Source organism: Mesoplodon bidens (genome assembly GCF_964165515.1).
Source record: "Mesoplodon bidens genome assembly, chromosome: 8".
NCBI lineage: Eukaryota > Metazoa > Chordata > Mammalia > Artiodactyla > Ziphiidae > Mesoplodon > Mesoplodon bidens.
In genome coordinates this window covers 99,497,373-99,641,551 of record NC_138165.1, presented here as the reverse complement: position 1 = coordinate 99,641,551, position 144,179 = coordinate 99,497,373, and the positions used below count along the sequence as shown (strand labels likewise).

Sequence of the window (144,179 nt, the reverse complement as noted above, 5' to 3'; positions counted from 1 at the left end):
GGACTGTGTCTGACTGTGTCCATCAGCACTGACAGTCTTCTGGCCCATGGGCAGGTCGTGAGCCACAGATATATTTTGTTGGGGCTGCAGTGAATTTAAAAAAAAACTTTTTTTTGAGATCGTTTCCTTTTGAAACCTTGGAGGTTTTGTCTAAAGGTCTTGATATCCAACTACTTGATAAATCAGAAGATCTGGCAATACTGACAAGAAGGGGGTGGATGTGAGGAGTGGCTGCCTGTATGAGCCATTCATGCACTCTCCATTTCTCTCCCTGATTTCACTCACGAGCCTTACCTGCCTCACCCTTGAAAGTGCTTAAATTGCTGACAAGCTGCTCTGACCATCTTGACAACTAGTCCAAAGCAGAGAATAACAGCCATCATTTATCGAGTGCGTACCATGAGCCTTTCTGGGCTCTTTTCCTATATGACCCCACTGAATCCTCCACCAACTCCAAGAGGTGTACCTTGTCACTCTCCACAGATTACAGAAGGGGAAACTGAGGCAAGAAAAGTTCAGTGATTTGCCGGAGGTCACACAGCTGTAAGTGGCAGAAATCCAAGAAAAGCCAAAGACGGTTGACTCTGGAATCATAATACCTGACTTCCGATCTACCCTGCCTTTAAGACTGGCCAAATATGCTATCTCTTTAGAACATTTCCAATTGCGTAATCTTGCTTCTGTTTGATTACCTGGTTCAGTTCTGGCCTCACAAGTTTTTCTCACCTTATGGACGTGCACATTGTACCTACAGGTCCACACTATACTATAAATAATGAATTTCAGTGTAATATATTGCATAAGCCACATGTTATATGTCTATTAGCAGGGGTATATATATACACACACACACACACACATATATACACATATATATCAAATATTTATTCATCTGTTCAAACTCTGAGGGTCCTAAAGGAGCAGAAAAACTAAGCTACAGACCCTGGCAGCCATTGGGTGGAAATGAGCCATGGCTTGTTGCACGAGGCGGTGGCTGTGAAGGACCTGGGGCTGGATGGATGTAGCTGTCCCAGGGAGACAAGCTCCTAAACCTCACAGGCTCCTTGGCCAAGACTGTGCTCGGGCCCAAACCACACACTAAGTCAAGCTTCTCAGATTCCTCTCAGAACCCTCTTTCTTTGCTCCATTTCCTGGCCCTCATTTCAGGCCAGTTCCTCCCAGACCATCTTCCATAGCCTCTGCTTCATCCAAGCTCGGATATTTCCCCCCCGAACAGCAGCTCCCTTGGGCTCACTGCCTCCTTCCTGCTTCTTCCGCAATATCTTTTTTTCTGACGGCTCCTTTATTAACAAGGCCTGAAGGCTGGAACGATTTTGGGGGGTTCTTTTTTAATCAAAGCAACTACTTCCATGTTATTTATTTTATTTTGTTTCTGAATACTCCCACTTTAGCGGTAGTTTTTGTTGGTGCTTTCAGAGGAGGTTTTGGTTATTGTTTGTTTAAGGAAGCCTAGGCTGAAGACACTGTGGTGTCCCCCAGGCCCTGCCTCTGCACTCTGGAATTTTCCTTCAGCCCTGGCCAGCCACGCCCTCGGCTTCCTGTGGGCCCTGGCCTGGCCGGAGACATGCAGCTGCAGCAGAGCTGTCTGGCCTGACCGCCTCCCGCTCTGCAAGCCTCTCTGGGAACCTTGAATACCCAAATTCCCATGCTCCCCCCTAGCCACGCTCAGTTCCCCAGCCTCCTTGGAGAGTGTTGCCTATCTTTATTTTCCAGCACTTCATAATTTAAAGAGGTCGTGTTTCAGGGGAGGTGCAATTGATATCCTCCAAAATCAAAACCTTCTGGGGGAAGTCTATAAAATGAGCACTCCTATAATACGGTACTTCCCCCTAAAATTTATTTTTTCCTTTAAGGACAAGGTACTGTCAACAGCACTAAAAACCCTTAACGATGGGGAAATCCTCTGGATTTCAATATGCTGGAATGAAGTATCACAAAAGCAAGGCCCTCTGCTTTCTACTGATATATCCCAAGTGCTTCACATTTAATAGACACTCAGGAAGAAGTTTCCCGAAGGGAGGAAAGAACTCATTATTTAAGAGCCATTAATATAGACTAGGAAATATATGAGAGACCCACTGATATAGCTCATTAAGTATAAACACTAAAATGGTATAATCTATACCAAAGTCCTTGTCAAAAAAATAGAATTTTCTTGGGCTTCCCTGGTGGCGCAGTGGTTAGGAATCTGCCTGCCAATGCAGGGGACACGAGTTCGAGCGCTGGTCTGGGAGGATCCCACATGCCGTGGAGCAGCTGGGCCCGTGAGCCACAACTACTGAGCCTGAGCGTCTGGAGCCTGTGCTCCACAACAAGAGAGGCCGCGATAGTGAGAGGCCCGCGCACCGCGATGAAGAGTGGTCCCTGCTCGCTGCAACTAGAGAGAGCCCTCACACAGAAACGAAGACCCAACACAGCCAAGAATAATAAATAAATTAATTAATTAAAAAAATAGAATTTTCTCTTCAACCTGTCGTCACACTGTGAATTTTGGTTAAGATCTATCCCACTCCTTATCGGACTGAATTCCAACCAAGATGCCCCAACAAAGAAAAAACCCACAAGAATACAATTTTTAAGGGTGCTAATTATGAATCTGAACATTAAATTCTTATTATACACATACTCTTATAGTGCAAAAGTTACCTGAGTTTTCAAGATGACGGCTTTTGTCAATGTTTAGGTCAGGTATATACATAATAAAATATGTTATTTGCTTAATGTCACTAATTTCAAGTCACTCCTGGAAAGTTTTCTGACAATAAAGTTCTCTGCTTTCTTCTAGTAAAGCTGATGTTTACACAAAAATGTTGTGTTTAATATCTTTATGTTTATAGAACCTGGTACATAACAGCTACTCGATAAATGTTTGTTAAGGGAATGACTTCAGTAATACTTTGCCATAGGGTTAAAAGTACCATCTTCTGAAGGCTAAATTTGACCAAATGGTCAGTAACATTGCCATACAAACACCATGGAGCTACAATCTGTCCCTGAAGCACCCCATATTTCCAAAAAGAACTAAAATGATCGGCCTAGTTTATCTTATTTTGCAGAAAATGGGTTATAAGTCTTTGCCTACTTCAACATCTTAGAGAGGAAAGAGGTTGTGGGTGAGATGGAGTAGACTAGAAAGTTCCCTAGGTTTTCTGAAAGCACTGGATGGGAGTGGTATTAAATAGGATTGACAAGCTCACTTGGTCTTAAGAGGGACAATGATACCCGGGGGTACCTAGGAATCTACATTTTTAAACATGCTCCCTGAGGTGGATTTTTTTTTTTTTAATTTGCACAGTTGGCCAAAATTCTCCACCCTTCCCTGTATCCATGCCACTTGCCATCTTGCAAAGTGGTACTGAAGCTCCTCCCATGAAGACGTGAAGTCTATTTCCCCACCTTGAATTTGGGCTACTCGTTTGACTTGCTTTGACCAAAACAATAGACTTGCTTTGACTTGCTTCTTCCTTGTGGCAGAAGGAACAATGGGCCAGTTCTGAGCCTAAGCCTCCAGAGGTCTTGCTTGTTTCCACTCATTCTCTTGTTTGCTGCTACCATGTGTGCAAGCCCAGTCTGGTCAGCTGGGTTATTAGAGACACGTGGCCCCTGTCACCCCAGTTGACGACCACCAACCGTCAGACATAGGAGTGAGAACATGCAGTCTACCTGAGAGCTGACTGCACACGCACAAGTGGGCCTCCCCAAGATAAGCCCAGCTGAGCTGACTGGCGGAACCACCCATCAGCCCACAGATTTGCAGGAAGTAAGGGATGACTGGTTTAAGCAACTGAGTTTGAGGGTAGCTAACCTATGCACATCTCTGCTTCTTAGAATCAAGCAAGCTTGGAAATGTTAGTCTGCAAGATCTGCAGCTTTCTTGGAATAAAGAGATAAGTCTGAATGCCAACCTCTGTAAATCCCTTGGTATTTGCCCATTAATTGAACACAAATGAAAATATAATTAGGAAGAGCCTACATTAACTTTAAATAGTATAAAACAATCCACTGAAAGTTGTCAAAAAAAGAGCCAAGAATTATGACCTTCTGGGGAGGCTTAGGGTTAGGTTATGGAAATAACCACTAGTATTCAGGTGTATGATCTATGATCATCACAAACTCTCTAAAAATATATATATTTCAGTTTCTCCATCCCCTGAGCAGAAATGAAGGGCAGAATTGATATCAAAGCAAGTAATTGTTCTTAATTGTGTTAATCCTGGAGTAACAGGCTATGGAGCAATCATGATTTTTCAAGTGCAGAATTTGAGCGTCTGGAAATAGGTACTGAATCCTTTGTTTTCTAGCAATGGACACATTCTGCACTCCTGATCCCTGACCTAATAACAACACTGTGTATTAGGATAATGATGAATGCTTATTGTGATGTATGCAGCTCGATGGGTTTGATAACTGGATGGGAAATCCTGTGCATGTCGACAGGAGAGTTGCCTTAGTTTGTTATTAATCATCAAAAAGTGAACTGCACTGAGTCACAGCAGCAAATGAGAAAGAATAAAGGCTTAGTTATATTGGTCATTTTTAATTTAGCCTTAGGTCAGCTAGAACGTGTAGGGCAAGGCATTATGGGTAAGTTATATCTAGTGAGGATACCAGGAGTCGAGTTGCTTGAGCCAGCCCACATTTCCTTCTTCTTTGGAGGTTGATGAATGAGCTTCAACATGATCCTAACGACCTGACAACAACAAGGAAATAGAAGTACTTTTTCAATTAGCACATGGATTAAAGCTTTCACGCGTGCTTTTATTCTCCTTTTATCTGCTAATAGGTTTGCTTATTGGAGAAAAAGGCAGCCTGGCGTAGTCTTGCCTATTACAATATTTCACTAAGACCAGTGACATTTTGAAATAATAAAAAGAAAATAGCACCATAAAGGTGATCCAAAAAGTAATCCTATTTAAAACATATTTGCTTAACCATTACAAAATCATATTATGTTTTGTTTAGCATAAAATACGTTTAGAAGAGAAAGAGTCTATATTCTTTGAGAAACCTCCTTTATAAGCCAGGTTATGAGCTGAAATAACTATATTTCAAGTGGAAGAAGACTGAGGAAATAAAAGAAACCCTGACTGTGTGTAACTTTTGGCTTTGTAAAGTCCTTTTTCATGCATATGATAATCTCCTTTGATCCCATCTAAAAAGTAGATAGGGCATGTTTTATTACACTCATTGTACAGATGAATAAATTGATATTAACTTGCTAAGTACACATGCTACAACAAATAACCAAGCATATTTAAAACAAGTAGGTTAAAATATACACATTACTATATATAAAATAGATAACCAACAAGGACCTATTATATAGCACAGGAAACTATACTCAATATCTTGTAGGAACCTATAATGGAAAAGAATCTAAAAAAGAATACATAGGGACTTCCCTGATGGTCCAGTGGTTAAGACTCCACGCTTCCACTGCAGGGGGCATGGGTTCGATCCCTGGTGGGGGAGCTAAGATCCTTCATGCTGCATGGCGCAGCCTAAAATATAAAAAATAAATTAAAATTAATATATATGTATGTGTATATATATATGTACAATTGAATCACTTTGCTGTACACCTGAAACTAACACAACATTGTAAATCAACTATATTTCAATAAAAATTTTAAAAATAAAATAAAATTTAAAAATAAATAAAACAAGTAGGTAACTACCAGTTCAAAGTGGTGTATTAGGTGCATCTGTCTCCTTTCTCATCTGTGCCTACACTAAATGTATTGCAATGGAATAATAACAACAAAACCAACAGGTATAACAGTATAATAACAGGTATTTGTGTGTTCTTCTCACAACAAAGAAGAGAAAGGGGAGACCATCAGTAGATTTAAGATTTGAATACATTTCTAGAAAAATGGAAAGCAGATGCAGGAGTTGTGGGTGATCCAAGTGGAGGAACTTGTAGTCAATAACAGGTAGAGATGGGTGAGCATCTGAAAAGGTAAATGATTTCAAGAAGCACAGGAAAGCTTGAATTTTGGGATTCAAGGTACAATAGAGGGTCAGGGTGGGTCATGATAGGGGAACAATTGAAGTCTATAGACTAATAGGTCAAGCCAACCTTCACCCCAGGAGCAGCTGCCCAGTAGACAGGCATTTACCTACCCTTCCAGTAAGGAGTTCTTTTCTTAAAGATTGAATGGAAGAGTCAAAAGAACTAAGAACTTTATGTGGAAGATGGTACCCTAGAGAAATGTTCTGTACATTCTAACATTAGGGTTTCCAAGGCAAAAGAGCTGGATCACCACTCTTTTACCCTAACTTAGACAGCAAACAAGCTTCACCCTTCCTCAAAGAGCTGGTTAGAAACCCCTCTGGGCTATTTGACTTTTTAACTATATACAGTTATTTCTTTAACATTTTTGAAAGTTGGTTTCATAAATTTAGAAGTTAAAAACTAAGGTGACTTTCTTGCTAAATTCTCTATCATCTTAGAGTTCGTTTCCCATTTATGTTTACAATTTCATATTAATTATAAACCATAACATTTTATATTTTCCTCCTTCAAAAAATACCCTAAAGTAACTTTTTAAGAATGTGAGTTAGTTTTCAGATTGATCTTCACAGCATTAAATATTAGAGAAAAAGAAAAAGTTTAAAAAGAAGACAATATGCAAATGATTAAATAAATCACTTGCATAAAATGAAATGCTCTGCAGCTAGTCAAAGTTTTAGAATAAAATTTTTTTCATAAAAATGTTTATCATATATTATTGAATGAAAATAAGTTACAAAATATAGTATAAGGCATTATTATAGTTTTTATTTAAAAGTTATTCTTAAATATAGGTACATACATTGAGAAAAGTCTAAAAAGGTATTTAACAAAATGGTAACAGTATTTGGCCCTGGGTGGTGAGATTATGCATAGTTTTTTCTTTTTTTTAATATGTTTTCTAAATTTTCTATATAAACATGTTATATTTAAGTAACTTAAAAGTTTTTTCTTGTTTTTCCATTTAACATCATAGTATAAATTAGTAAGTGCTTTTAGTAAAAATGTTTTGCCTAATGTACTCAGACTCTTTTTTTTTAAAAAAAGTAGTATGTGTACATACTATTATATTACTATATCAAAATTTATTTAAACATTTCTCTATTGTTTGATATTTTTGGAATTATAAAAAATGTTAGAAGAAAAATTCTTATTTGAAAATCTTTAATTTCTGAGTTTCCTGAGAATGTTTTCCTAGAAGTAGAATTACTAGATCTAGGAATATGAATTTTACTAGGGCACATGGTATATGTCACCATATTTTACACTTGCAAATCTTTCTGAAGCTCTGTTTTTTTTTTCATAATTTCACTTCTTAGATTTAACTCTTTAACATTTTTGTCATAGCTGTAAGGTAAGATTATAAATTTAATTTTACCCCCAGATATTTAGTTAATTTTCCCAAGTGTTGCTAAAAACCATTTCCTTATGTTAGGTGCCATATCTTTATATGTACATGCTCAGTTGGTTACAGAACTACTTATCCTTTTTTTTTTTTTTTTTTTTTTTTGCGGTTCACGGGCCTCTCACTGTTGTGGCTTCTCCCATTGTAGAGCACAGGCTCCGGATGCGCAGGCTCAGTGGCCATGGCTCACGGGCCCAGCCACTCTGCGGCATGTGGGATCTTCCCGGCCCGGGGCACGAACACGTGTCCCCTGCATCAGCAGGCAGACTCTCAACCACTGTGCCACCAGGGGAGCCCCAGAACTACTTTTTCTTTTCTTGTGATATTTTCATCAACTTTTGTTGTTAAGGATGACACAGTTTTGATGATCAAACTTTTAAAGTGAATTTTAATATCTCATATAATAAGTCCTTTCTTAATACCCTTTCAAAATTTTCTTCTTACTGTCTTCATTTTCTATGGCTGCATAACAAATGAACACAAGCTTAATGTTTTAAAGCAACATAAATGTACTATCTTACAGTTTTTGTGTGTCAGCATTTCACAAAGCTGAGTGGGTTTCAAAGTGTCAGTTGGGATGTGATTCTCATCTGAGGCTTGGAATCCTCTTCCAAGTTCACTGGCTGTTACAGAATTGAACTCCTTGTGGTTGTATGACTCTATTTCCAGTTGTAAATTGAGCACTAATCATCTATGATGTGCTCTGGCAATGAAGATCTGCAAAATATCACCACCTGATACTCCTAATCAACGACTTATTAGAAGCAAGGATCTGAGTGACTGCGGAGAGTCAGTCACCCAGACATTTTTGCCCTTTCAAACATTTGAACATTTTCAAATACTTTAGAACATTTTGGGCAAACTAATGAATATAATGAGATTGGCTGGTTGCTCCTAATTTTCAGGGACAAAGTGAGGAAAGAAAAGCATAAGCTCAGTGATTTGAATTCCCAGCTCTAGTGCCACGTAAATGACCTGAAAGCTCCTGTATGTGCCCTGAAGGAGACCCCAACCTGCAGCTGCAAGGATAAGATTTAAAATGGTGAGGTTTTAGTGTTATTTAAAACCCACTCAACCACACTGGGAGGGTCCAGAAGACATACTTTCACCACTACTGTAAGAAGTATTCATGAGGGGAGCATCCTTTTTTTTTTAAATTGAGGTATAATTGATTTACAAAGTTGTGTTTGCGTTTCAGGTATACAACAAATTTATTTAGCTATATATATTTATTTTATATATATTATATATATATTATATTTTTTAATATATATTTTATATATATAACACTGTGCTATACAGTAGGTCCTTGTTGTTTCTCTATTTTATATATAGTAGTGTGTATCTGTTACTCCCAAATTCCTAATTTATCTCTCCCCCCGACCTTTCTCCTTTGGTAACCATAAGTTTGTTTTCTATGTCTGTGAATCTGTTTCTGTTTTGTAAATAGTTCATTTGTATCATTTTTTTAGATTCCACATATAAGTGATATCGTATGGTATTTGTCTTTCTCTTCCTGACTTACTTCACTTAGTATGATAATCTCTAGGTCCATCCATATTGCTGCAAATGGAATTATTTCATTCTTTTTTATGGTTGAGTAGTATTCCATTGTGTATGTGTGTATGTGTGTGTGTATACACACACACACACACACACACACACACACATATATATATATATATATATATATACCATGTCTTCTTTATCCATTCATCTGTCCATGGACGTCTAGGTTGCTTCCATGTCTTGGCTATTGTAAAAAATGCTGCAATGAACATTGGGATGTATGTGTCTTTTTGAATTATGGTTTTCCCCAGATATATGCCCAGGAGTGGGATTGCAGGATCATATGGTAGATGTATTTTTAGTTTTTTGAGGAACCTCCATACTGTTCTCCATAGTGGCTGTACCAATTTACATTCCCTCCAACAGTGTAGGAGGGTTCCCAGGGGACCATCCTTGAAGAGCTCTGTGATCACACTTCTCAGTTACAATGGGAACTGTGATCACTTAGCTGGGAAATCTAATGCAGTGGGAGTAATTGTATGGCAGGGGTCAAGTGTCAGCACTCGACTGACAAGGGCAAGGTGGAAGTGGTTGCTGTATTGACCACAGAGTGAAAGCAGAATTCAGAATAGTCTGACTCATACAGATCTATGGTGTTGGCTAGTTATTCATGGCATTTCTAGAAATAAAATAGATAGGAACGCTTCTAAACTCTTATTTGATCTGTATAAGAAGAAAAGTTCTAGGTTAGGAGAACAAAAGTCTAACCTGAATCATAAAAATATAGAGTTACAGCCCCTCAGTCAATTCCCAGACTTGAGCCAGTTTACAGACCCAGAGCCCCTTGAATGAAGGAGAGGCTGCATCCTCCTGGGGAAAGACCTTGGTACACTGCCAAAAATTTATACTGTTAACTTTTCTCCAGCCTGCTTGAAAGGGACCAATGGGTTTTTACCAGGGTAATGGTACATTGGGGAAATAGAAATAATCATATCTTTTGGGGGACTGATGGACACTGGCTCTGAACTAACACTGATCCCAGGAGACACAAAATGTCACTGTGGTCCACAAGTAAGAGTAAGGGCTTAAGGAGGTCACATGATCAATGGAGGTTTAAGTTCAGGTATGTGTCACAGTGGGATCAGGGCATTCCTGAACCCATTCTGTGGTTATTCCCCAGTTCCAGAATGGATATTTACAGTAGACATAATCAGCAGCTGGCAGAATCTCCACATTGGTTCCCTGACCTGTGGAGTGGGGGCCATTATGGTGAGAAAGGCCAAGTAGAAGCCAATAGAACTGCCTCTACTTAGGAAAATAATAAACCAATAACAATACCACATCCCTAGAGGGATTACAGAGATCTGTGCCACCATCAAGGACGTGAAAGATGCAGAGGAGGTGATTCCCACCACATCCTCATTCAACTCACCTATTTGGTTTGTGCAGAAGACAGATGGATCTTAAAGAATGACAGTGGATTACTGTAAGCTTAACCAGGTGGTGACTCCAATTGCAACTGCTATACAAGACATAATTTCATCGCTTAGCAAATTAACACATCTCCTGGTAGTATCTGGTATGCAGCTATTGATCTGGCAAATGCTTTTCCTCCCATCCCTCTCCATAAGTTTGCTTTCAGCTGTCAAGGCCAGCAATACACAGTCATTGCCCTACCTCAGGTGTATATCAACTCTCCAGCCCTATATTATAATTTACTCTGATCACCTTTTTCTTCCACAAGACATCACAGCGGTCCATTACATTGATGACATTATGCTGATTGGATCTAGTGAACAAGAATTAGCAACTACTCTAGACACATTGGTAAGACATTTGCATGTCAAAGGGTGGGAAATAAATCCAAAGAAAATTTGGAAGGCTTCTATCTCAGTGAAATTTCTAGGGGTCCCGTGGTGAGGAGTATGTCAAGATATCCCTTCTAAGGTAAAGAATTATTTGTTTCCTCTGGCCCCTCTTACATCCAAAAAAGAAGCACAACACTTAGTGGGCCCCTTTAGATTTTGGAGGCAGCATATTTCCATGATACTCAGGCTCATTTACTGAGTGACCTAAAAGCTGCTGGTTTGGGAAAGGGCCCAGAACCAGGGAAGACTCTGCAACAGGTTTAGGCTTTTATGCAAACTATGTTGCCACTTGAGCTACAGGATCCAGCAGATCCAATGGTGCTTGAAGTATCAGTGGCAGAAAGGATACTTAGGCAGGCCTCTATAGGTGAATCACAGCTCAAGCCCTCAAAATTTTGGAGCAAAGTCCTACCATCCTCTGCAAGTAACTACTCCCCTTTTGAGAAGCATCTTGTGCCCTGATATTCGTCCTTAGCAGAGACCGAACACTTAACCATGGGTCACCAAGTTACCATGTGACCTGCCCTCCCCATCATGAACTGGGTTTCATGTGACCCACTAAGCCATAAAGTTGGGTGTACACAGCAACACTCCATCATCAGATGGAAGTGGCATAGATGTGATGGGGCCTGAGCATGCCCTAAAGGCATAAGTAAGTTACATGAAGAAGTGGCCAAAATTCCCATGGTCCCCACTCATGCTATGCTGTCTTCTCTCTCCCAGCCTGCACCTCATGGTGAGTCCTCACTATCAGTTGGCAGAGGAAGAGAAGATTCGGGCCTGTTTTACAGATGGTTCTGCATAGTATGCAGGCACCACCCCAAAGTGGACATCTGCAGCATTACAGCCCCTCTCTGGGACATCCAGGAAGGAAGGTAGTAAAGGGGAACCCTCCCAGTGGGCAGAACTTTGAGCAGTGCACCTGGTTATTCACTTTGCTTGGAAGGAGAAATGGCCAGATGTGAGACTGTATTCCAATTCATGGGCTGTAGGCATTGGTTTGGCTGGATGGTCAGGGACACAGAAGGAACATGGTGGGAAAACTGATGACAAGGAAATTTGGGGAAGATGTTTGTGGATAGTATTCTCTGAATGATCAAAAAATGTGAAAATGTTCGTGTCCCATGTGAATGCTCACCAAAGGGTACCTCAGCAGAGGAGGATTTTAATAATGCAGTGTAAAGGATGACCCATCCTGTGAATACCAGTCAGCCTCATTCCCCAGCTACCCCTGTCATGACCTAATGGGTTCATGAGAAAAGTGGCCACGTTAACAAGGAAAGAGGATATGTATGGGCTTAGAAACATGGGCTTCCACTCACCACAGCTGATCTGGCTTTGGCCACTGCTGACTGCCCAATCTGCCAGCAGCAGAGACCAGCTCTTTACCCAATATGGTACCATTCAATGAGATGTTCAGCCAGCTACCTGGTGACGGGTTGTTTATATTGGACTACTTCCATCATAGAGGGGACATTTTTTTGTGTTCTTAATGGAATAGACTCTTACTCTGGATATAGATTCCCTACATGCAATACTTCTGCCAAACTACCATCTGTGAGCTTATAGAATGCCTTTTCTACTGTCATGGTACCCCACACAACATTGCTTCTGATCAAAGAACACACTTCACAGCAACTGCAGTGCATCAGTGGGCCCAGTCTCATCGAATTCATTGGTTTAACCATGTTCCTCACCATCCTGAAGCAGCCGACTTGATGGAAATGTTGTAAGGTTTTTGAAGAGGCAGTTACAGCACTAGCTAGGTGGCAATCCCTAGCCACCTAGTTATCCAGGAGGCTGTGTATGCTCTGAACCAACCCTCAATATATGGTGCTGTTTCTCCCATAACCAGGGTTCAAGAGTCCAGGAATTAAGAGGTGGAAATGGGAGTGGTACAACTCGCTATTACCCTTAGTGACACACTAGCAAAATGTTTGTTCCCTGTCCCTGTGACGTTATGCTCTGCTGGCCTAGAGGCCTTAGTTCCAAAGAGAGGAGTGCTTCCACCAGTAGACCAAACAATTATTTCATTGAACTGGAAGTTAAGACTGTCACCTGGTCACTTTGGGCTCCTCGTACTTCTGAATCATCAAGCAAAGAAGGGAGTTACTGTTGGTTGGGGAGACTGATCCTGAGTGCCAAGGGGAAATTGGACAGAAACTCCACAATGGAGGTAAGGAAGAGTATGTCTGGAATACAGGAGCTCTCTGAGGACATCTCTTAGGATTACCATGCCCAGCGATTAAAGTCAATGGGAAACTACAACAATCTACTCTAGGTAGGACTACCATTGGCTCAGATCCTTCAGGAATGAAGAGCTGGGTCACCCCTTCAGGTAAAGAACCATGACCAGCTGAGGTGTTTGCTGGTGGCAAAAGGAATACAGAATGGATAGTGGAAGAAGGCAGTAGAAATACCACCTATGATCACATGACCAGTTACAGAAATGAGTATATAATTGTCATGAGTATTTTCTCCTTACTTTGTTATGAATATGTTTGTGTGTATATACTAATATTTCTTTGTTTTCTTCCCTCTGTTATTGTCTTATCATGTAACATAAGATGTATTGACTCTATATCATAATATGTAAGTATACTTATCATTGTAATTATTAATAGACAAACTTATCATTGTAATTTTCCAAATAAACTTCAGAAGAGTTTGATTAAGCTCTAAAGCAAAATCCCGTGGAAATGTTTCTTTACTTGCAGATGGTGTAAACATCTTATTAGTGTATACCATTCACACAGAAAAGTATACAAATCACAGGCATACACTAAAATTTTCACAAAATTAGTACTTCCCCAACCAGTTCCCAAATCAAGAGCCCCTAATACTCCTTCCAGTCTTTATCCTCCCAAGGATAACCACCACCTTGACTTCTAAAAGCATAGATTGGTTTTGCCTGATGTCAAACTTTATACATATGGAGCCATACAGTATGTACTATTTTATGTCTGGCTTATTTTACGTAGCATTATGTTTTCAAAATTCATCCGTGTTGTAATTTGCAGTTGCTGATTCTCATTGCTGTATAGTATTCCACTGTGTGAATCCACAATTTATTTATACATTCTGCTGGATCATTTCCAGATTTTAGTTATAGTTAGTTGTGCGGCTATAATCATTCTTGAAGACATGCTTTGGAGAACATATAGCCATGAGGATTTTAATTAGAATTTTTATAAACTCCATACATAACTTCAGCAAGAATTGGATACTTATTTTCCTTGATCCAGGAACTTGATAGATCTATCCATTTATTAAAATTCAAGTCTCTTTCAGTAGTGCTTCTTCTACACTCACCTAGTTTGTTGTCCATTGGCCCTGGTCAAAGAGATGGAAAGAAGAGAGGGGCAAGGAAATTCTGACCTCTCTTTTACCTGCTAATGCTCACTGTCTTGCCAAAACATTGTCTGGGCCATTTTTCTCATATTCTGTTCTGGGAATAGATATTATGCCTTTTGTTTCCTTTACTTTTCACAAGTGTTCATTGGGGCCAGTCATTCACTTTCACAACACACTCTTCACTTTCAGTGTTGGTTATCTCTTGCTCATTCAGTTTTTTGTACATGACCTTTTAAAATGTACACTCATTGGAGAGCTCCCTGCGGGACTGTTTGGGTTGTTTTAAAGACTTCCTTTCCTGCCTCCTGCACTTTTAGAAATGCCCTTCCCTCCTGAGTCATACTCCTGTTTAGAAACTTTTCTTCACATTTAAAAAATATCTGCTACAGTAAAATCTTGGACACATGTCTTACTATGTCTATAATCCTTCCAAATAATGAAGTAGTCATCAAGAAAGGCCAGAAATTGACCCAATATCCTGCTTTAGGCAAACAAAGCTTCTAGCTGATGGTGTAGTAATAAAACCTACTGTCACTATCATATCTTACTTTGAGCTGAGCTGGTTTCATAAATCTTTGTTAGGAAAATATCTGCTAGACCAAATAGTCTGTAAGTGATGGGGTCTCAACATGAACTGTGGGCATGTGTTATGGGACACTCAGGCCCTTACAACAGTGATGGGGAGGTGTGGGCATCACCTCCCTTGTCACTTGGTCAGGAATGCAACTCTGTTCTTTCCTCCAACCTCTGTGCTCCTTGACCTGGAGCAACAAGAACCCCCGCGATCCTCTTCTGGGCCCTTTAAGAGCCATGGGAAATACGACTTCTCCCAGGTACACCAGACCACAGCCCAAACTCACCCCTTGGGCCCAATCTGCTCCATTAAGCATCCTACCTTCATATAATTCCAAGTGAGAAGTAGTTACTACTCTCCATGTTTTCTGATGACCCCAGGCTCCCCAGAACACTTATTAAATGTGTACAATAACTCCATCACCACACTCCTCTCCACTCAGACAGCTGTACTAGGGGGCACCACTCTGCAGCTCTGTCAGTCATCTCTCCAGCGAGCCAGCCTCCTCTCAGATAAAACCCCCAACTCTAGAAATAAGTCTCTTGGAGATTCCAGGGTCACTTGTTCAGGCAGGATGGTGGTGGGGGTGGACAAAGTAACCTCCCATCATTAACACAAGACCAGTGGTCCCTGACTCTCTATCTGTCTCTCCCCCTTCCCTTCCTTTTCCAGAACCTCCTCCCACCATCTCCTGAGGGTAACAGGGCCATATCTGCAGCTATTTAGTTAGACCCAGGGGAGGGACCGGCCCTGATTTTTTATGGCAATTTTTAGAACTCAGGGGTATACAACAAATGATTTGTCCTCAGCTTTGAACCTTAGTCAGCTATTTAAAAATAATATAAAAGATTTCACTCAATGACAAGTTACAAAGGAAATATATAACAATGATTTGGGATGGTGATAAGTGCTATGAAGAAAATGAAATAAGGCAACATGATAAACAGTGACAGGGAATCACTTTATATATGAAGGTCAAGGACAGCCTCTTTGAGAAGGTGGTACCCAAGTATCCACCAGAGTAATGGAAATCACTGAGCCCTTTGGAGATATGAGAAAAGATGATTTCAGGCAAAGGAAACAGCATGTGCCAAGACTCTGTGGTGGGAGTAAGCTTGACTATTTTGAGAAACAAAGAGAAAGCCAATGTGCTTTACAATATGAATTTTGCCTGGATTGGGCAAGACTACACCTCCATCCTTAATCTCCTACCCAATGACACAATTTTCTTTTCAACAAGAGCACATGGCAGTGCTTCTCCCAAATAATAAAGACAGGGGGTAGGCGATGTTCAGTGAAGCTGTTCTTAGAAAGAATGACCAAGAAGCAAGTTTGACATAAACACATCATTAACACTTGGACCCTTAGATATCACTAATGCAAAAATTATTCTTGTCGGGCTTCCCTGGTGGCGCAGTGGTTGAGAGTCCTCCTGCCAATGTAGGGGACACGGGTTCGTGCCCCGGTCCAGGAAGATCACACAGGCCGCGGAGCGGCTGGGCCCGTGGGCCATGGCCGCTGGGCCTGTGCGTCCGGAGCCCATGCTCCGCAGCGGGAGAGGCCACAACAGTGAGAGGCCCGCGTACTGAAAAAAAAAAAAATGTCAGGGAAGGCTGTCACTACCATCCCACATAAAACAACAACCTCCATCATCCCACCACTATGACTGAATTGTGTCCCATCCATATTCATATGTTGAACCCCTAACCCCAAATATGACTGTATTTGGAAAAGGATATAATGTGAATTTTTTTTGCTTTTTTTTTGCAGTACGCGAGCCTCTCACTGTTGTGGCCTCTCCCGTTGCGGAGCACAGGCTCCGGTCGTGCAGGCTCACTGGCCATGGCTGATGGGCCCAACCGCTCTGCGGCATGTGGGATCTTCCCGGACCGGGACACAAACCCGTGTCCCCTGAATCGGCAGACGGATTCTCAACCACTGCGCCACCAGGGAAACCCCCAAGGATATAATGTTAAATGAGGTAATAAGGATGAGACTGAATCTGATTTGTGTCCTTATAAGCACTCTCTCTTTCTCTGCATGTGAGGACACATTGAGAAGGTGGCTATCTGCCAGCCAGGAGGAGAGCCCTCACTGCGAACTGAATCAGCCAGTGCCCTGAGCTTGGACTTCCAATTTCTGTTGTTTAAGCCACTCATCCTATGGTATTTCAAATGGCAGCACAAACTGAAGAAGCTACCAACCAACAACCTGTGACCAAGAACCCTGCACTAGTTTTTCTTCATATTCCATTGTATATATGTGTCACATTTTCTTTATCCATTCATCTGTCGATGGACACTTAGGTTGTTTCCATATCCTGGCTATTGTAAATAATGCTGCAATGAACATTGTGGTACATGACTCTTTTTGAATTATGGTTTTCTCAGGGTATATGCCCAGTAGTGGGATTGCTGGGTCATATGGTAGTTCTATTTTTAGTTTTTTAAGGAACCTCCATACTGTTCTCCATAGTGGCTGTATCAATTTACATTCCCACCAACAGTGCAATAGGGTTCCCTTTTATCCACACCCTCTCCAGCATTTATTGCTTGTAGATTTCTTGATGATGACCATTCTGACTGGTGTGAGGTGATACCTCATTGTAGTTTTGATTTGCATTTCTCTAATGATTAGTGATATTGAGCATCCTTTCACGTGTTTGTTGGCAATCTGTATATCTTCTTTGGAGAAATGTCTATTTAGGTTTTCTGCCCATTTTTGGATTGGGTTTTTTGTTTCTTTCATATTGAGCTGCATGAGCTGCTTGTAAATTTTGGAGATTAATCCTTTGTCAGTTGCTTCATTTGAAAATATTTTCTCCCATCCTGAGGGTTGTCTTTCTGTCTTGTTTATGATTTCCTTTGCTGTGCAAAAGCTTTTAAGTTTCATTAGGTCCCATTTGTTTATTTTTGTTTTTATTTCCATTTCTCTAGGAGGTGGGTCAAAAAGGATCTTGCTGTGATTTATGTCATAGAGTGTTCTTCCCATGTTTTTCTCTAAGAGTTTTATAGTGTCTGGCCTTACATTTAGGTCTTTAATCCATTTTGAGTTTATTTTTGTGTATGGTGTTAAGGAGTGTTCTAATTTCATTCTTTTGCATGTAGCTGTCCAGTTTTCCCAGCATCACCTATTGAAAACGCTGTCTTAAGGAGTGTTCTAATTTCATTCTTTTGCATGTAGCTGTCCAGTTTTCCCAGCACCACCTATTGAAGATGCTGTCTTTTCTCCATTGTATATTCTTGCCTCCTTTATCAAAGATAAGATCCTTTATCAAAGATAAGGTGACCAGATGTGTGTGGGTTTATCTCTGGGCTTTCTATACTGTTCCATTGTTCTATATTTCTGTTTTTGTGCTTGGAAATTCTTACAAACTAGATAAGCCCATCTCCTCCTCTTCTATGTTATTACTCCTTTTCAACCTTTCAGTCACTTTTTTCAGTCATTTTTGAGTTGTGGTGTTTTGATTCAGCCAACAAATTCTAAAGGTTTAATCTAATCATAGCAAATTCCCTGTGAGTACTTGTACTTGTACTTGTACTATCAAATCCCTCCTTGTGTCCCTCTTTGAGTTTCCCTGATACAATAAGACTGCTGCTCAAAGCATCGCCAGGCTCTTCTAGTGTCTTCTGAATCATTAAGAGAATCAATAATGACCAGCCAAGTTTAGATGCTAAATACATTTCCCCCTCTGCCAATTTCATGGAAATGGCAAGTCTGCATGTTGTTGGTAAGATAAAGCTCATGGATTGTAACCATGGATCATAAATCATGATGTTGATAAGCTCATTTGCTCTGTTCCCTAGTCCTCCTAGATAGATGAATGCCACTATTTTCTAGGATCATTCTAGTTGCTATTACTTAAATCTTGCCTCTCAGTTTAAGGTCAAGACAGGGGCTGCACACTGATATCTCATGTAACTAATGCAGCTCCCCATCTCCCCAGTAAGTTTTGTTTGGAAGACATAGTATAAAAAAGTACAAAAACCTGTTTTTTTTTTTTTTTTTGCTTTTAAGTGACCAAATGCTCCACAGTTCAACATGGTTCCTACCACTCTCCTTTTCCTTTTTATCCACTTATGCCACTGCCTGAGGCATCTGAATTGTTGAGCCCTGGAGAGATGTAGCAATTTCACTGGAAGATGTTCAATAGTGTTGGCTAATAGATCCACTGAGGGTTCTTAACGACTCCTAGTCTGCTAGGCACACCCATGCAGAGCTGGCTTGGTCATCCTGACTCATGGATTCATATTTCAAGTTTACTCAGTTAATTGACAGATTGTTTGACTACAAGAACCAGACGCTAAATTGCATTGAGTTATGGCACATTGGCATTTCCTAAGTTGTGCCATAAAAACACCAGAAAAAAAATGTTTGAAATTTTCCCTCAGTAGAATATTTATTTTTTAATTTAACATTTTAAACAAAATCTAAGCAGGCCAAATAAATCCCAGGACAAAGTGAAAAATGTACCCAGGATCTTGTGGCAGAGCAAACACTAAACCAGTATATCAGTCTTTCCCACGTGGGAAACTTGATCTCAAGTTGGTGGGTGTTCTACAGAGCAAGGGTTCCTTGGTCAAATATACTGGGCAAACTGTCTCATAAATACAGGCAACTGATTTTTTTTTTACTGTAAGACCTGTGTTCCAAGAAAAGTTACAGTTCATGTTATTTCCTAAATTTATTTGTCTAGCAAAATCTATGCACAGAACATCTGTTCACCAGTATTGCAAGGCACATCATTTTTAAAAGGCCAGTGCAGGCTAGTGGGCAGAATTTGTTACAAATACTTAATACTTCAGCATCATCCCTGTGACTGAGCCACCCCCCAAAATTATAAGACCTTTATGAGACCTTGAGCAAGTCTCAAAATGCCTGTGAGTCACTCTTTCTTCATCTGGAAAGTGAATAGTTTAACTTCTCTTCCAGCTCGAATAGTTTCTGATTTGCCCCAGAACTTTATGATGTTGTATTTGGTCATTTTCACTAAATGACTAAAGGGGATGAAAAAAAGGAAAGCTATTCTATAAAACAGAGTTCCAGGACTTCCCAGACCCACCTGACTTTGTAGAAATACAGTTAGGATTCCGAGGTTAAACAAGTTTTATTTTCCCAGAGACCCACTGCACTGTTCCTTAAGTGACATTTCAAACCTTTGAGTGTTAAGAACACCAGAAATGTCTGTTGATGGCTGCTTCAACAGTCCAAGATTTTTAAAGGAATTATCACTAGAACGCTTACTCATTTGAGTAAGGAAAATGAGAGAGGCTAAAAGACTTTATTATTCAGTTTCTTAAATGTGATAGAAGTAGGTCTGAAGTTAGGACCCCTCAAGTGTTTCCAGTTTACCCATGTGTTGGGTTTTCTTTCTTCAGTACAGTGAACAGGGATGGAAAAGGAGGTCATAGGCTCATCTCCTCTCCCTCTGAGTCTTCACTTCCTGGGGTTTAAATCTAATGACTCATCTTCAGGATTGGTTTAAGTGGCCTGGCAACAACCACACTATTTTCAACATTGATTTGTCTTTTGATGGTTCAGGAAGAACTAGAAGCAGTTTGTGCAAATCACAAATACAGGCCACCAACCTCTCCAATTTATGACTCTTCTTTCTAAATCCAAGAAATAGAAACAACTATTTCTGCTTGTTTCTCAACCTAAGGGAAAAAAAAATTGGTTTCTGGTTATGGATGAGAACAGAGCTTTTGCCTAATATCCAATTAGGTAATAAGGTTGTAATAAAGTACATTCAAAGGGAAATTAATTCCCATTATGCAACTCATTCTTAGCACAGTTTGTTCTTATCACAGATGCAAACACATGCTTTGATTTTTCTACTGGATGATAATCTGTACTTGAAGAGTTGAAAGTCTTCTGTTACAAATTTGAATGAGTCCAGGAAAGCTACCTAACTGTCCTACATGAGAAATTGCCGATGTTTGGTGGTGATGGAACACACACATGAATGTACACCTAATTCTTCTATCAGGGTTTGGTGAAAATGAAAAACAAAATTTTGGAAGTCCTATTAATCCCTATCTTTTGGCTGCAGGAGATGGAAATCCAACTCAAACTAGCACTTCAACCAAAAAGACAATGTGTTGGCTGAGAAGTCTGAGATGTGTATCTTGCTTCAAGTATAGTGAGGTCTGGGACTCAGTTTGTCACACCTGAACTCTCTCCCTCTTCATCTCTCCACTCATCTCTGCTGGGTTTTAATCTCAGGTTCTTTCTCCATCAGACAGCAAGACATCTGTTCATAGCCCCAAGCACAGTTTGTCATTCTATCTCCTGATTCTGGAAGAAGAAAGAGACTCTCTTCCAGTTTTCCCAGTATCAAACCTCATGGAAATGCTCTGGTGGGACTTGCTTGAGTCATGTGCTCATAGCTGAACCAATCACCATGACCGGAGTAAAAAGCTACTCAGATTGGCCAATCTTAGGTCATGTTCCCACACTAAAGTCAAGGCAAACAGAGCTGATGTCCTACCACCATGGTGGGAGGGACAGTTTTCCAAAAGAAGAGAGGCTGGCAGGCACCCAAGGATGGCTAGTACAGAAGACACTCACTTCCTGAAAACCAAAGCACTGGAGAGCTGAAGGGAGCTTCAGAGCTCAGCTAGCCTCCTCTTCCTACACAAGACACTGCTAAGGACTCCTAGCAGTTGTGATATCATATCCTATAGCTATGTGATAACCTATAGGTTTTACATTTGTAAGACCTCTTCCCCAACTATCCCCCCTCTCTGAGATGCTTCTGAGACCCAGACACTCAAAAATGTAATAAGAATGAAAAGAAGTTTAGTGAGACAAAGTGCCTAGAATTGAAAGAAAACATTCTTTAGATATACTTATTGAAAAATTATGTTTCATTTAGACTTCAGGAATTTCCTTTATCTCCCCACCCTCTAGTTTTTGATTGCTTAAAATATGGTTAAAGAAAATATTTTAAAAACACTATCCTCCTGTCCTGCTCAAATGTCCCCCAGCCCAGGAAATAGTCAACTGGTATGAGAAATATAAATCACTTGAGAGTGAACACTCAATGACTGAAAACATGTGCTGAAGATTTTAGATAGTGTCAATGATTCATCGTTTAGCATTCTTCTTAAAGTTCCAACTTGCACTCTGAGTCATGGTTTTCACACTCCCTATTTCCCTGCCTGGAACATCCATCTCCCTTCTCCCTTTCCTTTTCACCTCCACAAAGAAGCTCTCCTGCCTGATCTATAATAATAGATCACTCATCAGTTATTATCTATCACAGAGCTTCATTTGCTTCCCTCATAGAGCTAATCACACCTGATTACAGTTTTATTTATTTGCCTGTTTCCTGTTGGTCCTAGATTGTAAGACCCATGAAGGCAGGGGCGTGCTTTATTTGCTAACACCCATCCAGCAACTAGCACAATGCCTGGCACATTGTAGAAGAATAACTGAATAAAGTAAACCAGAAGAAAGAAGTAACTTAGGACTTCTTGGTTGTTGTCCAGGCTGAGAAAAGTAGGGGGAGGCTAACCTAGAAGGCACCAATCATTTCTTTCTGGCAGAAATTGAGAAGGTGATGAGATGGAGAATAAGGAGGGGACTGGAGGCTCTGCCTTATCCATTGTGTATGATTCCTCCCATCTCCCATTTCCCATTTCAGTATATATTCTCCACTCTCTGCACCAGCAAAACTTGCTCTTAGGAAGGAGTAAATAAACTCCTTCACTGTATTGGGTGACTAAGAACAGCTTAACGTGAGAACTTTTTAATACAAATTAAGCCTAAAACTCTTATCTATAGATTTCAGCCATGGAGGCTGGGGAAGGTAGGCAATACATGAGGTGTCCTTGATTCCAACTCTGAATTGCTCCTAAGATGAGTCTCCCTTGTCCTTTGAGAAGTGGGAAAGTTGAGGGCCGGGTTACTGTTGAAGTGAAAGCCTCCCTGAGCAGGTTTCTGATCACAGCTTTCCCATCTCCAAGCTCCTCTACATCCTCCTCCAGCAGTTAACAGTGCCACTGGCTTTGGAGCCAGACCACAAGCTTGGAAAACGGCATCATTCCCAGGAGGTCAACAAAATGTATACGCCAATCGACATAACTGAAAGCAGCATTAGTCACTCCTGGCAATATTTTATTTTGGAAAAGCTCTTTCTGCTCATTGCAACTGTTACTGGAGCTTTATAGGTTATAGCAACATTGAGATAAATTTATGATAAACTTTAAAAATATAAATTTGGGGTTGTTTGGCCTGAGGTGATCCAGCACGGGAGGTTACAGGCTCTTTCTTGGGGCTAATGGTGGACTCTGGGGGGGGGCTCATGCCAAGGAGTACTTCCCAGAACTTCTGCTGCCAGTGTCCTCGTCCCTGTGGTGAGCCACAGAAAGCCGCACCTCTGCAGGAGACCCTCCAACACTAGAGCCGTGTGGCTGACAGGGTCTTGGTGCTCTGGCCGGGTGTTAGGCCTGAGCCTCTAAGGTGGGAGAGATGAGGTCAAGACATTGGACCACCAGAGACCTCCCGGCCCCACATAATATCAATTGACGAGAGCTCTTCTGGAGATCTCTGTCTCAAAGCTAAGACCCAGCTCCATGCAACGACCAGCAAGCTCCAGAGCTGGATACCCCATGCCAAACAACTAGCAAGACAGGAACACAACCCCACCCATTAGCAGAGAGGCTGCCTAAGATCATAATAAGTTCACAAACACCCCAAAACACACCACAGGACACAGTCCTGTCCACCAAAAAGACAAGATCCAGCCTCATCCACCAGAACACAGGCACCAGTGCCCTCCAGCAGGAAGCCTACACAACCCACTGAACCAACCTTACCCACTGGGGACAGACACCAAAAATAATGGGAACTACCAACCTGCAGCCTAAGAAAAGGAGACCCCAAACACAGTAAGTTAAGCAAAATTAGATGACAGAGAAATACGCAGCAGATGAAGGAGCAAGGTAGAAAACCACCAGACCAAACAAATGAAGAGGAAATAGGCAATCTACCTGAAAAAGAATTCAGAGTAATGATAGTAAAGATGATCCAAAATCTTGGAAAGGAATGGAGAAAATACAAGAAACACTTAATAAGGACCTAGAAGAACTAAAGAGCAAACAAACAAGGATGAACAACACAATAAATGAAATTAAAAATTCTCCAGAAGGAATCAACAGCAGAATAACTGAGGCAGAAGAATGGATAAGTGACCTGGAAGATAAAATAGTGGAAATAACTACCACAGACCAGAATAAAGAAAAAATAATGAAAAGAATTGAGGACAGTCTCAGAGACCTCAGGGACAACATTAAACATATCAACATTTGAATTATAGGGGTCCCAGAAGAAGAAGAGAAAAAGAGGGACTGAGAAATACTTGGAAGAGCTTATAGTTGAAAACTTCCCTAATATGGGAAAGGAAATAGTCAGTCAAGTCCAGGAAGCACAGAGAGTCCCATACAGGATAAATCCAAGGAGAAACACGCCAAAACACATATTAATCAAACTATCAAAAATTAAATACAAAGAAAAATATTGACAGCAGCAAGAGAAAAGCAACAAATAGCAAACAAGGGAATCCCCATAAGGTTAAGAGCTGATCTTTCAGCAGAAACTCTGCAAGCCAGAAGGGAGTGGCAGGACATATTTGAAGTGACGAAAGGGAAAAACCTACAACCAAGATTACTCTACCCAGCAAGGATCTCATTCAGATATGACAGAGAAATTAAAACCTTTACAGACAAGCAAAAGCTAAGAGAATTCAGCATCACCAAACCAGCTTTACAACAAATGCTAAAGGAACTTCTCTAGGCAGGAAACACAGGAGAAGGAAAAGACTTACAATAACAAATGCAAAACAATTAAGAAAATGGTAATAGGTACATACATATTGATAATTACCTTAAATGTAAATGGATTATTAAATGCTCCAACCAAAAGACATAGACTGGCTGAATGGATACAAAAACAAGACTCATATATATGCTGTCTACAAGAGACCCACTTCAGACCTAGGGACACATACAGACTGAAAGTGAGGGAATGGAAAAAGATATTCCATGCAAATCGAAATCAAAAAGAGGCTGGAGTAGCAGTACTCATATCAGACAAAATAGACTTTAAAGTAAAGACTATTACAAGAGACAAAGAAGGACGCTATATAATGATCCAGGGATCAATCTAAGAAGAAGATATAACAATTGTAAAAATTTATGCACCCTACATAGGAGCACCTAAACAATACGCTACTAAATCACCAAGAGATCACTGAAGAAGTCAAAGAGGAAAGCAAAAAATACCTAGAAACAAATGACAATGAAAACACGATGACCCCAAACCTCTGGGATGCAGCAAAAGCAGTTCTAAGAGGGAAGTTTATAGCAATACAATCCTACCTCAGAAACAAGAAACATCTCAAATAAACAACCCAAACTTACATCTAAAGCAATAAGAGAAAGAAGAACAAAAAAAACCAAAGTTAGCAGAGGAAAGAAATCATAAAGATCAGATCAGAAATAAATGAAAAAGAAATGAAGGAAATGAGAGCAAAGATCAATAAAACTAAAAGCTGGTTCATTTAGAAGATAAACAAAATTGATAAACCATTAGCCAGACTCATCAAGAAAAGAAGGGAGAAGACTCAAATCAATAGAATTAGAAATGAAAAAGGAGAAGTAACAATTGCACTGCAGAAATACAAAGGATCATAGGAGATTACTACAAGCAACTATATTTCAAGAAAATGGACGACCTGGACAAATACTTAGAAAAGCACAACCTTCTGAGACTGAACCAGGAAGAAATAGAAAATATAAACAGTCAAATCACAAGCACTGAAATGGAAATTGTGATTAAAAATCTTCCAACAAACAAAAGCCCAGGACCAGATGGCTTCACAGGTGAATTCTATCAAACATTTAGAGAAGAGCTAACACCTATCCTTCTCAAACTCTTCCAAAATATAACAGAGAGAGCAAGACTCCCAAGCTCATCCTACGAGGCCACATAACCCTGATACCAAAACGAGACAAAGATGTCACAAAGAAAGAAAACTACAGGTCAATATCACTGATGAATATAGATGCCAAAATCCTCAACAAAATACTAGCAAACAGAATCCAACAGCACATTAAAATGATCATACACCATGATCAAGTGGGGTTTATCCCAGGAATGCAAGCATTCTTCAATATACACAAATCAATCAATGTGATAAACCATATTAACAAACTGAAGGAGAAAAAACATATGATCATCTTAATATATGCAGAAAAAGCTTTCAACAAAATTAAACACCCATTTATGATAAAAGCCCTCCAGAAGCAGGCATAGAGGGAACTTATCTCAACATAATAAAGGCCATATATGACAAATCCACAGTCAACATCGTCCTCAATGGTGAAAAACTGAAAGCATTTCCACTAAGATCAGGAACAAGACAAGGTTGCCCACTCCCACCACTATTATTCAACATAGTTTTGGAATTTCTAGCCACAGCAATCAGGGAAGAAAAAGAAATAAAAGGAATCCAAATTGGAAAAGAAGAAGTAAAGCTGTCACTGTTTGCAGGTGACATGATACTCTACATAGAGAATCCTAAAGATGTCACCAGAAAACTACTAGAGCTCATCAATGAATTTGGTAAATTATCAGGGTACAAAGTTAATGCACAGAAATCTCTTGCCTTCATATACACTAATGATGAAATATCTGAAAGAGAAATTAAGGAAACACTCCCATTTACCATTGCAACAGAAAGAATAAAATACCTAGGAATAAACCTACCTAAGGAGACAAAAGACCTGTATGCAGAAAACTATAAGACACTGATGAAAGAAATTAAAGATGATACAAACAGATGGAGAGATATACCATGTTCTTGGATTGCAAGAATCAACATTGTGAAAATGACTATGCTACCCAAAGCAATCTACAGATTCAGTTCAATCCCTATCAACCTATCACTGGCTTTTTTCACAGAACTAGAACAAAAAAAATCTTAAAATTTGTATGGAGACACAAAAGTCCCCGAATAGCCAAAGCAATCTTGGGAAAGAAAAACGTAGCTGGAGGAATCAGGCTCCCTGACTTCAGACCATACTACAAAGCTACAGTCATCAAGACAGTATGGTACTGGCACAAAAACAGAAGTATAGATCAATGGAACAGGATAGAAAGCCCAGAGATAAAGCCACACACATATGGTCACCTTATGTTTGATAAAGGAGGCAAGAATACACAATGAAGAAAAGAGAGTCTCTTCAATAAGTGGTGCTGGGAAAACTGGACAGCTACATGTAAAAGAATGAAATTAGAACCCTCCCTAACACCATACACAAAAATAAATTTAAAATAGATTAAAGACCTAAATGTAAGGCCAGACACTATAAAACTCTTAAAGGAAAACATAGGCAGAATACTCTATGACATAAACCACAGCAAGATCCTTTTTGACCCACCTCCTAGAGAAATGGAAGTAAAAGCAAAAATAAACAAATGGACCTAATGAAATTTAAAGGCTTTTGCACAGCAAAGGAGACCATAAACAAGACAAAAAGACAACCCTCAGAATGGGAGTAAATATTTGCAAACCAAGCAACTGACAAAGGATTAATCTCCAAAATTTACAAGCAGCTCATGCACCTCAGTATCAAAAAAGCAACAACTCAATCCAAAAATGGGCAGAAAATCTAAATAGACATTTCTCCAAAGAAAATAGACAGATTGCCAACAAACACATGAAAGGATGCTCAACATCAGTAATCATTAAAGAAATACAAATCAAAACTACCATGAGGTATCACCTCAGATGAGTCAAAATGGCCATCATCAAGAAATCTATGAGCAATAAATGCTGGAGAGGGTGTGGATAAAAGGGAACCCTCTTGCACTGTTTGTGGGAATGTAGATTGATACAGCCACTATGGAGAACAGTATGGAGGTTCCTTAAAAAGCTAAAAATAGAACTATTATATGACCCAGCAATCTCACTACTGAGCATATACACTAAGAAAACTGTAATTCAAAAAGAGTCATGTACCACAATGTTCATTGCAGCATTACTTACAATAGCCAGGACATGGAAGCAACCTAAGTGTCCATCGACAGACAAGTGGATAAAGAAGATGTGGCACATATATATTGGAATATTACTCAGCCATTAAAAGAAACAAAACTGAGTTATTTGTATTAAGGTGGATGGACCTAGAATCTGTCATACAGAGTGACGTATGTCAGAAAGAGAAAAACAAATACCGTATGCTAACGCATACGTATGGAATCTAAAAATAAAAATGGTTCTGAAGAACCTAAGGGCAGGACAGGAATCAGGGCGCAGACATAGAGAATGGACTTGAGGATGTGGGGAGGAGGAAGTGTAAGCTGGGACGAGGTGAGAGAGTGACATTGACATATATTCACTACCAAATGTAAAATAGCTAGCTAGTGGGAAGCAGCTGCATAGCACAGGGAGATCAGCTTGGTGATTTGTGACCATGTAGAGGGGTGGGAGGGAGACGCAAGAGGGAGGGGATATGGGGATATAAGTATATGTATAGCTAATTCACTTTGTTATACAGCAGAAACTAACATAACAATGTAAAGCAATTATACTCCAATAAACATGTTAAAAAAAATCCGTGTGGTGTCCTTAGAGTCTGGGGGAAAAAAGGCAAATATGCAAAATGTTCTCTACGAGATCCTCAATTTATAAAGAAATAACATAATATTATCTATGTTTCTTTACTTAATGGACTTCCTGTATTTCCTATCTATATACATATTTCCTACAACATGTATATGAAGGGCAGAGCATCTTTAAAGCTCACACTTTTAGAAGGTTCTGGGGCTGAGAGAAAGTAGATTCTTTTTGACTAAAATTCAAGAAGAAGCAAGGAAAATAGTCTAGCACCTGCAGAAATTTTCATAAAAGTCTATGGGTTAAGGGAGTGAGCAAAGTGTGAAAACACAAGACAAAGGGGAAAGAGGAGGAGGAGGACAAAACCCTCTTAATCTTGATGAGTTCTAAGAGGAAGGCTGGAAGGAGATATTTTTGCCTGGAGCAGATTAACCAGAGTTTAAAGTGTATTTACTTACATGATGGAACATTTTTTTTCCTTTGATCTTATGGAGACCTGAATCTGAAGTCTGAATAAATCCATCCTTAACCACTGGCTCAAAGAATTGTTTAGCCAATATCAATGGAATTCAGGTTTCTAAAAAAGTCTGCTCCTTCCAGGACACACCCTATTGGTTTATAGGTTTTTTTTAATCCCTCTTCAAACGCAGAAATATATTGAATCTCTCTCTGGGTATGAGTCCGAACTGAAGGCCCTATCAGAGTGTACTATTAATAAAGACACTAAGTCATCCATGTTCACGTGGATGAAGGCTTTACACAGTAGCCTGGCCACTAGTGTAGGGAATCTCATTTCCAGACAGCCATTCTCAGCTAATGTGGTCTTTTGAGTCCTTGAAGCTGAGCTCACTTCCACCCTGTTACCTACCTCTCCAACTCAGCAGTTCAGTGCTCTGAGTACATTCATGCCAGTAAGTCAGCTAAATGCTTGATTCCAACTTACTGAGGAAAATGTAAATAATGCTACTAACCATTATAGATGTTGGGGCTTACTTTTCATTTTTCCCTTCTGGAAGCCAACACTAGAACTGTTTTTGTGTGTGTGTGTGTGTTTTTTTTTTTTTCGGTACGCGGGCCTCTCACTGTTGTGGCCTCTCCCATTGCGGAGCACAGGCTCCGGACGCGCAGGCTCAGCAGCCATGGCTCACGGGCCCAGACACTCCGCAGCACGTGGGATCTTCCTGGACCAGGGCACGAACCCGTGTCCCCTGCATCAGCAGGCGGACTCTCAACCACTGAGCCACCAGGGAAGCCCACCACTAGAGTTTTAATGGTGATGAAATGAATAGCTGGGTCCTAGCAAACATCTCGATGCCGGAAAAGACTTGTTGATACCACAGACACCAAGAGAACCAGACATGATTTCCTTCTACTTGTGGTACTGATGAAAATGACATTGATCTGTACAAAGGAACCTGAACCTGATGCTCAACTGGCAACTCATGTCTGGGTCATGTGTTTCCGTGAACCCTGATGACCACTTCTCTGTGGTCAAAGTATAAATATAGTTGTAATTTTATGCCTTTGTTCTCACTAGCAAGTCTGTCAAGGGGATTTCTTAACTTTCCAAATCCTTTGTTTTTAACATGAAAGAACAAGTTGTTGATACCTTAGTAAATACTGCCATTGCTTCAAGCATTTGAAATATTTTGAAGAGACCACAAAAGCTTTGAGTTTCCCGTATATTATTTGTAACCTTTTTGAATGGACCCTACTGTTTAATTTAATTTGTATTGGAAATTTCTACACTGACGGACCATATTCTCTCTGTAAAGTGGTTTTAGAAATCGTGAGTACTGGAATTTAATTACATGGACATTTTTTCCAATAAGGGCTTGTTCAGTTTTGGATGTAGATATGTCTTGGGTCAAAACAAGCTGCTCTATGAAAAATAAGGTATATAAATCAGTTAGAAAGAGAAACTCCTGAGCTGAAGCTACAGTGTAAACTAACACACTCATAAAACTCCAAAATGTACCCAATCAGTTTCAGTTCTAGTCACATCACTGTGGAGTCAGAATGAACCTCTTCTAACCTTTCATTTTACAGACAAGGCCCAGAGAGATTGAAAGTTGTATCCAAAGTCAGGGAGCTGATTAATTGCAGAGCCAAGACCGACTCTATACCTTGGCACTAAAATGAAGCACTGCCTTTGCCTTAGGATCCTTTTCAAGCCAAACCTGTTCATTATGATTTATTCAATCGATGTAAGTTTATTGGCTGATCACGAGGTACAAGGCACTGGGATTTGACTGTGAAATAATGCAGAGTTGGTCACTGCCCTCATAGAGCTTACATTCAAGTGGTCGAAATAGATGAACAGATAAATAAGATGATTACAAAATTAGGACATAAGCTCTAAACAAAAACACTTAAGGGGCTGAAAGAGAATAACAGGGAGGTATCAACTTACCTACCAAATAATAGCTCCCACCTTTGGACAGAAGAGACATTTAAGCTCAGACATCTAAAGGAAGAAAAGGAGATAGCCAAGAGAAGAGTTTGGCGGGACATGAGAAGAAGATTCCAGACATACAGAGGTGCTTTCAATGTTGCTGAGCATGAGGCTAGTCTAGACTGTTCTCTGATAAAGGACATATTTATGATGTCCAAGGATGAGCCATGCCTGACCCCCATACATACCTGGTTCAACGCTTCATTCAACTCAACACAATGCTCCGTGTATTCATAAGAAGGGGTCTCCTCTTATTATCTAGAATGAGACTCACACACTTATCCATCCTCTCCCCCATCCCAACCATCTGACACAAACAACTGAAGGAAAGAGGCTGAGGTTGCTCAGATTCCTATTCCTAGCCCTGCTCAAAAAAGCTAGACTTCCTCCTGATTAGACTGAGAGCAGACCTTCCTGGCAGGGGCAAAAATAATCAAATATAGGACTTAGGAAGTTATTCACATAGTTCAGGAGCAGATAAGAATCCCACGTGCTCTCAGCAGTTACTGTATGCTCAGGCCACTCGAGATGGCTGTTTTCTCGCTCTTTGTACATCCCTGCTCCACCAGTCCCTGCTTCACCTGCTCCCTACTCACATGAACATGTTTGCCCCTTGTCCCTTAGACCAGAATAGCTCTACCTGCTAGTTCGTTAAAGGGAAACATCTGGCATCGTGATGGTCATTAACCTGAGGGGCTGTGAGGGACGTTCCCCTGATGCTGATTTCACTGGTAGCTGATGAGCCAATCTGATGTCAATTCCCCCTATAAATGGTAGCCTCCTTCTTCCCCAGGTAGCGAAGACGTCTGCTGCGTCCTGCCCGCTGTCTGCTGCACACAGTGTGGGGTGTTGCTCCCGGACTTGCCTCAGCTGTATAAGATCCCCATCTGTTAAATCATTTGTGTCTCTGTCGCTGTCTCAAGGCTCTTTCTTCAGTCTCGAGGCTGGCCAACTGCAAGGCTTTCAGGCCTGCAGGGTGCAGTCCAACAGTTATATTTATCACATAATGAGCTTGGTTTTCCATATTTTACACACTAAACAGATGTGTAACAAAAGTGATGCCTAGAAAGTACAGTTGCATTGGACTTGCTCATTTGATAACATGGAAGTTTCTGATTGCATCTGAATCCATTGACCTTCTTCAAATTTGTCCCGTTAAAATATCTCAGTCACTTATGTTCATTTTAAAAAAAATCTATTCTCCCATTTGGGCATAAGTAGGATTACTTCCTCAAAGTTTCAGTCAAACCCCACTAGACTCCCTAGTGTCCGACCTCACACACTATGATATAAAAGTTTTGTAGATAACAAGAATGTGAACCCACCCTGTCTGTCTGACTCAGTCAATAACTTGACCTCCCAGATAATCTTGGATTTGACTGCTGCAGCTTGCCCAAAGCCCAGTTGCTCTCCAGCCAGTTGATTCAGCTGGAATGGAAGTAATGAAGCTGGGGCTACAGATTTGGCTCTCCTGAGGACTAATTAGTTTCACACAGAGAAAAAATTCTTCCAAACTTCCCTCATAATCCCAGCCACCTATTTTGGAAGTGCACTCACTGGGGAAGGAAGGACATTCTAACTCACTCTCTCCAAATCTACAGATTCCCTCTTCTTCTCAACAAAGTTTCTTGCAAGAGATATTTAGACTCATTAGCTCAGCCTCCTTTTTTCAGTTACTCCTGAAATGTCTGGATTCCTTCCTCCTCCCAACAATCCATTGAAATAATTCCTGCTAAAACCACCAACAATCTGCTAACTGCTCTGAGTAAGGACCATTCAGAGCCAATCTATTTCTCCAGGGAGGAAAAACAGTGGCAAACATAGTCTCACTCCTGGAAGACAAATGAGCCCTAGTAGATGCTCTGCTGCCAGACCCTTCCCCAGCTGCTGGCACAGTTGGGGGCTGAAGGCTTTCAGCTGGATTGCTCTTTGGGAATCTGCATCAGCTGAAAGCAGCTGTCTGTCCCAAAGTCTTTACCTTTCTGGGGACAGCCAGCATGCAATGACTGGTTGGTGGGGAGTTGAGTATAAAGTTTCAGCCCTCTTGCCTTAAATTAAGACAACCCTAAGGGGCCATCCTTTTCCCAAGCTCCCTGTGGGATTGACTGAAGCCTTTGTTGCAAATGCCGTGACGTGACACCATCTCTTGATGAGAACTACATTGGATCCTCCACCATAGAAGAGACAGAGATTGATTCTGACAGACATATAAACATATTTTATGGGGTCTGGGTTTGCCCTTTCTTCCCACAGGACCTCAGCCAGCAACGCTGTCTGAGCATCTGATCCAATGACATGGGTCCTACATAACATCATACTGGACCAAAGAACTCACTTTATTTTATTTTATTTTATTTTTTATAAATTTATTTATTCATTTATTTATTCATTTATTTAATTTTTGGCTGCACTGGGTCTTCACTGCTGCATGCGAGTTTTTTCTAGTTGTGGTGAGCCGGGGCTATTCTTCATTGTGGTGCTCAGGCTTCTCATTGCAGTGGCTTCTCTTGTTGCGGAGCACAGGCTCTAAGCATGCAGGCTTCAGTAGTTGTGGCGCAAGGGCTTCATTAGTTGTGTCTCGCGGGCTCTAGAACGCAGGCTCAGTAGTCGTGGCGCATGGGCTTATTTGCTCCGCCGCATGTGGGATCTTCCCGGACCAGGGCTCGAACCTCTGTCCCCTGCATTGGCAGGCAGATTCTTAACCACTGTGCCACCAGGGAAGCCCAGAACCCACTTTAGAGCAAAGAGATGTTGCAGTGGTTACGTGACCATGGGCTCTACTGGTCCCACTCAGAAGCTGCTGGCCTGATAGAGCAATAGGATGGATTTCGAAGGTGCAATTAAGGCACTGTCTTAAAGATGATACCCTGAAGGGGTGCTGCCTTCCCTCCCCACCCCACCTCCTAGGATTCAGCATATACTCCAAATCAGTCACCATTACATGGTGTTGGCCCACAGAAGGTAGAACACAAGTATCCATAACCAATGGGGGTAAGTAGGAGCGGTCCCATCCACCATCGTGCCCGGTGACTTACTCTTGGTCTTCAAAACTCTAGTTCCTATGGATTTAAAGGTCCTAGTTTCCAGCGTAGAAACATTTGCACCAAGGGACAAAGCAAGGGTCCCATTAAAATTTAAGCTACTGGGCTGCACCCAGTCACTTCAGTCTTCTGGTGCCAAGAAACAAGAAAGTAATACAGCAAGTTGTCCACCCTGGCAGGAGTGATTGATTCTGTTACTCAGAGGAGGTGAGGCTCCTGTTACACAGTGGGGAGAGGGAAGATTATGTTTGGTACCCAGGTGAACCACTTGAGCCTCTCTTGGTACTCCCCTGCCCAGTTTTGATACTGAATGGATAAACGTAGCAGCCACAGCCTGAGAAGGGCAGATTGACCAATGTTCAGGCTTCTCAGTGTTGAGGTTCTGGGTCATCCCATCGAGTAAACCACCTGAACCAGCAGAAGTGACAGCTGAGGGAGAGAGAAATCTCGAATGGGTAGATCATTTACAGCTTTGAGATGAGCTACAGTGATGGGTCCCATAGTTCATCCCACTATCCATTTTCTTATAATCCTGGGAGATTTGGTCCCAGAATATCTTATATGAAACAAACTGGATCCAAGCAGTGTCAAGGGTAAACAGCAGTGCACGTTTTAGCACACCATGCAGATCCTCCCTCTCGAGATTCTGGTAACCTTTCTTCCAGTTGCTGCCAGTGTTGACAGCAGAAGACTTTCAGATGAGTTGTCCTCCAGAAGTTGCCCTCTATTAGGTAAAGCCACCTCACACAAGACCATGCCTTCTTCTCACTGGCAGTTCATGTCCAGTGACTGTACAGTTCTGGGAGGGTATAGAGAACCACCCCCTTTGCCTCAAGGCAAGATGACCCTGGAGGACCACTTCAGTTTCTAAGCTCCCCATGAAACAGGATGAGGTCTTTGTGACTGTATTACAATCCAGCTTCTCCCTCTGACCAACACTGCTTTTGTCAATCCCCCATAAGAACTGATATTGGTGACACTCCCCAATGAACTTTCTACAGACCAGTCTCCAACTCAGAGTCTGTCTCCTGGGAAACCTAAGACAGAAGCTTGAATATAGGAAGAAGGTATCACATTGGGTTTAAGGAGAGTATGGATTTCGAAGTTCCATAGAGTTAGTTCCAATCCCAGCTTTCCATGTACTACGACCTGTGAACTTGTAAGCAAAGGCTTACATTCTCTAAGCTTCTGTTTCTGCATCTGTAAAGTGATAATAATAATATGGCCCTCAAATGGCTATGGTTGATGTGTAAATTAGATATGATAAAGTTCTTAGCCCAGTGTTTCACATAATAAGCACTCAAATGAAAGCAAATATACTTAAGTGTGTCTTCTGCTGGGTTCCTCCTGAAGCAGACCCTGAGCCTAGTATTTGAATGCAGGTAGTTTACTGGGGAGGTGATCCTCAGGAAACACTCACAGGGGGAAAAGGATGTGAGATGGAGAAAGGAAGGAAGTCGGTCCTGGGTATGTTAATGAGAAAGTTAATGATGTGGGCAATTAGGACTCAGTCTCGCCAGGGACCTCTGAAAGATTGTGTAGAACTTGCTCTCCTCAAGATGGGTAAGGAAATTGTGGTATTTGCCCCCAAATCCTATCCATCGTCTGTTGAATGCTTTTCCCCAGAGGATTAATTCCTTGATCATTTTAGTTCTGCCTCACCTGCTCTGGGGCAAACACAATCCAGCAATGAGAGAAAACTCTTAGGCAGAGACTGAGAGCTGCCTTCAGGTAGGAGCCATTTGTTGTGTGGGAATGGCAGCGCTGTGGGGATGCGGCCAGGGCAATGATAACATTTGCTGCCAGCTGTGTTTGCACATATTATACACTAACAGCAGTCTCCTTGCACATTTTCACTTTATTCATACACTTCCATTTTCTCTTGATCCTCTCACTGTTTTGTGTTTTGGAGAGTATAGTGGATTGTATGGTGCCCCCCCCCAAAAATGTGTCCACATCATAACCTCTGGGACCTGTGAATGTGAATTTATTTGGAGAAAGGGTCTTTGCTGATGTAAGTAAGCTAAGGATCTTGAGATATGGATCATCTGGGTGGGCCCTAAATTCAATGATAAATGTCCTTATAAGAGAGGCAGAGAGTTTTGAGGAGGAGGAAGAGGCAGTGTGACCACGGGGTCAGAGATTGGAGTGATGCTGCCATAGCCAAGGGACACCTGGAGCCACCAGAAGATGGAAGAGGCAGGGAAGGGTTTTCCCCCTAAAGACTGGAGGGGCCACAGCCCTGCTGACACCTTAGTTTTGGACCTCTGGCTTCCAGAAGTCTGCAAAGAATCAATCTCTGATGTTTTAAGCCTTCCAGTTTATAGTAATTTGTCATAGCAGGCCTAGGAAATGAAAACAGGGAGTGTTCCATAAATTTGTTTCTGCATGTGTTTGACATTCTTCAGAGAATGTCAGCAAACATGGCCTTAACTTAACTTTTCACTAAAGAAGAAAGAGGCTTGAACGCAGACCAGTCCTCCAGCCCAAACCAGCCCCTCACTTGGAGGACCTATGCTGACTGCATTCCCCAGATTGGCAGATGTGCTCCAGGCCTTGGGAACCAGGAGGTTCTCACCTCTGGTCCCCTCTGGTCCCCTGGCTCCAGACTATAAGCATAACACTTCTCTGAGGTTCTCTGGCTGTTTCAGAGAAGCCACAGGGCATGAGATCTCTTCTGTACTCACTTAGGCAGTCTGAAAAAAATGAAAGCTAAATTAAATTAAAGCTAATTGAGGAAGCTGATTACTCTATTAGAAGCACTTCAAAATGCATTCTGCAAGTTGATGCGCAAGTTGGATATTTATTCCAAACATTTATAAGTTTTTTTGGTGTACCAGGAATTTTTCTGGGTGCTAAGAGAGATAGGAATCCTTAGGGAAAAGCAATGATTGTTTTATAAATTGCACATTTATTGAAGTCCATATTCCCACTCCAGACAAAGTCTGTGCATGTGGTGTGTCAACATGACAAAGATCCGTTTTTGACTCTGCTCAGAATTCTGGCCCTCTGACCTGTTAGTTGGGGATTGATGCTCCTCCTGTGATCCATTTTGTTCTGAATGTGCTGTCTTGGCATGATGTAGCGGGGGAGAACTGTCCCTAGGGGACACTGGATGCAGAGGCTACAATGCCCCCCAAAGCTCCTTTCACATTCTAGAGAACAACATCTACAGGTTTGAAACAGGAAAATATCATCTGGGACGTCCCCTGTGGCACAGTGGTTAAAAAACCGCCTGTCAATGCAGGGGACACGGGTTCGAGCCCTGGGCCGGGAAGATCCCACATGCTGCAGACCAACTAAGCCCGTGGGCCACAACTACTGAACCTGTGCACCTAGAGCCTGTGCTGTGCAACAAGAGAAGCCCCTGCAATGAGAAGCCCATGCACCACAACGCAGAGTGGCCCCTGCTCACTGCAACTAGAGAAAGCCTGCGGGCAGCAACGAAGACCCAACACAGCCAAAAATAAATAAAATTTTAAAAAATAATAATTAAAAAAAAGAAAAGAAAATATAATCCTTCCCACCCATCCTTCCTGGACCATTTAGTCTACCTCCTCCAAAATGCTTCCCAGACTTTTCTGGCCCAAGTAATCCATCCACCTATGATACTCTGGGCTGATCCACCCATGCCAACCCAAATGTCTATATTGTTACCACCTTGTTAAGTGTTATCTCCTTGGGAAGCAGGGACAGGATCCTAACATTGTCCTAGCCCAGGAAATCTAATAGATATTCAATAATTTGTTTGAATGATTATTGAATGAAATTCATTAAACAATTGGAAAAAATGAATGAATCTTGACACTTCTGCTCAAAGCCTCCTGCTGACTTCCTATCACGCTCAAAGGCCAAGGCCAAAGTCATTACAGTAGCCCAAAGGCCCCCTGTGACCCAGCCATCTGCCACCTGTAGGACCTCATCTCCTATCAGTCTTCCCCTTGCTCATATCTCTGGTCTTCTGTTTCCTTGAACACACCAAGCATACTCTTTCTTCAAGCCCTAACATGGCTTCCCAGATTTAGCAAATAAAATAGAGCATGCTTAGCTCAAATTTAATTTTAGAATTCTTTTTTAGTATATAAGTATGTCCCATGCTATATTGGGGATATACTTAGACTAAAAATATTTTTTTTATCTGAAGTTCCACTTGAACTGGGCATCCTGTATTTTATCTGGCTACCCTACGTGGTGATTCCTCTTCACAGACCATGCTTTCCCAGGGCATCTACATGGCTCAGTCCCTCACTTCCCTCAGATATCACCCCATTAGAGAGGCCCACTCTTGGCACTCTGTCTAAAAGGGCACATCACCATCAACTCCATCCCTCTCAATCCCCATTCCCAGCCTAATTCTTCTTCTTAGTACTTATGACAACCTGACAGAGGGTATTTTTATAGGCTATTGTCCATCTTCCCCACCTTGCACATCCACCCCATATGAGTGGGAACTTGTTTCATTTACTGACATTTTTCTCATTCCAGGGACAGAGTCTGGCACAGGATAGGCCCTTAGTAACTACTTGTTAAATAAATAAATTTTAATAGCTTATAATTTGCTTTAAATTGTTGATTTCTATAGAGATGATTTGCAGGTAAGAATTTAAGTTTTAAATTTTAATATTGTTCTCCTTCAAGGATAATACTCCCTCTCACCTCCCCTTCACCCATCATGACAGACTCCCTCAATATGAAAATATCTCAGGCAAGAAGGGGATTTACCTTGATTCTTGGGCTTCATCACTTGAATCTTTTCCCTTCTTTGTTCCATGCTGAATGCCAACTTAGAAACATGGAAGTTCTTTTTTTTTAATACAGTTGATATACAATATTATGTTAGTTTCAGGTGTACTATGTAGTGATTCAACATTTGCATATGTTATGGAATGATCACCACAGTAAGTCTAGTAGCCATCTGTCCCCATACAAAGTTATTACAACATTTTTGACAGTATTCCTTATGCTGTGTATTACATCCCTGTGGCTTATTTATTTTATAACTGGAGGTTTGTACCCCTTAATCCCCTTTAATATTTTGCTCATCCCATACCCCTCCTCTCTGGCAACCACCCGTTTGTTCTCTGTATCTATGAGTCTCTTTTAATTTTGTTTTGTTTTGTTTTGGTTTTTAGATACTGCATAAGAGTGAGATCATACCATATTTGTCTTTCTCTGTCTGACAGTCAAGTCCCACTGATACATGAATTAGAGGACTCGTTTGACCTTGAGTTTTCCTGAGGTGTCCTGTGGACCAATTTATCTGTAATTGACAATCTGGGGAAGACAAAAATGAACACTAGTAATTAAGGGGATGACCCACATTATTTCATCCCATGTTCCAGTTTTCTATTTGTCCCTTGTGTGGGGATAGGGAGATAATTGTCTTTGTTTTATTATAGAGTTCAGGTAGAATGAAAATTGTAGCTGTTATACCAGCTGCTGGCTAAGGCCTACTGTTCTCGTTCCTATTTGTCTAGCACTTGAAGGATGAGGCATCATTTGGAAACATCTAATAGGCAGGTACCCTGGGCTCTGCAAAGTTGACAACAAGGAACGAGAATCTCAGTTCATCTTTCTTGCACCCAACAGGGCAGCTTTTGCCTTCTGAATCTTTACCCAAAGCAGATATTCGAGCCAAGACCACACTGGTGGTCAGTTGACTAAATGGGCCTCAGAAGAACCCGAAACTCCAAAGCTCTCCAACACTCCAATAGTGAAGAGTCCTTGTGACTTCCCTCTGCCCCACCACTACATTAGGCAGGGTTCCATCATCATGTACCTGACTCCCTGCCAACTGACACTTGATTCCAGGCTCTGCCTCAGGAATCTGGAGGTCCCTGCCAGGCACTAATCTTCACGATTCCTTTCACTTGTTCAGTAATTGTAGTGATAATTTAGCCTTGGCCCCATCAAGGGTCTTCTGCCTGGCTTTCAAAACCTTCCATCATCTACTTTTTCCCCACCAGATCAGCCTCCATCCACCCATCTCTCTAATTTCTACCTTCCTTTCTGGTCTACATCCTCCTCCAGGCATACTTTTAGATGCTCCCTTTGCCATGTCTATACCCTGAAGCTCGCCTCACCTTCAAGATCCTCTTCAGCCTTTATTGATCTTTCCTTAAAGGCCCCAAAATTCCAAATTTATCATTTCATTACATACTTACTGCATTTTAAACTTTTCTGTTGTGTTTTTTTTCCCAAGTAAATTGTAAGTGCCTTGAGATCTTGAACATTTGTATGGAAGATAAAAACTATACCTGAAGATTTATTTGTAAATGGTCCCAGTGGCATAACACTTAACACTAACTCCTAAGTTCATAGTTATGCCTTTGGCTCTCTCTTATAAGCAACTAGAAGAAGAGGGGTCTTTGTTGGTTCAGTGACTTCCTGATACTGGACTTTAGACAAGTTTATTTGACCAAAGTTGGGAAATCTGTAGTATCTTGACACTGTCTCAATAAGAACTGGTTTGTAGCCTCTTTCTGAGGAGTCAAAAATAAACATGTATGTGCTTAACACTGATTATACATTATCTTTAATCCTTACTACAAACTTATGCAAAAGGATTGTTATCCTCATGTTAAGAGTTTAGAAAAGCTTAGTCAGGTAAGAAATGTGCCCAAGTTCACGTAGTTAGTCAGGATTTGAATTACAGGCTGGGCTAACTTTCAAAGCATCTCCAATTCATTTTGTAGATATTAAAGATCATAAGCACCAACACCATTATTACAGACATGGGTGAACAAAAGGGTGTGGGCTCAGAGGAGCTGACTGTCAAATGTTCAAACAAACTGGCAGCATCATACACCTAGGAATTAGTCAATATATTATTTCTTTACATTCCCATGGATATTTGAAAAAACTCAAATCACAAAGTTTTCAGAGAACACCACATTCACTCAAAATTTTGGCTTGCTGAACCTAAGAGTGCTCAGGAGATATTCAACATCTAAATATGATTGATTGTCTTCTCTGGGGGGGAGGGGGGAGGGAGTAACATTTTACTTTTCCTCTAGTTTGATAGAGCCTTTTTTTTTTTTTAAGATCTTCCTTTAGAAGTCTAAATGCTTAAACAAAATAAGTCCTGGGACCCCGCAGAGCTTCATCTTACACAGTTGCATTTAAAAAATGCATGGCTCAATAGGCAAAAAAATCACTTAATGGAAATTTCATTCTTTACTTGCATCTCTTATAGAATATCAAAAGAGATCAAATTCCTAAATCATAGGAACACATATCCGAATCCTATTTCCTCTTACACCTATTTCTCTTCTACTCTGAAGCTGTTTTGAAGCTACTCATTTACCAAATCCTGAAATTCTTTCTAACATTCAACCCACGTGAACTCTCTTTCTCTTCCACCCGCCTCTCTGGTCCACTATTCTTCTCCACCCATTCTTCTCATTTGACACCCCCCCCCCCACACACACAAAACCAGACTAGCAGAGTTGCAACATTCCTAAGTGTGGAAAATTAAAAATAGCCACAACTTTTTAAAAAAATATTTTATTTATTTATTTGGCTGCGCTGGGTCTTAGTTGTGGCATGAGGGATCTTTTATGCCGCATGTGGGATTTTTACTTGCAGCATGCAAACTCTTAGTTGTGGCAAGTGGGATCTAGTTCCCTGACCAGGGATTGAACCCGGGCCCCCTGCATTGGGAGCATGAAGTATTAACCACTGGACCACCAGGGAAGTCCTGGCCACAACGTTTTATGCCTCTCTATATCTGTACCTGTTGCAATGTGATTTTGTAGATCCTCTTGTTGAGGTAGAAGTGACTGTGTGCCAATTCTGAGCTTAGACTTCAAAAATTACCTTGTCCGTTCCCTCTCTCCCTCTCTCTCTCTCTCAGCCCTGACATGACTATGTGAACAAGCACAGGCTAGCCTTCTGGAAGATGACTGGAGGAGAACCTTGTTGTTCCATCTGAGAACATCCTAGACAAACATACAGCCAAACAACCACCAAACATGTGACAGTATAGCCAATATCAGCAAAGCCAGCCAGCAGCCAGCCCACCAACCCATCACCTACGCACGAGCAAGCCCAGCCAAGACCAGAAGAGCCACCCAACTAACACTCAAATTCATGAACTAATTAATGTTTGCTGCTTTAAGCCACTGCCTTTTCGAGTGGTTTGTTACACAGCAATAGCTAACTGATGCATTAGTGAAAGAGGGAAATCAAAGATGGAAGCAGAAGGGAAATAGAAAATACTCATAAATAAATTTTGTTTCCTTCTGGCAGAAGCTGATATTTATCAGTGAGAGTTTCTAACAGTCAGCGATACTGGCTTCAGTGTTATCATTTTCTTCTTCTTTTGGTCCAATCTACCAAAATAACTCTGGTCAAAAAAAAAGTATCCATGGACTTTCTATTACAAATGTAAAAATATTCTCTAGCCTCCACTTGATCATAACAATTTAATCTGCAATTTTCCTTATAATCCAAAGCAAAGGTCTTTTTCTATCAGACCCATGGCTTCTGGTCAGAGTCCACTGCTTGAGGGTTTTGCTAAGAGCAGTGCCTACATATCAAAGAAGCATTTATCATAATCTGTGAAAGATTTATGTGTGAGCAACAGCAATGCATAAGTCATTGTTTCCTGACAGAGCTGTAATAAAATCTACATATTGGCTGCATCCACTTAGGAAATATTCCCCTTCTAAGGATATTTGTTTGCTTTCAGACATTTTGGACATAAATTGTTTTGAAGTTAGGGTACATACCTCTGAGATATTGCCAAAGAACTGCTTCCATCACATCCACATTCTATCCCCATGAGATATTCTATAGCTGGTTTTTCTTTAAAAAAGCAGAGCTATAACATAGTAATGATGATAAGGCATTTCCTCAAGATTTAACAAATACACATTCCAAGATAAATTGGATTAGAAAATAGTATGTAATGTCACCATCTGGTGACTTCCCCAAAATGTTACAACTATCTCCATGCCAATAATCAACATTTTATTAGTGCCTTAAAGCAAGAAAAGATGATTTTTTAACAGGACATATGGGAATTGTTTTGTAATATTTGATAATCTATTAAAGAACAGTGTAGCGGAGTGTCTTTGGGAGTTCTTTGCTTAGAACACAGAAATCAGCTGTAACTAAATTAAGCAAAAAGGAACTTATTGAGAAGAATATGGGATGACTCTCACAATCAAAAGTAAAGCTAAAACAAACAAACAGAAAAACCCCACAGACACCTGAAAGGACAGGGAACAGAGTAGGCTCCAGGTATGAGGGGTCAGGCACTATTTAATGTCACCTGTTCAAATTGCCATTGTCATGATGAACAACCTCTGGCTGTTCTCGTCTTTTTGTGCCATTTTCTTTATGATTTCATTTCCAGGAAGAGAGTATCTACTTGGCCTAACTTGTGTCACATACTCAATTTTGCCCAAGGGAGGGCTAGGGCACGTCAATTGACAGTCCCATCAGGACTGCATCCAATGGGACAGAGTATGTGTAGAAGGAAAGGAGGTAGGTCTTCAAAGCAACATCAGGGTTTCCATAATCTGAAGAATAAAAAATGGGTGCTGAGAGATCAAACAACAGACGTTTACACAGACGTCCATGCTTAAAACACTTTGGGAAGCTGAAGAAAACATAAAGATCCCTCCCCATTGCTCTATCCTCTTCAGCTCTATCTAGAGGCTTAAAAATATTGTTAAAAAAAACTCCATAGACAAAGCCTGGGGTGAAGGTGGGAGATATAATATTTTAAGGGCAATTTGAAAGGAGAGAGGGTATTAGCTTTCAACTTAATTGGGCATAAAAAAGATTTTGCTTTAGTCACTAAGGCAAAGTGAAAAAGGGAGTAGAGAATATGGGGAAGCAAAAACACACATAAACAATGAAAAGCAAAGGAGATAACAAAAAAGAAGCAGACTCATAGATATAGAGAACAAACTAGTGGCTACCAGTGGAGAGAGACAAGTGGGGTTACCATTGGGGTAGGGCATTAAGAGATACAGACTATAAGGTATAAAATAAGCTACAAGGATATATTGTACAACACAGGGAAGATAGCCAATATTTTGCAATAACTATAAATGGAGTATAACCTTTAAAACTTGTGAATCACTATATTGTACACCTGAAACTTATATAATACTGTACAGAAACTATACTTAAATTTAAAAAAATAATTTAATTTTTAAAAAGTGGAGGGGAAGGAAATAAATCTGTTATGAGGGAAAAAAATGCCATGATAATTACTCCTTCCCTATGAGACCATATAGACTAAACAGACCCAGAATGGGTGCTTGCCTGTGGTAACATCTCTGTATTCCTCTGCTTAAATGTGACTTCAAAGATACCTAGAACAACTATGAGTTTTGTATTTTCTAAACTGATCCTCCTAGACCTCTGTCCTCTCTTCTTTGTACCTAAACTGACTTTTTCCTCTTATAATTAATTTAACTTAATCTTGTACTATTATTAGTGATGGTAGAGAATAATATGGTACTACCCTTCCTATAAACATCTCCTCATATGCCCTCACATGCTTACCATTCTTAAACCAATCCCAACCCTGCTGTGAACCAAGCCAAACGATCAAACGACATTCTCCCATTAGTCCTATGTACTCAGCCCTAACCAAGCTTTTCTGAAAGAAGGGGTGTCACCTTCACTGGGTTCTCAGAAGAGGCAGAGGTCTATCTGTTCTCCATTCAGAGTGGAAATGATTGTTTTTTAAGTATTTATATATTTGGTTGCACCGGCTCCTTAGTTGTGGCATGTGAACTCTTAGTTGCAGCATGCACATGGGCTCTAGTTCCCTGACCAGGGGTCAGACCTGGGCCCCCTGCGTTGGCGGCATGGAGTCTTATCCACTGCACCATGAGGGAAGCCCCGGAAGTGATTTTTTTAAAAGGAAGAATCATACTGAACGGATGGAATTTGATGCCCATCCTTCCTTTTAAATATATGCATGTGAATATCCTCTCACACGAATGCAATGGCAGAGCTTCTCTAGAGCACATTAAGGCATCTCAGCCTGAGATACGTTAGCATCTCAGCATCCTAGTTTGGTGGAGAAAGGACAGAAGCCATAATAAGTAGGAGCCGGGGCAAGGGCAGCAAGCAGCCCCAGCTGTAAAACCAGCCCCCAACCAAATCAGCCAATCATGAAATATAATAATAATACCAGGTAGTATTCACATGTGCTGGACCTCAGGTCAAGTGATTTACAGGCATGGTCTCATTTAATTCTCTGATCCACTCTGGCTTTCAGGTTATTTTTATCACCTACAGATGAAGAAACTAGGGCTCAGAGGGTGGAGAAATATATTCAAGATTACACTTTGTAGGAAGTACCAGAGCCAGAATTCAGACCAGGTAATCTGGCTCCAGGACCCAGATTAGAAATGGCTGTCCCCATAAGGGTGATACCCAATGTTGGAGGTGGAGATAGAGTGCCCACTGTGGCGCGCAGCTGCCTGAGGGTTCTGGGGGAAGGAGGTGAAAGGCCAGCACCACAAGAGGAGGATTTCTGGACTGGGCAGGCTATGGGAAATCCTGCTGGGAGGAGGGTCAAATGGTTGCGGGCCTGGTGTTAAGACTCAGCAAAAATCCATACGCCAGGGTCCATGTCTGACTGCCTCAAGCAAGTCCAGGATGAAGACCAGAGACTTGTTACCTGATGGGTGTTGTTCAGGCCAAGCTCACAAGCCAATGAGAGACGAGCTTGGCAACATATCCAGTTGCCAAACCATTAGAGCCATGCTCAGTGTCTGGCCCCGAGCCTGGATAAACAGTCACCTAAGAGACCAGAGCCAGAACCAGAACCTATGCACTCCCTGCAGCCCTGCTCACAGCCAGTACCGTGTGTGCCCAGTCACTGTATCCAGCCAGGTCCCAATCCATTCCCTGATGACCAGAACCCTAAAAACCTGCTCAGCCCCTTCTTGTCCTCTTTTCTCTCCAGTGAGCTGAACCCTGTACCTTAACCCAGCATCTATTTGTCAGTAACACTGTTTCATTCCAAATACATCCCCCCTGGATTCAAAATACTACTAACCATTGATGCTGGTTACCACGACTACTCAGAGATCTTATTACTCTACTCTCGGTCCCCAAACTGGACCAGTTGGCTGCTGATGCCAGGCGTGATTAAACTCAGTCTTTCTGGTAATTAAGATGGCTGGCTACGTTCTTGGGCAGGAGCTCCCAAATGGTCACTCCCAATTGTATCAGCCCCTGCAGCTCTAGCCCAGTCTGAGTCTGCTTACTCTCCTTCCCTACCAGCCTATGGATGGGGTCCACACATACTTGGGAACCAAGCTGGAACATGTCATCATAACACAGGTTGCAAAACAGAAGTCCGGTTTGATGCCCTCTCCTGCAGCACAAGTCACCAGGATAAGGGCCATTGTGAGCTAGTTGGATCCACAAAAGCAGGGCTGGGAGTCACAGGGCCTCGCGTGACCTCACTCCCTCTTGCATGCCCTCCCACTTTTCGGCATCTGTACTGGATGTTCTATTATTGGGGACCTGCCTCCTCTTACCCTTGCCCAGAAGTCCCCTAGATACCCACTGGCTTTTCCCATTTTGAAACTGCATTTCTTTAATGAGTATTGTTTCTGAAAAAAAAAAAAATAGTTACGAGAGCCCTTTCTGCGGCTGTCCCCTTAGACAGGGTCTCCACGCAGGTGGGGCCCTGGTACTTCAGGCACCGGGCTATTGAAGCTGATGGCTTCACTCATGTCAGGCAACATTGAACCACTCCAGGCAAACCTCACAAAGAATAACATCAGCTTGGCTGTTGCTTATCAGAAGCTCGGATGAAGGAAGTAGTTTTTCCAAAGGTCTGTAACTCTTCCCCTTGAGCCAGGACTGTTAACCTCAGGAATGAGAGTGGGTTTCAGGAGTCCGCAACAGGAATAACTGTATTTATATAAAATGTTTTGAATGCACATTTTCCTGAAAATAGGGTCCACAGCTTTGATCAGATTCTCCCCCTCACCCATCCTTCCTACGTTCTGTCAATATTGTTCCTGGATTATACCTGCACCTGCATTCCTTCTCCATCACCGTAGTTCAAGCTATCAGAACTGCTGCAATAGGGACTTCCCTGGTGGTCCAGTGGTTAAGACTCTGTGCTTCCACTGCAGGGGGCATGGATTTGACCCCTGATTGGGGATCATGCCTGCCATGTGGCATGGCCAAAAAAAAAAACCAGAATGATGTTTTAAAATGCAGAGTTGATGGGGGCAGCCTGTTAACTTAGAGGGTTCTATCCTTCCACTCCCAGTCATCCACTAAAATATTTTGCTTTTGCTGCTTTATTTCTTCCCCTTTGCTCTACCCTCTATGGGTGTTCTGCTTTTGCCAGCCCAATTCCTGTGATTATTGTGATCCTGAATCAAGATGAATATTTGGCGAGATGGTACATAGAGAGTAGGAGAAAAGGGTGAGGTCATGGTAGAGCCATGGCCCTGTAGGCTGAAAGCTGGGGAAGAGTAAGGGTGAAAGAGGAAAGGGGGAATGAAGACATGAGGGGTTCCAGAGCTGCTCTGGAATTGTGGAGGATAGACACGGTGGTTTTAAGAAGGGCTGCTGTGTGTTATAAATTACACTGTGTATTAGTCATTGTGGTGGGTTGAACAATGTCCCCCCAAAATGTATGTCAACCCAGAACCTCAGAATGTGACCTTATTAGGAACTAGGGTCTTGGCAGATGTGATTAGTTAGGATGAGGTTATGCTGGATTAGTGTGGGCTCTAATACAGCACTGGTATCCTTATAAGAAGGCCATCTGAAGACACAGAAAGATGCAGATACACACAGAGAAAGAGGCCATGTGAAGATGGAGGCAGAATTTGGAGTGACGAAGTACAAGCCAAGGAGTACCAAGGATTACCAACAGCTACGAGAAGCTGGGAAGAGGCAACAGAGAATTTGTCCCTAGACCCTTCAGAGGAAGCTTGGCCCAGCTGACACCTTGATTTCATACTTCTAGCCTCCAGAGCTGAGAGTGTAAATTCCTGCTGCCCCTGGGTTTGTGGTACTTTGTTACAGCAGCCCTAGGAAGCTAATACAGTCGTATTACAGCGTGACAAGAAACAAACCCTGAAGCCTCAGGGACTTAAAAAGGGGGTGATTTCTCACTCACCCAAATTCTGAGGCAGGTCTCCAGCCCTATTCCATCTTACATTCCAGAAAGATGACCTCCAAGATCATTGTTGCTGGTAAAGCGAGGACTGAAAGATCACACAAAATGTTTTTGAAAACCAGACCTGAAAATGACTTCCATCTTTACTGCCAAACCCAGTCTCATGGTCCCAACCAAGCTGCAAGGCAGGCTGGAAAATGAAGGAGAGCACATAGATACCCGATGACCTCTAATGCTCTGCCAAAGATCCTCCTTAAAGGCACAAGTAATGACTAGAAGGACATTTGGTTACATTTCATTGACAGTGTGTTGCGTTTCATTGACAGTGTTTTGCATTTAAATGAGGTGCTGTGGCAATACTGAGCCTTAGGGTGCCCAGAAGGGACTGGTTAGGTTATATAATCACATCATGCCCAGATTAGAGACCTTTATTTTCTTTCTTTTTTTTCTCTTAGGAGAAAGAGAAAAATCATTATGCTCTCCAAGATCTATCCTATGTCATCTGGACCCTGCCGACCTCTTTGGTCTTAGATGTGACACTTTCTCCCCCAGTCTCTCTCCCCCATCCCATAGATCTTCAGTTTCCTCCAGGGCATTATGCTGCTGCTTTGCACACACAGTACTCCATCCCCATAACTTCCTCCTCTTACACCTGCTTTCAGACCTCAGTTCACACACACCACTTGCTAAGTAAAGTCTTAACCTTAATACCATTCCTTCCCAGTCTAAATTGTATCCTTCAGTTATTCTCACATAGTTTCTTATACTTTCCCTTCTTATTACTTATCGTAGTTTGTCTTTCTATGTGCATGTGATTATTTAGTCAATCTCTCTTTTTTGCTGCCATTTCTCAATAATATTGTATTTATTAAAAATGAATGAATGAATGGGTAAATTCTGAAAAAGACTTTGGATTCCCCAAAAAGTTAATTGCTTTAAAGTATTCTAAAAGATGTATTCATTATGATGCTTTTGGCTGCAAGTAAAAGAAATAACAATTCAAAATTCCCAAGACAATATGGGCTATTTACTATCTTATATAATGAGGGTTTCCTAGATAGGGGACTTCCTGGGTTGGTTAATTCAGCAGCTCAGTGACATCATCAAAGACCCAGGTTCTTTTCATCTCTTGTCTCTTCCACTCTCAGCATGTAGCTTATTTCCTCCCATAGTCACAAGGTGGCTCCTGTAGTTCTGGGAAACAAGTAGAAGAAGTGATCTCCTCTTTCAGTATGAACTTCTTTTATCATCAAGACAACCTTTTTCAGATGCTTCCCTGCCAACTGACTTCCTTACAGATCATTTCTACCTCTAAACCAAGCATTGGCAAAGAGAATAAAATTATTATTACTGGTCTAGATTCATGAGGATTTACTCCTAAAACAGGTATTAGATAGATGGATGGGTAACTGACCAAAATCCAGATTCTGATAGCAAGAAAGAGGGATGGCATTAACAGATAAACAACCATATCTGCTACACATTGGTTGGCAACTTTACAGATGTATTGCCAAATTTTGATCTGAGTATAGAATGTGTTATATGAATACTTATCTTGATATATTAATAGGTGTCAGATAAAAATGCTATGTTGAGTTAATTGTATTGCTGTGGTACGGTACAGGGTATATTTTCACATGAATAAGAGTCAGGAGGTGTCAAATGTTACAAAGATATGTATGCTGGAACACATGAAAAGTGTTTTCTCACGAGTAAATCAGAGTAAATGTCCAGGACAATGGAGACATAGGTCTAAAGAGGCATCAAGTGGATTATTTCATATCTATGGTGTTGGGCTGCACCCCACAGGCCTGCAAGCTCTACTTGCCCAGCCTCAAGCCCGAACAAAGAGCCCAGAGTCAGCGACAGTTTAATGGATAAGGAGGATCTTACACATCGGAAGCAAGGTCTCGGAGTGACATTCCACCCGTGTGCGGCAAATGGTGGGCAGGACATGGTAGTAGTCTTTGCTGGGGAGTGGGAGAAGGGAGAGAAGGAAGGTACCAGTTATAGAGAAAATTGATGCCAGGGAAGCCAACAGAGAGGCACGCCCCTTTGATAAACTATTGTGATGGACATAGTTCTGATCTAAAGATTAGAACAATCACTAGCTGAGGTTAAGGGCAAGTATGTTGGCATTCACTGATTAGGCTCTATGAGTAAGAGGGAAGGTCAGTCAAGTGAGTAGAGAGTAGAGTGTAGGTGAAGCAGGGGCTGGTTGAGCAGGGGATGTACATTGAGCAAGAGAACGGCTATCTGGGTGGCCTGATCATACATATGGATATAACTTATGTACTAAAACTTCAGCATAGGGACTCTGGGAGTGTCCCATGCCTCAGTAGCAACAAACATACACAGTAACCAGATCTTGGTTTCTACAATAAATGGCGTTCCCTAATAAAAGGAATGAGGGCTCCTTCAAGAAATGACTGATTCTAGGGCTGAGGAGAGAAAATATAAGATGAGCCTACAGCATCCTGTAGTTCTAGAAAGCAAAGAAGTAATCAAAAAACAAAAAGATGGAGGCATATCAAAGGGACACAGGAAAAGCTCCCAGGAGCTAAATCTGGAGCAACAAAACGACTAGTGTGGTATTGCATTATGATCCAAAATGTAAAATAAACATACATAAGTTCATCTTGATATAAATAAATAAATGAATTAAATAAATACCTGGGGAAGAAGAGATAAACCTTCCCTTCAGAAGAATCCCATTTAATATACGGAGACATTCCCACCTCCAGAAGGTGGACTTTGACCTCCTTGAGTGCGAGCTGGACTTAGTGAATTGCACCCTAATAGTACATAGAAAGGGGGAAAATAGTAACTTTTCAGTGGAGAAAAGGCAAATAACACCTTAACAACATAAACAAAGTTAACTTCACTGATGATATTGAAGAATGCAGCCCGGATCTAATGTGATGAGAAGGGCACTTGGCCTATGTGGTCCTCTTCCTCCAAACCCATAATTCCAATCTAATCATGAGGAAAACATCAAATAAACAGAAGAAGAAGTAAATTCTACAAAGCACCTGACCAGGGCTCCTCAAAACTGTCAAAGTCATGAAAAGTAAGGAAAAACTGAGATCTGTCACAGACCAGAAGAGACTAAGGAAACATGATAACTAAATGCAATGGATATCCTGCATGGGACCCTGGGACAGAAAGAGGAGGTGGCGGGAGGCGTGAAATCCAAATAAAGTCCGGAGTTTAGTTAATGATAATGTGCCAGTGTTAATTTCTATGTTTCCACAAATGTAAGATGGACTTTCCATATTATCTCTGCAACTTTTCTGTAAGCCTACAATTATTCCAAAATTCAAAATTAATTTTTTAAAAGTGGAATTAAAAAAAACAGGTTGAGAACAATTATTCTAAAATCTATGCTTGGATTAGGCAACAATATCAAAGAACTGGATTGCCTGGGTTCCTGAAGCAAATGGTGTTGTTACTCTGCCTTCACTCTCTCCGTTATAAAATTTTCTGATGGTGATTCGGTATAATTCCATCAACTCATATTAAGGGGTATTGCTGTTGTCTCAATGTTTGTGTCCCTCAAAATTCATATGTTGATTACTAATTATTAGAGAAATGCAAATCAAAGCTACAATGAGGTATCACCTCACACCAGTCAGGGTGGCCAACATCAAAATCTCTACAAATAATAAATGCTGGAGAGGGTGTGGAGAAAAGGAAACCCTCCTACACTGTTGGTGGGAATGTAAATTGGTGCAGCCTCTATGGAGAACAGTATGGAGGTTCCTTAAAAAACTAAAAATAGAAATACTGTATGATCCCGTGATCCCATTTCTAGGCACACATGTGGAGAAAGCTATAATTCAAAAAGATACATTTGCCACAATGTTCATAGCAGCACTATTTACAATTGCCAAGACATGGAAGCTATGTAAATGTCCATGGATGTGGCACATGTATACATATATATATATATATAATGGAATATTATTCAGCCATTAAAAAAATCATGAAATAATGCCATTTGCAGCAACATGGATGGACCTAGAAATTAGCATACTAAGTGAAATAAGCCAGACAGAGAAAAACAAATATCACATGATATTCCACATTATATGTGGAATCTAAAAAAAAATGATACAAATGAACTATTTACAAAACAGAAATAGACTCACAGACATAGAAAACAAACTTATGATTACCAAAAGGCAAAGGTGGGGGTGGAGGAGGGATAAATTAGGAGTTTGTGATCAACATATACACACCACTGTATATAAAATAGATAACCAACAAGGACCTACTCTATAGCACAGGGAACTATACTCAATATCTTATAATATAATGGAAAAGAATCTGGAAAAGAACACACACACATATATCTGTGTGTGTGTGTTTATGTATAACTGAATCACTTTGCTGTACACCTGAAACTAACACAATATTGTAAATCAACTATACTTCAATAGAAATTTAAAAAAATATTCGTATGTTGAAATCCTAATGATCAAGGTGATGGCATTAGAGATGATTAAGTCATGAGTGTAGAAACTTCATGAATGGGATTCGTACCCTTATGAAAGAGGACCCACAGAGCTCCCTACCCTCTTCCACCATGTGAAGACACAGCAAGACATCTGCAGTCTGGAAGACAGCCCTTGCCTAACCATGCTGGCACCCTTATCTCAGACTTCCAGCCTCCAGAACTGTGAGAAATAAATAGCTGCCGAATGAGTAGATCTTGAGATGGATTCCCAGGTGCATTTTTAACAAGAATTTCAAAGATAATCTTGCAGGCCATCTCTGGACTACACTTTAAGAAATGCTGGGCTGTTGATCTATAAGGTTCCTTCCTCACTTTAGAAATCTTTGAAGAGATGTTCAAGTTAAAATGACACAGGCATCAACAGCGTGTGTTAATAGATACAGTTAGACAAAGCTCACACTTACAGATTCCTTCGAGGTTCAGTCACTTTTTCCTAGATCGTTTAGGGTAGAAGTGTACAAAGTGTAGACTGGAGAGACTAAAGAGGGTTCTCCAGTGGCCCTTTATGGAATTATTGCTTAAAAAGTGACAATGGATCTCTATGTCTGGGCTTTGTCTTTTTCTTTAATAATAACCAGTCTTTTCTCAAGGTTTCATAAGGATGGGGCATGGTTATCTTCATTAAATCTAAAATTGTGTGTAAGGAGAGGTGATAAGGGGAAGCTGAGAGAGGGTGGAACACAGTCTTTCCCCACAGTGGAGATGTTGCGGGCCTGGAACAGCGAGAACCGTTCTAAGGGGAGGCAAAATGCAGAGCATATCAGCTCCTGTCCTGTAACCACCACAAAGATGATTAAGCAGGGACTTCCCTGGCAGTCCAGTGGTTAGGATGCTGTACTTCCACCACAGAGGGCATGGGTTCAATTCCTGGATCTTGCACGCCATGCCATGTGGCAAAAAAAAAAAAAAAGATTAAGCAACCTGTGATTTAAAAAAATTTTTTTTCTTTTTCACTCAGAAGCCATTCTTGAGATTTCAAAGCCTGGTTATTCTCACTCTGCAATCTGAGCCGCCTTTGAGAATTCAGGGGTCTTCCTGAGCATTTGAAGACAGCTTTCTAACCTGGTATGAAGTTGGGAACCTAAACAGACAAATTCATTCCTTCTATTTAGAACTGGAAATCTCAGAACACTTGTCTTTACTTTCCACTCCCCCAACATCTGTCCATAGGGACTGGGAAAACAATAATAAATGCTATTATCTATTGATTTCTATGATGTGCCAAGCACTACAGAAGGCACACCAGAAGGGTTGGTATAGAGCAGAATCTGCAAGGAACCAATGAAGATCAGTTGTGTGCTTCAGAATTAACAATAGTAGTGTTATGGCTGAATGTTTATGTTCCCTCAGAATTAACAACAGTAAAGTTATGGAATGAATATTTGTCCTTGCAAATTTTATCTGTTGTAGCCCTATCCCCCAATGTGACAAAATTTGGAAACAGGGTCTTTATGGAAGAAATTAAGGTTAAATGCATGCAGGTGGGGCCCTGATCCAATAGGATTAGTTTCCTTATAAGAAGAGACATCAAAGTTCTCTCTTTCTCTCTCCCATTCATATGCACAAAGAAGAGGTCATGTGAGTACACAGTGAGAAGGAGGCCATCCAGAACCAAAGGAGGGGAGAGTCTCTCCAGAAACTGACCATGATGGCACCCTGATCTTGGATTTCCAGCCTCCAGAACTGGGAGAAAATAAATTTCTATTCTTTAAGCCATACAGTCTATGGTACTTTGTTAATGACAGCCCCACTAGACTAATGCAAGTAATAATATCTGTGAAGCTCTTTTGATTTCACAAAGTGCTTTCACCTAAATATCATATTCCTTTCTCATGACAACCTTAAAAAGGTATTATTATTCTTCTATCAGACTGAGCCTTGAAGAAATCAAATGACTTGCTCACAAACACAATTAAGACGTGGCAGAATGGGACAGTAACCTAGGCATTTTGGCTCTCTGTGTCCGGTCTTCTAGTTCTTCCACATGCAGTTGTCTAGAGTATCAGAAAAGGTGGAGGACTGAGGACCCAGAAGAAGCAGTGAAGTGTGCAAACTGCCCAGGTGCCAAACCTAGTTGATCTGTCAGTGGCTGTCACTTTAGGGAACAGTAAAATTAATTGTATTTTTCTTCATTCAATAAACATTTATTATGGCCCCCTCTGTGCAAGGCACCACATGAAAACTCAAAGATATGAAAAAAAAAAAAGGCTACTGCCTTGAGGTTAGAGCCTAAACCAAATGCTTACATCCAAGGAAGGATGTGGTCATGTGAAATAAACAACACATACTTAGAGCTACAGGAGTGCTGAGTGAGGAGATATCAACACCGGCGAGGCTGAGAGGGGAAAATTGTGAAGCATGAAAATTATTATTTCAGTGGCGGAGCAGGGTGGTGAATTAAGTCCAAAAATTGGTGCAATGACCCCTCCCCTCCTGCAGCCCCTTTTGCAATGTGATTTTTCTACTCCTCTTGTTATAGACTAAACTGTGTTCCTCCAAAATTCATATGTTGAAGCCCCAACCCCCAGTGTGACTGTATTTGAAGACAGGGCTTTCAAGGAGGTAATTAAGGTTAAATGAGGACAAATGTGTGGGGCTCTTCTCCAGAAGGACCAGTGTCCTTATGAAAAGAAACGACACCAGAGATCTCTCTCTCTCTCTATGTGCACATGGAGAGACCGCATGAGGACACAGTGAGAAGGCAGCCACTTACAAGACCGGAAGGGAGGTCTCACCAGAAAACAACCCTAAGGGTACCTTGATCTCAGATTTCTAGCCTTCAGAACTGTGAGAGAATAAATGTCTGTTGTTTAAGCTACCGAGTCTGTGGTGTCTTATTATGGCAGCCCTAGGTGACTACTACATCTCTCATCAAGAAGTAGAGACTACATCTCCTTCCGCATTTGAGATAGTTCTGTGACCTGCTTTGAATCCGACAGAAATGACATTATACTAAATCCAAGGCTAGTCCTTAAGAGGTCTTGCAAGTTCTGGTTTTACCCTCTCAGAGTCTTGAGCTATCCTGTAAAGAAGTCTGTGTAGGGACTTCCCTGGTGGTCCAGTGGTTAAGATATTGTGCTCCCAATGAAGGGGGCATGGGTTTGATCCCTAGTTGGGGAACTAAGATCCTGTATGCTGCATGGTGTGGCTGAAATATAAATAAATAAATAAAACAGTGGCTATGTAAATTATACTTCAACAAAAATTTTAAAACAAACAAACAAAAAGGCAATCTGTGTATTGTTGGAAAACCAATGCAGAGAGAAGCCTCTCAGTTTGAAATATGACAAGGGGGGAAAAGGCCCATAAAGATGAAAAAACTGGATCAAAGAGAAAACAGAGTTCCAGCCACGCCTGCTCAGGGTTCATACATGGGAGTGGAGCCATCTTGAATCCTGCAGCTGTGCAGGTCAGACAACATTGGGTGAATCAGAGATGAACCATCCCAGCTGAACCCTGCCCAGCCAACCCATAAAATCATGAACAAATAAAATAGGTACTTTAAGCCATTAAAATTGGGATAGTTTATAATACAAGACTAGATATTGATACAGGTGGAGTGAAAGAAGGGGTATTTGGGGCAGAATGGTTTAAACAATGGCACAATAGTAGAAAAATACAATAGAAATGTTGATGAGTAATTCTGGTTGGTAAAGCCTTTATGAACATATTAGAGAAAATGAGAGGACAAGGCTAGCAAGGTAGGTTAGAGTTAGACTGTGGAGAGCTTTCACTGTCATAATTTTTTATCGAGCACCTACTATTTACATTCAGCTAAACCCTTTTCACAGATTAACTAATTGTTACATAACTCTATATGTAGGTTATACGACTAGTATCCCCCATTTTACTGATAAGGAAACTGAGGCTCAGAGGTTTAGTTAATTGAAAAAAAATTATGTAGTGATGAGGCTGGTACCTGAATACAGGCAATCTAACTCCAGAACCTGTGACCCCAACCTCTACAAAAGACTGCCTAAGCCAATGAATTCAGACATTAATGATAAACATGACATTATTTTAAGCGTTGGAGTGGCATAACTGAAGCAGTGCCTTAGAAAGATTAAGCTGGCAGTGGTGGATAGAATCTGGAAGCTGAAAGAATGGTTAGGGTATACTGCAGTGGTCCAGGGATGAAGTGATAAGGGTCTGAACTAATCTGAAAAAAAAAATAGGAAAGGGATGAATAAGAGGGACTTAGGCAAGGAACTATTAATAGCACCAGGCAATGGCTGGATATAGGATAAAGGGAAGAGGAGTCGTCAGAACTCATTCCCATCCTTCTGGTTTCAGTGACTGAGGCGGCACTCATCCCTCTAAAATCCTTATGGAGTTCAGGAGGAAGAACTGCTTCAGGAAGGAGATAATAAATTGCTTTAGACTTGTTAGGTAGGAGGTGATGGTGGAATATTTATTTATTTATTCATTCATTTATTTGTTTATTTGGGCTGCGCTGGGTCTTAGTTTTATCGCGCGGGATCTTCGTTGCGCACACAGGTTCTTTTAGTTGCTGCATGCTGACGTCTTAGTTGTGGCATGCATGCGGGATCTAGTTCCCTGACCAGGGATCGAACCCGGGCCCCCTGCATTGGGAGCATGGAGTCTTACCCAGTGGACCACGAGGGAAGTCCCTGACAGTGGGATATTACGTAGAAGTATCTGCCAAGCATCTGGAGATATGTGAGTAGGAACTTGAACAGGGGTCAAGACCATCTGTAAATACAGCCTTGGAACTCATCCAGAACTAAGCAGAGTTACATGCATCTAGGATGTATCTGTTAAAGATTCTTGATTACAAGCAACAGAAACCAAATCTGGCTAAAAAAGAGTCCAGCGTGGACTTCTACTCAGAAGAGGCAGGGTGGTTCTGGGGATCCAGATGGGAAGAATTCATAAACAATCTTATCAAGCTAGGATGAGTCAGCTCCAGCAACTTTCCCCATTCCCTTCAAGTATTCAAAGTCCTGGGAGGGAATCCAGTGAGCTTGGTCATATGCCCATCCCTTAGCTAGAAGAAGTAAAGACACCTTGTCATCCATTCCCAACAGGGTGACATAAAGCAGGAGAAGTGATTCTCCAAAGGAAAACAGACCTGGCAATCAAAAGACAGAGAATAGATGCTGGGTGGCCACAAACCAATCAATGGTCACTCCACTGGGAGGGAGTGTGTGAAGGAGAGGAGAGAGCTGAGGGCAGACAATAATACAGCACCCACATGTGGGAGGCAGAGGATTTGATGAGGGAAAGATAAAGGCTGGCTAAGGAATTGGAGAAGAGAGAAAACAGGCAAAGGAATTTCAAAAATGGGCAAAACACCAGAGTTATATGCTGCCAAGAGATCAAGGGTGATAAAGAATGATGAAAAACCACTGGGGTTGGCATTGGAAGTTATTGGTAACCTTTGAGAGAGACAGGGGGCGGGTGGGGTGGAGGAAGAGAGAGAGGGAGGAGACACAGTGACGCAGGTAAGAAGCGAGGGCAGAGAGAGTATAAAAGAAAGGGAGGCGGGCTTCCCTGGTGGCGCAGTGGTTGAGAGTCCGCCTGCCGATGCAGGGGACACGGGTTCGTGCCCCGGTCCGGAAGGATCCCACATGCCGTGGAGCGGCTGGGCCTGTGAGCCATGGCCGCTGAGCCTGCGCGTCCAGAGCCTGTGCTCCGCAATGGGAGAGACCACAACAGTGAGAGGTCCACGTACTGCAAAAAAAAAAAAAAAAAAAAAAAAAGGGAGGCGAAATCCATGTTTGGTGGTAAAAGGAGGAAGAGCTGGGCTGTTGTTTGAAGGGGTCAGTATCACAATTATCCTCAGCACCGAGGGCTTCCCATCTTCTTTGGTCAAATATAAGTAGAAAATAATCCTCAGCTCAGCACTTACTGACGTCTTTTCTCTGAAGCCCTTGGTGAAAAGGAGCGACGATAGTGGGAAAGTGTGAACTGATGCTCTGGTTGAATCTGTTTCAGAAGTTACAGAAAGAGGAAACTGGATTTACTTGAAAGCCAACTGGAAAGGGAAATAAAAAGACAAAAAATACCTATTATAAGCTTAAAAAAAAAAATCATACCAACGCAACAGTCCCAGAAACTAATTGTCTAAGTGAACTGTTATAACCAGTCTCCTTTCCCCTGGTTGAAACAACCTTATGAAACAGCATTTGCATCTATAAAGTTGTGTAACAAGTCGTCTTGTGGTGAAATGCATTTTAAATAGGGGTTAGATAGGAGAGGAGCAACTATTATTATCTTATTATAGAAACATCAGTAGCTCTTCCAGACAAAACATCATCACCCATTGGGAGGTAAGGATAGCTTTTACTTAAATACAAGGTCATACTGTTTGGGTGTATGAGGGAGCAGTGGGGGTGGGGTGGGGGGATTTTCATCTTCTTCCAAAGCACTCAAAGCTGGACCTCTTCCAAGAGAGGAAATGAGACTAAATAGATCATTTGTTTTATTCTGTTTGGGCATTTCTTGCGTTTCTCCCAACTGCGGCTTATGGACACAAAGCCAAACTCAGAGACTGGCTGGAGCTGGCTAAACTCCAGGTCACTTAAAAAAAAAAATTCAGGAATAAACCATTTAAAGCTCTATCAGAGGATTAAGGCAAGCCACACAATTGAAGGACAAAATGAAATTCTGCTGTGAATGTGAAGTTGTAAAAAAAAGAAGCAGGTAGGAGCGTTAAACGATTTGGATTTCTCAAACAAGACAGGAGGGAAACGCCAATTGAAAGCGCACACCTACGACAAATCCATTTCAACAAGGGTCATACACCCTCTGGTGTCTGAACTGCCACTTGGGGCACCAAGTGAGGTAGGAACACAGCTTCTTTGGGGCAGCCCCTAATGATGGGGGTCAAAGTGCCTGGTCACTTGAAGGTCGTGGAATGCTTGGGAGATTGCTTCTGTACCCTCTTGCTGGCATAGGGAAGGCCGGTCAGCAGTCACCGTGCACATTCTGTAACAAGCATAGTTGGTATTCCCAGCATAGCCCACTGGCAGAATGGGTCTTTGTCTTGAATCACTTCCCTCTGGGAGACACTCAGTGGCAGTCCCATCCAATGTCCAAGGAGAGAGAAAGGCCCATTAGTGGTTAGGCATAGTTTAGCATATTAGTTAACACTGCATCCTGTCTGATTTCAGAATTGACAAGTCATGTACAGTATTGCTCAAAATGTTCCTTCAACAGTACTGGGTAGGGCAGGGAAGTGAACAGTCAGAGGTAAGTCCCAAATATTTCTGACTGTCTTTTACAGATGAAGAATCTGGACCCTCATTATGCTCTAACTGGGAAAATAAAACATTCTTCCCATTTAAAAAAAAGTTGGTTCCGGGCTTCCCTGGTGGCGCAGTGGTTGAGAGTCCGCCTGCCCATGCAGGGGACACTGGTTTGTGTCCCGGTCCAGGAGGATCCCACATACCACGGAGCGGCTGGGCCCGTAAGCCATGGCCGCTGAGCCTGCGCGTCCGGAGCCTGTGCTCCGCAACGGGAGAGGCCACAACAGTGAGGGGCCCGCATACCGCCAAAAAAAAAAAAAAAAAAGAAAAAGTGGGTTCCATGAAAACAAGAGACCGAAACACTTTAACATAATATTTGTTCATTTCTGAGCTTCCCTGGTGGCACAGTGGTTAAGAATCTGCCTGCCCATGCAGGGAACATGGGTTTGAGTCCTGGTCCAGGAAGATCCCACATGTCGCAAAGCAACTAAGCCCATGTGCCACAACTACTGAGCCTGCGCTCTAGAGTCTGCGAGCCACAACTACTAAGCCCACGTGCTGCAACTACTGAAGCCCATGCGCCCTAGAGCCCGTGCTCCACAATGAGAAGCCACTGCAACAAGAAGGTCGTGCAAGGCAACGAAGAGTAGCCCTCGCTCTCCACAGCTAGAGAAAGCCTGAGCGCAGCAACAAAGACCCAATGCAGCCAAAAATAAATAAATAAAATAAATAAATTTATAAAAAATAATATTTGTTCATTTCTTTCAAAATTTTAGAGTAACTTTACTAAAAATTTAAAATGGCAAATAATTACCCGAAGTGTTTGAGACATGAATCAATGTATACATGTTGATACACTGATTGTGATATTACACAGTAGTTTTGCAAAATGCTACCCTTGGGGCAAACTGGACAAAGCATACAAGGGACCTCTCTGTGTTATTTCCTACACCTGCATGTGAACCTACAATTATCTCAATAAAAATGTTCAATTTTAAAAAGTTATAAAGATAGAAGTGGATGCAGGGAATCGGGCAGGCTTTCAAAACCTGGCTTCACCCACTTATTGGTTCTATAACAGTTTGTTTCTCCACTAGTCCCCTGAATGACTCCCTTCCATCTGGAAGACACTGATCCTAGCTTCTCAAACACACCAAACTCAGTCCCACCTCTGGGCTTTCTTCTGTAGCTTCTCCCATCCCCACCGCATTCTTCCCAGCTCCAGCTTGCCTTCCCAGATGAGACCAAATGATAACACTGTCCCTGGAGCAGTCCTTACCATGTTAACAGTCACTTGGCACTTGTCCACAAATATTTCTTGAGCAAAGACTATAGGTGGAGTATGGCTCCAGGCACTAGGAACCAGGTGAGTTAGAAATCACATTCAACTGGTTTCTCTTCCTTCCTTTCTGGGAGCATACCTTCTAATGAGGAAGTGTGGAAAAAACTAGTCAAGAAACAAGTAAAAAAAAAAAATCAAATCATGATGAGGACTATGAAGAACGTCATGGGTTGGAGAAAGGCGGGTGACTTTAGCTCAAGTGACCAGGAAAGGGTTTCTAGAGAAGGTGACATTTGAATTGTTGACCTGAAGTAAAAGGAAGCAGTCATCAGGAAGATGGTGGGGAGAAACAAAGTATTTCAGGCAGAGGGAACAACAAGGAAGAAGGATTTTTATCCTGCCTGTAACTGACTATGAATACTGGGCATGAGTGTAAAGCAATGAAATGGGTTTTCTTTTTGTGGACTGTGTTTCCTTTTAATTTTAGGGCCCAAACTCCCATAGCATGTTTCCCTATATAAGAGGCTGTGAATACCCTTCCAAGATTCCAAGTTGCTCTAATGAGTAGATGCAAGCTTAATTCAAGGCTGTGTTTTAGGAGATTTACCATATTTCTTTCTCACAGTCGGGGCCGTGGGCCTGCTGGTGAGGGGTCTGCACTGTCTAAGGGCAACATAAATTATGCCATTAAAGTTGGGTACCTACAAAACTAAGCTGATGCAAAGGCAGGCCGCACACGGGAGATCTGGGTCATGCAGCTGGGAGCAGGACGGTAATTTGCCGCCAGCCTCTGGGGTCTGTGCTTCTCTGCTGCGCACGAGGTCCCATCGGCTGTAGTAACCGGTTGGGAAGGGCCGGATTCCCAGGTCTCTGCGGGGTACCTCACGCTGTCACCGCAAACAGGAATCCAGTTTTCTGGATCCCCTGATCTGCCTTTTGCCTAAGGCGACCTGCTGCGGCTCCTCTGTTCGCGAGGCCGGGAGAAGTCGGCTCTGGGGCGACGGTTCGAGGGGTGATCTGTCCCTCCCCGGCCGCGACCTGGCACCGTTATCCCCATCACCCGGACCGGTAGGCACTGTCCCGGGGCGTCCCCCTGTTTCTCCCGGGGAGGGGGGCAGCCCAGCCGACTAGCCCTGCGTCCCAGGGACGCGCCGCGAGCCCTTGGGTACCTGCCCCTCCCACACCTCCCCCCTCGCCACCCCCCCCCCACGCCTCCGAGCCCGGCGACCCACGTGCACCTCAGGCCGGGCTGGTGCCGCAACTCGGGGTCGGCGCGTCTCCCGGTTCTTTCTGGGCGCAGCCCCGGGACGGGGACCCGCGGGGGGCGGCCTCGGCGGGACGGCGGCGGGAGCGGGGGCGCCCCGGAGTGCGGGCGCGGGGACGCGGCGGCCGCTGGCACACAAAGGAGGCGGCGGGAAGGCGGGGCGGGGCGGGCCGGGGGCGGGGGCGGCAGGAAGGGGCGGGGGCCGCGCGCGCCGCGATAAAGCCCCCGCCGCCGGGGCCGGCCCGCTAGCGCTGTGGGACTGCCGGGCTGCTCGGGCTGTGCGGCGTGTGCAGGCGTCGCCGCCTCTTTCCTCCGCTGCCCCTCCTCGCCGCCGCCGCCGCCGCCGCCGCCGCCGCCGCCGCCGCCGCCGCCGCCGCCGCCGCCGCCGCTCTTCCTCCTCCGACTCCCCCGCCCCGCCGACACCCGGCTCCGGCTCGAGCCGCGCCGCGCTCCGCGGCCGCCACCTGGGGATCCCGAGCGAGGGGCGGTGAGTACGGGCTGCGCGCCCCGCGACCGATCCCGGGCTCCCGGGGCGGGAGGGTCGCGGCAGGCGCTGCCCGCCGCGCCGGGGACGGTCCCGGGGCTCGGCGCGCCGCCGGCTCCGCGCGGCGATCTTGCGCCGGGCCGGGAGGCTGCGGGGCCAGCGGGGCCGGGGGCGCCGGTGTCGAGGAGGAGGAACTTTCTCAGCCTCCCTCAGCCGGGCTGCCTCGGTCAAAGCTGAGTGCTCGCCCGGCACCCGTGCCCGGCCCGCAGGGAGCCCGAATAGGACCCGGGCGGGGCGCGGAGGGGCCGCGCCGGCGGGCCAGGTGTCCGCGCGGCCGGGAGTCCTGGGGCCAGCGTGTCTGCTGCTGCCGCCGGTCCATCCTAGCGGGCGCCCGTGACCCTGAACCTGGGGCACCCAGGTACTCGCGGGCGTCCCCTACCCCGTACTTTGCGTGTGCGCCGCCTGTTCGCGAAAGACAAACGGACTCCTACTTGTTACCGCTGCCTGAGCGGGCTGGGGGTAACCGGTGGTTTGGGGGAGAGCCTTTAAATTGGCTTCTGGCAACCGATGTAACCTCATGGAGCTGATCTTTGCCATTTTCATCGTCTGTAGAAATGGGAATTGCAATGCTGATCAGTGCCTACAGATAAGGTGAAGGTACTCAGAAATTCTGGGCGGAATTAGGTGTTTAATTTGCCTACAAACTGAGTGCGGAGGGAAGGCTTCTATTACATAAGACAGCACTCCACCTTCAGGTATTATGGAAAATGCTATTGAAGGTTTTAGTGTTTTAATGAGCGAAAAATAGTCTTCGTGTGTGTCTCTCTTGAGAAATCTCGAATGCTTCTGTGTCTTGCTTTGACTACTTCGCAGGGAACGTTTTTATATTTATATTATTTATATTTAGCATCAACATAAAAAGCTGTTTGAAGGTTTGACTTCCTCTTTCAAGCCAGGAAGCAGTTTGCTCCTCTGAACTGTTCAGGAACAATTTACGTGATAATTTTATGCTTCGGAGATTTTATATCGGAAAGTTGAACACAGATAACTGGGGGAAAAATGTAAGCATTGCTAATTTGTATATCTAAAGCACACTTCAAAAATTGAAGGTACTTTCAATGCTGACTGCATATCTAAATCAGTAAGTATGTGCTGTTTGCAGTATTTCAGCAAAAAATTTTCTTCAGCTATGCAAATGAAGGTGTTAGCCTAAACCATCGAAGGCTTCTCTCAACCCCAAGTTTTGAGGCTTTCTTAAAATCATGTTCAAAAATATTGTACAGTGCAGGGCAATTACTGAAGGTCATCAAGATGTCACCTATCTCTTATTCTTTAAAAAAATGAATCTATGCAGAAAAATTCTGCCTCCCATGAACTTCACATATTAGTGTAATTTGAAAAGCACAGAAATGATTGTCTCCAAAGGACAGTAATTTTCAGTTCCACACGAGTGATTAAACACTAGTCAGAGATTGTTTAAGGTGGCAGAGTGGGAAACGAGTGGTGACCTAGCCAGGTCCCGGCTACACTTCTCTGTGGCCGTTCTCTGCCAGCCAGTCACTCTCCCACAGCATGGGAGACTTTGGCCCGTGGGCTTTCTCTCCTCCCCTAGTCCCACAGTCCATGTAGTCCGATTCCTGCTTCCTTAACCATCTTGACTCCAGTGACCTCCACCCACTCCAGCTACTGGGTCCTCTACATCCAAGTGTTGCCCTCACCCAGAGATGCTCAGCTTCTGAAATCAGCATCTCAGTGTCTCTGCACCACAGGCTCCTTCCTTCCAGGTTGCAAACTGGTACTCCCATGGCAACTCTTCTCGAACACAAGAGATCTGTTCCCTTCCCTTCTTCCAGTTTGGCAGGTGACTTTCATGGCCCACTCTAATGAGAAAGTAAGGGTCACCGGGTTGAAGTCTCCCCACGTCCTACCCCATTTCCTTCCTACAGACTTTTCCAGATTTACCCACATCCAAGAAATCTTCTTAAGCATCTGTTGTGTCCAGGCACTTTGCTAGGCCCTGGTGTATGGAACAGTGGCAGCAAACAGACACAAAGAAACCTAACTATGCTCTGATAAAATAGGAATAAGGCAGAATAATAGAAGAAAAATCAAGTTGGGGCAGGGACTTAGAGAAGGTTAGAGAGAGGACTTTCCTGTGGCAGTGCCTCATGTCTCCCAGTGAACTCTTTTCTTTTTTAACAGTGTTTTTAAAATGCCTTGTCCATGCATACCCAACTCACCTACAGCCACCACCTGTCTCCCAGGCTTCTTAAAGGAGTTAACACTTCCCCAGGCTTCCCTTTCTTCTTAACTCTCTGCAAGCTGGCCAGAGACTCCCCAAAGTAGGAGAAGACCCCACAACTCCTGCATGAGTGGTCCTGAGCATGTGTTCTAGACCTCTCTGCAGCATCAGATATGGATCTTTCCTCTTTTTCTGATGGATGCTTTCCTCCTTCCCTAGTTGCCACCTCCTCCTGGTTTGCCTTCTGCCACCCTGGCACCTCCACTACCTCCTGGGGTGACCCAGGACTCTGTTCTGACCCCTCTTCAGCTTCATGCGGAATGTTTGGGATACCACATTCCCACAGCTTCCACTTTCACCAGTATGAAGTGAGTCCCAGATTGGTACCTGCAGCTAGTTACCTACAGTCTATGCCCTTTAGGCAGAAAAACCCACAGTAAGTCGAAAACTGATTTTAGTTCTCATCACCCACTCCATACCTGCTTCAGCCTTGACCAAAATTTGTCCTTTTTTTTTTTTGCTGGTGACTCGGCTGTTTACCAAGGTGCTAAAGCAGGAGCCTCCCTCCCAGGGATGCTGGGCTTCTCCAGCGACCGCCTGCTGCCCGCATCCAGCCACCGAGTCCTGCTGCTTCTCGTGCTGTGAAATCCCACAAACCTCTGCTTTAGTCACCATGGCCCTGCCCTGCTTTAGAGCCCAGAAGTGACAAAATGGTGGCCAGTGTGCCAATTCCAGCTGGCAGATGTATTGCTGGCTTGAACACAAGTATACAAAAATCGTGTGAATATTTGGAAATGTTAAGATATCACTTGGATTTATAGCTCCTCTTAAAAATCAGGAGGCCTGGAACAGGAGGCCTACGTTCCCACGTGGCAGCACTTGGCTGGCATGGAGCTCCCAGTGCCAGGCTATGCTGGAGGCTGCTTGCTTTCCGCTTCCCCTTGCACCCATGGTCCCCATTTACAGCAGCTTCCTAGCTCCTGTGGGCTTCTAACCATAGGCTGGGGGACCATCAGCAGCCCGGGAATGCTGAGTGGCTGAGTGCACCGTTTCCTGCCTGGTCTGTTGCACTAGCTTTGCACCCCTTTCAAACCATCAGCCACATTGCTTCTGGGGCCACTTACCTCAGGGCCCTCAAATCCGAATCTGCTTCCGTCCCTCCTGATAAAAACTCAGTGCCTCCCTCTTGCCTTGGGGACAGACCCCGACTCTGAAGGAGTAGCTGTGTTGCATCACAAGCTAGGTATCTCAGATAGAAAGGTGAGCTTTCTATTGACTTTTTAAGGTGAGGTACCTGCATTTCTCAAGATGCTTTTGAACCTCTATAAGGAGGGTCGCTAATATGTAATTCCAGTGTTATCTCACCTTGACTGAGATGCAGTCTCTTCTGTTTATAAACCATTTCCACAGACCTCACCACCTTCCCACTGCCTCATAACCACTCTGGAAGGAGACGGGGCAGGGTTGATTCCACATCCCAAGGCACGGGCTGCCCCAGAAGACCTCAGCCCTTGGAACATGGCGGAGCCCATTTCACATGGTGCCCAGAGTCATACAGTATGTCCCCAGGGTCACTCAGCTGCCTTTGGGCAGTCCTGTCCCAGAAGTCCTCAGCACTCAGCCAGGGAACTTTCCACAGTGCCCTGCTCTCCTCCCTAGCAACTCCCCAGACTGCTGGCCATTTGTAATGACAGAGTCCAAGCTTTCGTCAACCCTTTCCCACCTCCCTGGCTTGTACCCTTCTGCAAACTTTATTCTCTTGCAAAACTGAACTCCCTGCAGACTTCTCACACCATGGCGGTGCCCTTGCTCCCCGCCTTGGCTCCTATGGGCCCTCTGCCTGGAATTCTCTTTCTCCATCTTCTGCATTCATTATCTGGCCAACTTCCCCTTTTTCAAGACTCATGTCTAGTATCACCTGTTCCAAAAAGTGTTTCCTGAAGATCAGTATCTCCCAGTCCTCTGTGGCACACGTGTGGTATGTGCACACACGTACATCCTACCAAGTGGGTGCCTCTCTGATGGCAGTTACTGTGTCATAGCAACATACTCTACCCACCAGATTCTTAGTGCCGTGAACTCGTGCCTGTGCTCTGGTTTCATTCGTACCAGCAGTGGTGTGTGACCCAAAGGCATTTAATGGATGTTGAACTAAACCATATTCATATTTTTCATAAGTTGGCTGCACACTTTATGAAAGAGAGCTTGTCTTTGGGGCTTAAAGAGGAGCTCTCCTCCCAGGCCTCTACCCCTGGTGCCGGGTACTTCTGCATTTAATATGTATCTTCACATTTAAAAAAAAAATCTTTGATCAACCATGTCTTCTAAGACAGAACATTACTTAGAAAAAAGCAGAAGTCTAATACAGAAGTGCTTCTGTGTCTGTGTTCACTTCAGTTACCCTCATCCGAACCCTCTTTGGCTTCATTCTGTCTTCCATGAAGTCCACTGGCTGTACTTCGTATTTCACAGTTTATACAAGGTAGGAGAATACCTTCTGATTTATTTCCATTAACCTTCTCGGTGAGGGTGATACATGCCCTCTTGCTGACCCTTGTTTTTCGTTTTGTTTTGTTTTTCAACTTTTGCCAGGGCAGTTTTTTGGCTAATGTCTTAAGCCAGGTTTGGTGGAAAGAGCCCTGGGTTGGGAGAGGGTCTGGGCTATGCCACAAACGATTTACATGGTTGACTATCTAGAACTTAATCTCCTTGCCTATACAATGGGTGTGTTGAAATAGTGATCTCAAAGCTGTCTTGTTTAAAAAAACAATTTAACTTCTTGGCTTATTTTCCTTTCTGATCCAGCTTTCTCATAAATATCAGGCCTAGGTGAATTTTTTTCTTAAATGCATTGTTTTATGTTTATCTACATGAAATTCTTCTCTCTCATTTTCGCTCTCTTTTAAACCTAAGAAATATATGTTCAGTTTGGTTCTTCAGGACTTAGAAATAGCATTGAGGCCCAACATGAAGATTTATTTAGTTTGTATTCCCACTTGGAGGCATTTATAAAAACGTTAAATAAATTGGGTCCCATATACTTGGATCTTCTTTGCAAACCACTGTTTCCAGCCATAAATGTGCCCGTCTTCTCTTTCCAAAACCATCTTTCCTCGTGAGTAGATTGCACGCCTGATCTAAAAATCAATATTGGGTTTAAAAAAGAATACCTTTAGGTATGAAATGGAGTGAAATGCAGTAAACTACATCTTTAGGTTATTTCTTATCTATAAGTTCACAGTTTGTCTAAGAACACTGCAAGACTAGGACAATTTTATTTCTCTTTTGAGAAACGCTACCTTTCACCCAATGGGCCAAGTCAATTTACACAGTAAATGATTCTCCCCTTATTTGGCTGTTAGATTTCTAGGTCTGGATGGAAGCCCAGCCCAGAGAAGTTGGCGTTCCTTCTGCAACTCTTTTTGTGCATGGGGATGGCCACTGAGCCTAAGCAATCCTCTATTTGTAATTCCATTCATGCATGTGGACAAACATTTCATCTCCACTTCATCCTTGAATTCCTTCAAAGGTTGGGGTGGACACCCAAATTCAAGATCAGATGAGGAATACCCCATGCTCCTGCTTCAGTCTGACCTCAGACTTTGCCCTTTGTCTCAAAAGATAACTGGAATCCACTGTGCCTTTCTATTTTTATCAGTTAGTTCTTGGGATAAAGATAAAGTTGGGGGTCTTAATATAAAACAGGAAAACTCTTATGAAAAGGCAGAAAGGATTTCTTCTAGTGACTGCAAATCTTGGTGAATGTACTTTGTTTTGTTTTTGTGATGCCTTCCCCCACCTTGCAGCAGTGAGAAGTCCGGTAACCCGGGGAATTTCTAAGAACATACTAAAAACAGCATCAGTAGTTTCTCCCCCTTCCCTTACCACTCCATTTAGTGCCAACTAATACAGCTATAGAAAAATTAACTACTTGTTTTTGGCCTAAGCTTTTATAGACCAGATCTTGAAAGTGGGTGTGGGTATGCGGGAGAGTTTAACCCCAAATACGAAGCCCACTGGAAAATGTATACGGTGACTGCAAATGAAAATAGATTTTTCTTTCTTTCTTTTGCGAAAATGCTATATAGAAAATGGCAGTGTTTGCATCCTCTACTAAAGAGTTTTTTCTTTTTTTTTCTTTTTCTTTTTTTTTTTTTTTTTTTTGCGGTACGCGGGCCTCTCACTGTTGTGGCCTCTCCCGTTGTGGAGCACAGGCTCCGGACGCGTAGGCTCAGCGGTCATGGCTCACGGGCCCAGCTGCTCCGCGGCATGTGGGATCTTCCCGGACCGGGGCACGAACCCGTGTCCCCTGCATCGGCAGGCGGACTCTCAGCCACTGCGCCACCAGGGAAGCCCGTTTTTTCTTTTTTTAACTGAGGAATCCACTTAGGAAGAAATTATTTTTATTGAGCATTTGGTCACTGATTGGATTATATGAGCTTTAACTACTGTCTTATCTTTTGGTTATAAGGGCAGAAACCCCAATCAAAATAACTGACTCAGAAACACGGAGAGCATGGGGGGAACTACTGGCTTGTGCTGCCGAGCCCGAGCCATGGCGGAGGTGCTTTGGCCTTGGAGGTGACTGGAACTAGAGACTCAGGGCCTTGGGCCTCTTTTCTCTCCCTTCATGTCTCTTGTCTCTGGACCATGACATGACTGCAGGCACCTTCAGGCTTATCTCCCTACAGCCTTAGGATCAAAGAGGAAAGATGAGCTTCCTGTCAGTTCCAGTGGGAAAAATCGTATGGAGACACTCTGATTGGCTCAGGTTGGGTCATGTGTCTTTCCCTGGACCAATGGCTGTGGTCAGGGGAATGGGATGCTATGACTGGCCAGATTCTGAGTCACATGTTCAAGCTTACAGTCAAGGGAGGAGGGAGTACTGAGAGGGTGTGCTGGACAGGCAAGTTACCTCAACTGTCATTAGTATTTGTTTGCAGTTGAGAGAGGCACTGTGTTACCTCCTCCAGCCTCATGTTTGCTTGTTGGACAGATACTAATAATCCCACTCGGACAGTTGTGAAGAAGAATGTGGAGCTGCCCAGGTGTCCATGGTTATTCATACAACCTGTATGTGTCAGTGCCAGAGCCTGCACCTAGGTCTGTAAATGTGTGTGCTGTGAGCTGCTACCATGAGCTGTCAGAGATTTATGACTCGTCAATATTTATAACCTCTCAAAAGGAAATTCCAGTCAAACAACGGGCCTCCTTTCAAGAGACCAGCTTCTCACTTTGCTGTATGCTCGGCTTCAGTAAGACAACCAAAACAGAGATGGAAAGAGACTAATATTTTTGTGTTATGTTTGAAGTAATGTTTTTATGCCTTTTGGCCCCTGGGCCCAGTTGTTCCTTAGATACTTGTTTTTTTCCTGGGACTCAGATGCTAAAATTAGTACTGACCTTTGGATTGAAAAGGTAGAGTACATATACCCAGAGTCCAGGGGAATAACTTAGGCTGAGCTGGATAAAACTCAACTGAAGAACAAGTGTGACATGATTTTTAAAAGATGTCTAATTGAACTCCACAAATGTGTGGAGACTTAGCTTAAAACATGGAGGTTTAACTTTTCTTTTTATAGTTTTTTTTAATTTTAATTTTTATTTATTTATTTTTTTGTGGTACGCGGGCCTCTCACTGTTGTGGCCTCTCCCGTTGCGGAGCACAGGCTCCGGATATGCAGGCTCAGCGGCCATGGCTCACGGGCCCAGCCGCTCCGCGGCATGTGGGATCCTCCCGGACCGGGGCACGAACCCGCGTCCCCTGCATCGGCAGGCGGACTCTCAACCACTGCACCACCAGGGAAGCCCCTATAGTTTTTTTTACATTTAACTTTATTTCAAAGTTTGTCACATCAAATGGTACGTGCTCTCCTCCTCCCCCTCTTCCTTAGTATAGTGTAGTCATTAAGAGTATGGAGGATGTAGAGACCAATGGGCTTTGGCCTGAATCTAGATTATATCGGTTACTAGTTGGAGGCCAGGAGGCCATAGCCAATTGCCTAGACTTCTCCAAGCCTCAGTTTCATCATCTGTGAGTTGGGCATGAAGGTAACCACATCTTAAGTGTTGTGAGGGTGCCGTGGAGAGTATGCTTTAGGTGCTGAGCACAGGGTCTAGAGTGGAGCCGACTTCCAGGGCACGAGGTGGCAGTGGGGTTCCAGGCAAACATTTAACTCTTCTGGGACTGGTGTTTTCATTGTGCCTTTGACCTGATGAATGAGTGATTTGCTCTCTGTGTTTGCATACCTAGTTGCCAGACCCCTTTTCTGTAAAACTCTCAGTGGGCAGCACTCCCAGTGATCAGCTGGTCATCTCTCCTTTCCACAGGCTTCCAGCTCCTCCAGTACTGGCCATGGAGCAAAGGATGGCTGATGCATGAAGTAAACTCCCTTTTACTCCACCTTATGAGGAAATGTAAACAGCAGTGTTACCAGAAGTTCTTTCTAGAGGCACATTGCAGGCTAGCCCTGTCAGGCTGGGTGCTGTCTTTTTTTGTTTTGTTTTTTTGTTAGTTATGAAGAATGAATAAATTGTCTGTGCAGTAGGAAAAATAATCTATTTAGGTTTTTGCAAATGTAGCATCCAGAGTCTTCTCTTTTTGTTCTCATTTTTCCGATTGTGAAAAAGTCATTCTACTGTATCCAGTGATGTCCATATACCTAGAAATAACCATTTTAAACACACACTGAATGTATTTAAAACACGTTTAATTATTCCTTCAGTATACAGAAGAGTTCTATGAATGTTGGATTAACCAGTGCCAACATCGTTAGATAGGAAACGAATTTTCTGCTGCCATTAGTATGATTTTTTTAGGATTTTACTGGCAGATATCCATATGGGACTTTATACAGCACTCAGTGTATGCCCACAGGTGAATTATTGCTCATACAATGGGATGGGAGATGCCAGGGAGATTCTATGTGATGACTTAATTATAAAGAGTGTTTTCTTTCTAAAGGTGTGGATTTTCTCTTTGAAATTAATTTACTTGATAGACTCATATCATCTCTTGCCAAACCTGTGTTCATTTCTAGCAACTTGGAGGATTGGCCAGAGATGATATGAGTCTATCAAGTAAATTCTGTTCTCTGTTCTTGCGCAGCAAGGTGGTAAATCATGACTATCAAAGTGCTAATCATACTAATGTGAATTAATTCAGCAATTACTGAAAACAGAGTTGTTCCATGCATGTATATCACTTATTAGTGTAAAATTTCTTTGAGAACGATATATTTTTTATGTATACAATGGCAAAAATGTGCTTTTCTCTTACTCTCTACCGTGTGTTCTAGTTATGTGTGTGTCTTATCCACCCCACTAGGAAACCGCCAGGACTTTGTGGTCTCTCTTACTCCTCTGGGCTCCTTTCACAGTACCTGACACAGAGGAGCCCAAAAGACACTTGAAAGGGGAGAATGAAGCGCAAGATCACTGGATCATCAGGGTGTCAAGGGCTGTGAGGCACATTTTATACATGAGCTTGTTGAATCTAAACAGCCCTTGTAAGGTAGAAATTAGACCTAGTTTACAGGTGAGAAAACTGAGATGCAGGTGTGTGGAGCACCCTTCTGAGATTCCCTCCCATGGGGATGTTCTCTCCAGGGCTGGGTGTCTTGCAGAGGAGATTTTTGATTCTGAAACCTTTTTTTCAGGGAATGACTGAGGCTAAACTGTGGTGATGGAGCAACAGTGCAGGGAACCACAGACCATTGCCAGATGGAGAATGACTTGGGGAGTCAGATGGACCTGGGTTTAAATGACTATTCTAGGCTTAGTAGTTTTGTGTCTGCAAAATACTACCCACCCCAGTGTTCTCCATTTCCAAAGCTAGAGAATGGAGGTGATGAGGATGCACCTGCCTTGCAGAGGGAGATAGTATTGCTCCTGTCTTACACCCAGGGAAATAGGAAGTATCATGAATTAGGTCACTTGACAAGCCTGAGGTCATTCTGTAGATGAGGAACTCAGAGGCTCCATGAGGGTCAGGAACATGGGCAAGTGATGGACTGTATCCAGGTCTCAGTTTCCTCCCATGTGAACTGAGGGCTTTGATGCCTGGCTCGCCAGGAGCCCGAGAGGGTCAGCCATGCTGATGCGAAAGCCCTTTACACATAGAAGTTTCTTAAATGTCAGTCGCTGGGTCAGGGCTGTGACTTAGGTCACTTGGCAAGGTCAGGGCTGTGGCCAAGTGAGGACTCACCCCTCTGCTCCTATCATTTGTCACCTCTCCAGACGCAAGTCTAGGTACAGTTTGGTAACAGACCGACATGACCTGTCACTCACCCCTGGTTAGCCCCCAGAGTACCCCACTGACCTGGGGACTGTTACCACTCATTTCTTAGGGCCACTGGCTGGTTCATGTCTCCCTTTCTCTTTGTTGTTCACACCCATGTTCTCAAAGAGGATTATTCCCCGAGAGAAAAAGGATTTCCCAACGCTTACTCTTGATGAGTCTGCCCCACACAGGACTTCAAAGGAGCACGATGTGGCAACTCTGTTGTATGTGGGTGGCATTCAGTGTGAGAGCTACTTTTTGAGTGCTTACTCGGTGATAGGTGCTCTGCGAGACACACAAGTAGCCACAAAATAGGTTGACCTTTGAGGATCTTCTCTATGTAGTAGAAAAGGCACATCCGTGAGACTTTAGCAATTGAAGATGGTCTAGAACAGCGGTACACCGTAGTGGGGTGGCAGCAGGGGCATTCGGGGGAGGCACTGTCTGTAGAGGATTTAAATGTAATAGGGAAGTTACCTCAGGCTTGGTTTGCTTTTTATTATCACTGTGCGCCATGGTGATAACTATTCCTCCCCTGGACCAGACCATCACCCTGCCCCTCAGTACTGTTCTGGCTCACGTATCGACTGCTGTGTAATGAGTGCCATGGATGAGATGCTCAGGACGTCCCACTGGACTGGTCGGTGTGCGCTGAGTTGTTGGTGTGAAGGGACTCTAGGAGCGCAGTGTGTGGCCCTGGTGACCGGAGCGGCCACTGGTGCCAGCCCAAAGCCATGGCCGTGCACTGCCTCCCTAAATCCACTTGGCAGCCCTGAAAGGCTGGAGGCCCGAGGTCGTTCTATGGATGAGGGACCTGGAGGCTCCGTGAGGGTCAGGAATGCAGGCAAGTGATGGGCGGTGTCCAGTTCTCGATTTCCTCCCACGTGAAATGAGAGCTGTGATGCCCACTTTCTAGGAGCCTGGGAGACTCAGCTGTGCTGATGCTAAAGCCCTTTACACATAGGAGTTTCTTAAATGTCAGTCGCTACTAATCATGTGTTCGTGTTCGTGCGCAGATGTGTGTGTGTGTGTGTGTGCGTGTGTGTGTGTGTATGTATGTGTAGAGGTAAGTCTGTGCACAATGTGAAGCGTTGGCTCGTAGCTAATAAACAACAAATGTCCAGACAGCCCTCGGGGGTAATGCAGTCCTTTCTTTTTCTTTCATTTTACTCTCCATGAAAACCATTTTGATCTAAATTGTGTAGAATTGCTATTTACTGATTTGTATCAATAATAATTAATTGGCCGGTTAGTCTCTCATGTGCTCTCTATGACTAAAAATGTGGAGATAACTTCTCCATGGGGGAGAAATCAGATCTCATAAAAATTATGACAGTTTTAGTGCACAGCTTTGGAAAGTGTGAAACATTACTTGCATGTAACTTTTACTTTCATTAAATACTCAAGACTACAAGACACTGGAGTGTCCAGAACTGCAGTAAGGCCCGCTCTCTTCTGAGTCAAGCATGCACACTGAATTGGTGCCTGAGAGATGCCTTAATGAGTCACTAAAAAGCACTAAAATGGTGGAATTTTGTCTGTGAAAAAGAGAGTGTCCTAGTTTAAAAACCGTGTACATGAATATGAACTGAAAAATTTATCTGAAATTGTCCCTCAGAGAAAGAGAGATTTGCTATATATTAGGGTCCTTACAAAAGCTTCCATTTTACAAAGATCCTGATATGTTTTTGGTCCAAGTTCACCAAAAGCACTGGATGGACGAGACTCATGAGAACACATGCGGAAGGCGTAGTAGCCTGAAATCCCCTGTATCAGTTCTTATTATGAATGCTTTTAGCGATTGCATGATGAAAAAGGGTTTTTTAAAAAAAGGCAGAGAAGATGGCAGAAGAGTAAGATGCGGAGATCACCTTCCTCCCCACAGATACATCAGAAATACATCTACACGTGGAACAACTCCTACAGAACACCTACTGAACGCTGGCAGAAGACCTCAGACCTCCCAAAATGCAAGAAAGTCCCCACGTACCTGGGTAGGGCAAAAGAAAAAAGGAAAAACAGAGACAAAAGGATAGGGACGGGACCTGCACCAGTGGGAGGGAGCCGTGAAGGAGGAAAGGTTTCCACACACTAGGAACCCCTTCGCAGGTGGAGACTGTGGGTGGCGGAGGGGGAAAGCTTCGGAGCCACGGAGGAGAGCACAGCCACAGGGGTGCAGAGGGCAAAGCAGAGAGATTCCCACACAGAGGATCGGTGCTGACCGGCACTCACCAGCCCGAGAGGCTTGTCTGCTCGGCCGCCGGGGCGGGCAGGGGCTGGGAGCTGAGGCTCGGGCTTCGGTCGGATCACAGGGAGAGGACTGGGCTTGGTGGCGTGAACACAGCCCGAAGGGATTAGTGCACCTCGGCTAGCCGGGAGGGAGTCCGGGAAAAGTCTGGACCTGCCGAAGAGACAAGAGACTTTTTCTTCCCTCTTTGTTTCCTGGTGCGCGAGGAGAGGGGATTAAGAGCGCTGCTTAAAGGAGCTCCAGAGACGGGCGCGAGCCACAGCTAAAAGCGTGGACCCAGAGACGGGCATGAGACGCTAAGGCTGCTGCTTCCGCCACCAAGAAGGCTGTGTGTGAGCACAGGTCACTATCCACACCCCCCTTCCCGGGAGCCTGTGTAGCCTGCCACCACCAGGGTCCCGGGATCCAGGGACAACTTCCCCGGGAGAACGCACGGCACACCTCGGGCTGGTGCAACGTCATGTCAGCCTCTGCCGCTGCAGGCTCACCCCCCATCCGTACCCCTCCCTCCTCGCGGCCTGAGTGAGCCAGAGCCCCCGAGTCAGCTGCTCCTTTAACCTCGTCCTATCTCAGCGAAGAACAGATGCCCTCAGGCAACCTACACGCAGAGGCGGGGCTAAATCCAAACCTGAACCCTGGGAGCTGTGCGAACAAAGAAGAGAAAGGGAAATCTCTCCCAGCAGCCTCAGGAGCAGCGGATTAAATCTCCACAATCAACCTGATGTACCCTGCATCTATGGAATACATGAATAGACAACGAGTCATCCCAAATTGAAGAGGTGGACTTTGGGAGCAACAATATATATATATACATATATATATATTTTTCCCTTTTTCTCTTTTTGTTAGTGTGTATGTGTATGCTTCTGTGTGTGATTTTGTCTGTATAGCTTTGCTTTTTACCATTTGTCCTAGGGTTCTGTCTGTCCGTTGTTTTTTTGTTTTTGTATAGTTTTTAGTGCTTGTTATTGGTGGATTTGTCTTTTGGTTTGGTCACTCTCTTCCTTTCTTTTTTTCTATTTTTAAATTTTTAATAATTATTTTTTCTTTTAATAACTTTATTTTATTTTATTTTTTCTTTCTTTCTTTCGTTTTCTCCCTTTTATTCTGAGCCATGTGGATGACAGGGTCTTGGTGTTCTGACCAGGCATCAGGCCTCTGCCTCTGAGGTGGAAGAGCCTAGTTCAGTACATTGGTCGACCACAGACCTCCCAGCTCTACGTAATGTCAAACGGCGTAAATCTCCCAGAGATCTCCATCTCAACGCCAAGACCCAGCTCCACTCAACTACCAGCAAGCTACAGTGCTGGACACCCTATGCCAAACAACTAGGAAGACAGGAACACAACCCCACCCATTAGCAGAGAGGCTGCCTAAAATCATAATAAGGTCACAGACACCCCAAAACACACCACCAGACGCAGACCTGCCCACCAGAAAGACAAGATCCAGCCTCATCCACCAGAACACAGGCACTAGTCCCATCCACCAGGAAGCCTACACAACCCACTGAACCAACCTTAGCCACTGGGGCAGACACCAAAAACAACAGGAACGACGAATCTTCAGCCTGCAAAAAGGAGAGCCCAAACACAGTAACTTAAGGAAAATGAGAAGACACAAAAACACAGCAAATGAAGGAGCAAGGTAAAAACCAACCAGACCAAAAATTGAAGAAGAAATAGGCAGTCTACCTGAAAAAGATTTCAGAATAATGATAGTAAAGATGATCCAAAATCTTGGAAATACAATGGAGAAAATACACGAAACGTTTAACCAGGACCTAGAAGAACTAAAGAGCAAACAAACAATGATGAACAACACAATAAATAAAATTAAAATTCTCTAGAAGGAATCAATAGCAGAATAACAGAGGGAGAAGAATGGATAAGTGACCTGGAAGATAAAATAGTGGAAATAACTACGATAGAGGAGAATAAAGAAAAAAGAATGAAAAGAATTGAGGACAGTCTTAGAAACCTCTGGGACAATATTAAACACATCAACCTTAGAATTATAGGGGTCCCAGAAGCAGAAGAGAAAAAAAAAAGGGACTGAGAAAATATTAGACGAGATTATAGTTGAAAACTTCCCTAATATGGGAAAGGAAATAGTTAATCAAGTCCAGAGAGTCCCATACAGGATAAATCCAAGGAGAAACATGCCAAGGCACATATTAATCAAACTATCAAAAATTAAATACAAAGAAAAAATATTAAAAGCAGCAAGGGAGAAACAACAAATAACATACAACAGAATTCCCATTAGGTTAACAGCTGATCTTTCAGCAGAAACTCTGCAAGCTAGAAGGGAGTGGCAAGACGTATTTGAAGTGATGAAAGGGAAAAACCTACAACCAAGATTACTCTACCCAGAAAGGATCTCATTCAGATTCAACAGAGAAATTAAAACTTTTACACAAAAGCTAAGAGAATTCAGCACCACCAAACCAGCTTAACAACAAATGCTAAAGGAACTTCTCTAGGCAGGAAACACAAGAGGAGAAAAAGACCTACGATAACAAACCCAAAACAATTAAGAAAATGGTACTTTGAACATACATATTGATAATTACCTTAAATGAAAATGGATTAAATGCTCCAACCAAAAGACATAGACTGGCTGAATGGATACAAAAACAAAACCCGTATATATGCTGTCTACAAGAGACCCACTTCAGACCTAGGGATACATACAGACTGAAAATGAGTGCATGGAAAATGATATTCCATGCAAATGGAAATCAAAAGAAAGCTGGAGTAGCAATACTCATATCAGACAAAATAGACTTTAAAACAAAGACTATTACAGGAGCCAAAGAAGGGCACTATATAGTGATCAAGGGATCAATCCAAGAAGAAGATATAACAATTGTAAATATTTATGCACCCAACATAGGAGCACCTCAGTACATACGGCAAATGCAAACAGCCATAAAAGGGGAAATTGACAGTAACACCATCATAGTACGGTACTTTAACACCCCACTTTCACCAATGGACAGATCATCCAAAATGAAAATAAATGAGGAAGCACAAGCTTTAAATGATACATTATACAAGATGGACTTAATTGATATTTATAGGACATTCCATCCAAAAACAACAGAATACACTTTCTTCTCAAGTGCTCATGGAACATTCTCCAGGATAGATCATATCTTGGGTCACAAATCAACCCTTAGTAAATTTAAGAAAATTGAAATCGAATCAAGTATCTTTTCTGACCACAATGGTATGACACTAGATATCAGTTACAGGAAAAAAACTGTAAAAAATACAAACACATGGAGGCTAAACAATACACTACTTAATAACCAAGAGATCACTGAAAAAATCAAAGAGGAAATCTAAAAATACCTAGAAACAAGTGACAGTGAAAACAGGGCAACCCAAAACCTATGGAATGCAGCAAAAGCAGTTCTAAGAGGGAAGTTTATAGCAATACCATCCTACGTTAAGAAACAAGAAACATCTCAAATAAACAACCTAACCTTACACCCAAAGCAATTAGAGAAAGATGAACAAAAATCCCCAAAGTTAGCAGAATGAAAGAAATCATAAAGATCAGATCAGAAATAAATGAAAAAGGAATGAAGGAAACAATAGAAAAGATCAATAAAACTAAAAGCTGTTTTTTTGAGAAGATAAATAAAATTGATAAACCATTAGCCAGACTCATCAAGAAAAAAGGGGAGAAGACTCAAATCAGTAGAATAAGAAATGAAAAAGAAATAACAACTGACACTGCAGAAATATGAAGGATCATGAGAGATTACTAGAAGCAACTATATGCCAATAAAATGGACAACCTGGAAGAAATGGACATATTCTTAGAAAAGCACAACCCTCCGAGACTAACCAGGAAAAAATAGAAAATATAAACAGACCAATCACAAGCACTGAAATTGAAACTGTGCTAAAAAATCTTCCAACAAACAAAAGCCCAGGACCAGGTGGCTTCACGGGAGAATTCTATCAAACATTTAGAAAAGAGCTAACACCTATCCTTCTCAAACTCTTCCAAAATATAGCAGAGGGAAGAACAATCCCAAACTCATTCTACGAGGCCACCATAACCCTGATACCAAAACCAGACAAAGATGTCACAAAGAAAGAAAACTACAGGCCAATATCACTGATAAACATAGGTGCAAAAATCCTCAACAAAATACTAGCAAACAGAATCCAGCAGCACATTAAAAGGATTATACACCATGATCAAGTGGGGTTTATCCCAGGAATGCAAGGATTCTTAAATATACACAAATCAATCAATGTAATACACCATATTAACAAATAGAAGAATAAAAACCATATGATCATCTCAGTACTAGAGCAAAAAATTTCACAATTTGTATGGAAACACAAAAGACCCCAAATATCCAAAGCAATTTTGAGAAAGAAAAACAGAGCTGGAGGAATCAGGCTCCCTGACTTCAGACCATACTACAAAGCTACAGTCATCAAGACAGTATGGTACTGGCACAAAAACAGAAGTATAGATCAGTGGAGCAGGATAGAAAGCCCAGAGATAAACCCACACAATATGGTCACCTTATTTTTGATAAAGGAGACAAGAATATACAATGGAGAAAAGACAGCCTCTTCAATAAGTGGTGCTGGGAAAACTGGACAGCTATACGTAAAAGAATGAAATTAGAACACTCCCTAACACCATAAACAAAAATAAACTCAAAATGGATTAAAGACCTAAATATAAGGCCAGAGGCTATAAAACTCTTAGAGGAAAACATAGGCAGCACATTCTATGACATAAATCACAGGAAGATCCTTTTGACCCACCTCCTAGAGAAATGGAAATAAAATCAAAAATAAACAAATAGGAGCTAATGAAACTTAAAAGCTTTTGCACAGCAAAGGAAACCATAAACAAGACAAAAAGACAACCCTCAGAATGGGTGAAAATATTTGCAAGCCAAGCAACTGACAAAGGATTAATCTCCAAAATCTACAAGCAGCTCGTGCAGCTCAATATCAAAAAAATAAACAACCCAATCCAAAAATGGGCTGTAGACCTAAATAGACATTTCTCCAAAGAAGATATACAGATTGCCAACAAACACTTGAAAGAATGCTCAGCATCATTAATCATTAGAGAAATGCAAATCAAAACTACAATGAGGTATCACCTCACACCAGTCAGAATGGCCATCATCAAGAAATCTACAAGCAATAAATGCTGGAGAGGCTGTGGAGAAAAGGGAACCCTCTTGCATTTTTGGTGGGAATGTAAATTGATACAGTCACTATGGAGCACAGTATGGAGGTTCCTTAAAAAGGTAAAAATAGGGCTTCCCTGGTGGTGCAGTGGTTGAGAATCTGCCTGCTAATGCAGGGGACACGGGTTCGAGCCCTGGTCTGGAGTATCCCACATGCAGCGGAGCAACTAGGCCCGTGAGCCTCAACTACTGAGCCTGCACGTCTAGAGCCTGTGCTCTGCAACAAGAGAGGCCGCGATAGTGAGAGGCCTGTGCACCGCGATGAAGAGCGGCCCCTGCTTGCCACAACTAGAGATATCCCTCGCACAGAAACGAAGACCCAACACAGCAAAAATAAATATATAATTTAATAAACTCCTACCCCCAACATATTCTTAAAAACAAACAAACAAATAAACAAAAAAACCTAAAAATAGAGCGAACATATGACCCAGCCTCCCATTCCTGGGCGTATACCCTGAGAAAACCATAATTCAAAAAGAGTCATGTACCACGATGTTCATTGCAGCTCTATTTACAATAGCCAGGACATGGAAGCAACCTATGTGTCCATCAACAGATGAATGAATAAAGAAGATGTGGCACATATATACAATGGAATATTACTCAGCTATGAAAAGAAACAAAATTGAGTTATTTATAGTGAGGTGGATGGACCTAGAGTCTGTCCTACAGAGTGAAGTAAGTCAGAAAGGGAAAAACAAACACCATATGCTAACACATATATATGGAATCTAAAAAAAAAAAAAAGGTCATGAAGAACCTAGGGGCAGGATGGGAATAAAGACACAGACCTACTAGAGAATGGACTTGAGGACGCAGGGAAGGGGAAGGGTAAGCTGGGCCAAAGTGAGAGAGTGTCATGTACATATATACACTACCAAATGTAAAACCGATAGCTAGTGGGAAACAGCTGCATAGCACAGGGAGATCAACTCTGTACTTTGTGACCACCTCGAGGGGTGGAATAGGGAAGGTGGGAGGGAGGGAGACACGAGAGGAAAGAGATATGGGGATGTGTGTATATGTATAGCTGATTCACTTTGTTATAAAGCAGAAACTAACACACCATTTAAAAGCAATTATACTCCAATAAAGATATTAAAAAAAAAAGGCAGAGAAATCGAATACAGACTTAGTCATTACCACAGAGGTCATGACTTCGCAGTCGCCAAATGTTGAATGTTGTATTAGTTAAGGTCATGCTAGTTGCCATAACAAATAAACCCAAATGTGTACCGTGGTTCAAACATGATGGAAGGTTATTCTCCATTTGCATAAATCCCCAAATGTGTGTGTCACTTTCCTGGTACGGACCTGGTGATTCAGTGACTCAGCCTCCTTCCATCATGTGGCTCCACTTCATTTAACATGTGGGTTCCCAGGGCATGATGCTTGTCAGCAACAAGCTGGTGGAAGCAGAAAGGTCATGGCAGACTGCACATGGCAGGTCTTGGTGGGCCAGGCCTGAGGGCAGCATACATCACTTCCACTCCCATTTCGCTGACTGCATTTCATTCTTCAGAAGAAGAGGAAATGGGTTTGCTGAGTAAGTAGCTATTCTGTCAGATGAAATTTTATCAAAACCATAAAGGGTCACTTTAAAATGGAACACAGTAATATGCTGGGGGGATCACAGATATATTTTTTTTACCTATGAGGGCCACTGCCCTGATGCTCTGTGAAGGGCTTCTTATGGCTTAGGATAGATTTTTCCATGGCAGTGTCACACATAGATTTGGAAAGTGCAGTATCACAGGCAACTTGGAAGAAAAGTGGATAACGTGCTCGGGGAAATCGTGAGACAACACAAAAAGCGATGACAGGCATGTAGAAGATGTCTGGGGAAAATGCTGAACTAAATTGCTTCACAGAAGGTGGAAATGGAAAGAAAGGTTCTATTTCTGGAGTCACATAATGTACGTGCTTTCACGTATTAGTCATAAAGTTTACTTAGTCCTGTGGACCAAAACTCGGGTGGGCTGGGGAGGAGGTGTCGGTATCTTCTTGTTGGGGAAGAGGGCTGTCGTATCTGGGAGATACCATCTATTCAAGCACATATTAGAACATAAAAAATAAAAACTTTCATGATGAAAGAAGGGGCGCCTCTTGCAGCTTGGGAGAGGGTCGTCAGGTGTGCTCAGAGCACCATTCTGCAACCGGGAGCAGAAGGCGAGGCGAAGATGGGGGATGGGATCAACGCCAATCCTGAGCTCTGACAGGGGGTGGGGTGTGGGGGAGATGGGTGAAAGAAGACCCGGAGGGATAGGACAAAGGGGGAGGCACTTGACAGCGTGATGGGAGCATCTCTGCCCTCTCTCTGGAAGAAGCCTCTGGCAACATCCGTCACGCCGAGGTGGGCATAACCACGTGGTCCTCGCCCCTTTCTTGCTGTGTGACGTGAGGCAGATGCCTCAACCTCTCTGCATTTCTGTTACCTCAACCGTATCCCGAACGGCTCATGTGCGATTCAGTAAGACGATGTGCTCACAGGGCTGTACACACAGGAAGAGCTTTATAAACAGCCTCCCGTCTCCTGTGCAGCGACTCGCCGGCTCCGCTGTCGGGGAACATTGTCTCCATAACCGGCCCTGAGAAACGGGGGAGGCGTTCTCCCCCTGAAAACTGTGACTTCCTGACAAAGAGAAGCTCAGCCTCCTATCCCAAAGGATTTCTCAGTGCAGTGCCTTATAGCAGAAGTTAGGCAATGGTGAGAACTTTCATTGTCATTGATTTTTTTTTTTTTTGTATATCTGGTAGTGATTCTTTTTTTTTCTTTTAATTTTGTTGGAGTATAGTTGATTTACAGTGCTGTACACCTGAAACTAAAAACTAACACAACGTTGTAAGTCATTGATTTTTAATTCCTGAAATCCTTGTTCTACCTGAGCTTTGTATAAAGGCCGTTCCTAGGAGGAAGAGTTCTGTGGGACCTGAGAGTTGTCATATCGCTTCTCAGGACAGTGTTTCATGTGTGTACCTTCTGAGGTAAAGAATGGGGGAGAGGGGTAATCACTGATTTGATAGATCAGGAAGCTGAGACACAGAGCAGGGATTTATGCTACACAGGCAGGCCTAGGGCTAGACAATCCTATTCCACCATCGTTTCAAAGTGGACACAGCTTAGAGCAACTCCCCTCCCCCTACCAGATCCCTTCGGAAGGCACCAGCGGAGACCTCAGTGAGAAAAATCAAGTCAGGCTAAAGGAAGAACCTTGGTATTTGAGTAACTAAAGCCAAGTTTGGAATTGTGCTTCCCATAACTTCAGGTGGTTTCTAAGCTTTTCAGAACTTTGCTGGTTAGATGGTTGCTTGCTGGGAAAAGAAAAACCAAAAACAACAACAACAAAAACATGTAAGTATAGAGTGGTCATCTTAAATATTCCTTTGGGATTTTATTTGTTTACAAACTCATCTCGCTGCCTTTTGGGAGATATTCTCTGGGCCACAGAAGTTTGAATCGGTCAAGTCTAGGAGTGTTTGTATTCCTTTTAAATCCATTGTTTTAAAAGTCACTTGGAGCATTAAAAACCTCAATTCCTAGTGTGAAAACTTAGGCATGGTTGAGGCTCACCAAGCAATGTTGACTTAAGTGTGCAGAACAGTTTGTGACAACGCTTAATTGTACATGGTAAAACAGGGGATGCACGTTGAAATTCCTCCTGGGTGCTTTAACTCATGCATTATATGTGCAGTATTTTCAATTAGCTACAGAAAAAAGTACCTTCGGTGTGGGTCTATTTTTACAGCTGGGAATTGCCCTGAAAACACAACTGACTATTTCATACATGTGAGATTTATTTAAATGACTCATGGGGCATTTGCAATTTAACCAATAATTGAAAATATTATTGCAGTGTGGCAGGTAAAAGTAGGAAGTCATTTTGCATTCCTCCAAGCTCAATAGGCTTATGTTAATCCAAGGGGCGGGCAGTGGACAGCGGGTGAGAGCAGTGTTGAGATTCGATCCTTCCCATTTCATTCCCGGGCTATGCTACACCATGGAAAGAAAGAGACCGCCTGGCCTAAGGATGCTGTGAGAGGGTGTTCTCAGCAAGGACCCAAAGCAGTAAGGTGTTCTCTTGTCTCTCTCTCCTGTTTTCATGTACCAGACACAGATGGAAGGTCCGATCATATGTGAGGAGCCCCATCCTTCCCCTGACTCTTCGCCAACTACCTGTTTCTTCCCTACCATGCTTCTGCCCCCTGTTTCACATCAGCTGTCACCCAGCTCACCAAGGCAGAAAGCTAGCTTGAGACTCTCAGGATAGACCAACCAGCCCCTCCATGGTGGTTCATAAACATTACTAAGGATTTGGAATACGTGTTCCTGCTGAAAGGATGTTGTAAATGGTAGTTAGGTAATGCTGTATTAAAATGCATACTTGGGCTTCCCTTGTGACGCAGTGGTTGAGAGTCCACCTGCTGATGCAGGGGACACGGGTTCGTGCCCCAGTCTGGGAGGATCCCACATGCCACGGAGTGGCTGGGCCCGTGAGCCGTGGCCACTGGGCCTGCGCGTCCGGAGCCTGTGCTCCGCAACGGGAGAGGCCACAACAGTGAGAGGCCTGCGTACCGCAAAAAAAAAAAAAAAAAAATGCATTCTTGCTCCTGTGATTCAATCAAAGCATGGGTTAATTAGGCATTCTGTGTGCAGAATTAAAATCCTAACCACCAATTTTTAATTTTTCCCTGGATCAACAGTTCTTAGCCAGAGGCTATCCCCCTCTCTTCCAGGAACATTTGTCAATGCCTGCAGACATTTGGTTGTCACAACTGGGTGAGCGGTGCTACTGGCATCTAATGGGGAGGCCAGAGATAGAGCTAAGCATCTCACAGTACACAGGGCAGCCGCTACAACACAGAACTATCCAGTCCCAAATGTCAATAGTGCCAAGCTGTGAAAGCTTGCTCTAGAAAAAAAGAAGTACCTTCCCCAAAGACTTTTCAATCCCAAACTGCTTGTAAGATGGTGGCTTCTGCAACCAACATTAGTACGTGAGGTGAATTCAGGTGCTCGCCAAAGGGCTGGCTCCTTCATCGATACCCTGGTTACATAGAGAGTCCCTTCGTATCCCTTGTGCCTCTCTGGACACTGGGGAAGCTTGGTGAACAGGACAGAATATGTCCCGCCCCACCCACAGTCAGAAAGAGCAGGATTATGAAGGCTTGAGGCGGGAAAGAACCTGGCAGCTTCTACAGACTGCCAGGGGGAGAGTGTATCTGTCAAAGGAAGCCAAATCTGAGCAGGCTGGCCAGGTCGTAGGCTGTGGGAGGGTAAGAGTTCAGGGAAGCCACTGCAGGTTTGATGCAGGTCTTGGTGCCAAAAGGCAAGGTCAGCCTTCCCTATCAGCAAGGTCACTGGGCAGTGCAGACGGTGAGTTCAGTGTGGGAGACTGATGTCTTCTTCCAGGAATGTTGGTGGCTTGCTTAGCACAAAGAAGGCAGAGAGAGTAAACCATTCAGGAACCGTCTCAGAGGTGGAGAGACAGAGCTTGTTGATGGTTCAGTGGGGTCAGGGAGAGGCTGGAGGACGACTCCCAGACTTTCCACTTAGATTCTTGAGTGGGTGGGGAGCCGCACTTACGGAGATGTAGATCCTGGAGGAACAGCAAGTTTAGGGAGGAGGAATAATCTTTCCTCCCATTACAGACTTTCTATGAAAACCAATAAGGGCACTTCTCCATATCTTTCTACACAATGTTTCTTTTGAAAAGAAGCATTGGGCTTTAGAGTCAGCTCTGTTAGCTAAAATCTAAGATATTTCTCCTGGATTACCTCTTCTCTCCAGTTCCCATCATAATAGGCTTTCCAATGTAGCTCAGAGTTATTTCTAAATGGCTTCCTTGGGCAATCATCAAGCATTTTCTGTGTGAGATATTCTCTCCATCTAAGCAAATTAAACAGTAATGAGACTCTGCTCACCATCCAGGCTTCTGAGACACAGCTTGTCTGGCTTTGCCACACTAAAACTTTTTAAAAATTGTGATAGCCTTATCCTGCCCTATTTCATTTTCAGCTGGTAGGAAACACTTTTCCTTATTCATGAGCCTAGCAGTCTCGGAAGAAGCACCAGGAAATCATCAGAGCATGATGCTCGTTTCCTGGATCCCTCAGTGACCATTGGTCCTTTCCTGACGCCAACACCAGGGCCATTCAAGGAGGCTTCATGGGGCCCAGCTGCTGCCTCGGGAGGACAAGGCCACTCAGGTCACCTTCCCTGAAGACTTGTGACCAGAGGTGAAACTCTGATATAGTCACATGGTAGACCCTTGAAGCCCACCTGCAGCAGAAACATGAAGGAAATGGCCCACAGTTGAAAAAAGACCACGAGTAAATAGAAAAGGCAGCTTAAAAATTCCCTTTGACTTTCAGAAATTGGAATTTGGGGAAATTTTGCCTCTGAGGAAACTGTTAGATTGGGCTGGCGAGTCCACCTTCAGAGGCTGAGGAGAGAGACCCCAGGACTCCTTGACCCTCTGTGATAACGGCAGTCATGGCAGAGCCAGCTTGGTTGAGCCCTTGGTGTTCAAGAGCTGTCCAAAGAACCTGAGATGTATCACCCATTTTTATTGTTCACATCAGCCCATAAGGCAGGGACTACTGTTTTACCTGTTGTACAGTGGGCACAGTGAAGTGTAGTGCTTGTCAAAAGTCATGCAGTGGGGCCTCCCTGGTGGCGCAGTGGTTGAGAGTCCGCCTGCCGATGCAGGGGATACGGGTTCGTGCCCCGGTCCGGGAGGATCCCATATGCCGCGGAGCGGCTGGGCCCGTGAGCCATGGCCGCTGAGCCTGTGCGTCCGGAGCCTGTGCTCCGCAACGGGAGAGGCCACAACAGTGAGAGGCCCACGTACCGCAAAAAAAAAAAAAAAAAAAAAAAAAAAAAAAAGTCATGCAGTGAATTGGTGGGGGACCTCGTCTGAACTTGAGTGGTTTGTCTCAGGAGCCTACAGAGGCCAAGATGCCTAAGAATTGGTGCTCTCTCAAAGAGTTATTAAAAGGCACAATTATGCAAAAACATATTTTTGGTATCTTTTTTAGAATATTGACATTTTTAATGTGCCTGCAGTAATTGGGAAAAGAAAGTAAATAATAAAAAGATTTGTCTTAAGGTGTATTTGTTTGCTGACCAAAAGTTTTAAATAAGGGTTTTTATTTTTCACTTTTTATTTGAAGGTAGTTGTAGATTTTTTCCCCACATCTTTATTGGAGTATAAATGCTTTACAGTGTTGTGTTAGTTTCTGCTGTACAACAAAGTGAATCAGCTATATGTATACATAGATCCCCATATCCCCTCCCTCCTATCCTACCTATCCCATCCTTCTAGGTCATCAAAAAGCATCGAGTTGACCTCCTTGTGCTATGCATATGATGCAGCAATCCCACTCCTTGGCATATACCCTGAGAAAACTATAATTCAAAAAGATACATGTACCACAATGTTCATTGCAGCACTATTCACAATAGCCAGGACATGGAAGCAACCTAAGCGTCCACAACAGATGAATGGATAAAGAAGATGTGGCACATATATACAATGGAATATTACTCAGCCATAAAAGAAATGAAATTGAGTTATTTGTAGTTAGGTGGATAGACCTAGAGTCTGTCATACAGAGTGAAGTAAGTCAGAAAGAGGAAAACAAATACCGTATGCTAACACATATATACAGAACCTAAAAAAAAAAAAAAAAAAGGTTCTGATGAGCCTAGGGCCAGGACAGGAATAAAGACGCAGATGTAGAGAACATACTTGAGGGCACAGGGGGAAAAGGGGAAGCTGGGATGAAGTGAAAGAGTAGCACTGACATATACACTACCAAATGTAAAATGGATGGCTAGTGGGAATGTAGTTGTAGATTGATATGCAGTAATAAAAAACGGTAGAGGGAGATCCCATATAACCCTTCACCTAGTTCCCCCAAAGGTATCATCTTGCACAACTAGCAATAAATACCACAACTAGGACATTGACATTGTATAATACACCTCGTTCAGATGTCAACAGTTTGACATGTACTCGTGTGTGTGTGTGTGTGTGTTTGTGTGTGTACTTATTTCTATGCAATTTTATCATACTGTAGATTTGTGTCACCACCACGGTCAAGACACAGAAGAGTTTCATCACCAGGACCCCCTCATTCAAGCTTTTTATAGTCACATCCATCCACCTCCCTCTCAGGCCCCCTAATCCCTGGTTGCCACTAATATGTTCTCCATATCTATAATTTTGTCATTTAAAAAATATTTTATAAGTGGAATCATACAGTATGTAACCTTTTGGTTTTTTGGGGGGAGGGTTTGTTGTTGTGTTTTGTTTTGTTTGGTTTGGTTTGGTGGTGCAGCAAGGCTTGCAGGGATCTTAGTTCCCTGACCAGGGATGGAACCTGGGCCCCGGCAGTGAAATCTCCAAGTCCTAACCACTGGAACACCAGGGAATTCCCCAGTATGTTATCTTTTGGAACTGACCTTTTTCACTCAGCATAATTCCTTTGAGACCCATCCCAGCTGATACATGTATCAATAGCTCATCCCTTCTTCTTGCTGAGTGTGTTCCATGTATAGATGTGCTATGGTTTATTTAACCAGTCACTTGTTGAAGGACATCTGGGTTGTTTCCAGTTTGGAGCTATTACAAATAAAGCTGCTACCAACATTGGTGCAGGTTTTCGTGTGAAGATGAGTTTCCATTTCTCTGAAATAAATGTCTTAAGATTGCTGGATCATATGGTTAAATGCATGTAAGAGACTGCCAAACTGTATCCTGGAGTGGCTGTACCATTTTACATTCCCACCAGCAATGTGTGAGTGATCCAGTTTCTCTGCATCTTCTCCAGCATTTGGTATTATCACTAATTTTTATTTTAGCCATTCCAGTAGGTGTGTATTGACAGCCAGTTGTGGTTTTAATTTGACTTTCCCTAATGGCTAATGATGTTGGACATCTTTTCATGGGCATATTTGCCTTCTGTATGTTCTCTTCAATGAAATGTCAGTCTGTGTCTTTGGCCCATTTTCTGATTGACTTGTTTGGTGTTTTTTACTTTACGTTGTGAGAATTGTTTGTATATTCTAGATAGTGTATTAGCCTTGTGTCAGATATGTGGTTTGCAAATATTTTTTCCTAATCTGTAGCTTGTCTTCTCATCATCTTTGCAGAGTCCTTTGTGGAGCAAATATTTTTAATTTTGATGAGGTTGATTTATCAGTTTTTCCTTTTTGGGGATCAGACTTTTAGTATCAAGTCTGAGACAAAGTAGGGTTTTGATTCCTGCCTCTTCTAATGTGCAGTGTCTGATCATGAGAAAGAAGGCACAGGGGCAGGATGGACCCTGGAGTGTGAAGGCTTGTTCTTCCAGCCTCTGTCTAGTTTGGACTCCGGTGTGTGTCCTGATGAGTTGTTGCTCAAGATTATGGCCCCAGGGTAGACCTGGTCCTACAAAGACTGTAAGATGATGATGGTGTAAAGCAAAACTTTCCAAATCTCAGTTTCCAGAACCATACGTGGTACCTTCTAACACAAGGCCTTTTTGCCTATGAGATCCTCTGTCTGGAGCACTCTCCCCTGCCCCCAGCCCCCTCCTGCTTTGTCATATAAAGTTCTTCCTCCAAAGCTGGCCTACCAGGCCCTTCCTCAGAGCACCTCATCAACCCCTGCCTGCTGCCATCCCCCCAGGTGTGTCTCATGGCTCCCTTTGTTGTAAATTCCACTTGCTGTCATACCACTTGCAAGCAAATGTGTCAAAATGAATGTAAATATCCATTCAGTATTTGTGATGATTTCATTAAAGTCTGTTTCCCTCTAGACCAAGGTTTCTCAATCTCAACCCTATTGACATTTTGGAGGTGACAGGTCCTTGTTGTGCATGGCTGTCCTGAGCCTCGTAGGGTGTTGAGCAGCATCCTTGGCCTCCATCCACTATACGCCAGTAGCACCCTCCCCCTACGCCCAGTTGTGACAACCGAAAACGTCTCCAGGTGTTGCCAGATGTGCCCCGAGGGACAAACTGCCCAGGTGGAGAACCACGGCCCTAGACTCTCAGCTCTGGGAGAGTAGGCGCCAAGCCCATTTGTCCGTGTTCTCTCCCCAGCCCTGTGCCTGACACACTAGTGCTTCATTAATATTTGTGAAATAACTGAATGGACGAACAGTACCTGCTATCGAACAGTCCTTTACATGGCAACCTTGGAAAGGCCACCTGATTCTTTCAAAAGAATCAAGTGGGTTTCATTGTGAATCTGAGCCTCAAAATCTAGAGTTCCTCTCTTCATAGTTGAATACAGTTTCTGTGCCCTCTTCCCCTGCTGCCTGAAATAAAGCTGCAGGAGTCTTCAAGTTCCTGCCTGATTAAAGCCCACGTCCTCTGTTAAAACTGCCAGGGCACCTCCATCACTCACAGGGCTGGGAGGCCTCCCACGATCTCTGAAAATCCCTGTTGGCAGAATGGGAACCTCCTGCAGGTGGCATTTTGCAGGCAATTTGGCTCTGCTGGAGACGCAACTCAGCATTCGTCTGCTGAGTCTCCTTCCCTCTCTGGCCTCTGCTCCCTTTTCATGAGGAAAGGGAGGAAAAGAGAGATTTGGGCTCAGTTTTGCTTAGCTAAGCATGTAACTGAATATAATTAGTTCAGAAAGTTCCCGGGGAGGAAGTATAGTAGTCGTTAAGAATAACTTAGGGATATGTGAGCATTTTAGGTTTTCTCTGTACCTGGCAGTTTTGGTCCCTGAATAATAGAGCTGGCTTTGCTTTAGGGGGGGAAAAGGGGCTGCTGGGCATGGGGGAGCAGGCAGTGGGTGGGGAGGAGAGGCTGATGAGGGTAACGGCTGGGTATGCCAGCCTCGGCTCCCTACCGCTGCTTTATGGGAGGGGTCTCACCGGTGCTCAGAGGTGCCACAGCAGAGGGAGGCCGGGGCTGGTCCTCCCCCGACCGTGGAGGAACAACTGGGCCTGCTGTAAACGCCTTCCCTGCTGATCCTTGCAGGAGGCTCAGCAGGACGCAGGCATCCTCCACTCCAGCCACAGAGCATCCGTGGGCTGTAGAAGAGCCTGATTTGATAAGATGGGCTGACAGGCCAAAGCTTTAACTACTGGTACCACAGACCTTCCCTTCTGGGACTCACAAAAGGGATGGGCTGGATCCCTTCCTCTGTCGTGGGTCAAAAGTTCCAGGGAGGACCACTGTGACGGTGTCAGCACAGTTGTTGCTTTGACAAGAAACGGTCTGTGACTTCAGACTGAAGCCTCGATTCTAAGTTAAGGAAAGTCAGTTGTGACGCGCTGGGGAAGAGTGGATATGTGTGCTTTTTTGTGATCTAGAAGAGCCTTCCTTATCCTCAGCACAACTAACGTTTGGGGCTGGATAATTCCTTGAGGTGGTGACCGTCTCCTGTACTGTAGGACGTCTGGCAGCATCCCTGGCCTCAACCCATGAGAAGCCAGTAGCACTCTGTCCCAGGTGTGACAACCCAAAACACCTCTGGACGTTGCCAAATGCCTCTTGGAGGGCAGTGCCACTCCCCCTTCCAGTTGGAACCACTGCAGTAGAGTAACAAGCTTTCTGTTCAATTCCTGTGCCCTGTAGAGCTGTGGTCACTTGTTTACTCCAAGTATTTGATGATTTAAGCACAGGACAGAGAGATAGAAACAAGGCAGTGTTTCTTTACTTTTTCCTTGGTTGACCCTTTAAACTCCTGCACAAGAGTCAGCATGATATATTGACTAAAAGTGTTGGTTTTCAGACATCTCTTCACCTTGTATGATCTGGGCAGGGCATTTAATTGGGCCTCAGTTTTCATCATCTGTAAAATAAAAGTACTAATGCCTACTTCTTAACTTGAGGCCTCAGCTACACACTGAATATATAAAGCTCCAGGTACAGTGTCTGGCATATAGTAGGCATTCCATAAATGATGGCTAGTATTCGTGTGCACTTAAGAATGTATTTTACAGGTTTTAAACAAATTGAATTTATTTTTTTTGAGTTAGCAATAGCAGTTGCTGCTGCTACCTAAAATAGTAATGGGAACAGTTAATTTCCATAGAATTACAGCTTATTTCATAAACATTATGGAGTTCCAACTATATAGTAGGTACTATGCTATATTCAGGGAATAAAAAAGTTAACTGTAATCCCTGCCATTAAATATCTAATATGTAGATTTAGCCACATAAATGGGTCAAATCATGTTCATCAAAATAAAGCCATCGCTTACTGAAAAATCTCAACATAAAATGGTCCATGGGTTGTAATGAGGTGTAGCATTCATTTTAGTGTAGATAAAAGGGTCCCACCATATTTCTCAACTCTCTCATTTTCCAATAAGTACCATTTTTTATTCAAGTTTTTATGATCCTGTGATTCAACCACTGTGATTTAATTGTGTTCTGTAGCCTTCTCTTCTCCCTCTTAGTACACATCTCAGCTGAGCTATCTGGAATATATTACCATATCTTTAAGTTTTCTTCAAGGATAGTTTCCTAGCTTCTGAATGATACTGTGCTGGATAGATGTCATGAACTGTCCTTTATTGTTGGGTGTCGTAAGTTATGCCCTCCCAGATGTAGTCCCTGAGTCAAGGATAAAGTATAATTGATTCATTGAGGAAGTGCTCCCAGATGAAACAGTAAGGGAATGGAAGAAGTGGGCATTAGAAAGGGAAGCAGCCTATTAAGGGGCAATATCAGGTGAAGTCCTACATCAGCCTAATCCCACGGGGAGCTCTAGAGAGTCTATTGCACCTTCAGGTGGTCTGTGCCACCTTGAGGCAAAGAAGCTGGGCTTTTGTACTCCTGACCAGTAGTCAGTGGCTGGTGACTTCCTGGATGGCAGAATGCTGCATGTAAACTCCCAGCCACTTAGAACCCACTAAGATCGTGGGCTCTAACTCACAATAGCAAGCCTCTGAAAATAGCAGGTGCAAATGATTAGCAACAAAGCACACAGGTGCTAGAGGAGAAGTGCACAAAGCTGATAAGAGATCACCCACAGTGTCCCTTCATTGGAAATTTAGGTTGCAGTGATCATTGATATTGTGATTTATCTATTGCAAAGAATATTGCAGTGATTTTGCTACTAGAAATAACTCCACAGTGAACATTTTTAGACTCAAATCTTTTTTATTATTATTACCTTAGAATTGAGAGATAGAAGGAGTATTACTTTTCCAATAGGTATATACATTTTAAAGAATATGCATATGAAAAATTGCCTTTCAGAAATATTTTTATCAATTTACACTTCCAACACTTACTGTTCATTTTCTTTTTTAGCAACAATCTAGAGAGCATTGATTTCTCACCTATGAACTGAAGACTTGTAGACAACATCAGAGTTATGCTCAGGGATCAGAAAAGTCATGTTACTGGTCTAGCTTTGAGTAGAGACTGAATAAATGATATCTCAAAATATGATTGTTTTGAAATGTATCAAGATGCTGTTATGTATAGATAAAAAGCATTTGCATTTTATTAGTGTTTATACATTCATGGTAGCATTTTATCATGTATTTTCACCAGTACTAAAAATATAACTAGCCATGAAGCATCTGTAATACTTTTTTTTAGGTCTCAAAAAGGTGCTACCTTGTTTTAAAGATTGAGAACCACGAGTCAATATCACTATTATGTCTTAGGACATGTCTTGACTATTGATTAGAAAATCACCCATATAAACTGTTTTGTCTTAAAGATTTGTCAGTAAGAAAGTCTATATGACTTGGCACCATACATATAAAGCAGATTTAATGACAAAGTCAACAGACTAAAAAGCACATCTCAGAACCATTAAAGGTTTTTTGGAACATACCTACCTACCTCCACCCCCGCCATAATAGAACCCCTTCTTTCTCTTATAGTGGTAAGGGAACACACCAACATTGTCTTATTCTGTGTTTTAAATAGTCTAAAGAAATTATAAAGACACAGACTGGGCTATATCAAGGTGGAAGTATTGTTTGACCTGTTTTCTTAGCTCGATACTTGAGGCTTTCTAAATAGCTGTTGAAGTAAAAATCAGAGACTGTTTCTGGTCTTGAGCATTGAGGAAGACAAGGGTAACATTTACTGAGCCCCTACTCTGAGCCAGATACTGTGCTGCTTCCTGTCTGCCTTTCTGTTGTGAATATGGAATTCCCATGACCACCCTTGAAATTTGATTTCTAATACAGTAAAGGAGAAAGCTGAGGTTGATAAAGATCGTGACTTGCCTTGGATCTCTTGGTTAGTAGACGGTAAAATTGGGATTTGAACCTTACATGAATTTCCCCTGACACTTAGAGGAAAATAGAATAAATGTCCCATAATCTTGTATTTTAAAAGATGGACAACTCTCAATTTAAAAAAGACCATAAAAAAAAGATGGACAAGTAACAAAGCCCCAGTTGCCTTCTTCCTCCTAACCTTCCCCTTTCACCTCAAAAGAGATTTCAGGGTTTCCCTGGTGGCGCAGTGGTTGAGAGTCCTTCTGCCAATGCAGGGGACACGGGTTCGTGCCCCGGTCCGGGAAGATCCCACATGCCACGGAGCGGCTGGGCCCGTGAGCCATGGCCGCTGAGCCTGCGCGTCCGGAGCCTGTGCTCCGCAACGGGAGAGGCCACAACAGTGAGAGACCCGCGTACCACACACACACACACAAAAGAGATTTCAGAATGAATGGTATGTGGATGAAAGACACTTGGATGTCAGTTAGAGTGTACTTATATCTCTTTGTTGAAGGAACCTTTTAGACATTGTTGCCATATATTTCAGTAGCTGAACATTTCTTTCCTGGGTATTTTTAGGTTCCTTTCCGGCAAAATTAATTAGTGTCATAGATCAAGCATATACTTTGAAGTCTGATAAAAATGTAAGAAAAAATCCAAAGAGGCCTCTAAGTCTCTCTCCAGTAACCTGAAAGAAGACATTTTAGAACCACCAAGCTACTGTCACTTTGATCAGTTGGCATTTCCTGTTTGTTCTCTTAAGTCTTAAGAATGCTAACTCATTCAGATAATACTCTGTACACTTCCCAAGGGTATCAGGAGGCCCTTTAGTTTTGCTTGTTCATCTCATTTTCTGGCTTCAGAGAATGTGGTAGATATTTGGAAATGAGGACAGGTTCTGGTGGATGTAGTTCAGTGATGTTTGTAGAGGCTAGAGGGACTAGAGTCCTCCTCTCTCCATTATACGACCAGACCTGAGGCTTAACCACAGTTATTTGTTCATTAGCAACTGCAGTCACTTTGCAGATACAGCCTTCACTTCCATAGGTCAACTCCTGAAGGTCCCCAGAATGTCTCTTTCTAAACACCCTTAACAGTTAGGCCTTTGCCTGTTGGCAGAGTGTTGGTGAGAAGCACTTGGCCTGACTTCTGGGCAGCACAGTCCTACTTAAGGCCACTTAGAAGTCTCAGTTTGGCAGCCTTTGCTTCACATTTACTCCTTTGGGAAGCTCTGTCAAAAAAGCTGTTGGGAGAGGTCATGATTCTAATATAATCTGATGTGCTATTTTTTCTCCTCCTCCTGTAGCCCCCCCTCCCCAGAAGAACTGGTTAATCCAGAGGTAGATTAATAAAGGATCTTAGTTTCCAAGAACCAGGATCCTAGGAACACAGAGACCAGAAGGATATCAGCAGTTTCCCAGTGCCTGAGAACATATCAGCTTTCATTGATGGGAGGGAACTGGTTGTCACACCTTGCCCCCCACCAAGATAAACTGGGGGTCTGTCCTTGTCATGCTGTGGGCCAGTTCATTCCAGGAGCTTGCATTGTTAGGACCTCACTCAGGATGGGGTTGATCCAGGAGACTCAGTGCCTTCACATGTGGGTGATTCATTTTGATTATCCTAGCCCAACTTTTAATGCCCAGCTCACTCCCCCATATTTTCATTATCTAGGGTGCCTCCCCTGTGCCATACAGCCCTGGGAGGCAAACCAATTCACAGGGTAGCAGTCTATCTTCCATAACTTGAATTTCAGTATTCGGCTATAGTCCAGAGAGGGATGTAAGTGGATTTTGGATTTTTCTACATGTCTGTTGCCCAGTATCCCCACAGTTAACTTAGGGTTTATTTGGTCAAGATACTCAGATTGTGGTCTCTAAATACTGTCTGCCACTGAAAGGAACCAGAGTTCCCTAGAGAAGTGTCTGATTCCAACTGGGTATGCAAAATGAGCCTGGAACATCTTGCCAAACCAGAAACAAGGAAGCTATTGAGACTACAGGGTCACATAAAAGGTTCAGGAGCCAACCTGAAGAGGCTCGTTCTGAGCATCAATAGAAGTAGTAACATATTAGTAGATGAAAATCCTTAAAATATGTTGAAAAACATGAGTTCATAATTATACTAAGCAAACAAACAAAGAAACCCCCTCTGGTCAACACTAAGAATTCTGGGTAACCAAGTCATTATTTGGAGAATGATACAGGGAATGGATCTTACCTTTGCTATACAAACTGAACCTCAAGACAACCAAATCGTTGGTTATGGGAAATTTCTTTTTATAGAAATATTCCAACCAATAAATGGAGAAAGAAAGAATTACAAAAGTACCATTTGGCAAGCCATAATAAAACAATACACTTAGGCAATGATCATGAGTAACTGCTAACATCACAAAAAAGAGACAGACAGCCACTGTTTCCTGATTCCAGACCCCTGGGCAGTACCTCGGTGAAATACTCTTGCAAAAAAGAAATTTGAATCTGATCAGCCTCTAGAGCAGAAGTTGGCAAACTTCCTGCGAAGGGCCAGGTAGTAAATGTTTCCTGGCTTTGCAGTCCAACTGGGCAGCTGTCTGTTCAACTCGCTGTAGGAGCCTGAATGCAGCCAGAGACAAAACAAAAAGTGTGGCCAGATCTGGCCCAGGAGTTTGCAGACTGCTGTTCTAGGTCTAACTGCCAGTTTACAGGAAGTAAGGAAGACAGATGAGCTTGTTAAACAGCATCTCATGAGAGCAATTAGCAAAATCTAGACTGGGAAACTCTATAGGACAAATAAGCTGGTTTCTTCAGTAAAAACGTTCCAAGGAAAAAGTTAAAAATAAAGCAACTAGGGGAAGATTTTTTAAAAGACAAGAGACATATCAACCAGTTGCAATGTTTGGAGCTTATTTAGATCCTGATTCAAATAAACTGTAAAATAGAAGGCAATCAGGAAAATTTGGACACTGACTAGATATTTAACATAATAAAGAGTTATTAATTTTTGAATGGGATAATGATATTATGTGTGTGTGTATTCCTTAGGTTTAGAGTATATACTGAAAATATTTTGAATTATATGCTATCTAGAATTTGCTTCAAAATAATCTTTGATTCTGAAAGAAATAAAATAAGGCACAAGTTGATAATTATTTTTTCTGGATGTTGGGTATTGAGGGTTTATCTTGCATATATTTGAAAACATTTATGACATAAAAAATTTTAAATATATACATTTTACAAAATATATCACTCTAAACATTTTTTAGAGAAGAAGAAGGGATGGAGTGTTTTCTGTTAGGCACTCCTGGATCCTCCTAAAACTGGTGGGAATTATCCGGCTAAGAGTTGGCGCCAGAAGAGTCTTTCCAGTGTTTTTTTCCCCAAAACTGTTTTCATACATCTTATTTGTTATTCTAAATAGACTCGACAGATATCATATTATTTATCATTTGAGCTGACAGATATCATATTATTTATCATTTGCTCATGTGCTATATGTAACAGACATTTTGTTTTGTAAAAAAAGAATTTATAAGGTTGAAAATAAGCTTCATCTTTTGTGACCAACTATACTAGGCTCCAATTGTTTAATCGATGAGTGTTTGTTCAGTGCAGGAGTCTGGCCACAAGTGCTTTTCACAGCCTGGGGAGGTAATGTGAGTGATGGCAACTAGTGGGGAGCAGAGGGTACATGTAGGAAAGCAGGCGCTCAGCTCCTGGGGCAGTTACTATGCAGGATGTCTGCCGTGGGAATGAGAGCCCTGTGTTACCAGAACACCCATTCATTTTCCTTTTTCCTGAGAAGATCTCTAAATCTAGATTGTATGTGACATTGTCTAACTTTTAGTTGCTTAAAATATTTCTACAATGCCTTGTCTTCCAAACCAAACACTTGCACAGCTGGATTAGACCTCTGATTTAGCATCTGCCCAGTGGCAGGGCCCTAAATGAGAGCCTGTGGACACCAGGATTCTAAAGTGCCCTGGCCCTGCTTTCTATGAGCTTCCAGTCTAGTTGGGAGGAAAAAAAAACATACTTGAAAAAGAAAATGAGAGGTGTAGATAGGAAATGCTATGGGAATTCAGAGAAGGGGGTGGCTAACCCCATCTGGAGAAATTAGGGAAAGCTTCCCACAGGCCACAGAAGGAGTTGGGGGAAGCCCTGGTGTTCTAGGTGGAGAGCCAGGGAGAGAAGCAATGTCATGGACATGGGCAAGAGCAAGGCCCAGCAACAGGAAACCAACCCTTTAGGAGGAGAGTCAGTGGCCCTCCATAGCCCACCCATGAAGGATGTTTCAAGACAAGATTGTGTTCTGTACAATCAGGTGAAAATAGGCAGCAAACAGTGGAAAGCATGGCACTGAAACTCAGCTGAGGATCTGAGCAGCAGATCAGAGTATCATATGTCTAGAAGTGATGGTTGAAGTCATGGGGCCTGTAGAGAGTGTGTTTCTTTAATGCCTGCCATTGGCAGGTGGTACATTTATATAGGTGGTAGGGATGCTCTCTGAGTCTGGCATTTCAAAACTACCAACCCATTGTTTATAACACTAAGTCTTACTTAAAGCTCAAAGCAGCACCCAAATACTTCAAAAACATTCCCCACACTGGAAAGGAAAGGTTTGGAGTAAGAGAAACTAGAAGTCCATGGGGAAAGAGGAGCCCACATATGGAAGGATATGCCTGTGGTAATGGCTTTATTTATAGGTATATGATCTCCCTCCAAGGATGGCCTAAAGTAGAGACTTTTTCACTGTTAAGAAAAGATTATTCAAGAAATTGAAATATTATATAAATTATGATTGTCCATATTAATGCTATGTAATACATTTGAGCAACGTATTTATTCCTTCCCTTATTTGAAAGTTTAAAGTGTAATTTCTCTTAAAAAATAAAACAGGATGTTATTTTGTTCTTCCCATAATGAGAATCTCTTCATTCTAGAGAATAAGAATTTCAAAGCCTGATAACTCCAACAGTTATTTCATGTAAAAGACTATCTATTTGGACATGAATATGTGTTAATATTAGGAATGTTATCAGCCTATAATAATGTATGGATTAATACCCACTTTCCTGGCTACTGAACTTTGGAGAGAAGTGAAAGCTTAGTCTTGGACATGTACACAAGCCAGGTGAGTTTAGACCACTGAACATTTAGCCTAGGAAACTGAGACCAAGAAGAAGTTATGCCCAGAACATAAATCAAAAATAGCTCTGATGGGGCTTCCGTGGTGGCGCAGTGGTTAAGAGTCCGCCTGCTGATGCAGGGGACATGGGTTCGTGCCCTGGTCCGGGAAGATCCCACATGCCGCGGAGTGGCTGGGCCCGTGAGCCATGGCCACCGAGCCTGCACTCCACAATGAGAGAGGCCACAACAGTGAGAGGCCCGCATACCGCAAAAAAAAAAAAAAAAAAAAAAAAAAAAAAAACCTCTGATGATTCATTCAGAGATTGGTTCAAGATGGTGGAGTGTAAGGACGTGCACTCACTCCCTCTTGCAAGAGCACCAGAATCACAACTAACTTCTGAATGATCATTGACAGGAAGACACTGGAACTCAGCAAAAAGATACCCCACATCCAAAGCAAAGGAGAAGCTTCAGTGAGATGGTAGGAGGGGCGTAAGCACAATAAAATCAAATCCCATAACTGCTGGGTGGGTGACTCACAAACTGGAGAACAATTATACCACAGAAGTCCACCCACTGGAGTGAAGGTTCTGAGCCCCACCTGGGGGTCCGGCAACGGGAGGAGGAATTCCCAGAGAATCAGACTTGAAGGCTAGCGGGATTTGATTGCAGGACTTTGATAGGACTGAGGGAAACAGAGACACTCCTGGAGGGCACACAAAAAGTAGTGTGCACATCAGCACCCAGGGGAAGGAGCAGTGACCCCATAGGAGACTGAACCAGACCTACCTACCAGTGTTGGAGGGTCTCCTGCAGAGGTGGGGGGCAGCTGTGGCTCACCGCAGGGACAAGGACATGGGTAGCAGAAGTTCTGGGAAGTACTCCTTGGCATGAGCCCTCCCAGAGTCCACCATTAGCCCCACCAAAGAGCCTGTAGCCTCCAGTGTTGGGTTGCCTCAAGCCAAACAACCAACAGGAAGGGAACTCAGCCCCACCCATCAGCAGACAAGCAGATTAAAATTTTACTGAGCTCTGCTCACCAGAGCAATACCCAGCTCTACCCACCACCATTCCCTCCCATCAGGAAGCCTGCACAAGATAGCCTCATCCACCAGAGGGCAGACAGCAGAAGCAAAAAGAAATACAATCCTGCAGGCTGTGGAATGAAAACCACATTTACAGAAAGATAGACAAAATAAAAAGGCAGAGGACTATGTACCAAATAAAGGAACAAGATAAAACCCCAGAAAAACAACTAAATGAAGTGGAGATAGGCAACCTTCCAGAAAAAGAATTCATAATAATGATAGTGAAGATGATCCAGGACCTCAGAAAAAGAATGGAGGCAAAGATCGAGAAGATGCAAGAAATGTTTAACAAAGACCTAGAAAAATTAAAGAACAAACACCTAGAAGAATAAAAGAACAAAGAAACAGAGATGAACCATACAATAACTGAAATGAAAAATAAACAAGAAGGAATCAATAGCAGAGTAACTGAGGCAGAAGAGCAGATAAGTGACCTGGAAGACAGAATGGTGGAATCCACTGCCACGGAACAGAATAAAGAAAAAAGAATGAAAAGAAAAGAAGACAGCCTAAGAGGTGTCTGGGACAACATTAAACGCACCACCATTTGCATTATAGGGGCCCCAGAAGAAGAGAGAGAAAGGACCTGAGAAAATATTTGAAGAGATTATAGTCGAAAACTTCCTTAACATCGGAAAGGAAGTAGCCTCCCAAGTCCAGGAAGCACAGTCCCAGGCAGGATAAACCCAAGGAGAAACATGCTGAGACACATAGTAATCAAATTGACAAAAATTAAAGACAAAGAAAAATTATTGAAAGCAGCAAAGGAAAAATGACAAATAACATACAAGGGAACTCCTGTAAGGCTAACAGCTGATTTCTCAGCAGAAGGGAGTGGCATGATATACTTAGAGTGATGAAAGGGAAGAACCTGCAACCAAGATTACTCTACCCAGCAAGGATCTCATTCAGATTTGACGTAGAAATCAAAAGCTTTATAGACAAGCAGAATCTAAGAGAATTCAGCACCACCAAACCAGCTCTACAACAAATGCTAAAGGAACTTCTCTAAGTGGGAAACACAAGAGAAGAAAAGGACCTACAGAAAAAAACCCAAAACAATTAAGATAATGGTAATAGGAACATATATATCCATAATTACCTTAAATGTGAATGGATTAAATGCTCCAACCAAAAGACACAGGCTCACTGAATGGATACAAAAACAAGACCCATATATATGCTGTCTACAAGAGACCCACTTCAGGCCAAGGGACAAATACAGACTGAAAGTGAGGGGATGGAAAAAGATATTCCATGCAAACAGAAATCAAAAGAAAGCTGGAGTAGCAATACTCATATCAATAAAATAGACTTTAAAATAAAGAATGTTACAACAGAAGGAAGGACACTACATAATGATCAAGGGAACAATCCAAGAAGAAGATATAACAATTATAAATGTATATGTATATATGCACCCAACATAGGATCACCTCAATACATAAGGCAAATGCTAACAGCTATAAAAGAGGAAATCAACAGTAAGACAGTAATACTGGGGGACTGTAACACCTCACTTACACTAATGGACAGATCATTCAGACAGAAAATAAGGAAACACAAGCTTTAAATGACACAATAGACCAGATAGATTTAATTGATATTTATAGGACATTCCATCTGAAAACAGCAGATTACACTTTCTTCTCAAGTGCACATGGAACATTCTCCAGGATAGACCACATCTTGGGTCACAAATCAAGCCTTGGTAAATTTAAGAAAATTGAAATCATATCAAGCATCTTTTCAGACCACAACACTATGAGATTAGAAATAAGTTACAGGGGAAAAAATGTAAAAAACACAACTACATGGAGACTAAACAATACATTACTAAATAACCAAAAGATCACTGAAGAAATCAAACAAGAAATCAAAAAATACCTGGAGACGAATGACAACGAAAACATGACAATCCAAAACCTATGGGATGCAGCAAAAGCAGTTCTAGGAGGCAAGTTTATAGCAATACAATCCTACCTCAAGAAACAAGAAAAATCTCAAATAAACAATCTAACCTTATACCTAAAGGAACTAGAGAAAGAACAAACAAAACACAAAGTTAGTAGAAGGAAAGAAATCATAAATATCAGAGCAGAAATAAATGAAATAGAAACAAAGAAAACAATAAAAGATCAACATAACTAAAAGCTGGTTCTTTGAGAAGGTAAACAAAATTGATAAACCTTTAACCAGACTCATCACAAAAAAGAGGGAGAGGACTCAAATCAGTAAAATGATAAATGAAAAGGGAGAAGTTACAACAGACACCGCAGAAATACAAAGCATCCTAAGAGACCTACAGCAAGCAACTCTATGCCAATAAAATGGACAACCTGAAAGAAATGGACAAATTATTAGAAAGGTATAACCTTCCAAGACTGAACCAGGAAGAAACAGAAAACATGAACAGACCAATCACAAGTAATGAAATTGAAACTGTGATTAAAAATCTTCCTACAAACAGAAGTCCAGGACCAGATGGCTTCACAGGTGAATACTATCAAACTTTTAGAGAAAAGCTAACACCCATCCTTCTCAAACTCTTCCAAAAAATTGCAGAGGAAGGAACACTCCCAAACACATTCTACGAGGCCACCATCACCCTGATACCAAAACCAGAAAAAGGCACTGCCAAAAAAGAAAATTATAGACCATTGTCAATGATGAATATAGTTGCAAAATTCCTCAACAAAATACTAGCAAACAGGGCTTCCCTGGTGGCGCAGTGGTTGAGAGTCCGCCTGCCGATGCAGGGGACACGGGTTCGTGCCCCGGTCTGGGAAGATCCCACATGCCGCAGAGCGGCTAGGCCCGTGAGCCATGGCCGCTGAGCCTGTGCGTCCGGAGCCTGTGCTCCGCAAGGGGAGAGGCCACAACAGTGAGAGGCCCGCCTACCGCAAAAAAAAAAAAAAAAAATACTAGCAAACAGAATCCAACAACACATTAAAAGTATCATACACCATGGTCAAGTGGGATTTATCCCAGGGATGCGAGGATTCTTCAATATATGCAAATCAATCAATGTGATGCACCATATGAACAAACTGAAGAATAAAAACCATATGATCATCTCAATAGATGCAGAAAAAGCTTTGGACAAAATTCAACACCCATTTATGATAAAAACTCTCCAGAAAGTGGGCATAGAGGGAACCTACCTTAATATAATAAAGGTTATATATGACAAACAAAGGAAACTATAAACAAGATGAAAAGACAACCCTCAGAAAATATTTGCAAACAAATCAAGGACAAAGGATTAATCTCCAAAATATATAAACAGCTCATGCAGCTCAGTGTTAAAAAAAAAAAACCCAATCAAAAAATGGGCAGAAGATCTAAATAGATATTTCTCCCAAGAAGACATACAGATGGCCAAGAGGCACATGAAAAGCTGCTCAACATCACTAATTATTAGAGAAATGCAAATCAAAACTATGAGGTATCACCTCACACCGATTAGAATGGGCATCATCAGAAAATGTACAAACAATAAATGCTGGAGAGGCTGTGGAGAAAAGGGAACCCTCTTGCACTGTTGGTGGGAATGTAAATTGATACTGTCACTATGGAGAACAGTATGGAGGTTCCTTAAAGAACTAAAAATAGAATTACCAGACTTCCCTGGTGATGCAGTGGTTAAGAATCCGCCTGCCAATGCAGGGAACACGGGTTTGAGCCCTGGTCCGGGAAGATCCCATATGCCGCGGAGCAATTATGCCCGTGCGCCAGAACTACTGAGCCTGCACTCTAGAGCCCACGAGCCACAACTACTGAGCCCACGTGCCACAACTACTGAAGCCCGTGTGCCTAGAGCCCTTGCTCTGCAACAAGAGAAGCTACTGCAATAAGAAGCCCATGCACCGCAACAAGGAGTAGCCCCTGCTCACAACTAGAGAAAGCCCATGTGCAGCAATGAAGACCCAATGGAGCCAAAAATAAAATAAATAAATAAATAATTTTAAAAAGTAAATAAGATAAAAATAGAATTACCATATGACCCAGCAATCCCACTACTGGGCATATACCCAGAGAAAGCCATAATTCAAAAAGACACATGCACCCCAATGTTCATTGCAGCACTGTTTACAATAGCCAGGTCATGGAAGCAACGTAAATGCCCATCGATAGATGAATGGATAAAGAAGATGTGGTACATATATACAATGGAATATTACTCAGTCATAAAAAGAACAAAATTAGGTCATTTGCAGAGACGTGGATGGACCTAGAGACTGTTATATAGAGTGACGTAATTCAGAAAGAGAAAAACAAATATCGTATATTAACACATATATGTGGAGTTTAGAAAAATGGTACAGATGAACCGTTTTGCAGGGCAGAAGTTGAGACACAGATGTAGAGAACAAACATATGGACACCAAGGGGGGAAAGCCACGGGGGTGGGGGTGGGGGTGGGGATGAACTGGGAGATTGGGATTGACATGTATACACTAATATGTATAAAATAGACAACTAATAAGAACCTGCTGTATAAATAAATAAATAAATGAATAAAATTCAAAAAAATTTAAAGAAAGAAAAACTGCTCTGATTTCAAGTTCTGCACAGCCCGTGACACTGTCCCAATGCACTGTTATGAAACTACACACAGACATCTCACAAAAACTTCCCAAATCCAAGGAGCTAAGCAAAACACCCCTGGCAGCCTTCCCCCACTTTATAATGAAACTGTTCTTTTAGCAAAAAATTCACAACCAAGAAAAATTCTGCTAAATAAGGTATGTATTTATTTGGGAGACTGTCTTTGCTGATTCCAAGACCTTGGAACTTAGCTTTCTCTCGTTACTGTTGTTTTCTACCCATTTTACAATCTCTACATAAGTCTATAGTATGTGGGTGAATCAACTTTAAGCTATTAGAGGCAAAAGCAATGAATATGGAGATTCAAACATTTATTGAGTATGCAGATTGAAACATTTATTCAAATATTTGCTGATCCAGGAGGATTTCTTTGGGAAGCTTGGGGAGAATAGCTTATGGCATACTGAAGGCAGATTCCAGAAGCCATGGTAATGCAAGGGTCAACAGTTCAGATTGAAGAAGTTGGTGCCAGTCACCGAATTTGGCCATTTGTGACAAAGAAGGTACAAATTGTTTTATACTTATGATGGTTTTGTGGTATATTAAATGTTAAAGAGGAAGTTTATTTCCAGAAAGAAAGAGGCAGGGGAGCGGACACAATGTCTAATTTTTAGACCAAATGAGTAGAACTTCCATTCAGGATTTGGAAGCGCTTCATTATCCAACAGGCTGAAAGTAACTCAGGGGATTGTCATGGTATTAGAGACAGTCCAAGGTGCCAAAGTCAAAACAGGACACTCTGGCCATAGGAAAGCCCCAAGTGGGAGTGTATGTAGGTCACTTACATGTTTTGAATTTAGACAGGCTGCGTTTATACAATCATTTTACAATTAAGTGCTGGATAAGTTCTGAATGTTCTAACTTTTTTGTAATGTGCTTTTTTCCCAACATATAAGAAAATTGCACCATCACCTTGAACGATGGCCTTAATGGTTCACCTTGGGGCCCTGAGTGTTTGGTAGGGCGCTGGCGGGGAGCTCTGCCTCTGCTGACAGGCCTCTTCCCACCCCAGTGAATGTCACTCTGCTTGAGAAGTGTTTGGAGCTAAGAGTGAGCGAGGCTCAGGACTAAATTAGTCACGCTCAGTAAACATTATTTTGATGCAATGAAAAAGAATGAACAAAAATAGAAAGTGTATCAGCCATCAGGCTTAATCCCACACATATTTACTGAACATCTACTTGGGTGGGAAGAGGACAAGTACGTAGAGAGGAAGGCAAGGGAACACACGTGCCATTTTGCCCAATGCTGTCCTGGTGCCCTTTCTTTCCCTGGAGCACATGGACGTTGTTTCCCCTCGCTCCAGGCCTCCTCTCTAAAAGGTTCCCCTCTTTCTTGTTCTCTGCAGACACCCCCAACTTCCCCCATGTAAATGCACGTAACAGGAGGACAAATTGTTTCCCGGGGAAACTTGTGCCGATCAGAAGCTCGGGTCTATAAGGGAGGAACCAAATTAGCCACATCTCAAATTCTGCTTTTGTTTTACCAGCTGCCGCTTCTAAGTTCTTATTTAATGAAAGTGTTTGCTTTTCCATAAACACATGTAAATTTCCTACCTCTTGCTTGTCACAGCCAAAGAAAGCTCAGTAAGTGGTAATCAAGGAAGAAAGCCTATTTCAAAAAAAATCACTGTAATTGAGAATATCAGTGTAAACAACGCCATCTTCACAGTTGACGGATTTGCCAATTGTTCTGCCCTCTTGTAGATTAAAGGGTGTCACTTAAGTTTATTTTCATTAACAATTCATTAATTAAGAAAGTTATATATATGGTAAAAAAAAGAAAGCGTGTAGTTATAAGATAATCACAGCAACCCAAGGGATTCACTCCCTTATTTCTAACTCTCCAGTGCCTTCTTTCTTTTTTTTTCTTAATTTATTTGATCGCACTGGGTCTTAGTTGCAGCTCACCAGCTCCTCAGTTGCAGCACGTGGACTCCTTAGTTTTGATTCGTGGGCTCCTTAGTTGTGGCTCACCAGCTCCTTAGTTGCGGCACGTAGCCTCCTGAGTTGTGGCATGCGAACTCTTAGTTGGGGCATGCATCTGGGATCTAGTTCCCTGACCAGGGATCGAACCCGGGCCCCCTGCATCGGGAGCGCGGAGTCTTAACCACTGCACCGGCGGGGAGCTCCCTCCAGTGGTTTCTCATGACCCCTAGAATGAAATGCAACAGCCATACCTGGTGTGACAGGCCCTTCAGGATCTGGCCCCTTTTTCTTCTTCATCTCCTCCCCAACCTCTCCCCTTCACGTCCCTTACATCGCTGGCACACCAACCTCCAACAATCCACCTTGGTTCCCACCTCAGGGGCTCCGCCCTGCCGTCCTTCTGCCTGGCACATCCTTCCCCCCTTTCTCGTCACTCAGCTCTCGGCATGCGTGTCCCTCTGCAGAGGTGGCCTCCCTGCCTGTCCTGTCCCATGCTCTCCCACTCCATTCACTCACATCACCGTGTCTTACTGTTGTGGCCTGATCCCTCTCTGAAATGACTTTATTGCCTCCTGGTTTATTTTCTGTCTCCCCTCTAGAATATAAACTCCAGGAGGGCAGGGGTCTTGGCCATCTTACTTACATTTCTATGCTCAGCACTTAGACAAGTGCCTGGCACACAGTAGGCTCTCAGTAAATTTTGGTGCGATTGCATGAAGGGTAGTAACAAAGATGAAATAATGATTAGAATTGTGTCTGGAACAGAGTTGGGACCAGCAAGTGGAAGCTTCCTTCCTCTCGCTCCCGATCCCCCTAACAAAATATATATAAAGGAAAACAATCTAATCTACACTGTTGTGTCTTGCATATATTAAAGACATTCAGTTACACTGCATAGAGTAAATTCTATCTAGCTGAGTACAAAGTAGCCTCCAAAAAAAGTATTCATTAAATGTAGAATGTAAATATTTTCTTGATTTCATTTTTCAGGTTGTCCTTGCCAGAAGGAACCATGAATTGGCATTTTCCCTTTTTCCTCGTGGCCACCGTGACATTGCCCTCTGTGTGCTCCCAGTTCAACCCCCTGTCTCTGGAGGAACTAGGCTCGGACACAGGAATCCAGGTGTTCAATCAGATTGTCAAGTCCCGGCCTCATGACAACATCATCGTTTCCCCCCACGGGATTGCGTCCGTCCTGGGGATGCTTCAGCTGGGAGCCGACGGCAGGACCAAGAAGCAGCTCACCACGGTGATGAGATACGGCGTGAATGGTGCGTGTGCCTGGTCCTGGCTGGTGGGCCTTGCGGGAGTCCCAGTCTGGAGGGCCCCAGGCTTGGTCTTTGCTTACCACACCGAGGTGCAGAGCAGCAGGGAGGGGTCTTGCTGGTGCCCCCTGGGCTTGAGGGCCAGTCTCCTCTAAGGCACAGTGGCAATGCTAGGAGTTAGGAGAGCTGGGATCTGGTCTCCGTTCGGTAGCTGTGGGGCTTTGGGCAGTCACTTGACCCCTTGAATGCCCCTGTTTTCTCATGTCTAACAAGAAAACTTCCCATCTGTCCCCCCTCTACGTTGTACAGGGCTCAGAATGCATCATGGCTATGAACGTACTTTTAAATCCGTAATCTGGGGAGGTGGGTGGGTGTGACCATGGAGGGCAGCCCGGGGCAGCCTTATGCTGATGGAACCGCTCTGCGTCTCAGTTGAGGTGGCGGACGCACGGATCTCCATGGGGGGTAAAATTGCATAGAGCCACACACACACACACACACGCACGCACACGCACACGCATACATATGTAAAACAAGTGAATGAGCTCTGGGGACTGCACCAGTGGCAGTTTTCTCATTGTGGATCTGTACTACCATCATGCAAGGTACTACCATTGGGGAAACTGGGTGAAAAGTGGAAATATACGGGACCACCTTGTATATTGTTTTGCAACTTCCCGTGATTCTATCATTATTTCAAAATAAAAAGCTATAAAGGAAGTTTGTTTAAAAGTAAGGCCCAGGGCTTCCCTGGTGGCTCAGTGGTTAAGAATCCTCCTGCCAATGCAGGGGACATGGGTTCCAGCCCTGGTCCAGGAAGATCTGACATGCCACAGAGCAACTAAGCCCGTGCGCCACAACTACTGAGCCTGCGCACCACAACTACTGAAGCCCACGCACCTGGAGCCTGCGCTCCACAACAAGAGAAGCCCCCGCTCGCCGCAACTAGAGAAAACCCGTGCGCAGCAAGGAAGCCCCGACGCAGCCAAAAATAATAAATTAATTAAATTAATTAATTAAAACAAAAATAGTAAGGTCCAATAGGAATGGTTTCGTTTTCTTGAAAGAAAGCCCCGTTTTAATTACGTGTTTAAGCTTAAGAGCTTACATCTCCTAGTGTTGTCACTCAGCTTTAGCTCAGGTTTCTCACCCGAGCCCCTTCCACAGTGCTGGGCATGGGCCAGCGCTAGCCTTGGAGCCCTTCCTTGGCACCAGCCTGCGCCGTGACCTTGACAAGTCACATCTGACATCCAGGTTTTAGTTGCTTTATTGGGAAGGGAGGACGTTTTCCCACCCACGTTCCTCCATTCCCACTGGCCATAAAGTTCTAGGAATCTTGACAACGTTGACGCCTTTGCTGGGAGAGGAGGAAAGACAGGGGTTTGTGTACTTCGGGGCTCCCCTTGGCACCCCAGTTCGATCCTTCTCAGTGTAGCCCCCGGGGGCTGCCAGCACGAGATGCCCAGCTGCCCCGCTCTGTTTACAGGGCATTAAACTTTTGCATGAGTTTGCAGTTTGTTCACCTGTTGGAAGCACTGGGGGACTAAATATTCGGAACACACCGTTATGCCCTTGCTTGGAAGCCCACAGAACCCTTGGTGATTTATAACTTCATAGGGAATCACCCACGGGGCTCCTGGCCTCTCCCAGTGCCCTCCAGGCCCTGTCGGCCAGCACCATTCCAAAAGAGCAACTGGATTGTCATTGTGTGTCTTCCTGCTGAGCCACATTCATTTTAACCAGTGTTTCTAAAGTTTTGACAATATTGGTCTGTTGGCAACTCCCCCCAAACCCCATCTTTTCTTCCTCCAAAATCACTAGCAGTCGAGTTGTGGAATGACTTCAGTTCACATGACAGACTCTTCGGGGGAGCCCGGGTGGGTTTTCAGGCCCTGGTTTGGGCTCGGCCTCTGAGAACTCAAGACAGCAGCACTCTGGTTGAGGGCAGAGGCAGGACAGTCTGGGGCACAGGAGGAGGGTCTGCCCTGATCTTTTCTGGGCAGGAGACTGGGGACCGTGGAGGAGGTGAAAGGGACAAAGTGCCGGGATTGGGCTCTGAAGTCTGCTGGTCCCTTCATTGTACAGCGTGCCTGCCCCCTCCTACTGGGCCTGCCCCCACAGAACCCGTGAGGGGTGCAGTCTCCAGAGGCCTCACAAAGGCCAAACCTTTGGGGCTCTTACCTGCCATTATTTAAGAATGACAGAAATAAAGACACAGACCGACTAGAGAATGGAGTTGAGGATATGGGGAGGGGGAAGGGTAGGCTGGGACAAAGTGAGAGAATGGCATGGACATATATACACTACCAAATGTAAAATAGATAGCTAGTGGGAAGCAGCCGCATAGCACAGGGAGATGAGCTCGGTGCTTTGTGACCACCTAGAGGGGTGGGATAGGGAGGGTGGTAGGGAGGGAGATGCAAGAGGGAAGAGATATGGGAACATATGTATATGTATAACTGATTCACTTTGTTATAAAGCAGAAACTAACACACCACTGTAAAGCAATTATACTTCAATAAAGATGGAAAAAAAAAAAAGAATGACAGGTCAGCTCTCCAGGGGATCGTCAAGGTGACTCTGCCGGTTGTTTTAGGACAGTGTCATTTTGAAAGGACCCCAAGCGAGTAAGACAGATCTGTAATTTGAGCTCTCTGTAGGAACACATTTCATCCTTTACAACTTATTTCCCTCTTTTCCATGCTCTGAAACTAAATGGAGCATGTATGAATAGCCTGTGTAAAATAAAGCTTACATTGCCATAAAACGAATTCCCTTACTTTGTGAGCTTCGTATCAAGTAAAAATCACCTTGTTCTTGGATGGTGGCACATGGCCATTTTTTATAGTCTTTCGGACGCTCAACTTTATACCTTTTTTTCCCCAAAATAGAGAAAAATCGTGTTGTGGAATCTTTGGCAAGAAAGGAAATAGCACTGAAGATTGTTAAGAAAGAGAGACGCATTAGGAAAAGTCCTTTGGTTTATTTCCCCGTGGCTACGTAAGAGCTTTCTGGTCTCCCTATTGACCTGGTGCCAGGAAAGCCTTCCAGGAGAGCCAGGTCTACTTGGGGAAGTTGTGGAGAAGGCCTGGAAGTTGCCTGCTTTGAGGCTGGAAGTGCAATTGATCTTTAGGGGCTATTAATAGTTATACTTCATTCTACGCCCTCCCTTTTCTTAACAGAAGGCCACTGAGAAAGCAGATGATTTCGTCTCTTGCTACTTGTACTAGTTTTGTTTATACTGTTCTTATTTGTCATAATATAGAAGATATTAAAAAAAATAATAACCTTCCTACATTCTTGCGGAAATATTGCTGCATTTTCTCCTTTCTCCTTCAGGAGTCGGTAAAGTGTTAAAGAAGATCAACAAGGCCATCGTCTCCAAGAAGAATAAAGATATTGTGACGGTGGCCAATGCCGTGTTTGTGAAGAATGGCTTTAAGATGGAAGTGCCTTTCGTCACGAGGAACAAAGACGTGTTTCAGTGTGAAGTCCGGAACGTGAACTTCGAAGACCCCGCCTCCGCCTGTGACTCCATCAACGTGTGGGTTAGGAACGAGACCAGGGGTGAGTGGCCACGGTTCCCGGGAATGAGCGGGCGTCATTTTCCACCTTGTGAATGAAAGCTGAGTTCGGCTCTGAGACCCTCACCGGGGCCTGCGTGTCCAGTGGCCCTTCTGTTGTGAAAAGCCTGGACCCACTGACTGCTCCGCCCTTTCTCTCTCAGAGCCCCAGGGCTCAGTCCGCCTTCCTACCCTTTTCCTGCCGCCATCACCTGTGCCCCCTGGGGACTTGTCTCCCTGTGGCTCTCGGGCAGCAGGGCGGAATACCGCTCTGCAGACTCTCTTCTTTCTTCGCAGCATCTCATCTCCGGAGTCCCTGCCCACAGGCCCTTGTTTGTTTCAAAGGTTTTAGTGCTCATTCCTTCCTACTCTGAATCCACATTCCCTTTGCCCAGAATGTGCTTCTCAGCCTTTAAGATTTGGGATTGAGCTCTCCCCACACCTTCCTTGCCACTTTCTTTGTACATTGAAGTATAATTTATGTACAATATTATGTAAGGTACAGGTGTACAATGCAGTGATTCACAATTTTTAAAGGTTATACTCCATTTATAGTTATTAGAGAATACTGGCTATATTCCCTGTGTTATAAAATACATTCTTTTTTTTTTTTTTTTTTTTTTTTTTTTTTTTGCGGTATGCGGGCCTCTCACTGTTGTGGCCTCTCCGCTCCGGACGCGCAGGCTCAGCGGCCATGGCTCACAGGTCCAGCCGCTCCGCGGCATGTGGGATCTTCCCAGACCAGGGCACGAACCCGTGTCCCCTGCATCGGCAGGCGGACTCTCAACCACTGCACCACTAGGGAAGCCCTACAATACATTCTTGTAGCTTGTTTTTTTTTTTTGCGGTACACGGGCCTCTCACTGTTGTGGCCTCTCCTATTGCAGAGCACAGGCTCCGGATGTGCAGGCTTAGCGACCATGGCTCACGGGCCCAGCCGCTCCGCGGCATGTGGGATCTTCCCAGACCGGGGCGCGAACCCGTGTCCCTTGCATCAGCAGGCAGACTGCGCCACCAGGGAAGCCCTTGTAGCATGTTTTATATATAATAGTTTGTTCCTCTTAACCCCCTGCCCCTATGATGCCCCTCCCCCTTCCCTCTCCCCTCCCCTTCCTCGCTTGTTGCTTCTGTCGTCCCAGGACGTAGGTGCCCCCTCCGGTTATGATGTGCATATGCTTATCCATACTGCACCCTTCGTTAGAGCACATCCACACTGTGTGATTACTTGTGTACGTGCATCTCTCCCTCCACGAAAGTGAAGAAATGTCTAACATCAGTGTTTTTAGCCTGTTGATTTGTAAACTTCAGGTTCAGGTGGAAACATTCAGAGGGAGAGGTAGGTCCAGAACATCGGAGGAAATTTAAGGCTAGAAATAGAGATTTGGGATCCATTTTTCACCAAAGGGGAGAGTTAAAGTCACAAGAGTGGAAGCAAAAGGGACTCAATAAGGAGAGTAAGCCCAAAGACAAAACTTGGGGAAACTCTGGCTTTTCGGGTCATGTCTCTCAAACGTGGTTCCTGGGGCGGGTGTTTAGAATGCAGATCTCTGGGGAATTCCTTGGTTGTCCAGTGGTTAGGTCTAAGCACTTTCACTGCTGAGGGCCTGCATTCAATCCCTGGTCAGGGAACTAAGATCCCAAGCCAAAAAAAAAAAAAAAAAGAATGCAGATCTCTGGACCCCAATCTACTGAGGCAAAATCTCTGAGGCAGGGACCTAGCATTCTGCACTGAAGCAAGTCCTCCCCCAGTCTCCCTCTAGACTTGTAGATGTGAATATTTGCAAACCATGTGAGGGGCTAGAGAAGAGCCGGATGGAGAATGCTCTGGAAGGTGGAGGAGAGCCAGCATGTGGTTTTGGTAAACCTGTGACATCCCTTTTCAACAGGATCCTGCACGGAGCAACCTGGGCTCCCTTCCTGAAACCACGAAATGATCAGGTGGACTGAGCCGTGGGGCTCTGAGAGAGAAAGGGCGGAGCAGTCAGTGGGTCCAGGCCTTTCACAACAGAAATGCAGGAGACCAGCAAATGGGAGGGGGTCAGTGTGTTTTTCTGAGCCTGTAGGGCTAAGAACAGAGGTAGGAAGCTGATGGCCCTCAGATGCTGGTAGCTGCATGATGTGACGTGTCAGCGCCCACCCAGCCTTCTTCTTTGCTGTGTCCTGGGAGTAGTAAGTCCCTCAGGATGCCGCCCGACCGTTTCAAACCACTTGAACACACACTGACTCAATGCATTTCTCACAGCAACCGGGGAAGGGAAAACAATGAGGTTAGAAAAGTGATTTTCAACCCTGCAGACCTAACTCCCGCTGTTAAACAAAGATTTTCACTCTGTTTACTCTCTTGAAATGAAATTCATAGCTCATATAACCTATGCACATGTACACAAATTTTTAAAAAATTAATATAATGCCAAACTGTAATACCAGGAAAAACAAAAGTTATTTATAGATGTAGTTCAGTAGGTAAACCCTTGGGTACAGCCACTCCTGAATACGCAACAGTCAAATTCTTAGAATAAGAATTGACATTCACGTTGACTGTGAATTGACAACCACAAAAGCAGACCGAGACAGGCACGCTGCACAGGCGACACAAAAACCACGGGCTGTGTTACCATCGTTGAGGCAGTTTTTGCTAAAACGCTGCAAAACTCTTGGTAAATTTCCGAGCAAAACAAGTACAGGCTCCACTTGGTTTGCGTGGTAGTCACATTCCTGACAAATTCAGCATACATTAAAAGTATGCAAAATAAAAGATACTTTGTGTTTACACCGGAAAAAGAATAAGGTTCTGGGCTCAGATGACAAGCAGCAGGTTTCTCACGGACGTGACTATGCAGCAGGGCGTTTGAAAGCAGGACAGTTCATTGTTTGGGCTGTTTTGAACACTGCAGGACGTGTAGCATCTCTGGCCACTGTCTTTGCAACGAGAAACACTCCCACAAATTTCCAAACTGCCCGCTCAGAGGCGCTTGTGTATATGCGAGGTGTCAGAAGGACCCTGGTGATCAAACTGTCCATGTGTGGAAGACTGCTGCGTGATGACAGATCCTGCCCTGCGGAGAGTGGGGGAGCCTTTCCAGTGTGCTAGGGATGTGGTGATGGCCTGGCTGGGGCTGCCCTGCCACCGCTCTGCGGCCTCAGCCCCAACCATGCGGGCTTCCTCCCAACTCTCATACTCGCCATCCTCTCTCCAGTCACAGAACACCCCCCCCGCCCCCTCCCCCGCCCCGGTGCATCCTGCTATCTGGAATGCTTTCCTTCCCCGTAGCCCTTTGCCTATTCATTTCACACTATCTCATGAATGGCACAATAGTTACAAGCATGAGTGCCCAGTTTGAACCTCAGTTCTGCCACCTGCTGGCTGTGTACCATTAGGCAGGTTACTTAACCTCCCTGTGCGTCAGCATCCTCCTCTGTAAAATGGAGATATAGTAGTGGTACCTACTAGAACTGTTAGAATAACATTAAGGTTGTTATGGGACTATAAATACTAAGCACAAGTCATTTAGCAAGGTGGTTGGCACTTTGCAAATGTTCAACGAATGTGAGCTATTTTTATAGCCATTGGCTCAAGTAATACTTCCTCAAGGAATCCATCCATCCCTGACCTCATCCACCAGACCAGATCCCCCTCTTATTTGCCCTCACATCCTTAAGTACTTTCACTTGAAGATATTTATTACAATTGCATTTCCAAGTCACTTATACCAGCCTCCACTTCCCTCTAATCTATAGCTTTTGGAAGGGCGGGTTTTATTTTTATTTTGTTTTGTTTTCTCAGGTAGACATCAAAGACTGGATACATGGATGGATGGATGAGTAGGTGTGTGGATGGATGGGTGGATGGGTGATGGATGCATGTTTATGGCAGTTATTGATGGCAGGTCCCCCATGTGCCTCCTTGCCTCTAAACCATGCATCTCTTACACTTCTCTTTGATCCTTTCTGTTTATTTCTTTGTGCCCCCTTATTATATCTTAGTTCTACCAGTGGCGACAAGAGGCTTTATTTACCTTAGGAAAAAAGGGCAGAAGAGATTCCTTCAGACTCTCGGTGTGCAACAACAGAATAGTGAACCTAGAATCTTGGTGTGATTTTTAAAAGATGAATGACAGGGTTCTTGCTCTTGTGCAGCTCACAGTTTAGTTGAGGGAGACAGATGCTACATTTGGCTAGAATAAAATACCGCAGTGTAACGGTGGTGCTGAGCATTGGGCTTTATGGAAACTCTAGGAAATAGGGAGGAGTGACAGAGAAGAGATATAAGAAGAGGGGACCACTGAGCTATGTCTCAAAGGCAAGTAGGAATTGGACTGGGTAATGGTCCCAGGAAAGGCAAAACACAGCCTTCGCTATTGGGAAACCAACTCTCAAGAGCTTGCTATCACTGGAGCACAGAGTTCTCACTTCCTTCCCACAGGACAGAGTCTGTTCACAGAAGTCGCTTTGCTTTGAGCGATGGCTATTTATATCGTATGTATTTTCCTTCCAGATCCTGATGTAAGGTGGCATTGGTGCCCCCTTGTGTAAGTAATGAGCAATGATGACACTGACTTGCTGGGCGCCCTGTGGGTCAGGGAATCCTCCAAGTGTGCTTCTTTACCATGACTGATGTAAACATCTGTTTATTGTACCTCCAAATCTTCTTGAGCTTCATTTCAAAGAACTTAAAGCTCTCTCTGCTGAATCAGATATTCTTGCTTCTTCAGAAGCTGTTGGTTTTATTCTCATCATTTAATGTATTGTAACTTGCATTTATATTATGAACATTTTTAAAAAGTTGGACTAAAAGCTACACTGAACTAATTTTTAATAGCTTTAATGTTAGTGATCTCTCTTAAACCCATACGCACACGCACACGCACACACACACACACACACAGACACAAACACAAACACACAGTTAAATCTTCAAAAACCAAGCAAAAGGAACCTAAATGAAAATTCAAAGCTTCAAGCACAGGTAGCACTTTAGAAGGATCTTTGTGACTTCACAAGAACATCCTGAAATTGCAACAGTTGTGTGTGCCTAATTCCTGCACAAACAAGCTGGACCATACTGATATCTTGTGAAGAGCATCTTCCTTAACAATTAATTATTCTAGGAGAGACCCCATTTCTTTTTATCTCTATAATATGAGCCTAAATGGATCCCTGACCCATAAATATAGATACCAATTTTAGTCTCAACTTTTCTTTAAGTAGCTGTATAATAATCAGGGATTCCAAACTAATGCTCAACATTCCTAAAATCTTAAGAGAAAGTAAGCATTTGCCTTTGATAACATTACACAGGCTGAAGTGTTCCTTTATTTTTAACTGGGATTAAATCAACCCAGTGGTTACAACAAAGCAACACGACAACTGTTTATCTTGTGCCGACCAAAAGCCCTCACTGGCAGTCATACATGTCAGTTATTATCAAAAACAGAGAAATTAATCATGAATTAAGTATAGCTTATGCGGATGAGCAAAATGTTCTTAAAATATGGGGTTTATGGGAAATTAGTTATAAAAGAATTTCTTGATGAAAAGTTTGGTAACCCTAAATAGAGGGTCTCTGAAGTCTTTTCCGGTTCTTTGATTTTTAACTTGTTTTCAGCTTTTAATTTTTAGTGAGGAAAAAAAGTAGAAGGGACAAGAGGATATTGTAAACATTCTTCTAAAAATCTTTGAAATTTTAAATTTTAAAAATCTTCGAAGTTTTAAATTTTACAAATCTTTGAATCTTAAAATGTCTCAGATTTTTCATTCCCCCCTGATCCTGCAGCTGCCTTTTGCCCCCAGACGGACTGCCAGTCCTGAGTGTCCTCTGTGTCTGTTCTCTGCACAGGTATGATCGACAATCTGCTGTCCCCGGATCTTCTCGACGGTGTCCTCACCAGACTGGTCCTGGTAAATGCAGTGTATTTTAAGGGTTTATGGAAATCACGGTTTCAGCCTGAGAACACAAAGAAGCGCACGTTTGTGGCAGCTGATGGGAAATCCTACCAAGTGCCGATGCTGGCCCAACTCTCCGTGTTCCGGTGCGGTAAGTTCACACTTAGTGAGGCTCTGTCCTAGAATGTGCCAGCCGCAGAAAGGCCCTCGGGTGCTGTCACTTAGTTCAAGAGCAAATCTGCCTTTTTATATTTTATAAAGGGCAGGGGAGGAGAGGGCAGGATTTTTTAAAAGCTCATGGTAGGTCTTTGCATTATTTACAAAGGTTATGTATTAATGTATAACACATGTAACGCTTTTAGGTTGAAATTTAAAGATGACAGGACAGTTCACAAAATGAGAAGTATAAATGGACATGAAACGTATTGCATGCATTATCAAGTCATCATTAGCAAATCAATCAATCTTGATCAATCATCAATCTTACATTACCAAATCAAAAATAAAAGTAAAAATTAGATTTCTTTTCCACTGATTAGATTATCAAAAATTACGAAGATTGACAAAGCCCAGTCGTGGCTCTGGTATGGGGGGCACGTGGCACCCTTGGGTGCTGTTGGTGGTGGGGAGCCATGGCCTGGAGGACTTTCTAGAAGCCCCGCCTCAGCAGTCTCACGCCAAGGAATTTATAATATGAAGATAATCATACACTAGCAAATAAATAGAAGCCATATATGTACATGTAGTGGAACACACATGATAATTAGATTTATATAAGTAGAAAGTTATATAATATGTGGTTGATTTCAGAAAACAAGTTACAGAACAGCAGATGCTGTTTCATCTCATTTATGTAAAATACTTTCTATATATTCATACAGACATGTCTTGGAGGATGTTCAATAAAATAAGTGGTAGTATTTCAAATGATTATTTTTCTTTGTTTGAGTTTGAAATTTTTTTTAAGGAACATGTGTCAGTTTTACAGTTGGGGGAAAAAGAAAATGACCCATCTCTGTAGTCATTACCACACATAGGTAACTAAGGCTGGTGACTGTTTTTTAAACCTACTTTCGTTGAAGTATCAGTGGTCCAGTTTAAGTTAAACTTCTTTTTCTTCTATAAGTTAGCCTTTATGTCTCCAATCTATATGTGGACGTGTGGGTCCCAAGTATTCCCTTTGCATATACAGTATATGTTAGATCAAGCATTGCTCAACATTTCTCCAGCTGCCTAATTCTTTAAAATAAGAAATGACTCATACTAGGGACACAGTTAAGTCATTTTCCTTCTCCCATGTCTTTCATCAAACTTCCAGGTAGAATTTTGTCATTCACTTAATAAATTTTTTCAAGATAATATGTATTTAAAAGCCCTGCAGAGGGACTTCCCTGACAGTCCAGTGATTAAGACTCTGTGCTCCTGATGCAGGGGGCCCCGGTTTGATCCCTGGTCAGGGAACTAGATCCCGCATGCCGCAACTAAGACCCGGTGCAGCCAAATAAATAAATAAATATTTTTTTAAAAGTCCTGTAGAAAGGTAGCATGCTAAGTAACTGAGACCAATGAAAGGCTATTTTTGTCCAGAACTCATTCTCAGATTACGTTGCCCAGGAAGACGTCATGGAATTTTATCATGGCCACCAGGTCCTATCCGAAGCACAGTTATTTTATTTTAGGTCAATCTTTGTACACAATCTAATAAAACAAAACGCGAGAAGGCCTCATTTACTGTATGTTTCTGTTGCTGAAAAATAATGAATAAGTCAGTAAAGAATAAATCAGCAAGGCTTCTATAGGTATTCCCATGAAAGATTAAAATGTTTGTATTTGTAGGAATGGAAGATGCTTTTCTTGAGTATATAGGATGTTCCCAGAGAGGGAGTTACATATCCAGGTGGCTTTTCAATTAAGAACTGATTTGTCTAAGAATTTGTGGCGTGCCTTATGGAAAGTAAGACACAAATACATTCTTATGGTCCAAGATTCAAACTCCACAGCTGCACAGTGTGGGAGATCTCTTCCCCCGCCTTCCCTGATTCATGCCCTCCCTTCTCCACCCTCTTCTGCACCCGCAGTAGACTGCATCAGTGGGCTCCCTTTTCCCCGGCTTCCTGTTGGTTGGCTAGTGGGGTGAACCAGCAGGTGATGGGGTAAGGGAGGAGAGTAGGCTTGGACACTGGCTTCCCAGCCCCTTCCTTGCATCGCCAGGGCCGCAGCATCCCTCCACCAAGGTCTCCGGCCATCAGGACCTGCCCAAGGGCCCTTTTTCTCTGGGCCACCAGCCCCTACCCTTGGCCCTCCCAGGCTAAGGCTGGTAATGGTGCCCCACTGTTTGTAGCCCAGGGTACCATCCTTAATGGCTCCTCTGTACCCTATCCTTGCCTTATAAGTGGTCCCTTCATTAAACTCTGCTGAATTGACCCAGTCTGGTGTCCTGTCTGTTAGCTGTCAGACCTTGATTGATCTGCACTGAATTCAGAACAGAACGTGAAAGTCCCCTTGCTCTCATTCCCTGCCAAGTAAACACTGTAAGTGGTCTGGGACCATCCTTCCTGCCCACCCCTTTCTACGGTGTCATGGGTTTTTACTGAGTAACTTGGGACTGGAACCCAGCTCCTTTGTGGCCCAGGAGACAGAGTCCAGTGGTGTCATCTGCTCCCAGGTTTCCCTCTTTGGCCGGCAGAGCAGTTTGTCATGGAAAGACGAGGCAGGTTTTTCTTGTGGAGAAAGTTCAGCAGTCTGCGGTGGCCCCAAGAAGTCATTTGTTTTCATGACCATAGACCACACAGCTGGTCACCCATTTTCGTCCTGTCTCACCGCAGTCTGACCAGCCAGGGATGGGAGGCAGGTGGTCCTGATAGCTGAGCCAGGCCAGGCTGCCTGAACTCACTCACTCAGCCTCTGGTGCCACCTGCCCAGCGCCTCGTGAGACCTCAGCCAAGCCTCGCCATCTTTGGTCACTTTGCTGAAACACTGTCTTTCCATTTACCTATTTTTCAGCCTTCCTGACTTTTCCTCCAAGATATCATCAAGGTCTCTGAGAGGATTTCCTTAATAACATTAAGGGAGAGGGTAGAAAATAGGAGGGGAAAACTCTTCTGACTTAAGCCCCATAAAGTGTAAGCACTTTGAGGGCAGAGACTTTTCCATTAAAAAAAAAAGCCTTAAAAATTAGTAGAAATGTATTTCATATTCATTGCAAAGTCCTCAAATACAACAGTATATAAGGCAGAAAGTAAATGTTACTCTATATTCCCATTTCCCAGCATAAAAACCCCTATTAAGTGCTAGGCTTTTTGAGGCTTTTTCTATGGATATCATTTGAGGCTTTTTCTATGGATATGTAAAATCTGTCTGTCCAACTTTTTTGCATACATAGGATTACACTATAATTTCTTTTTTTGTGTGTGGTACGCGGGCCTCTCACTGTTGTGGCCTCTCCCGTTGCGGAGCACAGGCTCCGGATGCTCAGGCTCAGTAGTTTGTGGCTCACGGGCCCAGCCGCTCTGTGGCACGTGGGATCCTCCCAGACCGGGGCACGAACCCGTGTCCCCTGCATCGGAAGGCGGACTCTCAACCACTGCGCCACCAGGGAAGCCCTACACTATAATTTCTATTCTGTAATCTGTTTGTTCATCAGACAGTCTATCTTGGAAAACCTTTTATTGTCAATTCTCGTGGAGCTACTTGATCCTTTTATCAGCTGCATAACACTCCATAATGTTATAAATGTATCATAATACCTTAGGGATGGCCATTTACTTTTTTTCCTATAACAACACTACAGTGAGCATTCTTGTACATAAATCTTTAGATATTTGTGTCAGAACCTCTAAAGGTAATGTCCTTGGATAGGAATTGCTGAATCAACCTTGTTACAAATTTTCTGTTTTTATGGTAATGGATTTAGATTTAAGAGACTTTTCTGCTTTGAAGAAGACCACAAAGAATTCCAAACATACATATGTATGTGTATATACATGTGTGTCTATGAATATACAGTATGTTTCTAGCTTCCACTCTTCTCTGATCTTCCAACTCATACCTACATATCCATATTATGTCGCTAATTAGTTGTCTATTAAGTTCTGGTTCCACAGATAAATATACTCCTGCCCTTGGCATCTAGTTCTCCCCACAGTGTTCTTTACCCAGCAAATGGCTCCCACACTCACCCAGTTGCTTAAATCACTCCTCCTTCCCCATCAACTCTCCCCAAACTCCCTTTCCACTGAAGCCTGAATATAGACTACTATATACAGTGGGTCTCCTTGTTGTGGTTCTTTTTTTCAAATGTATATTTCAATTTCTACTTAAGTATAGCCTGAACAGTTTCTTAAGACTCGGAAATCCAGAAAGCTCCTTGTAGTAGAAGGTAATTAAAGGGACTTTCATCTCTAAGGCTTTCCTGATACTGAATATTTAAAATATTGTCTCTGATTTTACAGGCTGAGAAGAGTTCTTTGCACTTCAGCAAACCTAGCTGTCAATACATCCTCCCTTGTAGGACTTAAAATAAGAATCAGAGTACTTTAGGGGGCTTTCCAGAAAAACTGGACCATCCCCAAAGCACCACCTACAGAAAGTTTTAAATCTTCTCCATATTTTCAATACTTGGTTCTTTGCCTGTTATGTCTCATTAAAGGTTTTTGTTGATCATGATTCATCTAAGAGAAAAGACCGATTTTCCCCTTTCACCTCTTCCCTTCTTTTTAGAATGAATGGGCCTGCTCCATTCACATCTCTATATATTCCAGGAATTATTTTCATTAAAGAACACTCAGTCTGCTTCCCAGATGTTAAAGGATGGAGGGCCTGGGGCTGGAAGAGGTCTGGGATGATGACAGGCTTCCTGCTCTGACACAGGGTTCCCAAGTACCCCTTCCCTGCCTGGTTCATTCCGCCCGGGAGCTGTGCCCCAATGCAGCGGATGTGGTTTCTCTTGGTGGATCGATTCTGACACTCAAGAAGCAAAGTATCTTACAAAGCTGCTCATGCCCATAGATGAAGGGTTTTTGCTGTGTGCAGCCACAGAGCTGAGCTCTGGGCGTGTATTATCTCATTTAATTTTCACAACAGCTCTGTAAGGTAGGTACTAACGTCCCATTTTACAGATAGAGAAACTAAGACTTGGAGTTCAGGAACTTGCCGAAGTCCCAGAGCTAGCGTGTTTCTGAGCCAGGATTTAAATCCAGGTCCTGTAACTCCAGATCTTGTGTCTTTAACCTTTGTCCTCTAAAACCATGCTATGAAAGCAGCACCTCTGTGATTGGGTGGACGGACAGGAAAGGGGTTGTTTTGTAAAGATAAGCATGGAAGAGGTGTGTGTATGGAGTCAGCTGAGCCAGCATTTGTCATCAGCTCCCATGATCAGATGCAGACCTGGAGCCAGGGAGAAATGGACCGTCAGGCAGATGTGAGTGACGAGATGCAAAATGGTTAGCAGTTATTCACCTTACTGATCCGTTAATGATGGGTCCTGTCGAGGCTGGATTCCCTGGTAGAAGGAGCAGCTCTCGCCCCACCTCGAACACACCCCAGCTTCTAACTTTTCATTTTTCATGATCCTGACCTTTCAGAACAGTAAACATTTCTAGAAGTGGCTAATGAATGCTTCCAGGTCCTTATTTCATGCCCCGGAGCAGTCATTTATTAACAACTTCCCACATTTCGCAGTTTCTTTTTTTTTTTTTTCTCTTTTTTTTTAAATGAATTAATTTATTTTGGCTGCATTGGGTCTTCGTTGCAGTGCACGGGTTTCTCATTGCGGTGGCTTCTCTTGTTGCGGAACGCGAGCTCTAGAGCGCAGGCTCAGTGGTTGTGGCGCACGGGCTTAGCTGCTCCGTGGCATGTGGGATCTTCCTGGACCAGGGCTCGAACCTGTGCGCCCTGCATTGGCAGGTGGGTTCTTAATTAATTAATTTATTTTTGCTGTGTTGGGTCTTCGTTTCTGTGCGAGGGCTTTCTCTAGTTGCGGCAAGCGGGGGCCACTCTTCATCGTGGTGTGCCTCTCACTATCGCGGCCTCTCTTGTTGCGCAGCACAGGCTCCAGACGCGCAGGCTCAGTAGCTATGGCTCATGGGCCTAGTTGCTCCGTGGCATGTGGGATCCTCCCAGACCAGGGCTCAAACCCGTGTCCCCTGCATTAGCAGGCAGATTCTCAACCACTGCGCCACCAGGGAAGCCCGGCAGGTGGATTCTTAACCATTGCGCCACCAAGGAAGTCCCTTTTTCGCAGTTTCTAAAAATGAGCTCTACCAGTGTAGGAACCTAACGTTTCCTTTGAGGATTAAAGGGCTTATTAGGAAGTGGGTTTTTTTCTCACTTTCCCATCAATTTTTCAGTTTCTGCTGAGACCATTTTATCATGCTGGGTAAAAGTAAAAGTGAAGACTCCCATCTTGGACTCTCAGGCAGCCCCAAGATGGGACCCGGGAGAGAAGGAGAGTCCACGTGTGTCCGGAGCTGAGGCCAGGCACTCTGGGTACCTAAGCAGCCCTGCAGGCGAGGACGGCACATGGGGACCTGAGACACCAAGCACCCCCATGAATTGCCTGCATATTTCTTCCTCAAGGAGAAGCTGTTGTGTCATCCTGTAGTGTCATGTATTCTAAGAGCTTCACCATTCTTATCATATTTTACAGCTAAAAGTGTTTGTTACATAACGAAGACACAGTACGCTGTCTCTCTCTCTCTCTCTCTCTCTCTCTCTCTCTCCATCAGTGCCTCCCTCCCAACCCCTGTCTATGGACAACTGGCTTACTGAAGTTCCTTGTCTCAGTTGCAGTGATTAGCAAAGTCATCCCCAAAGAAAAGACAAGTGACAATCATGAGAGAAACTCACTTTCTCTTTTCTCTCGTTCTTAAATATGTTGCCCTTCTGGGTCATTCAGAGGAGGAGGGAGAGGGAGTCAGTGTTCACTGGGCACCCACCATGGGCCAGGCCCTGCTGAGTACCTTATACGCGTATGTCTTCTAATCTCATCATCACAACAATCCTGTGAACTACACAGTTCAATATCCCTGGTCTCTCCATTCTCCAAACCAGGAGGCACACAGAAGTTAAGTAACCTCAGCAAGATCACCGAGGTCTTCTTCAAAAGTTGGAAGTGTTTCAGAAAACACTTCAGACATCCACCGTCATCTAGAAATGCTGGTTTTCCATTCACCTGGTTAATTCTTACAACTCTCCCTTCGCATGTCTAATGTAAAGGTTCCGTGGGCTCCTAAGGCATGCTCTGTGGAAGGCTTTTTCTCCTGGGAGTTCATGGCCCCTCTGGGCCCCATGCTCATGCCCTGGGCTTCTCTCCAGCGCCTATCATGTCTGCACTTGCGTCCACTCGGATGGTCAGTGCTCAGCTGTGCTGCTCAGTTGCTAAATGTTTTGAACATTTTACGTGGGGATAAAAAGGTTCTAAGATCAAATTAGTTTTGGAAACCTGAGAATAACTAGAGTTAAACAGTTTTCTTCAGGATATCTCAGAGCCTTTCTAGCATTGGTGTATATTATGAATCTGCAGGAAGAATTGAGTGTCTGGTGCTTCCTCAACTTCCTGGGATGTGGAATCTGTTTTGTCTACTGGACATCTTGCAGGATGTGTGTTCTCTAGATGACATTCTGAGAAATGCTGGTTTAAATCCTTCTTGTATTTTCATCAGTAAGCACAAGTACCGTAAAGTATCAAAAAGCTGTAATGGTAGTTACTGGAATGAATGAAGAGTGAGTAGGAAGTCAGGCAGTGAAGGAGGATCATCTTTGGCATTAGACGTACTGAGTCCGTACTGAGTCCTGGTCCACCTTTTAGCCATGTGTCCCTTGGTAAGTTACTTAACTTCTCTAATTGTAGCCTCCCCAGCTGTAAAATAGGACTGCATATACCTACCTCGTGGGGCACTGTAGAGGCTAATTGCATTGGGGTTGTTGGTGTGGGCCTGGAACAGAGTGGACCCTAAACAGTGGAAGCTGTTTACCCCCACCCTTCCTCCCTCCTCTTCACATGCCTTCGGAGACGCCACCCAAAGAATCATTCTTAGGCAGCTCAGATTCATTCCTTCATCCATATGATAAGGGTCAACTTGCAAAGCACTGTATTCTAAGTGCCTTGTGATCTAGTTAAATTCTACTCAACAGAATTTGTATGACTTTAGTGACCGCCAAAGACATTCTGTTAAGACATGTCTAGACTAAAGAATTCTTTACCAGGGAAGGAAGAAATAATTGCCCTTATTTTTGACTTTGTAAGCAAGCTATTTTTATTTTTATTTATTTTCTTTGAATTTTGTTTTATTTTTTTTTATAATGCAGGTTCTTATTAGTCACCCATTTTATACACATCAGTGTATACCTGTCAATCTCAATCGCCCAATTCATCTCACCCCCACCCCCACCCCCTGCTGCTTTCCCCCCTTACTGTCCATACGTTTGTTCTCTACATCTATGTCTTTATTTCTGCCCTGCAAACCAGTTCATCTGTACCATTTTTCTAGGTTCCACATATATGCGTTAATATATGATATTTGTTTTTCTCTTTCTGACTTACTTCACTCTGTATGACAGTCTCTAGATTCATCCACGTCTCTATAAATGACCCAATTTCGTTCCTTTTTATGGCTAAGTAATATTCCATTGTATAGATGTACCACATCTTCTTTATCCATTCATCTGTCGATGGGCATTTAGGTTGCTTCCATGACCTGGCTATTGTAAATAGTGCTGCAATGAACATTGGGGTGCATGTGTCTTTTTGAATTATGGTTTTCTCTGGATATATGCCCAGTGATGGGATTGCTGGGTCATATGGTAATTCTATTTTTAGTTTTTTAAGGAACATCCATACTGTTCTCCATAGTGGCTGTATCAATTTACATTCCCACCAACAGTGCAAGAGGGTTCCCTTTTCTACACACCCTCTCCAGCATTTGTTGTTTGTACATTTTCTGATGATGCGCATTCTGACTGGTGTGAGGTGATACCTCATTGTAGTTTTGATTTGTATTTCTCTAATAATTAATGATGTTGAGCAGATTTTCATGTACTTCTTGGCCATCTGTATGTCTTCTTTGGAGAAATGTCTCTTTAGGTCTTCTGCCCATTTTTGGATTGGGTTGTTTGTTTTTTTAATATTGAGCTGCATGAGCTGTTTATATATTTTGGAGATTAATCCTTTGTCCGTTGATTCATTTGCAGATATTTTCTCCCATTCTGAGGGTTGTCTTTTTTGTCTTGTTTGTAGTTTCCTTTGCTGTGCAAAAGCTTTTAAGTTTCATTAGGTCCCATTTGTTTATTTTTGTTTTCATTTCCATTACTCTAGGAGGTGGATCAAAAAAGATCTTGCTGTGATTTATGTCAAAGAGTGTTTGTTCTTCCTATGTTTTCCTCTAAGAGTTTTATAGTGTCCAGTCTTACATTAGGTTTTTAATCCATTTTGAGTTTGTTTTTGTGTATGGTGTTAGGGAGTGCTCTAACTTCATTCTTTTACATGTAACTGTCCATTTTTCCCACCACCACTTATTGAAGAGACTGTCTTTTCTCCACTGTATATCCTTGCCTCCTTTGTCATAGACTAGTTGACCATAGGTGTGTGAGTTTATCTCTGGGCTTTCTATCCTGTTCCATTGATCTATATTTCTGTTTTTGTGCCAGTACCATATTGTCTTGATGACTGTAGCTTTGTAGTATAGTCTGAAGTCAGGGAGTCTGATTCCTCCAGCTCCATTTTTTTCCCTCAAGATTGTGTTGGCTACTTGGGGTCTTTTGTGTCTCCACACAAATTTTAAGATTTTTTGTTCTAGTTCTGTAAAAAATGCCATTGGTAATTTGATAGAGATTGCATTGAATCTGTAGATTGCTTTGGGTAGCATTTTTCACAGTATTGATTCTTCCAACCCAAGAACGTGGTGTATCTCTCCATCTGTTTGTATCATCTTTAATTTCTTTCATCAGTGTCTTATAGTGTTCTGCATACAGGTCTTTTGTCTCCCTAAGTAGGTTTATTCCTAGGTATTTTATTCCTTTTGTTGCAATGCTAAATGGGAGTGTTTCCTTAATTTCTCTTTCTGATCTTTCATTGTTACTGTATAGGAATGCAAGAGATTTCTGTGCATTAATTTTGTATCCTGCAACTTTACCAGATTCACTGATTAGCTCTCGTGGTTTTCTGGTGGCATCTTTAGGATTCTCTATGTATAGTATCGTACCATCTGCAAACAGTGAGTTTTACTTCTTCTTTTCCAATTTGTATTCCTTTTATTTCTTTTTCTTCTCTGATTGCCTTGGCTAGGACTTCCAAAACTATGTCAAATAATAGTGGTGAGAGTGGACATCCTTGTCTTTTTCCTGATCTTAGAGGAAATGCTTTCAGTTTTTCACCATTAAGAACAATGCTTGCTGTGAGTTTGTCATGTATGGCCTTTATTATGTTGAGGTAATTTCCCTCTATGCCCACTTTCTGGAGAGTTTTTATCATAAATGGGTGTTGAATTTTGTCAAAAGCTTTCTCTGCATCTATTGAGATGATCCTATGGTTTTTATTCTTCAGTTTGTTAGTGTGGTTTATCACATTGATTGATTTGTGTATATTGAAGAATCCTTGCATCCCTGAGATAAATCCCACTTGATCATGGTGTATGATCCTTTTAATGTGTTGTTGGATTCTGTTTGCTAGTATTTTGTTGAGGATTTTTTAAGCAAGCTATTTTTAGAATAGGGAAGTTCTCAACCTGAATTGCTCTCTTCCCTCTGAAGCTACCCTGGAGATCAGCAACCATTCATGCCCCTTCTGGAAGTCACCAAGGATGCACTGAACCTGCCTCTGATTTCTTTAGGGTCTACAAGCACCCCCAGTGACCTATGGTACAACTTTATCGAGCTGCCCTACCATGGGGAAAGCATCAGCATGCTGATCGCGCTGCCGACAGAGAGCTCCACCCCACTCTCGGCCATCATCCCGCACATCAGCACCAAGACCATAGACAGCTGGATGAGCACCATGGTGCCCAAGAGGGTGCAGGTCATCCTGCCCAAGTAAGTAACCCCTTTCCCTAAAAGAGAAAACAACAGGACTACTCGATCCCTGGGAGTGATTGTGTCAGATACTGGACAACTGAATGCTGAAATAGACATATCATGAAACCTGCCTTATTTTGCAGAAATAGGATGGTGGGACTACAAGGCTGTGCTTTTGTAAAAGTTGGTTTTCAATCCCTGTGCCTCTTATATGGCAGGGTAGTGACGATGGGGAAGGAAAGAAGGCAGCCTGGTCTCTAAGCCTCCCCAAGACTACAGCTCTTGTGCCACTACAAGGGCTTTTAATATAGGTCACTGTTCAAAAGACTGAGAAGCAGATGCATATCATCATCTGATAGTATGCTGAAAATACAGTAAAGTTTAGTAGTGCTCCGTGAGTTTTGATAAGGAGTTTCATCTTAGGTACTTAAGTTTTAGCTGGAAGTTGCTAAAGGTCAAGGTCCAAAAGGTAGGTAATAAGGAAATATTCTGAAGCCACCCAGGCAGAGTTCTTACATTAGTATCTAGGGCAGTTTTTCTATTATACCCTAAAAGTATAATATAAATGAAACCTGAACTGTTAGGACTTGAAACCAAGGGGAAAGGAATCCCAAATTCTGTCTGATTCCTAAATTTCTAACAGGTCAGAGGATACTTTGCCCAGATCTGTGAAGCAGGCAGTGAATGTCCCCTTTTTATAAACTTTTCAACATTACTGTTTTGTCAGTACCCAGGGCTTTAAACCACCCAGGCCTCAGTGGTGGTGGCAACACCTTCCAGTTCTAATAGCTTTTAATTCTCTAGCCACTGAGTTAAGTAATCAGAAGAGTACGTTCATAATAAGTATTAGTAATTCTTATGAGTATTAGTAATTCTCCCGAGAGTGTTTCTTTTTTTTTTTCTTTTTGGCTGTGTTGGGTCTTCGTTTCTGTGCGAGGGCTTTCTCTAGTGGTGGCAAGCCGGGGCCACTCTTCATTGCGGTACGTGGGCCTCTCACTATCGTGGCCTCTCTTGTTGCGGAGCACAGGCTCCAGATGCGCAGGCTCAGTAGTTGTGGCTCACGGGCTTAGTTGCCCCGCGGCATGTGGGATCTTCTCAGACCAGGGCTCGAACCCGTGTCCCCTGCATTAGCAGGCAGATTCTCAATCACTGCGCCACCAGGGAAGCCCGAGTATTTCTTTTTGTTGTAAAATAAGCCTTCACATAGGCAGTGCTTGCCATAAATGAAGAAGCTGGTGATGTACATAAATTATAGTTATAATGGTAAATTACCATATAAATTACCATAATAGCCCATCTGTGATGAGAATCTGCTCACTTAGCCTTGCTGCTTTCCCACAGGATGTGATAAAATCTGGTAAAACATCCTCTGATGATAGATTTAATAACTGACATTTACATATCTATAGCTATAATGCCAGATAGTCCACAAATATCCAAGAAATCCATATCAAACCCAAGTGAATACCATTCCTAATGTTTTCCCTTGTTATAATGGTAAAATGCTTCCAGAATCCCAACACGAACTAGCAGGAATGTATTTCCTCTCTTTTGACCATCCCTGATCCCAGTAAGTATGGTGGCTCTTATAGCAGCCAAGATCATGGCTCTGTGGTTGAGTATGGGGAAGAACTGTAGATATTCCAGAATACCAGACACTCATCAACACCCTGTTACCGAGTCCAAGCTTGTATTTCTCGCTGCATGACAGACCAGTAAATCAAACAATATCAAGGAATAGCAACTTTATTCAGAAAACCAACAGACTGAGAAGATGGTGGACTAGTGTCCCAAAGAACCATCCTGCCTGAGTTAGAGTTCAGGCTTCTTTTATACTAAAAGGGGAGGGAGTAAAGTCAAACATTTCCTGGTTCCCATCAGCCTCCAGAGCAGATGTGTTCATTTCTTCCTTCCTGCAGTCATTCACAGGTGGGCCTGGTCAGGATAGTTACTGTGAGCTAAACAAAAGTATTTTAGCTTAATGCTCATTACCTGGGAGGCAGGGTTCCCAGAGATGGGCCATTTATGTGTAATTTAAGCTTACAGGCAACATCCCTTTAATGATTAACTTGTAATAGCACACAAAGGTTCTTCCCTATTGCAACCCTGCATCTCCCCATCAGCATAAGAGAAAGTGCTTCTGTAGATCTTCCTAGGACTGGAATGGGGAGCCTGTTGCCCATGAGGGTAAGGACACCCCTACTTGCTGATACCATGCTATTTTGCCAGGTATGTGTTTGAGAGATGAGTTGTTCTCTACTTACCTGGTACTTAAATCTTGGGATTAAAATTAAAGATATAGGTGTTCAGAGTGTACTTTAAAAAGGATATGTTTGTAAACCTTTTTTCCACTGGCACTGATTATATCATTTTATATCATTTGTAGTGTATTGATTTTCTCCCTATTTTCTGCTTTCGTGCTAGGTTCACAGCTGTAGCACAAACAGATTTGAAGGAGCCGCTGAAGGTCCTTGGCATCACCGATATGTTTGATCCATCAAAGGCAAATTTTGCAAAAATAACAAGTATGTTCAGTTTAAAACTTGCTCTTAAACTTGTGGAATATGTTACAAATTGAGTCTCTGATTTGTTCAGAAAGAAAAGGTCAAAATTAGGAATATGCTGCCATAAAACTCTCCAAGGTTTAATCTGATATATCACCAAATGATGCTGTTGAGCCTTCATCACTTAAATCAGCATAAGTCATCCATCCCTACATTTCACATGTACATTTCATGTGAAGCGCACGTGATCCCACACATTTAAAGTAGCATTTCATGTGTTGTCTCTGTTACCTAAAAATTTGGCTCTTCATTAGATATGTCTCTCATTTTCCAAATGCAAACGTTTCCCCTGTATTTTCAAATTTTCAAACTCAAGATTTTTGAGCTCTCAAATGCTTACTTCCCCCAAACAACAGCAGGTACCACTATATTCAGATAGGTATTTTGGCATCTCATCACCCGTTCATCTGAAATAATATAAATTCAAAGGAGTCTGATTAGAGCTTTCCTTTGCCAAACCATCTAGGACACAGCTGGTATAATATCCCTTCAGTTGCCAGTACATGTAATTTTTTCCTAGAGTCATATTTGAATGGTCGGTCCTTTGTCTTTTTAAGTTAGAGCATAGCCACCTCCTGCCAAAGGCATGGCTGAAACATGATTTGTGCTCCATGTTGTGTTTTTCTCCTGAGTGATAAGGAAACAGTTCATTACCAACCTCAGCTGCCTACTAGTGAACACCTGAGTACCTGTCCTGGGGATTAAGGTGACTTCCCTGGTGAAACTGAAGCTCCATGGATGTTCTGATACTCTCATCCCTTTTGAACCAAACTCTCTTCCCCCATCCAGTGGCATTAGCATCACCTTGTTTGAAATTCACAATTTTGGGTCTAACCCAGACCTACTGAATCAGCGTCTTTGCTTTAACAAGATTCCTCATCCCAATGAAGTTTGAGAAGCACTGTTTTGGGGGTTTTTTTAATATAAATTTATTTATTTATTTATGGCTACATTCGGTCTTCACTGCTACGTGTGGGCTTTCTCTAGTTGTGGCGAGCGGGGGCTACTCTTCCTTGCAGTGCACCAGCTTCTCTTGTTGCGGAGCACAGGCTCGAGGCACTCGGGCTTCAGTAGTTGTGGCACTCGGGCTCAGTAGTTGTGGCTCACAGGCTCTAGAGCGCAGGCTCAGTGGTGTGGTGCACGGACTCAGTTGCTCCGCGGCATGTGGGATCTTCCCAGACCAGGGCTCGAGCCCGTGTCCCCTGCACTGGCAGGCGGATTCCTCACCACTGCACCACCAGGGAAGCCCTGAGAAGCACTGTTTTAACCTGCCCTTTCCCCTTCAGGATTAGCTTTGTAGCTTAAATACTAGATAGCAGTCGCAGGGCGTTCACAGGTGTTCAGAGGGAGGACGAGGTGCTAGAAATTCTCCTGAGAGGCTCTGTTTCACCGTGCAGGTGACATAGTCCCTGCAAACGTGCCTCTCATTCATGATTGGTCACATTAGAGCCGAGCATCAGTATAGATGACCCAAAAAGCACTTTCTCCATTTGCATCAGAACTGTGTCCCATCAAGGTCACCATTAACTTCTGTTTGCATTCTCCTTGAATGCTAACCCCAGTGGGCGTTGCTGGAATAGTAAGATTTGCTGAGAAGGAAAGTGAATTCACTAGAAGGTCCCAGAGGCACAGCTGCATTTCTGAGCCTGGCCCTCCGGAGCGCCTAAACTCTGCTCCGAATCTTTTTTTTCTTTTTCTTTTTTTTTTTTTTTTTGCGGTACTCGGGCCTCTCACTGTTGTGGCCTCTCCCGTTGCGGAGCACAGGCTCCCGACTCGCAGGCTCAGCGGCCATGGCTCACGGACCCAGCCGCTCTGCGGCATGTGGGTCACCAGGACTGTAAGAGGTCACTTCCTCTGACACCTTTTAAGAATTGGAGCTTGCCATGGCTTTGAGGTTACTTCCCCCACTAACCCGATGGCCTGCATATCAAATAAATGCTGTTTTTGTTTTATTTTCTGGAAACAGGGTCCGAAAACCTTCATGTTTCTCACATCTTGCAAAAGGCAAAAATTGAAGTCAGTGAAGATGGAACCAAAGCTTCAGCAGCAACAAGTAAGTAGGCCCTGGGTCAGCAAGTAAGTAAGCCCTGGGCAGGACTGGTCCTGGTGAAGGGAGCAAGTGTATGCTGGTCCACTCATCAACTTAACTAATGTGTCCTGAGCCCTATTTCTAGCCAGGCACTGTGGATTGACCCTCGGGAGACAGTGGTGAGTTTAGGAGGATCTGCATTCACGAAGCTCAGAGTCTGTTACATTAAGGAAAGCACTTCAGTAGAAATTCCTCTAGGACAGGAGTTGGCAAACTTTTTCTATAAAGAGCTAGATAGTATATAGTTTCTGCTTTGTGAGCTATACAGGGTTGCTCACAACTTCTCAACTCTACCCTTGCAATGTGAAAGCAGCATAGACTATACAGGCAAATGGGCGTGGCTGTATTCCAATAAATCTTTCTTCATAAAAGCAGGGCCCCTCAGACTTGGCCTAAGGATGGTAGTTTACTGACCCCGCTCTCAGAAGGATGAAACATATTGTGGATTCTTACCGACAGAAAAGACCCATCTTCACATTAAAACTTAAAATAATAGCAACTACTAATAGGAAAATAGCCAATTGGGTCTGGACGAAGGACGAAGTGAAGAATTAACAAGCAACTATTGAATTACAGCAAGATTGCTATGCAGCCTTCCTTGATAATTAGAACATCCACATTTGCTTTCTCCTCAACAGCTTATATAATTAAGCTAGAGAAAATAGAACAATTTTAGGTTGGTTTTTGTACCCCCTAATTATCCACATGAGATTGGATGAGTAGATCTGGCCACACTCTGTGAATTCATAAAGTGAATATCTTAGCTATATCTGTAACTAGGTCAAATATTTCTGGTCATTAAAAGGTATCATTTATACTCAAAATAGACATTTTATTGCCTTTCTAGAATAAACATTTAATTTTTATTCCTTTAAAATAGGGTTTAAAACAAAGACCTAGAAAGTGACATCTAAATTTTGACAAAGTTATTGAGCACTTTTGCCAATTGGTATAACTATCGGGACTGACTACTTAAGATGCAGGGCCCTATGCAACATGAAAATATGGAGCCCTTTGTTCAAAACTTATTAAGAATTTCAAGACAGCAATAGCAGAGCACTAAACCAAGTGCAGGGCCATTGTGAGTGTGGGGCTTTTGTGACTGCCCAGGTCACATGCGCTTGAGGCCAGCCCTGCTGTATTAGTCTGCTAGGGCTGCCATAGCAAGGTATCACAGACTAGAAGGCTTAAGCAACAGAAATTTATTTCTCACAGTTCTGGAGAATAGAATTCCAAGATCAAGGTGTTGGCAGGGTTCCTTTCTCCTGAGGCCTCTCTCCTTGGCTTGCAGACGGCCACCTTCTCACTGTGTCCTCACATGGCCTTCTCTCTGTGTGCTCACATCCCTGGCATCTCCCTCTCTTCTTATAAGGACACCAGTCCTATTGGATTAGGACCCTACCTTCATGGCCTCATTTAAGCTTAAAGACTTCCTTAAAGGCCCTGTCTCAAAATACAGTCACATTTGGGGTTAGGGATTCAGTATACAGGTTTTGAGGGGGTACAATTCAGTCCATAACACTTGCTAACTGTTGATTTAATTTTAATAACCCTGGGTTGAGCGGTTTACCCAAGCATAGCTGCTGATGTTTCCCTTATAACATCAAGTCCAAGTCATTAATGCTTCCCAGGAGATTGAGGAAGAAGACTGGGTCACTGCAGCAAGCGTGGGGCAGTTATGCCAGGCATCTACCCTCCTGCAAGGCCTTATCACTGGCTTATACATCAAACCTACCATTGGTAAACAGCAGAGTAAACATGTGTAAGATCATAAGCCTAAATAAGTTTGCTTTCTAAGTCCAATGTCTACACCAGGTGAGTTGAACAGCAGTATAAGGTAATAGGTCCCAGATGAGTAGTCTACATTGCCAGTGAGAGGACACTCTAAATGATGTGCTCCAAGAGGGCACAGACAAAATGGATGAGAAGTGAGTGGGTCCTTGATACAGGATTTGGATAAGCTAAAAGGCCCAGGGACCAGGCATCAGCTAGGAAGATGGTATGAATGAAAAACAGCTCATAATAACGGTGAATATGCGTTGGGTGTTTATTAAGTGGCAAACACCATTCTAAGAGCTGTAATATGTTTCATTTAATCCTAATAAAAACCCTACAAGGAGTATGTATGTTTATTAAAGGAGATGGGGCTTGTGTGGACTAAAGGAGGAAGGATGGAAAGGGCCTGGCCCGTGGCAGGTGTGCAGTCAGTGGTGACCACTGGGCCTGTTAGTACATGGCTAGCCTGTGGGACAGGAATCATGTCCTGCCTTGAATTACGTGCTGCCTTGCTGGTCTCATGCTGGGCGTACAATGCATTTTCCTTTTCCTCCCGCAGCTGCGATTCTGATTGCAAGGTCATCGCCTCCCTGGTTTATAGTAGACAGACCTTTTCTATTTTTCATCCGACATAATCCTACAGGTAAGTGATTCTCCTCCTCCGTTTTTCGCTAGCTGTTAGTTAACTCCAGCAGCGCTGCTTTTCATCCTTGTCCCATGTGTCAACAAGTGCCAATGCTTTCAGTAATGTACCACGCCCCTCGCAGAGAGAGGAAAATCAGGCTGTTTTTACAGAGTGTGATGGCATTTTTCAAACACAGGATTTTAGGTTTTGTTTTGTTTTGTTAACATCTCGAGAGCTCTGCAGCCCTTAGGGGCATTTTGACGTCTACTGATTTTTTTTTATAAATGCAGTAGGTAAATTTTGCAGGAAGCTACCTGTCTTCAACCTTTGTAAGGGCACCCTGCAGTTATGACCTGAGAATTGTCCATTCAGTCTATCTTAGCTCCACGAGTCATGGGTTCAAAGTTGGCTCCGTCCTTTAGCTTCATCTTTAAAATTAGAATAACAATAATTCCTACCTCTTAATACAGCTATGAAGAATAATTAAGACTGTCTTTGTGGAGACGTTGTCGTCATGTTGGTACAGAGTAGAAACTAACATAGTCTAGCTTTTACTCTGCTTTTAATCAATAACATAAGCTAGTTCCTTATCCTTTTATCTCATTGCATCTTCATTGTTATAATTAGTGTGCTCCCGAGCCAAACAGTCCAATATGGGAGCTTCTAGCCACATGTGGATACTTAGCTTTTTAACTTTAATTAGTTAAAATGAAATGTAATTAAAAATTCAGTGTCTTAATCACACTAGCCACATTTCAAGGGCTCAATAGGCACATGTGACCAATGGCTACCATATTGGACAATGAAGATACACACATTCCCATCATTGCAGAAAGTTCTATTGGACAGCACCGCTTAAGAGCAGTGGGTTAAACACAGCCCAGAAACCTCCCCTTAAATATACCTTCCATCTTATTTTAAGGATTGTTTTTTATAGAATTATGTGTTGTTTCCTTTTAATTCTCTAGGTGCTGTTTTATTCATGGGGCAGATAAACAAACCTTGAAGAGTATATAAAAGGAACCATGCAAAGCAAAGACTACTTTGCTATGAAGAAAAGACTCCTTTCCTACATCTTTCATAGTTCTGTTAAATATTTTTGTACATTACTTTCTTTTTCAAAACTAGTTCTTAGGAACAGAGACTCAATGATGCAGCATTCCTGTTCTGGGAGGCGTTAAGGGAAAAAAGGGCAAGATGGCTGGAACACTGTACTGAGAAGTGAATAGAAGGCTTCAAAATGTCTAAAAGATTCTTTAAACTACTGAGCGGTTACCTAGGTCAACAACCCTCTTGAGTATTTACTGTCCAGTTCAGGATCTTTGTTTTGTTTTGTTTATATGTGTGGCTTTTCAGAAAAAAAAAATTAATCAGTGTGATGGGAGGGAAAAAAGGACATTTTATGGTAGCTCTTACTTTTATATGAAAAAAATATTATTGGCCTTTTAAATTTTTTTTTTTGTCTCATCCAAAGTCTTGATAGTAAGAATTACTTTGGGGATAGAAATAGCGAAATCTCTAGGCTCTTTGTGTGTTTTTGTTGTTGTTGTTGTTTTATATAATGCATGTATTCACTAAAATAAAGTTTAAAAAACTAATGTCTTGCTAGACAAGGTTTGCTGTTGTGCAGTGTGCCTGTCACTACTGTTCTGTACTCTTTGGATTTGCATTTTTGTATTTTGTACAAAGTAAAAATAAAGTGTTATGAGTAGTAGAAGAAAAAAAAAGCCATTTCTCTGCTATTTGAAAATACAACAAAAGAAATAGCCTTTTAAGTATACCTCAGTCTCTTCTAGAAAACCTTTGCACTTAGGCAAACAGCAAGAAACCCCTGGCCTTGCCTTCCCTTCCCTCTAAACCTAGCAATCAGACACTGTTCCCTGCCCCAGCACTTGCCAGTTTACAGATCACTCAGGAGAGTCACTGTCACAGTAAATCCATCTCTGATGTCAGCTGTGGTTCCTCAGGTGAGGGCTGAGGCTTCTCAGCAAAGGTAGGGATTTTGCAGCAAGAGCAGAAAGAAGTTACCTAGTGAAGAGTGACTGTTTCATTTTTGATGATACGCTGGAGCTTTTGTTTTTCGAAATGACAAGCTTTTGGTCTTTTGTGTTTTTGGAGAACTCATCACAATTATAATGGAACCATTTTTTATTTGCCTGTTTTTTTGTTTGTTTTTTTACTAATTTCCTAAAGATTTGGGTAGTCTTATCTAAATCAAAATGCTTTTAAAAATATTTCTTATCAAAACTTTGAACTTTTTTTTTAACCTTTGAGCTCTGTTCGTCTCTCTTTATACATTTAAACCTCACGTTCAACTCTCCACCAGTTTGCCATTTGTAATTTTTATTTGTCAAGTGGACTGAGTTTTGCTGTTTGCAGCTATTTAAGTGTGGATACCTTGGTTAACCAAGAGAGAATGGAGAAAGGGGGCAATTGTTTTACTGATTTAAGAGTAAATGCCAAAAAATTATTTTGAATTATTTTGAGGCCACTTGCATTCTAGCAAACATGCTAGTATAGTTATTAACGCCTCTAAAGTAGTTTTACTGGTTTTCCAGCTTTCTGATCCCATTCAGTTATATTATTTTGAATAGTTTAAAAAAGGAGTAGTGTTAGCAGTAATTCGAGAATTACACACTTCATTCATTCATTCGTTTATATACCTATGGGGTACCAAGTACCAGGCAGTACAAAGACAAATATGTCCTTTCCTAAAGTGACTTGATTTTGGAAGGGAAAGAGAGAATCCTAGCCCAGCAAAGTATCTAACTATTGCAAGTGTATTTACAAGATGTGGAAGTAGGATCAAGTGGTCATTAGTCCAGGAGAGAGGATATAAAAGTGGCTGCAGGGTCAAGACTAGATCCCTGGGCTCTTGACTCCAGCACTGCTCATTTCAGAAAGGACTGGAAGAGTTTGCCTTTCAATATAGTGGCCCTGTTACATGATACAGGTAGTCTGTTCCCCAGTAAAATAATTAGTCAAATTTTACTGGGCACATTAAATTTTGAAGTATCTGGTCCCATTTCTGAACGCCTCTTCAATAGATTATAGCATTTCAAATTTATGATATACAAAACTTGGAAACATCTCATGGAAAAATCATAATATCAAGGTTCTCAGACTATATATATATATATATATATATATATATATATATATATATATATCTCCTATTTTTCATTTGATCCTCCCAACCTACTCATCTTTAGCCTTTCCTCATGTTGACCTAAAACATGTAGAATGCCAGGTGTTTCTCCAGCAAAGATGGGTTTATTTGAGATCAGCAGAGAATTACAATTCGGGGTCTGCAACTTTCGGGAGCCTCATACAGTCCACCCCCATGGCAAGAGAAGGAAATGCTTTTAGAGAGGAGAAAAGAAAGTTGAGCGGCTGTGATAAACAAAGGGTTCATGGCTTCCCATTGGCTGAGTCCTTGCGGGGAAAGAAGAGGGGTCTGTGTTTTCCCTGTTGGACTCAACTGTCTTCACAGGGCGTGAGAGCTCTCCCTTCTGGTCTCCAGACTCTGTTGCAGTTTCTGTTTATTAACTTTTTACACTTACCAGTCAACACCCAGATTCTGACCCTGGCTGACTCTTAGACCCTGTTTATAATCTCTGGACTTAGGGAAAAAAACTTCCTCTAAAATTATTATTTTTCTAAAATTCAACTTTTATCTTTTGATATACTTAGTGGGTCTGTCGGCCTTGTCTTCAAAATGATAAAGTTTATGAAAACTCCTTTACTTGAGGGAAACGAATAAATTTAAAATATGGAGACTGCCATAGAAATGACATAACTGGGGTAAAAGATCATGTTTGCTGTGCTGCTGCGATTTATAATAAGAATTATATATTTGGTCTTCATCCCCATTTCTGGCACAGAACTCCCAAAACCTTTGGAATTTCTTAAGCGAGGAACACAAAAAATGGGTCTTTTGTTATGCTAATGAGGTAACTTTTCCTGCTCCCAAGGATGGGGGTTGGTCGCCAGGAGACCCAACCACGTGATTGGAGGGGGTGGAACTTTTAGTCCCACCCCCACTGACCTCCTGGGACAGGGGGAGGGCTAGGGGTTCACACCGATGGCCAATGATCTAATCAGTCGTATTTATGAAATGAAGCCTCTGAGAAAATCCAAAATGACAGTTTGCAGAGCTTCTGGGTTGGTGAACTGAACACATGGAGATACAGGGAAAGCGGCATGCTCATTGCCCTTGACCTTCCCCCAGACCTTGCCCTATTTGTCTCTTCCATTTGGCTGTTCCTGAGTTATATCCTTTTGTAAGAAACCAGTAATCTAGTAAATAAGATGTTCCTCTGCATTGTATGAGCTGCTCTAGCCAATTCATCGAACCCAAGGAGGGGGTCATGGAAACCTCTGATTTATAGCCAGTGGGTCAGAAGCACAGGTAACCACCTGGGCTTGCAATTGGCATCCGAGGTGGGAGGCAGTCCTACCGGTCTGAGCCCTTAACCTATGGAATCTGATGATACTCTCTCCGGGTAGATAGTGTTGGAATTGAGTTGAATTGTAGGACACCCAGCTGGTGCAGGGAAAACACACACACACTGGAATTGGGTGTCAGAATCTTTATTTGCTATGTAGATATTTGAGCAAACAATCTACACATGGATTAGATGTCATACTGAGTTCGGACAGGAGACAGGCTGCAATTTCCCTTAAGTAACAAAATGCTAGACTTCTGGAAAAGCTGAGGACAACAGCCAGTAAACTCACTCCTTTGACACTTAATGAGATGGGGACTTTCAATTCTTTTTTTTACATTTATTTTTATTTATTTACTTATTTTGGCTGCACCAGGTCTTAGTTGTGGCACACAGGCTTCTTAAGTTGCAGCATGTGAACTTTTAGTTGCGGCATGCATTCGGGATCTAGTTTTGCGACCAGGGATCGAACCCGGGCCCCCTGCATCGGGAGTGCAGAGTCTTACCCACTGGACCACCAGGGAAGTGCTGGGCCTTTCAATTTTGCCTGAGACACAATGAAAACAAAGAGTAGGCAGTGACCCAAATAAGTTGAAAGCGCTATGTCTTGTTGGCCTTCGAGTCTTTGTTTTAAAAAGGAAATGATGACAGGTGACCTGAAAAAAATGCCAATCATAAGAGAACTTTACGGAAAGACACAAGGGAGTGGCTTCTGTACCCGCAGCTCTTTGTTTTCCTGAAAATAAAAAACTGAAGGACACATGTGCTCCACATTAAGGGACCTAAGAAACTGAAGGCGGAAGGGCAGGGATTTGCTCAGAGCCGGCAGAGTAACTGGGGTCGGCGGTGACTGCCCGGTAGAGGTGAGGTTTGGGTGAGCTGCTGGACGACCTCTGTGTCCTTGACCTCCCGTGAATGCTGAAAGACACTGTGTCCTACCAAGAGTCCACTTCGGGCGGCCAAAGAGTGGACAACACCACTGGCTCCAAAGCCCTGTTTCTTTCAAGATTCCCCAAACTGCCCCTTTGACCCTCTTCCGAACCTTGAAGAAAAAAGGATGCAGATGTTGTGATTTAAAGGAGAAATTTGCTAAATGAGAAACCACTGCTCTACACGATATCAGGTATGTTGTTCGCAGATTAAATTGTCGTATATGAGGTAGTAAAATGGAAAGGAGTTTTTTAATCCCTTAATGTTATACCTCCTTTGTCTGCAGTTTAAAATCCCAGCTACCAAAGGTAAAGAGAAGGGTGGCAGACTTTTGTGCTTGTCCTTTCTAGACAAAAAACAATCCCAGGACCAAAACCTGAGTCCTAGGGGCAGGTTGTCCGGGGCCTAACTAATGGTTACCAAGTTCATCTGGAACAAGTTACCAAGTTCATCTGTGGATGGTCAGCTAATTTTTGACTGTATGTGTCTTTTTTTTTTTTACAACTTTATTGGAGTATAATTGCTTCACAATGGTGTATTAGTTTCTGCTTTATAACAAAGTGAATCAGTCATACATATACATCTGTTCCCTTATCCCTTCCCTCTTGCGTCTCCCTCCCTCCCACCCTCCCTATCCCACCCCTCCAGTCGGTCACAAAGCACGGAGCTGATCTCCCTTTGGTATGCGGCTGCTTCCCACTATCTATCTACCTTACGTTTGGTACTGTATATATGTCCATGCCTCTCTCTCGCTTTGTCACAGCTTACCCTTCCCCCTCCCCATATCCTCAAGTCCATTCTCAAGTAGGTCGGTGTCTTTTTTCCCGTTTTACCCCTAGGTTCTTCATGACATTTTTTTTCTTAAATTCCATATATATGTGTTAGCATACGGTATTTGTCTTTCTCTTTCTGACTTACTTCACTCTGTATGACAGACTCTAGGTCTATCCACCTCATTACAAATAGCTCAGTTTCATTTCTTTTTAAGGCTGAGTAATATTCCATTGTATATATGTGTCACATCTTCTTTATCCATTCATCGGATGATGGACGCTTAGGTTGTTTCCATCTCCGGGGTATTGTAAATAGAGCTGAAATGAACATTTTGGTACATGACTCTTTTTGAATTATGGTTTTCTCAGGGTATATGCCCAGCAGTGGGATTGCTGGGTCATATGGTAGTTCTATTTGTAGTTTTTTAAGGAAACTCCATACTGTTCTCCATAGTGGCTCTATCAATTTACATTCCCACCAACAGTGCAAGAGTGTTCCCTTTTCTCCACACCCTCTCCAGCATTCACTGTTTCTAGATTTTTTGATGATGGCCATTCTGACTGGTGTGAGATGATATCTCATTGTAGCTTTGATTTGCATTTCTCTAATGATTAATTGTATGTGTCTTGTTAACTGTAACATCTGCTGGTAAGTATCTCCTGGCCCTTGCTGACATGTTTTCTTGCTGTGGAGGCGCTGATATCAATAATTTATGTAGAGGAAGTGTTATCAGAAAGTCAGGTAAACCCTTCCTCCTCTCACTAGAAATGTCCTTCTCTAGCTGACAATGAACTCATTACTCATCTCTCCTGCAAAACTCATTAAAACAAACTCACTAGTTCACTGTGCAATTTTAATGTACAACAGATATGGTAAAACGGTGTTCTGTGTATAATCAAATTAATGGGGTTCTTCCTCAGTTGAAGGGGGAATAAGCTAATGTATTTAATTTTCTCAAACATTTTTCTCTCAGAAAATTTTCTTAAAACCCTTAGTCTTCTGTTATCGGTGAGCACTAACAGGCAGCCGGATAACTGAACAGGAGCAAATGAGCGCTGAGTGGAAAGCAGACACTACTGATGCCGAGACAGCTTTCTTTTTTCGGGAGCGTGTGTGCTTGTGATTATGACTTGTGACTGCATGAATTTTCTCCTGGAAAAATTGTTCTCTGTTTGCAAGATGCGATTCAATCTAGCCATCAGTCCTGGTATCCTACAGAGAGAACTGTAGCTTTCAAGTGCTCTGTCACCCAAAGTTGCGAACCACAGCTCTAGGGCCTAGCAACAATGGTGGAGGGCTTTAGCAACTGAGAGAAGACTCGGGGGTCTGCTGAGGGGAAGAGAAAAAGTGGGCTTAAGGATGCAGACGTGGGCAGCATGGGGCCACCCTCAGCTGGGGAAAGTTGTGAGCTGGACCGCCCCCCCATGAGAAGAATATCCACATCTGGTTTTATGAAGTGTCAAGATGGACAGCGAGATTCCCTTGCCTCTGCAGTGCATTTTCTGTCATCATAAAAAGAGAAGAGGAAAAAAAAGTCTTTTCAAAG

At 42.9% G+C, this 144,179-nt stretch overlaps 1 protein-coding gene and 1 long non-coding RNA gene across 3 annotated transcripts; one reads left to right on the top strand and one right to left on the bottom strand.

Moving 5' to 3' along the window:
* Positions 1–55,810: 55,810 nt before the first annotated feature.
* On the bottom strand, positions 55,811–62,386 carry LOC308622044. 2 transcript variants are annotated; one of them, XR_014016553.1, is made up of 4 exons: positions 62,246–62,386; positions 61,005–61,149; positions 59,249–59,538; positions 55,811–58,463 (listed from the first exon to the last, which is right to left on the bottom strand). It is a non-coding gene; the product is annotated as an uncharacterized lncRNA (long non-coding RNA). The 2 variants fall into 2 exon arrangements; XR_014016554.1 differs by lacking the exon at positions 62,246–62,386 and adding an exon at positions 61,713–62,166.
* Positions 62,387–62,508: 122 nt separating this feature from the next.
* SERPINE2 (serpin family E member 2) lies at positions 62,509–138,208 on the top strand. The gene is made up of 9 exons (XM_081242939.1): positions 62,509–62,758; positions 108,700–108,980; positions 112,314–112,541; positions 118,374–118,571; positions 129,247–129,445; positions 131,852–131,952; positions 133,958–134,044; positions 136,416–136,499; positions 137,450–138,208. Exons 2-9 carry the CDS (start codon positions 108,722–108,724, stop codon positions 137,485–137,487), a joined length of 1,194 nt encoding a protein of 397 aa, XP_081099065.1. The 5' UTR covers positions 62,509–62,758; positions 108,700–108,721; the 3' UTR covers positions 137,488–138,208.
* Positions 138,209–144,179: the final 5,971 nt, after the last annotated feature.

Coding starts and splice junctions, on each gene's coding strand:
- SERPINE2 (XM_081242939.1), top strand. CDS start 108,722: ATGAATTGGCATTTTCCCTTTTTCCTCGTGGCCACCGTGACATTGCCC. Junction 112,542..118,373: donor GGTTAGGAACGAGACCAGGG/GTGAGTGGCCAC, acceptor TTCTCTGCACAG/GTATGATCGACAATCTGCTG. Junction 131,953..133,957: donor AAATTTTGCAAAAATAACAA/GTATGTTCAGTT, acceptor TTCTGGAAACAG/GGTCCGAAAACCTTCATGTT.